General features: G+C 46.3%; 1 protein-coding gene and 1 long non-coding RNA gene across 4 annotated transcripts; one reads left to right on the top strand and one right to left on the bottom strand.

Annotated features, from left to right (window-relative positions):
* Positions 1-21,591: 21,591 nt before the first annotated feature.
* LOC144132506 (uncharacterized) lies at positions 21,592-24,327 on the bottom strand. Its single transcript, XR_013314832.1, has 2 exons — positions 23,660-24,327; positions 21,592-22,953 (listed from the first exon to the last, which is right to left on the bottom strand). It is a non-coding gene; the product is annotated as an uncharacterized LOC144132506 (long non-coding RNA).
* A 1,188-nt stretch (positions 24,328-25,515) lies between these two features.
* Positions 25,516-72,713, top strand: LOC144132494 (uncharacterized). Of its 3 annotated transcripts, XM_077664950.1 has the most exons (7): positions 25,516-25,612; positions 26,878-26,901; positions 29,625-29,780; positions 43,514-43,645; positions 52,786-52,885; positions 62,821-62,894; positions 72,468-72,713. In XM_077664950.1, exons 1-7 carry the CDS (start codon positions 25,593-25,595, stop codon positions 72,604-72,606), a joined length of 645 nt encoding a protein of 214 aa, XP_077521076.1. In that variant the 5' UTR covers positions 25,516-25,592; the 3' UTR covers positions 72,607-72,713. The 3 variants fall into 3 exon arrangements, with proteins under 3 accessions (XP_077521076.1, XP_077521081.1, XP_077521089.1); XM_077664955.1 differs by lacking the exon at positions 26,878-26,901; XM_077664963.1 differs by lacking the exon at positions 25,516-25,612 and having other exon boundaries at positions 26,892-26,968.
* The last annotated feature ends 53,297 nt before the right edge of the window (positions 72,714-126,010 follow it).

Genomic DNA, 126,010 nt, shown 5'->3' with positions numbered 1-126,010 from the left:
GAGAAAGTTCGTTTCTCGGGCTACTTTCATTCGCGTCTTCTATAAATGTCCAACATTCGGCTTGCACCTTTCTTGAAGTATCTGTCATTCTCTTTACCGCAATGCAACGACCCTCGCACATTTCATTACGTTTCTCCCCAACAACTTTGCACACCGGTGTGCATAAGCGCACTCTTCCTGAGCTGTCAGGAAGAATGTAGGCTATTCAAAACCTTCAGTTTCAAAACAGCGTCATCAATGGTCATGTGCGCTTCGCTATGAGGACGATACAGCATCCTTTCAAGGTTGGCCCGAAAGACGCGGGTTCGATTCCGGCCGCAGGGGTCGAATTTCGATGGAGGCGAAATTCTAGAGGTCCGTGTACTGTGCGATGTCAGTGCACGTTAAAGAACCACAGGTGGTCGAAATTTCCGGAGCCCTTCACTACGGCGTCCCTCATAGCCTAAGTCGCTTTGGGACGTGAAACCCCCATAAACCAAACCTTTCAAGGTATTACACTCAATCAGAGGAGGCCCCTAAATGAACGGGAAGGGAGGGGGGGGGGGGCAGTGATCGAGGTACACTGCACTTGCGAATTCAAACACATAAAACAACGAGTCAGAGGCACTTATTGGTTCCAACCTCTTTAAACCAATCCTTGAAAACTCGGTACGGCTCAACCTTTCGGCTACAATATGCATATGGACAGTGAACAAAGGTGCATGACTTGTTGGGACGGGAAGAGTACATGAATTTATATGTCCACCTATAAACAAAAGTACTGGCGAGCCTCTTATTGCATTAGCATTGTAAATCAGGCAACCTGTAGTATCTGCGCGAAAGCGTTCTGCTCTGCTTACTTCGCCTCTATACATTCAGTCGGCGCAGCTGAGCCGACTATAGATCCACTTCTGGTAACAAGCTATTCGACTTGTGTGACTGCCAGCCCCCTTTGCCTGATTACCTTTGGGACGTTAAACCCCATAAACCATCTTAACGCACCCCTCTCAAAGCCTTGCCCAGCAATTTATTAATCTCTAACAAAAGGGCTGGGTTGTAGTACATCGCAGATATACAGGCAACTGTATATCTGCAGGAAAGCTGCAATTGATATTCTGCCAGTCTATAAATCAGCTATGCCCATCTGTGCGCACAAGTCTGTTCTATACAAGCAAAATTTATCCCTCTCCATGCCTTGCAAAGATATTCGCATAGCGAGCGGCTAGCCGCCAACACTGTTCACTAAAGCTCTCCAATGACCATGTGTTCTCTTACGTCGTGTATCGCCGCGTCTTATAATGAAACATTACTAAGGCTCATAAAACGGGGGGCACCCGAGATGAAGTCGAAGCCTACGGGGATGATTTGTCTAGTTTCGGGAGAAAAGACGGGTTGGCGCCAGGGAAAGAGGATTAGGCGGGAGAGGAGGAGTTTGCTGCAACGGGGTTGGCTGTGGTGCGGCACGACTGTATTGTTCGTTGGTGAGGAATCGAAGATAAACACGGAGAGAGCCATAGAAGGGAGGGGGGGAGGGCTGCTTTGCGCCTTGACAAAGGGCCTGTATCCCTTCTGGGTATGGCGGCTAAGGCTTGCATGCAATAACTGAGGGAAGAGGTCCAAAGAAGGTCATCACTCCATCTGACTTGAGCGACACTTGCTGCAGTGGCATCGGCGATATTTCTTTGGCACTGTTTTAAATGGTTGTATCCTGGACAATGGGAGTAAACTGGTAAACGGCTTCTCTATAACTTCACATAGCAAAAACAAACAACACAGAAGAAGGAACGTTTCTAAGCATATAGCTTCAGCGCATTTACTGAGGAAAAGAAACCATAACCGAGAGAAGAAATAACAATTGTTCTTTCTTTTTCATGCTTAAAATCAGTTGCTGGGCGAGTTGGTATTTCATGCTTTCATTCACTGCACAAAGCCGAACGCGGACTTGAGAGGAGGCACCACAAAGCGCCGTCATGAAAGCGACATCTTTCTGTCATGAAGTTCTTTGGCTCGATCGAAATTCGCCGGCCGCTTTGTGAGGGATCTTTCGACCGTCGTCACTTTGACCCCAGGAAACTAGTGTTATCTTTAAATCTATGTTTTGAGCTCCTTCCTAGTAAATGTTCTTTTGGATGCTTTGTTTTTGTTTTTTCAGCGGTGGAACAACTTTGATGCGTTGACACCACGGGCGACTAGTTTGGATGGGGGAATCTTTTTCAGCTTAAGTTCGTCGACGTACAAGTTAGTTCCGGCGCTGAGAGAGCCGGGCGGCATATGATTCCCGCCTTTGCTATGGAGTCCACCGAATTTAACGCCGCTTTCGGCACCAGTCCCGTGTTTCTGCCATAGTATCGGTTTAAAGTTTATGCGCCCCCTCCATTCTCGAGTTTTTGGAAACGAACCAAATAAGATGTTTGATGTTTACTTTTATTGCGTTATTTTATCGTCAGGTCTTACACGCGGCATTGTGGAGGGAAGAGGGCAAAAGTGAAGAGAAAAATTCAGCTAAGAAAATTACAAAAAAGCATAAGCTGAGAAAAAAGAACACTAAAAATGTCAATTGTTTGGGGGAACCATTTATGATGCGAAGCACGCGGAAGCGCATGTGAACTTTTGCTGACCTGCATACTCTTACAGCGTTGTCAGAAAACAGAATAGAAAAGTTTCGTCGCAATAGGTTTTTTGTAAAGTTTGTGCTAACAACTGATTTTTTTGTAGCACTTATAACAGAAAAATACTACAGAACTACAGAAACATACTACAGAAAAAACTAGAGTACTCTAAAAAACACTACGAAACAAGAGAAAATTGTTTTAATGAGAAAACTACCAAACATTTTTTGTATTTGTGACACGATTCTCCTGTATTTTTTTTACTGGGATGCGTCGCACCTTTAGTTAGGCCATCATCACTGAATCACCGATATATAATTTTTATAATGGAGAAAAATCACCAGGAGGAGCCACTCGTTATAAAAGGACAAGATATTTCTTTCCTCGTTAGTCTATCATTGTGCCTACTGTTATGTGGCACAAAAAAACCACTCCGTGATGATTGAGTACATTTTCTATATTTCATGCAAGAAGGCATGCATGCAATTTACACTAAACAAGTAACTAAAACGAAAAGCCCATCTTTTGACATCTGATACCAAGGCCTGTAGGGCGAATATAAGCTGTATTTGAATTTAGTTTCATTGTTCGTTCGCATCCGCTACATTAGTCCAGCGACAATACTGGTACGCTATTGAGCACACGGCCGCGGTCCCAGCAGCGGCTCGAGCATCTTTATCAATTATTTTAATGTGGAGCATAGAGCGGTCCTTGAAGGCCTCAATGAGGCCGGAGTAGACATCAAGTGCTTCAACTATGTCAAAAGATTCTTAAGCAATCGAGGGACCACTATAAGCTTTGTAGGGCTCTCCTCAAAGCAGATTGGGCTCGGCAATAAGGGGACCCCTCAAGGCTCAGTGCTCTCTCCAATGCTCTTTAATTTTGCCATGAGAGGACTGTCCCACAGGCTAAATAAAATTGAGGGGCTAAAGCACAACATTTATGCCGATGATATAACAATTTGGACAGCAGGGGGAATGAATGCTGACATCTCATACCTGCTGCAGGCAGCTGCAGAGGTAGTTGAAAACTAGGCTCTGGAAAGAAGGCTTTCTTGCTCCCCTCAAAAATCTGAGATCTTCTCGCTTAATACGAAAGACCAGATGAAGAAAGAGACTTGCTTCCCTCACCTATACGGCCCGATAGAGGTTGTCGTTGGGGGTAGGTTAGTACCTAGGGTTGACACTATAAGAGTCCTAGGATACTTTCTCCAGACCAATAAACGTAACACAACCACTATCAAGAGGCTTAGGACCTATGTCGCCTAAGTTATGGGTATCTTTAGGCAGATCTCCCTCAGAAACAAAGGCCTGTGAGATCACTGTCTCCTGAGATTAGTACAAGCATTCAAAGTGAGTAGGATTGCATACGCGACTCCATTTCTGAATCTTAGTCATCAAGAGGAGGAGAAAATAGACAAGTTCATACAAAATGCATACAAAAGAGCTCTTGGCATCCCACCTAACTCCTCAACAAAGAAACTGTTTAGTGTGGGAGTCCACAATACCTGTGCGGAGATCACCAGGGCAGTAAGAGAAACGCAAATTTAGAGGCTTAGCGCCTCAATAGCAGGCAGGCAGATCCCCAGTGACCTAGGGGAGAGCGAGACAAAACCCACGTATAGTGCAGAGCTAATCCGATTAGACATACGGAAGCATCTCAAAATTGCCAATATACCTAAGAACATGCACCCGGAGCATGATAAAAAAATGAGAAGACATAGAGCTGGAACAATAATGAACAATCTTGCCTGGGATCCGCCGGGTAACATAGCCTTCTGCTATGCAGCCTGTGGGTCCGATGGCGCCTCCATGATTGCCGCCGTTGATGGGAATGGGGAGAAAATGACTGTAGCATCGATTAACACTAGGAGTACGTTAGTGGCAAAGGAGGCTGCTATTGCCCTAGTGTGCGTCAGTACCAAAGCCAAGATCATCTTGTCTGACAGTAAGGCAGCTGTTCACAACTTTTGTAAGGGATGGTCTCCAGTCAAGCCGCCAAATTGTTAAGAAGATACCCCTTAAGCAGAGACGTCTCCCTCATATGGGTTCCTGCTCATGAGGGCATTCCAGGGAATGAGGCTGCTCAAGCTTTGCTCGAGAATTATACATCCGAGCTGCTCTGGAAGTGCCCTTGAGTGGGAATAAAAACCCTCTCATAACGTGTAAAGAAATAACCGAAACCAGACTGTATGCTCATCGAGTCTACTTCTAAATAAAGTACCCCGTTTTACATATATTCGCATCTCCTCACTTTTATGACTTCCTTGCCCTCATGTTTGTAGCTCGTAAATAAAATGACCATTCTGTACAAGCCATTGCTTTTTTTAAGCAAAAGCTTCACTACGCTACCTTGTAATAATAATATTAATTGGTTTTTTGGGGAAAGGAATTGGGGCGATATCCGTCTCATATATCAGTGGACACCTGAACAGCTCCGTAGGGGAAGGGATAAAGGAAGGAGTGAAAGAAGAAAGGAAGAAGGAGGGGCTGTAGTGGAGGGCTCCAGAATAATTTCGACCACCTGAGGATCTTTAACGTGCACTGACATCGCACAGCACATGGGCGCCTTAGCGTTTTGCCTCCATAAAAGCGCAGCCGCCGTGGTTGGGTTCGAACCCGAGAACTCCGGATCAGTAGCCGAGCGCCCTAACCACTGACCCACCACGGCGGGTACGCTACCTCGTAACGATTCGTATTGCTTGTGGTTTTGGCCTTCAAGTGAGCCAGAGGTCAAACCTTTCATGCCGCAGTTCGAGTGTCCACCGAATCAATCTTCAATTTTCTTCGAAAGCAAAAGAAAGGCAAATAACTGGCCCCCTGGGGCGGTTGACACCTCAGTCGCACTTTAAGCTACGTGGCGGTAGTGACAGATGTGCATTGCATGGGTTGGCATTCACAACGTTGTAGCAGAAACGCTGCACTAAGCTGTAGACCGTCGGCGTTCTTCGTACATTGTCGTTAGCGTTGACAACACACTAGACTTCGATGATATTGAGGAAAGGAATGTGCATGCATAACTGTCTCTCTGGGGCAGTAGATGCCTCAGTCATGCTTTGAGTTATGTGGCGGTGGGAAGAGAGAAATGTCTGCTGTATGCATTAGCGCTGAGAACGTTGCCGCGTTGGCTCAGTGATTAGGGCGCGCGGCTACTAATCCGGTGTACCCGGGTTCGAACCCGACCACGGCGGCAGCGTTTCGATGGAGGCGAAACGCAAAAGGCGCCCGTGTGGTGTGCGATGTCAGTGCACATTAAAGATCTCCAGGCGGTCGAAATTATTGTTGGAGACCTCCACTACGGCACCACTTTCTTTAACTCCCTCCTTTATCCCTTCCGTTAAGCCGCGGCTCAGGTGTCAGCCGAGATTTTTGACACATACTGCGCCATTTCCTTTCCCCAGCAACCAACCAATTCTCAACACCGTGGCAGACACACCACTGCAGCAAAAAGCCGGATCAGCGTTCATTGGGTGACGACCCTCTCGCGATCAACCATTAATTTAACCGCCACTTGGCAGGGTGGGCGCGTTGTCTATTCAGTGTGCGGAACGCACTCATAGAGGCCAAGCCGCGTCTACTTGCCGGATACACCACAGCTTTCGCTCTCTAACCAGGTTCAGCAGCAGTTGAACCGCAGCAAATTTTTTATTTCTTGCTGAAAAGCATTGGTCCCGAAACGTTCTCCCTAGTTACCTTTCTGGGACCAAAATGCTATGATTCTGTTTTGTTTCTGCTTAACAATATTGCAAAAACTTTCCTGGACCCTTACTGGGAGCACTGCCCTTTTGCTTGTGTTTCTATGTCCTGCCTCTACGGTCTGGAAATGTTTGATGAATGTTGTTGTTGTTGCCTGAAAAGATGATGGCACATACCCACAGTGGGGGATTGGCCAGGGTTTGGTGCAGGTCCAAACAGGGAATGTCTAATCCAAGTGAATCTCAACCGGCTTATCAATTAAGATGATTGTGAGTGAAAAGGAAATCTTTAATTTGATTGAGCATGAGGAAATCGATTTGGAAATCAAGGAAACAAAGCTGTGTGAGTAGAATTACTAATTTTGAGGATTGATAAGAAAGCAAATAATTTCAAGAGAAGAAAATTGAAAAAAAAAGTATCGAGAAGTTAACACAAAAATCTCCCGGTTGCACTGATATACTTGTGGAGTAGTTGGCGCAGGTATATGCAGTCCAGAGATATGCATGGAGCACCGCAGACGTGCCGCAGCTACTGAGTGGTGCCTAGTCACCGATTTCTTCCCTGCTAATGTGCCTGAACTACATACGGCTCTTCGGTTGCACGGAAGCATTGCTGTGAACGGCCGCTATCTAAGCTTCTATCCTAGAATCGAGGGGAACCAAACCCGCGACCACCTTTCGTCGATCCGCCTGTTTCCTCGACAGGTGCAGCGCTAACAAGAGCAGCTGCCCAATCGAAGTGACTTTCCTTTACGACGTAGTTACGTCTGGCTATCGCGCTCGGCGACCACCGGCCGAATCTCTGATGCACGCGGATTCCAAGCGGCATTGGGGCACGCGAAGGAAAATTGGAGGACGCTTAAGCTTCGCCTTTAAGAGTGGAATGCGACAGCACTGCCAGGGAGTCGACGGAATGCCATCACCCATTCGCCGCGACGCCTTGCCCATTAGACAAATCGCCCGACGCGCGGAGCGGCAAACCACGTAGAAGCGCTGCCAGGCGCCTTGCCGAAACGCGTGGGACTCAAGTTGCAGTCGTAGTTCGTCGGCACATCGTTCTCGACAAACCCGATGCCACAAACGCCAGCATAGCTTCCGTGCCGAACGAACGGGCAGCAAGCCGCAGGCTTCGTGGTGAACGCGCTTTGCATGTGCACTGGCGGTGTGTGTGGGCCTAATGCACGCGCTGTCAATTACGTGCTCATCGATATTCACAGCACGCGATTAAGAATAAAAAATTGGCAGTGGCTTAGCTCAGCTATGCCAGGATATACGTAGCGAGAGCTACGTTTCCGTGGCTGAGCTCGTGGTCACTATATGTTTTGCAATGAGAAACATTGGGTATACACATCTTTTATACATTTTGCTTGACAGAGACGAAGACTGCCCGATGATCTGTGAAGTAGGTTGCAGCGGTCTAAATTTTGTCGATAGAGTATTTTGATTTGGTAGAGCCTCTTTAGTATACAAGCTCTATAGTAGTTCCCCATTGTGTATCCTGGACGTGAGGGTCTGAAGCAAAATTAAAGTCAAACTTTTGTTTCATACATTGACTAAGAGAGTCCTGATCCCCGTGGAAATCACCCAAAGTCACACATAACTGTGAAACTGTGCCGTAGGGTGGTATACACGTGGCAACCACATCAATCGTCTGCTTGACAGATGTTCCCAGTGCCACTTAGGCTCCTTGGATGATAATGCCGCGTTCCCACAGCAGGCTTCACCATTATTCACCGTGATCGAAGGGAGATGTTTGACAGCAGTGATACCTTGTTTCACGTACACAGACTCCAGCGTTCTTATTTCGTTCAAGCCAAATGCCAGGCAACAACCTCAGGGTCGGAAGAGGTAAAATGTTCAAAATGTTCAAATAATCTTTTTCTAACATTATTTAAACATTTAAACAACATAAATGTAACATATTCTCGAAAATAATGAAGCGAAACCCTGCACGAGCATGAAGGCCCGCCAGTGTGAGGGTACTTTCACGCTTTGCAAGGATCAGCAGCAAGGCCGACACTTCAAGTCCACGATACAGCACAACATGCAACTCATACACAGTATAGATGATTCACAGTGCCGCATCGTGGGGGCTGCCATTTTTTATCACGTGATCACGCCGCCATTACACGCCTTCTGACTGCTTGGCACCACCTGAACACCTGCCTCATCACGATGGCAGCTGCTGCATCTGGTGGTTCAGTTCCGACAGGCAGTGGCTCAGCTTATATGGGAAGACGACACTAGGGTTTGGCCAAAGCTTTAAAGGACGTATGAGAGCCCTATAGCTTGTTCACTCGTGGCGTGAGAACATGATCGCGCGTCATGTTGCGGAGAGCAGCTCAACTCTCCACCTCTTTGAAGCAACGAATGAATCGCCTGCATGTTTGTTGTTGCTTCCGGTGAAGGCTTTACTGAATGTTTTTTGTTATTATTATATAAAACGGCAAGGTCCAGTACTCCTGCGGCAGCGCAGGTCGATGTATTGTGTACATGCATGCAGACACCGCTTTAAAACGTTCACTTCTGTTTGTAACCTGTAACGGCATTTCGGAAACCTAAAATATATTCTACTGGTTTGTTCAACATAGAAAGGTGTCAAAAATAATTATATACACGAATGTTAACAATCATAGCAGCAGTTCCGCCCACTTAACTTTCCGCCACACCCTGCTACGCTTGCCTTCTCTTGGAGCCCACTCCGTTACCCTGTTTACTTGAAATGTGCTAGCATTTTACACACAAAGGAAATATGAATTCAAAAAGTCACCCGACCGCACCCATATAACAGGAATTAGCAGCATACTTTTATTTATTTATTTATTTACTTATTCAAAATACCCCTAAGGTTCCTCAGTTCGAGGGTATTACATAGGGGGTACAGGCATGTAATAAAAAGCAAACAAATAAACCACAATTTCAAGAAACTACAACAAAACAGATAAAAGCATATAAGTCTGCAAGAAAAATACAAAACACAAAATTAAACATTGACATGCAAAGGGGAAAAACAAAAACACGAACAGAGCAGAAGACAATAATGTTTATACAGGTTATACAATGTCTCACTAACAACAGAATGAAAATAAAACGAGGATCATCAATAACAGAAATACAGGACAGAAACATTATATACTAGTAAGTTAACAGTGTACCCAAAAAATTTAAGCAGAGGTAGTGGCAGTCAATAGATAAAATTTATCCGCATCAGTGCCGGTAGCAACATGTGATGGCGGAGCGTTCCAGTCAGTAATAGTATGGGGTATGAATGAATGTGCATATTTAAATGTACGACATGACAAACGCTTGACTTTAAACGGATGGTCGCGACGGTCAAAAATGGAAGAAGGCTAATAAAAAAGTCATTATGAAGCTTTGAGTGGTGATACAGTTTATAAAAAAATCATAAACATACAACTTCAAGACGGAGACATAGATCCTGAAGATCAGAGCATTTCTTCAAGGCTGTGATGCTAGTATGACGCGAATAATCAGAGAAGATAAAACGAACTGCATGATTCTGCGAAGATTGAATGTTATTTATTAAGTGCGCTTGATGAGGGTCCCAAATAGCCGAAGCATATTCGATTTTAGGTTGAATAAGAGTGGTGTAAGCACGTAATCGGAGGTGGGATGGAGCATGCTTTAAGTTATGTTCTAAGAGACCTAAAGACCGATTAGCGGATGCAAGAATAAGGTTAATACGGTGGTTCCATGTAAGGGCTGGAAGAACATGAAGACCCAGGTATATATACGTGGTTACTAACTCAAGTGGAGTATTATTTAAAGGATACGCCGTTTGAAATCTAGACATTCGGTTAGTAAATGACAAATTTTGTTTTATTTATTTATTTACTTGAAATACCTTACAGGCCCATAGGGCATTGTGTAAGGGGGCGGCAAAACATCAAAGTCAGATTTTAAAAGGGGACAAACAAAAACAAGGAAACAAGGCACTATACATGATCAGTAAAAATTTGAAACACCTCAATATAACACAGAATAGTTGACATAGGAACACAGAAATAGGAACGCATTATAATTCAAGGTAAAGTTGACATAGGAACACCGAAATAAATCCAAAAAAAGGGACCCAGTGTACATAACACAAAAAATAAAATTAAAAAGCACATGGCGCGTTTAAGTGTCAACAAAATTTGGAAACAGAAATACAAACAAAAATAGAGAAAAAGTAAACGAAATGCATAACAGAAAATGTAAAAGAGATTGCATCAACATGTTAAGATGGCTTCAGTGAAATGTGCAGTGAGTTGGTGATGGAAGGTATCAGGATTAGACAGCGAGGCGATGTTGTCTGGGAAGTTATTTCTTAATCTGATGGCTCTCCGAAGTGCTGATGAATTGAAAGCTAATGTGTTACCATAGATGCGTGTAAAACAGATGATTGTGCGACCTTTTGGATGTGCGAGATGGGACATCTAGGTGAAATGAGCATTATCTATTGGAATGCACGTACTTGTGAAGTAATGTTAGCAAAGCGATATCATGGCGTATGCCTAAAGATTGCAAAGAAAGATTGGTTTTAATCTGAGTGACGCTTGAATGGTAGTTATAGATTTTAGAGATGAATCGGGCTGCCCTATGTTGAATGGTTTCTAATGGGGTGACCATGTTATTGTAATAAGAAGACCAAATGGAGGAAGCGAACTCAAGCTGTGGTCGAATAAATGTTAGGTATGCTAGTTTCCGAATATTAGCAGGAGAATTTCTTAAGTTACGGCGTATGTACCCTAATGACTTTGAGGCCACAGCGCATATAAATGTGATATGAAAAGACCATGAAAGATCGGACGAAAGGTTAACACCAAGGTATTTGTAATGGGATACATAGGAGAGTAAGTCATGTTGAATATGGTATGCGTAGTTAGAATTGTTATGTTTCTGGCTGAATGAGATGATTTTACATTTTGATATGTTAAGGGTCATTAACCATTTATTGCACCACTCATTAATAAGGTCTGATTGGAGTACCAGGTGGTCGTTAGCAGATTTAATAGGGTGGTAGATAATACAACCATCCACGAATATTCGCATAGAGGAAGATACGTTATTAGGTAAGTCGTTTATATATATATAAGAAATAATAAAGGGCCGAGTACACTGCCCTGCGGCACACCGGAGGTAACTGGGGAAAGGTTAGGGGACAAATCATTAACAAATACGAACTATTGGTGATCTGTGAGGAAGTTACGAAGCCATGATAAAGTTAACGGGTCTAGACGGAGTGATAATTTTGTAATCATGCGGCAGTGAGCTGCGTAGTCGAAGGCTTTGGCAAAATCAAGAAATATACAATCAGTTTGCTGGTTATCATTCATATTAAAATGCAAGTCAGTGGTTAGCTCGAATATTTGTGTTTCACAGGAATGACCCTTTCTAAACCCATGTTGATTACGGTAAAAAGGTTAAGTTGCATGCGCCAAGTATAGCACCAATGTTACTGTTTCGAGGTCGGATTGAAGGGCTAGGCGATCTTCGTTAGTATAAATTTTGGGATAAATCACACAATCGTCAGCGAAAAGTCTGATTCGGGAAGAAACTGAGTTAGGTAAATAATTAATAAATATCAAGAAAAGCAAGGGGCCAAGCACGCTTCGAACACCAGAATGAATTTGGCTGAGAGACGAATTATGGTTGTTGACAGTGGTAAACTGAAACCTGGAACAGAGAAAATCTTTAACCCGTGCAATAACAAGAGGGTGAATATTAAGAGGTGTTAATTTGTTTAATAACCGGTTGTGGGGTACCCTGTCGAACGCTTTGGAAAAATCAAGAAATATGGAGTCAACTTGAATACCAGCATCAACCGATGAATGAAGATTTTGGATAAAACCAGAAAGTTGCGTTTCACACGAGTACCTTTTATGGAAGCAGTGTTGCTATTTAAAAATGATGTTGTGTGTTGGGTTTTATGGCACATAGGCAGCTAAGGCCATAATGTGCCAAGCTCAAGGTATAGAATTGGTTTTCTGTGGAATGTTTAGGAATATGAAAAATCATCGATGGTGTAGATGGCCTAAAAATATTGAACTGCCTAGTAAAAAACAGAGAAGGAATATGGAAATAGCTAATGGTAAAGCCCCAGAGAATGTCCTTGGCTGGGCAAGGATCCTGAAGCTCCCAACCAATCAAATAAAAAGCCTCAGCCTTCTTCTCAGGAATTAAAAAGTGGCTCTGAGGTCTATCATATAGTAAAGTGAACCATTGGTTCAAAATTTACAGTTTTTCAAGTACCCCTGCTTCTTTTAAGAAGCTAAGAATGGAAGGTATGGTAACAATGGCATTATCTTCTAAGAACAGTGCTGGATGAAAAGGAATGCATTCATTATAAAATTGAATATAATACTTTTTTCTTAGTGCTTCAAGTTTCACACATGAAAATAAAATGTGATTAATAGTAAATCATCTCCGCATTCGCAAACAGGTTTGTCCTTTTTTGTTAGTAGGAAGTTGTGTGTAAGGTGCGTGTGGCCTATCCAGAGACGGCATAAAATCACTGCCCTAAAACCTGGTGAGCACACGATTTAAATTCACCTAAAACCGGTTTTACCAAGAATAGTTTATCATTCATTTCGCCGTTCCATGCCGACTGCCATTTTTCTCTTAATTCACGCTGTACGAAATTTATGCAATCTTTAAAGAGTATATTTACTTTTTTTATTTCCTTGCTACGAGCTTTAGCAGCACAGAAATCTGCCCTCTCGTTGCCTCTTATACCGACATGACTGGGAAGCCAGTAGAATTTTGTTTTGTCCTCGAGCTGCGGCTGTTACTATCTTCTGTATGATGTCACCAAGAATAGGAGTGGCTGCATTTCTAGAGTGCAGAGCTGTAAGTATGCTGAGGGAATCTGTATATATAATACTATTGGTGAGGTTTTCGTTTTCTATTTTTCTACGGCTACACAGACTGCGTAACATTCTGCAGTGAAGATGGATGAGCACTATGGAAGTCGTACTGTTTTCCCTGACTTCCCTCGGACCACTGCGCTTCCTGTGTAAACGTCCGTTTTGAAGCATCTGTATAAAACTGCGTAAAACTACAGTATTTTTCTTTGAGTGCAAGGAATTCTTGTACTATATGTTGTTGTGGAGTTTGTTTTTTATGGAACTGTGTAAGAGAGATCGCAGATGGCAGGAAAATTGTACCATGGAGGTAGTGGATCTCGTCTCCGAGCAATGTCAGGTAATGTATCTAGTACGCCGAGGTTTTGGCACATCTCTTCAAAACGCAGGAGGAGTGGCCTGATAGCGAGTGGTTCATTGTTAAACATTGTTCTAGATGGGCACTTTGTGACTATTGGGTAACACAGGTGTTTAGGCAGTGAACGAATTTTTAAAATGTATGAACATGTGAGCATGGTTCTTCTATCTGTAAGTGACGGTTCGTTGATTTCTACATAAATACTTTTTATGGGCGACGTCCTGTAAGCACCAGAGGAAAGACGCAAACCTAAATTATGTATTGGGTCTAGTCGTTTCAGGTACGAAGGTCTCGCTGACCAGTAAACTATACATCTGTAGTCTAAGGTAGAGCGTACCACGGAGCGATAAATTTGTAAAAGACATGTCCAGTTGCACCCCAACGTTTACGTGGCAGTACATTGAGTATAATTAGGGATCAGGAGGCTTTCTTTTTCAGTGTGTTTATATGAGGCAGGAAATTGAGTTTTTGTCAAAAGTTATCCCTAGAAATTTGTGCTCATTTTTGACAGGTATCTCTGTTCCGTTCAGGTGTATGAAGGTGTATGAAGCAGTGTTGGTATTTAAAGATGATGTTGTGGTGTTCTAAAAGGTTAAATTCCTGCGAATGAATCACGTGTTCAGTGAGTTTACAAATCGTGCTAGTTAATGAAATTGATCGATAATTTAGTGCTAAAGAACGATCACCGGACTTCAAAATGTGCACAACCTTACCTAGGCGCCTGTCACATGGAACCAAGCTAGATGAAAGAGACTGCGAAAAAATAGCGGCCAAGATGCGATGGACACCTTCAGATGAATTCTTGAGTATTTTGTTATTAAAACAAAGATGATCAGACGCTGATGACATTTTAAGTCTCTTTAGCAAAGATGAGATTCCAGTTTCACTAATAATTATTTCGGACATTGAGGTCTCAATTATTCGCAGTAGCAAGGGCTAAATAAACCTCTTCTCGGGTAAAGACTGATGTGAATGAGTCGTTGAGAGCTTGTGCGCATTCAGCCACAGAAACGCTGCCTCCGTCGTCATTGGTTAGAGTTATATCAGGAAGACTCGAAAGGTTAGTTGCCTGCCAGAACTTACGAGGGTTATTCTTTAACGTTGATGGTAAATCATGGGTGAAGAAATGGCGACGAGCAGATTTAAGCGCCGATATTTCTTACCGCATACTTTGCTGCGTTGCCAGGAGGAGGGGATCCTGTTTTTATCGGCCTGTCTGTAGAGATGCTTCTTATTGTTAAGGCAACGTAGGTGGTTTAAACCAAGGCGTGGTGTTAGTGTGTGGTGTAGGGATAACAAGTATGAATCGGTCGATAACTGCAGCAAGTTTGTTTCTGGAAAGGGCCCAGTTGTCCTCAACAGAAGGTGTTGCAAAATCCAGAAGTGCTTAACAAAAACTGACAACTCGGTGTTTATTTCAGCGAAGTTTGCTCGGTTGTAGCAGCTGATTTGCTTCTTGCGGTTTGCTTTTATATGGGGTGCGATATTAAGCTTTCTGGTGATTATGAAATGATCCGAAAAGACTCCTAAGAGTGCAATATTAGAAAAAAGATAAGGATTATTGGTGAAGACAAGATCCAGAACATTTGCAGATCCAGAACAACGCGTGGGTTGAGAAATAAGTTGCTCCAATGAGAGGTCAAGGCAAGACTGGAGGAAAGCCTGAGCTCCAGGATCATTAGTTGGAGCAAATAAAGAAGACTAGTTAATTGCCGGAGAGTTGAAATCACCTAGAAACACGAAGCTTGACATCGGAGATCGAACAGCAAGTTCGCTTAAGATTCGACCAAATTCACTAAAGAATAAAGTGTTCGCCTCAGAAGGCCGGTGGATTACACCAACAATGATATCAGAAGGGCCACATTTCAAACGAACCTACACTGACTCCAGGCACGGCACGACTTCAATAATCACAGCGGTGATTATTGAACATTATACAAACGTAATGCAGGCTGAACGTTGATGCACCTTTAGTAAACATTCTATGGGCTACAAAAGCATATATGCACACGTAAAGCCAAATGCATGTAGAGCAATTTGGGTGCAAAAAGAAAAGACGATATGGGCGTACGCTGCAGATACATGGTTTCAGGTCACGGTTTTTCTGCAGGTTGAAACTTCCCTCTCACTTATCCTCTCGCGCGAGCCTCAGAGTAAGCTTCAGCGACGTGTTATCAAAACAGGGAAAAAAAATTTAGTTCTACTAGGCAAAAAAAAAACAAACAAACCAGCATACCTTGACGACATTGCCAACGGAAACCCAGGGATGAAATAAAAGGCTGCAATAGCTGCAACCATGAATTCAACGAAACCTGTCCTGTGCCTTCTCACAGCACAGCAAACGATCAAACATGCGCGTTACGTTCTCGTTACAACCCGTTTTATATTCTTGTGACTAAGTGTGGAGATGAGACTGCTTGGAGCTAGACGGGAAGGGGGAACTTCTTGAGGTAGGCACCCTGTGCCGTACTCATGGTATGCCGCAGACCGCGCGTTTGGCACAATACGGCGTGGGATGTGAGATCAAGGTTATAGAGGCACAAGTAAACCGGTGGGGTTGAGGGATCACTAGCGACGCGAACAGAACACAAACTAAACCGCCGCGACAGGACGGCAATGTAGGTATAGCAGGTTAATCCATGAGCACTCGCAGCAGGAGTGTGATGGGCCTCCGAAAGTCCCTCCCGCCTATGACCACAGTGGATGGCCACGCTGCCACCAACAACACGTCACAGTCGTCGGAGGCACTAAGGAATGCAGAGTGCGTGCTAGGAGTCGCCCATTGCCTTGAACTCCGCCGCCGCGAACGCTGCCTGGAACAGCGGCATCATGGACTAGGGCCCTGAAGTTGCGCAAAGGACTTGCGATGCGCCGCCGCTGCATCAGTACCAAAGGAATTATGTGGGCATGCCGAGGTGCATGAGAAAGCTGCTGTGAACCCGTGCTACGAGGTCCACGACAGCCCAGTGATGAGAGCAATAGCTGCCACACACTGGAGCTTGCACGCGTATGGCTAGGTGCTGCGCCAATAAGTGTGCGCAAGATGGCGTCCGTCCAGCGAGGAAGCCGGTAGAGCAACGGGAGGCCATTACTGCACCTCTGCTAGACAGCGGTGCAACGAGGACTGCTGGTATTTGGAGATGCCTGCAGGGACCGCCGCACCATGTTGAAGTTGGAAACACTATAGTAGACAGGCACGCTATTGACCGCCGCTTCCGGCGGTGCTATGAAAAGGCAGACCGCCGTCGCCTGCCTGCAGCATGTAAGCCGACGGTCCACATGCACGAGAAACGCATGCGCCGAGAGAGATGCGGGGTTAACTGTTTCCTTCGGCCGTTCAAGCGAAGCTTTGATCTCTCAAAAGAGTGAGTGCAAACGCAAAACCTTCTCTCTTTGCAGCTTCTGGCGCAAAGGAGAGAGAGAAGAGAGCGAGGAGCCGATTTTAAAGCGAAGGCTTTACTGGCCGCGAACTTGCGATTTCGCCGTGGTCACACTCGGAGGTGGCACATGGATGGATGGATGGATGGACGGACGGACGGACGGACCCTTTAAATCGGGCGGTGGCTCAAGCCACATAGCCATGACTTATGAAATTTTACTCATCTTGATTTTAGCCACCAATCAGATAACCTTCCCTTGGTTACTTCTACACGCTTAAAATCTACTTTCCCTTCACCGTCCTTAAACCCCAATGCCCTGGATAAATCAGCTCCGCTGCTTTCCACTGTAGGGTGAAGCCGTTTACAGATAAGTATCAAGTGTTCAACCGTTTCCTCCTCCTCTCTGCACACAACACGTGTGTATGTCGTGGTACCTGCCTCTATATGTCTTAGTCCGCAAAACTCCTGTCCTGGCCTCAAACAACAGAGCTGCCCTTACAATTATCATAGATATTTTCCTTGGCAATTTCCTGCTCAAAAATCTTGTATGTTCCCAGTGCCGATTTCGTCAGCATCCCTGTTTTCTACAGAGCTCTCTCTGTTTCTTTAACCTTTTTCCCTTACTGCTGTCCAGATATTTGCTTGTCAATTTTCTAGTTCGCTTTCTCCATTTCGTGTCAACATTATTTATATACAGGTATCTAAAAACTTTCCTAGCCCACTGCTTTTCCTCCATCTTTCTCAATCGTTCCTCAAATGCTATCTTACTGCTAGCCTCTCTGCTCTCGAAAACGCCCATCCCATATCACCCTGTACCCCCTGATTTGGTGTATTGCCATGTGCTCCCAAAGCTAGCCTCCCTGCGCCGCGTTGTTTGCTTTCAAACCTTGCTTGAACATCTGGTCTCATGCACAGGACCGCATTACAGAAAGTCAGGCTAGGAACCATCACCTCTTTCCAGATCCCTCTTACCACTTCATACCTATCGTAATTCCACAGTGCCCTATTTTTCATGACAGCTGCATTCCTACTAGCTTTATTCATTATATATTTCTCATGCTCTGTCAGATACTCACCACCGTTATTTATCCACACCCCAAGATACTTGTACTCATCCACTACTTCTAGCGTGAACTCCTGTATTCTATGCTCGCCGCCCTCATCATTAAATATCATGGCTGCAGATTTTTCCTTACTAAACTTGAAACCTAATCTATCTCCCTCTGTACCATTAATGTCTATCAACTTCTGCAAATCTTTCTCGTTGTCAGCCGTTAGCACTATATCATCCGCGTATATTAGTCCCGGTAATGTCTGTTTAGTCCATTCCCCTTGCTTGAAGAAGGAAAGGTTGAAGCCTAGTCCCCTCCTCTTTAGCTTGGTCTCCAACCCTTGCAGGTACCACATGAAGAACAGAGACAGAGGACATCCTTGCCTAAGCCCCCACTATATCTCTACAGGCCCTGATACATTTTTTTCCCATTTTATAAGCACTCGGTTACATTTATATATATCTTTTAAAAGATTAATTGCTCCATCTTACGCATCCAATGTGCCCAGTATGTCCCACAAATACTCCTGAATAACATTGTCGTAGGCTCCCCTAACATCCAGAAATGCTAGCCATAAGGGCCTGTATTCCTTTTCAGCAATCTCTATACACTGCGTCAATGAAAACAGATTGTCTTCCAACCTTCTTTGTTTCCGGAACCCATTTTGTAGCTCCCCTAGCACCCCCTCATTCACCCAAGCCTGCAATCTGTCCTTTATAATCTGCATCACCACGCTGTAAACCGCAGATCTCACTGTTATGGGACGGTAGTTACGTCAGCTTTGCCCCCGTTTCCCTTGTATATCATGTTCATTCTACTTAATCGCCATTCATCGGGGGCTTTGCCATCCACTATCAGTTATTCACTACCTGTATTAATGTTTGCTTGGATTTTGGTCCCAACTTCTTTATTAATGTAATCGGAATACCATCTGGTCCTGTTGACGTGTCACTAGGAACCTTCTTCTCTGCCCTTCCCCACTCGCTTTGTTCAAGTGAAGCTATTGCAGTAACCGGTCTATCCTCCTTCGATAAATTATGTGCAACATTTCTTTCTTTAAATTTTTCTGTCATCCTTGTTCCTATGTGTTTTATCGCTTCATCCCCTTCTAGTCGAATACCCTGATCTGAACAATAAACCTAGCCTAGTCTTATTACTCATTGCATTTAGATGCTTCCAGAATTTTTGATCTGCTTTTATATTCTTTTTATTTACTTTTGACATCCATTGGGCACCCTTTCTTCTAATTTTCTCAAAAATCAAATAGGATGCTTCCCTTTTACGCTTTATGAATGTATCCCATTTACTGTTTACTTCAACTTCTGGTTCCCCCTCTTCTTGGAATATCTGTGTTCCCTGGACGCTTCCTGACATGTCTCTATCGCCCTCTTGACCTCCTCATCCCACCAACTCTTGGGTTTGCGTCTCATCCCTTTTGGCTGTACTCGTACCATAGCTAGTTCTAGCTCAAGTAATCGAGTTAATTTGGTATAAGTTCATTCTATTTCATTGTCCTCAAAAATTGCTTTCTCAGTTTGTTTGGCTGCTGCTTCCAATTGGTTTTTTGAGTAAAAATTGCCCTCGGAATGTTCATCTCGCTTCAGTCCTACTTTGGTTTCTCTTCTGAAACTCAACTTGATACGCTTGTGGTCACTACCTAGACTTCTGGAACCAGATACATCTATGCTCATTACCCATAATCTATTATACATCCTCTGTGACATTAGAGCATAATCTATCGTCGAGTGCAGACTCCCTGCCTCCCATGTTATGAGCCCTTCACACTTCTCGGTACTGTTGCATACAAATAAATCATGCCTGTCGCACATATCCTGCAGCATGCTTCCTGTCGAATCTGTGTACCCATCCAGGTCTTCTATCTGTGCTTTCATGTCGCCTAACAATAATCTCACCCTGTCCTCCTAGCTCATCAATGTCGCTTACAATACATTCTAACATTTTCCTGTTTTCCTCTCTGGCATTAGCACCTGTCCCATAGGTATACCAAGCCAAGGAGTGTTTGCTCCCCTGCCACTTTTCCTTTTAGCCATAAATGTTCCTTGCATCCCAGTTTAACCCTTTGAAAATTCATACTTTTATGAACGAATGCCCCAATTCCACCCCTCTTTCTGCTGCCCTCTGTTCTATTGCAATATTCCCATGCGTAGTCTGGGTTACAGGGTGGTTCCTCCATGTCTCTAAGATGCGTTTCCACTAAACCAGATACCAATAATTCCTCCTGCCTTAACTGCTCTTCTATTTCCTCCCATTTCAGTCTATTCCTCATGGCATGACAACGCGGGCCTCGCCGCGGATATTTCTCTCTCTCTCGCTCTTTACTCACAACTGTGCATGCGCCACTATACCCCGTTTCAAACATCAAGTGCAACGCTGTGAAGGCCACGGAAGTAGTCCGGAAAAAAAAAATAAAGAGAGGTGTATCACTCTGCTCCGTGCTGTGGCCGTGTGCTCTTCACTCCGGAGAATCGACATGCAACTGGAGGTGCATGGGTTCAAATCCTGCATAATGAAACTTTTTTTTCGCATTTTTTTCATCGCAAGTTGCATTTCGCGTGACTTGAATGAGAAATCTCATTTTGTTCAGAATCGCTTGAATATTATGCCGCGTTCTGAAATGAACTGCATTCATCTGCTCATTTGATGCATACCGCGTTAATGTGAGCGGTCCAAATCCGTTGTCAGTGAGCTCGCACCAGCTTTTGGTCAAGAGTGGCGGTTTTCTTCCCGAATCTGTAGCATTGGGACTTAAATGCAAGCGAGAGATTTGTGTGAAAAGATGACGTTCATTTGTCGGGTTTAATTAATTAGCACAGTAGTGAGTACTCCACCGTGCCCGATTAACAAGTGGCCGTCTGCAACTTTCGATCTTGGCGTTGCCGAGGAACCCACTCCTTTGTGGGCCTCTCTTAAGGTACCTGGCATGTTATGAATTGTTCCGTGCAAACGGTTATCGGCGGATCCAGTTTTTGCCAAGAGTCTGGAACCGACTTTGGCACTCTGCCTGTAGAGTAACCCAAAGGACTTGGCGAGAGCAATTATTTTTTGCAGATCGTAAAGTTCAGAAGGAAGATGTCTCTTAATTTAGAAACCTGGTTTATCATTCATGAGCACAGAAAACATATTCGACTTCTTAATTGCCTATTTTCTGAATGTATATCTGCAATTCTTTTGTTTTTAAGATATTTTTCGTTCTTAAGCAAAAAGAGTTTTCCTTTGTCACTGAAAAGAGAGCGCTGTAACTGGGCTATGATATGTAGCAGAAGAGGAGTATATTTAAACTAATGGGTCAAATTATTTATACACACACCACCCCATTATGGCCTGTTTTCCAGTGTTGTGTTAAATTCAGAACAGTCTTGATTCACACAGTGACAGAAAATAGTACTGCCTCAAGAGTTACAGATTTGTTGTTGTGCAGAAATGTATATGAAGGCAATACAGAGGCAAGTCAGCTTGTCTCGATTTCTCTGCTCTCCTAGAAGAGCAGAAGCTGCTCAGGCAGGATTTTCATGCAGCCAGGAAAAAAGAGTTCCGAGCTGTGGGAGCGCCAAGTAAGAATTCAGTAGAAGTTGTACAACGCTATGAATAAATATTTCTAAAGAGCAATCAATCAATGAGACAGGACAATAAAGAATGTTGACCCCACAGTGTTTGCGAGAAATGGTTTATTTTGGAAACAGCTAGTGGCATGGATCGGAGAGCATACAAATCAAAGGACACATGCAGTGGAGGTACACCAAAACACAATCAGTCAAGTGCTCCAAAATTGAAAAAAAAAATATCCAGGCCATCGAACAACATTATTTCATACAACGAGAACCTGACCAATGTTTGGACAGGGTTCAAAAAGCAGTGCATTTTCAGTCAACAAAATCAAATTCCTGGGACATGCACTAACAAAGAGCTGACTCGAAACAAACAAATTCACACTGATCTGAGCAAGAGCCAGCTTGAAATCATTCACAAGCCCAAAAACTAAGGACAAAACATACAGTACTGGCTACCTCAACACTGGCACTGCATCTTTGCATAACATGTCAAAACGACTAGAGATTGACAGTAACGCAAGACAACACCAAACCAGGACTCCCTTTTCAGGACATGACGATCAGACACCGATACATACCATTTCCAACCCCCACACACAAAATGAGGCCCATTCTTAGGGGTGTGTGAATGTTCGAAATTTTTGGACTGCAATTTGAATAAATTCCTGTTCAATTAGTCAAATGAATAAAACAGTACACGTTCGAAATTATTTTAAACGAATTGAATTTGCTCTCAGATTTTCAGATACTCTTCGAATAATTGACACAACGCTTGATTAAGCTCCACTGTATTTTTCTGCAATGAATCTCCCAAAAACTGTACACATTGACAACATGTAACACTATTCATACTCTAATTGGAAAAGGTACTATTTGCACTTCCTTACAAATTCTACTTCTATACAGACACTATTAACACGACCACCAACACCACCACCTACTCCTTTGCCCCCACCAGCACGTCCTTCAAGTTACTGCCTGATACAATTCAAAGCTAATGAGCATGTGCTTTTACACACATGCACACACAGGAGTGATCACAGCATGCCGATGAGTCCTCTCTCTTTCCTCGGTAGACTGATCAACACGCACACCCACATGCACGCATATTTTCTCCTTTCCACCCACACACGCACAAAGTTGATCACAGCATGCTGATGAGTCATCTCTCTCTTCTCAGTAGCATGTCTATTACACATCCATTCGAAGTCAAACAAGTGCCTTTTTTGCTCTGAAGAGGTCAGCAGCATCTTGCACGAATCCTGTTGTACTGCTCCCAGCATGTACGAGGATCAAACGGGCCCCTTTGCCCGAAGGCGCAGCCAATCCCGTTGTTAAACCTTTCAGGAAGGCATCCTGAGATGAATTCACAGTCTTGTCCTGCCAGACGTATTCTTTTGTGTGCCTTGCGTTGACCCTGGTTTCATCTAGGTAGATGATATGCACCTTTAAATGCAAAGCAACGGAGCGCACGAGTTAATGCTTCTGAGTAAACAAACACAGCGCAGCATGTAAGTAGGCAACACTTTGAAACACAGTGCTTACCACTGTCTCACAAACAGCCGCACAAAGACAATCGAGAAAAAGAATTATCTCGGCTTTATTGCTCCCTTGTTCGGGTTTATATTTCGAGGGCCAGGCAGCATTTTGTAGCCAGTTTATATTCACTGTATGTTTGCATGGGGTGCTTGGCTAATTCGGCAACATTTGAAATCTCTTCACTTGAGACAAAAGTTGCCAACGTTCGCAGCAGTAGCGCCAGTAACTCGCACCACCGGAGCAATGGGCAGCGTACAGTGGGTGTTCATTCGCTCCTACGGTGACGACGAGATGGCACTACCCATTGCAATGCTACGACATTTTTGGAAGTTTTGTTGTTTTTGCTTGCCGCACCAATTGAGATTTAGCGATTAAATCTGACCCATGCAGACACGTGCCTCACCCAAACGTAGCGCAAAACTGGCCGTGAAACGTCACCTCTACGAAAAGGTCGGCAACAGCAACGTGGTCAAGACGATTTCCTTTAAATGCGTTATTCTGAAGCAACGCACACTGTTACGACTACGAGGTTGCAACGCTAACTTCGAGCTCTATATGAAGCCAGTCTAAACGTGCTGCGTAAGAAAATAAGCAAGGAACGACTCGTGCTTGCCCTGTCTTCGGAATTCCTTCATCGCCCGCAAGTAGTACCTGTGACGCCAGGCAATGATGTCACTTCGCTCGATCAGTGCAAGGTTCCGTGTTCTTTTTTTCAAATGTGAATGCGACGTCCTTCATCAAACTCCACAACGTCGTTTTCTTGAAGTTCGGCAGGTCGTCGTCCTCATTGACAGCCTTTGTCAAACTGTCCAGTGTTGGGACTTCCCTCTTCGCGTACATACTGTGCACTTTCAGACTGATGGCATGCACTGTGAAGCTGTCATTCTTGACTGTTCGCGAGCTTGAAATCTTCACGTCGCGAGGTCTTTTCTTCGGAGACGCCAAAGGCCCACACAGACGCGCCGCCTTGATTTTGGCAACGGTACGCGGGGAGATACTCCGGTATCCTCGCTCGCAGCACGCAGTGCTTCCCGAACTGACTTCTCCGGAAAACGGGTACGGGATTACACATTTGCAATTACTTGCTTGGCGTGCCTTGACAGCTTGGATGTACGAACCTTCGAGAAAATGCGTACAGGAGAGGTGGCTGCGGCCGCTGTGCTTGACGCCATTTTCTCAAAAGTGAAAGGTAAACGCGGCGGCCAGCGCATCGCCTCCTCTAGGAAGATGCCTGCCGTGTGCGCCAAAAACCTGCTGCCCTTACCTTTCTCTTTTTCCTCCTTTCCACTTGAGGTAGTAGGTAGCGATCCTTGTGGCGGCCGCTTTCAACATATGCCCGCATGCGCACATCACCGTGCGGTCGTGGCGCGCCCGCGCTGTAGCAGACGACGTCTGTGAGCCAGACGGCGCCTTCCGCGCGTTTTCGACTGTTTAAGCAAACGAAAGCAAAAGCACGCAGAGCTGAAAGTAAAAAGTCGCAAATAAATTTATTTTTCTCTCTCATATGCTACTTAATCCCTCCTTAAATGAAGTTTAAATCTTTTGAGAAAAATACGTTGGCAGACCTATTAGCAGAAGAACTGTTTAACACGTCTGCTGACTGCTGCCGCTCGCTGCTTGCAACTGTTCAGGTATTTTGGCACTTCAGCCGCATTTTTACTTGCTCATTGTGCGTATTGAAAAGAATTTTGCTTTATAAAGCACTATGCGCTATTGTTGCGTCCCAAACTGCACCTCAAGCGAACGAAGAAAGGAGCCCGGAGTCTCATTTCATGAGCTACCATCCCACAGCGCTACGTGGGAGCGGTGGATAGGGGCGATTGCGAGAAAGGATTGGGTGTCAGCATGTGATTACACTGTTGTGTGCAGCCCGCATTTCAAACCGTCTGATTTCTGAGACGACTGCAAGCGACGTCTACTGAAGGCCGAATTTATTTTCGGGACTGGTTTCTAGCCATCCAGAAAGCCGCACCCGCCGCGGTGGTTCAGTGGTTAGGGCGCTCATCTACTGATCCGGAGTTCCCGGGTTCGAACCCGACCGCGGCGGTTGCGTTTTTATGGAGGAAAAATGCTAAGGCGCCCGTGTGCTGTCCGATGGCGGTGCACGTTAAAGGTCCCCAGGTGGTCGAAATTATCCCGGAGCCCTCCACTACGGCACCTCTTTCTTCCTTTCTTCTTTCATTCTCTCCTTTATCCCTTCCCTTACGGCGCGGCTCAGGTGTCCAACGATATATGAGGCAGATACTGCGCCATTTCCTTTCCCCAAAAACCAATTATTATTATTATTCCTCCCTCCTTTGTCCCTTCCCTTACGGCGGGGTTCACGTGTCCAACGATATATGAGACAGATACTGCACCATTTCCTTTCCCCAAAAACCAATTATTATTTTTTTTTCTTCCCTGCCGCGCGGCGCGTGATTGGCGGGCCGCGTGTTGCGACCCGTGTGCAGATTGCTCGTGCATCGCGTTCCGTGCACTGTGCTGGCTCGGCGCTGACGTCCGCTACATTAGTACGTGCGCTTCCTCAGTTAACCTTCAGTTCCACGATGGCCTACGTACGATTCAGGTCAGTCATCTGCTGCCGGCATCTGTGAACGCGTCTCGGTCAGGGCAGGCCCAGACAAGACATTTTTTCGCAGTTCCCTGTCCGTTCGCGATCACGACGCGCCGTGAAGGGGGGACGCGATCGAAGGCCTTGTCCCCAGAGCGTCTCTCGTCTGACCCTGTGTAGAAGGCAGCGCACTACCGCCGCCTCCGGTTGCTGAAAACGCGCCGAACCACTGCCTTGGAGCGCATGGGTCGCTACCGCTTGTTCGAGGGCGCGTCTCGAGTTCTCAGGTTGCGCCGGGCCAAACGGCGTTGTGTGTCGCGCATCTGCTTCTGCACGTCTCTTCCACGCCAGGCTGCGCCGCGTGGCCCATCGGCGTTCGAACGAACCGGAGGTGTCGCGTTCGCCCCAGAAGGGGACGTGTGGTCGTGCGCTGTCTGGGGGACATTCGCAAAGGGAAGCTTGCAGCATGTCGGTAACCTGTTGGTAGGCATAGAACGGCAGTCACGATCGTGCCGTGGTGAGGCGACCCTGCACAATGGAAGCATCTTCCGGCCATGACTAGCCCTGTTCAGCTTTAGCTGTGCCTCTGGTGGATTAATTTGCTGTACTTGGATTTTTGTGACTTGTGCAGAATTATTTCACAGCAGAAGGAACTAGTGAGCACTGAAAGTCAGTTGTGCATGTGTATGATACGGGGCACGTGCCGTCAGGCATTTTCTGCACATGGTTGACGGTAATATTCAGGGTTGTAAATCATTCTAAAGCTGAAACTGCATTATGCATTCTGGTGTTTTTGTGTTAAATTTCGCCATTTACCCGCTGCAGTGGCTCAGTGGTTTTGGTGCTTGACTGCAGGTCCCTAGGCTGCGGGCTAAATCCTGTCTGTGGTGACTGTATTTCAATGGAGGCGAAATACAAAAACACACATTAAAGAACCCCAGGTGGTCTAAATTAATCTGGAGTTCTCTGTTACGGTGTCCCATAGCCAATGTGTTGCTTCAGGACAAACCCCACAATTAACAATTTGCTTTTCATCATTTCATTTATGTCTTGTGTGCAGGTCTTTCAAGAGTCTAGTTTTAAGGTTTTTTAGACATCTACTATTTGAGTGGATCATTGTGCTTCACTGTTTTCTTCAGACATTTGTTGAGTTTGGTTTTGCAAAGGCAAAATCAGTGCCTATTGAGTCAATGCATGTGGAATTCTTGTGAAGGCCATTTAAGTATTCTACTATTTTGGAGATGAAAAGTGATATTCATTAAGAAATTTCCTTCCCACAGGTGGTCACAGGAACTGCAAAGTAGGTTAGTTATAGAAAAATATAGACTTGGAGTTATCAAAGACGTAAGTAAACAAAGGACAGATGCTGAAGTAAGTGCTATATCAATTGAATGTAGTTTAGAAAAACTCACTCAGATTTCCACTGCTGCACAATGCACAAACCGAGGTGGCCGACTGATGGCAGGCAGTACGGCACACTGTATTTCAGGAGCATGTGTTTTTCTTCTGGCAAAGCTACCAAAACTCGCCGTGTTTACATCTCACAGAAGGCTGCCACAATGGCACAGTGGTTATATCACTCGACTGCTGACCCGAAAGATGCGGGTTCGATCCCGACCGCAATGGTCGGATTTTGATCGAGGCGACTTTCTGGATGCCCGTGTGCCGTGCAATGTCAGTGCACATTAAAGAACCCCAGGTGGTCCAAATTTCCTGAGCCCTTCAATATGGCGTCCCTCATAGACCGAGTCGCTTTGGCATTAAACCCCCATAAACCAGATATCTGACAGTGTGCAGAACTGTCATTTTGTCTCTAGTATAAGAACTATTGAACAAGTTAATGGGGTTTATTTCATCTTTGCTTCAAATTTTTATATCCTGTGTATTTTTGTGTTTGGCGAGTATGGTGGCTGCTTACAATGGCCATTGATTCCAGTGGCCATTTGCAAAGGCCCATTGGGTCTTATCAAATTGAATGGTAATTAAAAATTGCCATGTGGTTCGATGGCTATTAGCTTAATGAGTCTGTCTGTGTGACAGGGGTATAACACAATCATCTTAGGCCATATGGCATTGGCTGGAAAATTCTAAATGCTTTCTAAAGATGCGTTACTCTAGTTAATAGCATTCTGTCTTGCATCATTCATGCATACTCACTTGGATTTATTTATATATCTATTTATTTATTACCTCAAGGGCCCTGGGTATGGGGTATTAGATGAGGGATGTCCATGACAGATTACATGATGATGGCCTCGATCTTTTTCTTGAATTCGATGGGGTTGGTAAGGTGTATGGCTTACGTTGGCAGATCATTCCAATCACGATGCGATTTGACAAAAGAAGATGGGAAATGAGATGTGGTTCTTGCAGGGTACACATTCTTGTGGTCAGTGCGGCTGGAGAGACGATATGCTGATGATAGGATTGATGCTCCTAAAAATGAATGATAAAATTTATGGAAGAGGCATAATTGAGATATTTTTATTCTCAAGATTAGATAAGGAGGCTCTGAATTTTAAGAAGGCACACTAATATAATGTGAGTATTCACAGTAAAAGTAGCAGATAGCATGATTTGTATTTTTTCAAGGGGTAGTGAGAGGCTTGACTAAAGAGGATACCATACTGCTGAAGCGAATTCTAATTTAGGTAGGACAAAAATTTGTTAAGCTAATAATTGAGTGGAAGGGGTAGCAAAATGAAGATTGCGACATAGAAAGCCAAGAGTGAGGTTTGTGTCATTAATGATGTCCGTGATGTGTGAAGACCATTTTAGGGTATATGTGAAAGTAATGCCCAAATACTTACAGGTAACGGAAGGCACTTCAGGGCCGAAAAGGATGCATTTAGTGGGAATGCGAGGTTACCTGCAATGAAAAGAACTTATACATGTTTTAGCAATATTAAGGAACCTTAACCAGTGTTTGCACCAAGTTTTGATTCGGGTTAGAACTTGTTGAAGGGTGTCGGCGTCAGAGCAAATCAAGCTGTAAATTATGCAACCGTCAGCAAATAATCAGATAATAAAGGTAACAGAGGGAAGATCGTTAATGTAAATGAGAAAAAACAAGGGTCTGAGCACTGTGCCTTGAGGAACACCTGGAGTAACCGGAGAATGACGGGATGACGATTTGTTGGAGTACACGAATTGGTCTCTGTTAGTCAAAAAATTCTGAAGCCACTCCATTACCAAATAATTAAGGTTTAGATGCAAGAGTTTTATTAATAGTCTTTTGTGCGGTACTTCATCGAAAGATTTTTAAAGTTAAGGAACAGTGTGGCAACAGGAATTTTTAAGTGAAGTTGCGAGCTAAGGTCATTTATAAAAAGGACTAGTTTGGAGTCACAGGAAAGGCCTGTAAAAAATCAGGTTGGTTGGGTGAAGAACGTTCACGGAGACTAGAAATTTGATGATGTGAGAGTAAATAACATGTTCCATTAGTTTTGAACAAATGCTTATGAGATAAATAATTTCAACCAGCAACCCAAATAAATTGGTTATGGCACTTGGCTGCTGACCCAAAAGATGTGGGTTCAATCCCGGCCGCAGCGATCGGATTTCGATGGAGGCGAAATTCTAGAGGCCCCGTGTACTGTGCGATGCCAGTGCACATTAAAGAATCCCATGTGGTCGAAATTTCCAGACCTTCACTATGACGTCCCTCATAGCCTGAGTCGCTTTGGGACGTTAAGCCCCTATAAACGATGAACTGCATTGGTTTGGTTTTACGGGGTTTAACAATCCAAAGCAGCCACCACCATGCTGGCTCAGTGGTTATGATGCTGAGTTGCTGACCCAAAAGATGTGGGTTCGATCCTGGCATCGGTGGTTGCACTTCGATGGAGGTGAAATTCTAGATGCCCCGTGTGCTTTGCAGTTCCAGTGCGCATTAAAGAACCTCAGGTGGTCAAAAATTGTCTGGAGCCCTCCAGGCATGTAGTCACATTTTGGTGGAGACTTTTGGGTGGTGCTCAATATGGAGAAGATAGATGGTTGAGGTTAATCTTGTGAACCCTGCTTGCAGTTCAGGTCTGATGAATCGCCCCAGAGCTGCTGCCCCAGGCATTGGGCCGCGTTTTGGCCAGGGAGGCGCCATCTATGGACCGTTGCTCCGCCGCCCTCATCCTCATCCAGTGGAAGACGTTCTTGGTGAACTGTGGCCACTGATAAATGACTTCTGGTATGTGGTATTTTGTGTGGCCAACTATGTCCCATGCTTAACTAAAGGGACAAGGCTGGCCTTAGCTGCTTAACTCAAACATGGTGAACATCTGTTGACTTACTTCTGAGCTCATATCTCGGGCTTACTTATATGCAGTGCCTGAAATAGTCTGGAGGGGCTGTAATGGCTTGATAGCCATGCTCTGGAACCATTGCATACAGTCTGTATCATGCAGTGCGTGCGTTGCCTTTGCAGGGGTGGTGGGCCTGCTTTTAAGTGCTTTTGTGGAAGGTAGTTGAGAGAAAACGAATGTCAACCAATATTTTTAACTTTACCCAACGTTTCGGGACCAACTCTGCCCCTTCATCAGGGGTGACTAAAGAGTGCCAGCAGCAGCGGGTTGCTGCCTTCTCTCTCCCTTTGTTAGCACGTGGCGCAGCCCACTAACGTACGCGGAGGGGACCGTTCCTGGAGTCCTATTCATCGCCACCTTTGTGAGCCGGATGTGCCACGACTCCCCATGTCGCCTCTTGAACAGGTTTGGCTCCACGGCCAAGACGCTCACCTCCTCGGAGCTTATCCAGTGTTCGGCGAGGGGGTAGGATTCTGAATTCATTAGACGAACATCATTTTTGTGTTGCCTGATTCTTTGGTGGAGGTTTTTGTTTTGCTGATGTATGAAGCCAGGCACTTTGAGCACAGGATTCTGAAAGGGCACCTGGTTGTTTTTCTCGGGGAAAGCGGTCTTTCGGTCGGGGTAAGAGACTGCTTATTGTCGAGGCTTGTTTGTGAGCTACGTAGATTCCATGTTTTCTGAGAATGCATTCAAGTGCCTCGCTGGTTCCCCTCGCATATGGAAGTACAATGGGTGCGCGTTTCGTTGTTTCATTGTTGGCTGATCCTCTTGTCCTCTGAGCTTGACGGTGACCCACGCATTGAATAAAGCCACGTGTGTAGCCACTCTTCTGTAGGTCGCCGAAAGCGGCGGCTTCTGCTTTTTTCTCCACTTCGGAGGAGCAGATTGGCTTAGCTCTTCTCAGGAGAGAGGAGACAACAGATCCCTTATAGCTAGTACGGTGGTTGGAATTGAAATTTAGGTAGTGGCTGGTATGGGTTGGCTTCCTATAGGCACTGAACTTTAGATCTGCCCCTTTTCTTCTTATCAAGATGTCCAGGAATAACAATTTGTTGTTCACTTCTCGTTCTATTGTGAACTGAATAGAAGGCTCGACTGAGTTGAGGTGTGCAAGGAAATTTTCGACCTGCGATGTCTTCAGAATGCAGAAACAGTCATCAATGTAAGGAATGAAAACTTTTGGTTTTTCTTGCAACGACATCAGTGCTTCGTCTTCAATGGCCTTCATTGTCAGGTTGACAGCAGTCACCGAGCTCGCGGCGCCTATGGCAGTGCCGCTGGTGTGCTTGTAAAATTCTCCTTTGAAGGAAAAAGCTGTGGTGCTTAGGAAAAACTCCAAAAGCCGGCAGAGTTCTTCTGGGTTCAGGCTCGTCCTAGTACCTAGGTCAACGTCCGCTTCGAGGGCTTGCTTCGCTGTGGAAACGGCAAAGGGCACAGGAACGTTGGTAAAGAGCGAGACCACGTCGAATGAAACTATACAGTCGGCTTTCAGTTGTACGTGGGAAAGACGTTCGACGAAGTGGCTGGAGTTGCGCACATGCGTTGATGAGATGCCTGTCAGGGGCGATAGGACTCGGTGGAGATAAGCCGAGAGTGCCTTAAGCGTTAAGGTCGTGAAGTCGACGATGGCGCGCAGCGGAACGCCAGGTTTATGAATTTTTGGCAGTCCGTAAAAGGCCAGTGGCTGAGCCTTTCCAGCAGATCAAGCGTAAGTAGAGGTGTTTTGATTCCGGGTGGTGCTTGAAGGTAGATGCTAAAAGTTTGTTCATTCTGGTCTGAAGTTGGATCCTTTCTTAATTTTTTATAAGCTGTGCCGTCGAGGGGTGTTTTGACTTTTTCTCGTAATCCTGTCGGTCCAGCACCATTGTAGCACTTCCTTTGTCTGCCGGGAAGATGACAATGTTTTGGTCACTGCAAAGGTCTCGGAGAGCTGACATTTCTCCTTTCGAGAGGTTCTGCGGGTGGCGGCCGGGAATCTTGAACAGAACTCCCATAGCTTTTAGCCGAACTTTTAGCCGATAGCCATGCCAAACGGCATGGCATCGATTCGTACAGGGAACAGACACCACATCTGCGTCAGCCTTTGTCATCCTCCTTTTATTGCTTCCCTCAGTGTGTCTACGGTGGCATTCCCAAAGTGGGGCCTCAGATTAGCTTTCATTAGGCCCCACGCATTTTCAATGGGGTTCATGTTGGTTCCCTTTGGAGGCCATGGCAGCTTCCACACGCCACACATATCGAGAACAGCACTCAGGCCTCTGATGAGAATCGATGGACCCTTTTTCTGGCAGTCTTACATCGACATCATTGAGAGCATGTTCCTTCCATATGGCGTGCTGGCAGCTTTGAAAAATGAACAAACACTACAAAGATTCGCGGCATTACTCCCTTCTCAAAGAAGATCAACCCGATGCATTAAAACAAATGAGGCAACTAGCAACTAATAAAATGGACCGTGTGAAAATAAACACTGAGTGCGGACGCACAGTGTCCTTTAGCGCACATAATAGGGCTTTAAACAGACGATATGGACAACTTCTGGTCGTACGTGGTGTCGCTGGGATGCAGTCATTGTGTCAGGGATGACTCATAATCCAGTTCGCCTACCCAATAAATAACCTTGTACGGGCCGAAATAGCGGCGCAAAAGCTTTTCACTCAATCCACGGCGGCGAATGGGCGTCCAAACCCAGACTTGGTCTCCTGGCTTGTATTCCACGTTTCATCTTCGTAGCTTGTAGCGTCTGGCATCTGTCCGCTGCTCGTCTTCGATCCGTAATCGGGCAAGTCTTCGAGCTTCATCTGTGCATTGAAGGTATGCAGTGACGTCGACGGTCTCTTCTCCGGTAACGTTGGGCAGCAAGGCGTCTAGTGTGGTCGTGGCCTCCCTGCCATGGACGAACCTAAAAGGTGTCATCTGGGTGGTCTCCTGCACTGTGGTGTTGTAGGCGGAGACGTAAGGCAGGTTGGCGTCCCAGGTCGTGTGTTCGGCATCGACATACATGTCGAGCATATCGGCGATGGTTTTGTTCAGGCGCTCGCTCGGTCATTCCGTTGGCCTGCGGACAGTGCGCAGTTGTCCTTCGGTCTCTGGTTTGGCTGTAACGCAGGGTGGCTTACGTCAGCTCCACCACGAAGGCTGTTCCTCTGTCCGTGATAAGCACATCGAGGGTGCCGTGTCGCAGAAAAATGCACTCCTCGAAAAATTTGGTGACTTCTGCTGCTGTTCCGTTCGTAGGGCTTTTGCCTCGGCGTAGCGGCTCATGTAGTCTGTTGCTATGATGGCCCACTTATTGCCAAACGTTGACTTTGGGAAAGGTCCAATTAAGTCCTTGCCAGTCTGCTGAAAGAGCCTTGAGGGGGGTTCAATGGGGTTCAGAAATCCTGCTGGTTGGGTGGGAGGTGTCTTTCGTCGCTGACAATCTCGGCAGGTTTTCACATAATGTGCGGCATCAGCAGACAGTCGGGGCCAGTAATACTTGTCCTGAATGCAGCAGAGAGTGCGAGAAAACTCGAGATGTCCATTTGTCGGCTCGTTGTGTGAAGCTTGAAGAACTGCAAGCAGGTGCAAGGAGGTAGGCTCTTTTGTTCGCTGCGAAGTTCTTCACGAGGACATCATTCTGTACACAGAAGGAAGACAGTCCTCGCTTGAAAGAGGCGGGGGGAAGAAACCTTGCCTTCCAAGTACTCGATGAGGCATTTTAGGTCGGGGTCTGAGTATTGCTGCTATGCAAAAGAGCTGAGGCTGATGGGTCCCAGGAAGGCATCCTCATCGTCGTCTGGCAGCGGTGCATCTACAGGGGCTTGTGAGAGGCAATCGGCGTCAGAGTGCTTGCATCCGGACATGTAAACGACGGTGACATCAAACTCTTGGAGGTGCAGACTCCATCGAGCAAGGTGGCCAGAGGGGTCCTTCAAATTGGCAAGCAAGCACAGTGCGTGGTGATCGCTGACCACCTTGAACGGTCATCTGTACAGGTAGGTGTGGAATTTCGACGCTGCCCAAATGATGGCATGGCACTCCTTCTCAGTTGTCAAATAGTTAGCCTCGGCCTTGGGAAGGATACGGCTAGCATATGCGATGACTTTCTCCAGCCCATCGCTTTTTTGAACAAGGACGGCGCCTAGGCCCACGCTGCATCGGTATGAACTTCAGTATCAGCGTTTTCATCAGAATGCGCGAGGATCGGTGGGGACTGTTAACAACGCTGAAGTTCTTTGAAGGCTTCTGCTTGTGGCACTTCCCATTTAAATGGCACGTCTGCCTTCATCAGTTGGGTCAGGGGCTCAGCGATGCGTGAAACGTTTTTCACAAATCGTCAGTAATATGCGTACAGTCCGAGAAATCTGCGCACTGCTTTCTTATCGGCCGGCGGTGAAAACTGTTCAATAGCAGCTGTTTTCTGCAGGTCTCGAGGTACTCCCTCTTTGGCAACGATGTGGCCTAGAAGCAGCAAGCTCTTCATAGGCAAAGTGGCACTTCTCTGATTTCAAGGCTAGGCCAGACTACTTGATGGTGTCTAGTACTGTTCGAAGCCTTTTTGAGTTGCTCTTCAAAGATCGTGCCGATGACAACTACGTCATCTAAATATACCAGACAAATTTGACACTTTAGGCCTGCAAGCATTGTATCCATTACTCGCTGAAAAGTCGCTGGTGTGGAATACAGACCAAATGACATCTTGAACTCCTAGAGGCCATCCGGAGTGATGAATGCAGTCTTCTCTCAAGCTTTTTCATCGACCTGGATTTGCCAGTAACCGCTCTTGAGGTCCATCGAAGAGAAATACTTGGCGTTGCAGAGCCCGTCCAGTGTGTCGTCGACGCGGGGGAGGGGATGGACGTCCTTTGTTATGTTGTTCAAGCGGCGATAATCAACGCAGAATCGAAGTGTGCCATCTTTCTTTCTCACTAGAACAACCGGTGCCGCCCATGGGCTGTTTGAAGGCTGCATGACATCGCCGCAAAGCATTTCTGCCACTTGGTTCCAGGTGGCTTGTCGTTCTCACGGCGACACACGGTAGGGGCTTTGATGGAGAAGTGCGATGCTTGGCAATTGACGTTTGTCGGATTTTTGGTGATGATGAAAAACACTCGCTGTAGCTTCGAAGCAGATTGCGGATCTGGTCTTGTCTGTTCGGGGGCAGGGCTTGGTTGACGTCGAAAGTGGGCGAGTTCTCTTGGTCAGGCGAATCTTCTGCGGAGAGGGCGAAGGAGTCTCATACGTCGTATATTTCGTCAAAGAAAGCAATCGTAGTTGCTCTTTTAATGTGCCGGTATTCTTCGTTGAAGTTAGTCAGCAGTACTTCGGCCTAGCCATTGCGGAAATGTGCGATGCCTCTTGCGATGCTGATTCCTCGGTCTAGAAGCAACTGCATGTTCCCCTTGATGATGGCTTCAGCGTTAGTGGCTTTCGTGGCACCTACGGTCACGATAACGCTTGAACGGGGTGGGACGCTTACTTCTTCCTCCAGGACACTCTGGGGAGCGTGATTTTCCAGAGTTCTCATCGAAGGGATAGCCTTTTCTGTCGAAAGCGTGATCAGCTTGGATCTCAGGTCGACCATCGCCTGATGCTCATAAAGGAAGTCCATGCCCAAGATGGGAACATTGCCTTAGCACAACGAAGGTCGCAGAATAGGTATGTCCTTTGACAGTCACTCGCACTGTGTATCGTGCTGATGGTAAAATGAGGTGACCCCCTGCTGTGCAAATTTGTGGGCCATTTCAAACTGTCATTACTTTCCTCAGCTGCACAGCGAATGTTCTGTTAATCACCGAGTAATTGGCTCCTGTGTTGACTAGAATGGTAAATTTCCAGCCGTCAATAACTTATTCTAAGTCGAATGTCCTGGCTCTTGCATTGCATGTCATCGTGGGCATCAGGTCACGGCTCTTTCGGATATGGGAATCTTGGGTAGAATGTGTCGTCGAAGCTTTTCTCGGTATCAGCGTCATTTTGAAGGCGGTTCACGTTGTGGTCGAGGTTGTCATTGTATGCGGCATCGGCGTGCCCGGGACGGTGTCTTCATGTGGCATGGTTCTTGGAGGATCTTCGGTGTTTCACTCGAGAGCAACCTCACCTCCAGAAGTTGCTGTCTATAGTTCCCCCTACTTGGGCTAGGAGTCCTTCCTCGTACCGCGGCTGCATAGCAGCGGCGTGTCGACGCAAAACATGAGGCTGACGGCGATGGTGAGCGTGAAAGGCGGTTCGTCGAGTACTCCTCTCGATGCAGGTACTCATCGATTTGCTGTGGATGTTGGCTGGAGTGTGGTCATGGTGCATCAGCAGAAAATTCACGAAGACAGATACGTCGGTACGGGCAGTGACGAATACGGCCGGCCTCACCACAATGGAAGCACAACGGTCGGTTGTCGGAAGTCCTCCAGGCATCACATTTCCTGAGGCTTAAGCATCGTCCGTAAGCTGGGCGTACTGCAGCGGCGTAGGTCATGGCCTTGGGTTCTGTGGCCGCTGGGGTTTCAAGTGTCTGTTGCGCTTGTTCCCGCACCACATCCATCAGAATGGCTGCTTGTGGCTGTGCAGAAGATGGCAGCAGTCGTCGTAGCTCCTCGCGGACGATTTTATGGATAACTTCCCGCAATTTATCGCTGGTGGTGGTGGTCGTGTCTGGATGGATTGCACAGACAGAGAGAGGGGTTGTACTGCTGAGTCCGGGCGTCAGGGGTCTTCTCTATTGTGTAGGCGTCATGCATGAATTCATCGACTGTTTTTGGCGGCTGGCGGACAAGGCTGCCAGAGAGTTGTTCTTTTACGCTGCGCATTAAAAACTGATCTCTCTTTTTCTTGGTCTCTCGTGGTCGGCGCGGTGAAAGAGGCGCTTCATCTCTTTGATGCAATCGCGGACAAACTCATTCGGAAGCTAGATCCTGGACTCGAGGAGTCGTTCGGCTCTTTCTGTTCTCACAACACTGGTGAGCACCTTCAAAGGTCTTTTCTTGAACAGCTCCTATGTTGTTAGGGACAACTCTTTGTTTTCATACCTTGTACGTATTGATGCTCATAAAGGAAGGCCATGCCCAAGATCACTTCATGGGAACATTGCCTTAGCACAACGAAGGTCGCAGGATAGGTATGTCCTCGCCTAGGGATCCATTGAAATTTGGCGACACCCGCGGCTGTTGCAATATCATCAGCATCGACATCTTTGGCGAGGTTGCGGTGCTCGTAGCAGAGTCTTTTCGCTGTCTGGTGCAGTCCAGCATGGTTTCGAACTGAGGCTGCTCTCCCTGGAGACATCGGCTGGCTCTGTGAGCTGGTGGCTCATCCTCTGGTGCGAAGCGCAGAGGGCTGGCGTCATGACTTGAAGGGGGTGTCCGGTACATGGAAGGCTACCCAGCGCCTCCACCAAATGTCATGAAGTGGTGACTGCAGTCCAGAGAGCAGAAAGGCTAAACAAAACTCTTTATTTGGGCTGACTTGCACCCACAATGGACTGAATCACATGGCGGCGGCATAGCAACAAGCGTGCTCGGCAGCCGTCGAACAGAATGCCCGCCGCTCTTGGCCGTGCTCAATTTAAACCTGATAGCGAACTTTCGAGATCGCCGCCATGGTGGCCGAGTGGTTATGCTTGGCAGCTCATCCGAAAGACGCGGGTTCGATCCCAGCCGCAGCATTGGAATTTCGATGAAGGTGAAATTCTAAAGGCCCGTGTGCTGTGCGTTGTCAGTGCAGATTAAAGAACTCCAGGTGGTCGAAATTTCCGGAGTCCTTTGCTACGGCATCCGTCATAGCCTGAATCTCTTTAGGACACTAAATTCTCATAAACCAAACCATTAACGAACTTTCGAGATAAAGCGTGCAAAGCTACTAGAACATTCTGGAACAATGTAGAATCAGCTTGCCTGGGTGCGATCAATCGAGATAAATCTAGTCGCATCTTGCTTCGCAAACAAAGCAATAAAGCAGCGTACCAGCAGCTGTGAAGAATGAACAAACAAACAGTGCAAAGATTCACAGCATTATACAATGTTAGCTAAGACAATAAATTCATTAGTGCAGAATAGAACTTTCAGAGTTTATACAATGTTAGCCAAAACTTTGAGTTTTTTTTGTCTAATAGATACAATTTCATCAGGGAGATTGTTGTATTCTTCAGAAGTATGGGGAACAAATGAGAATAAGAAACTTTTGCATAAGGGGATTGCAGTTCTGTGGGGATGACAAGTGCAATGTGATATGTAAAGGACCTATGAAAGAAATTATTGTGTGTGCTGGAAGGACAATATAACTTGTGAAACGGTTAGCCTACAAATCTTCTGTAGTGATGCCAATGATTGAAGACTCAGGTCAGCTTTCATTTCTGCTGCACTTAAAACGTTCAAGCGAAGTAATTCAGTTTTCACGGCTAGTATCCCAGATTGCTGTCGAGTATTCTAGCTTGGGACGTATTAATGTTTTATAAAGAACTGATTTCAAAGAAGACTGCGCAAGAAAAATTACGTTGCAGGCAGCCTGAAGTTTTGTTAGCGTTACTGATTGTGTAATCAATGTGAAGTCTCCAAGTTAGGTTAGGTCTAATGTGAATGCCTAGGTATTTATAAGATTTGGTGCTTTGAAGTGCAGTGTCATTCAGATAGAATATGGGAGACTCATTAGCAGTATGAGATATACGCATGACCTTACATTTGTTCAAGTTTAGTTCCATTAGCCACTGGTCGCACCAATTAACTATAGCCATAAGGTCGTGCTTTAAGATGTTAATATCATTATTGTTTTTAATCTCATGAAAAATCAGTTGTTGGCAAATAAATGTAAAGTCCCGGCCATAATATTACGGAGCACGCATCGGTGATTCGCACTCTCCCCACACCTTACCTAACGCAAATTACGAGGTACTTCTTACACAGCTTAGCATACACCACAGGCGCGTTTGCGTATGAACAGAAGGCACAATCATATCTCCTCTACGGAACACGTGAGAGAAATTTGAAACGCCGAGACATGCTCCGCAATATTTTGGCTGCACCTGTACATTAGATGACACATAAGCAGGAAGATCACTTATATTAATTAGGAAAGGTAGTGGTCCTAGAACAGAACCCTGTAAAACGCCAGAAAGTACATTAACGAAAGGGCAGTTTTAACCTTAGCAGCGACAAATTGTGAGCGATTAATAAGAAAGCATTCAATTCATTTGAACAAGTTATTGTCAGTATTTAGGTGACATAATTTATGAAGAAGCAATTAATGGCAAACTTTATCAAATGCTTCTGAGAAGTCTAAAAAAATGCAATCAGCAACTGATGACCTGTCGAGTAGATGGTGTAAGCTATTTGTGAAAGAAATTAGTTGAGTATCACATGAATATAATTTGCAGATTGTACAGACGAGAAAAACAAATTGCTCTCGAAAAAGTTGACAAATGTAGTAAATATGCTATACTCAAGCAGTTTGCAACATGTAGTATTAGTGATAGATATGGGGTGATAATTAGCAGCAGAAGTCTTGCTCCCAGGTTTATGAAGTGGAACGATCTTCCCAATTTTCTATTCAGGTATTGTGCCTGTGTTCAGTGACTGTTGAAATATGAGTTAAAATAACTGAGTTAAAATAACTCGTAACAACAGTACTAGTTTTCTAACAAGCGTGGAACTTTGTCATGATTACTTTCATGTCATACCCACCACATTAAGAGGTATTCTAACCAAAGCAAACTTTAGTTGAATTGGGCTTCATGATGTACCTGCTGGAATTAGCATTAGTTCATCTAATCTTTGTTGAGGATTGAGATTAAAGCACTAGTTATCAGAATGCTTCTCTGCTACAGCATGATGTTGACAATTTAGTTCTTGCATTGATCTCTTATTAATTCATTGAATGCAACTAAGCATGAAGTCCTGAGGGCATCGTATCCTTCCAACCACTATGACACTTAACATCTTATTTTTTTACTTGTCTTAGAACCCAGGCATTAGCAAAGAACACCTTTAAATTCACTTGATCTGTAACTTTTCTTGGATATGTTGATAGCAAGTGTAATGATGTCAATTATATTTTGGAATGACCATGCCAGAGTTTCTTTGGGCTCTGCCGGAGTGTACACATTTTATGTATTTGCGGCCCTAGTGGTGCCACTCGAGCATGTGACCTTATGGCATTCGCTGTGGTTCCATCTACTGCTATTGCTTCGTGGACAGAGCATATGGGATCATGTCATGTTCGCCAAAGCAACTCCTGTGTTTTGCCTTCCTGATTACTGGCCTGCATTGTGTGTTGCTTCTGTTGATCATTTTTAGGTGAGAATGACCTTTAATATCAGTGCCACTTGTGTTTTGGCAGGTCTCCTGAACTCTCTTGCTGCTTCATGGGCTCATTGGCCATTTGTGGCTGTCATGGAGGTGTTCAAATAGATTAGTTTCTGTGCTGTGCAGCAATGCTTGTGGTGCGGTTGAGACAAATCAAGCTCTAGTGCCTCAGCATGCAATAGTGAGTGATGGCAAGGCTTGCCGCAAGTATTATTAACCTGCCACGATTGTGGCCTTCACTACCGAGTTGAAGATAGTAGCGAGATGGGACCTCCAAGCAGTTAACTATTTTTAGATCTGCTTTTTGAGCATGCATAAAGGTAGCGTGCATGCATTTGCACTATCACATATTGCCAAAAGTGGGCCTTTTTTAATGCGATGGCGTTAGAGCGGACGGTCACATTGATTCAGGATTGGTTGAGAGGGTTGTAATGTCACACATTGAGCTGTAGAATGAAAATGGTTAAAACTAGAGTTTAATTGGGACTATAAGTTTGTAACATGATTGAAATTTCAGTATTACATGTAAGGCTGTAAATCAATAACCCTTGTGTTGAGAGTTGCACATTACCCCTAGGTCGTTGAGGCACGTTTGTTCGACTTGATTAAAAGGAGAACCTTTGTGTCTTGTGATGTATCACATGTTTATATAGTTACTTATTAATGTGTGATAATTAATTAGTGTTTTTAAGAGGTACTAATTAAGAAAGTAGCAAATAACATGCCCTTAAGGCAGAGCTTAAGTGTCCCCCTAAATATTTTACAAAAGCGACCGTCTGAAGTTGGAGGCCTACCTATATGCAGAGCAGGCGTATATGTGGCATCCGAAGCCGCAGGTAGTACGTGCTCCATGCCAGTGCCTGCTCCTACAGTATGCATGGAGCTCTGTGCGTAAAAAAAAACAATGGTTAATTTGCATGTAAATTGGTTCTACTAAAGAAAATTCGAATTGCGCTATGGCTCTCTCATGCTCGCAGTCTGCTTTCTCAAACGAATGGTAAACAGTGAGAGAGCTAACTTCCGATAAGCTGTGGAGCATGCATGTCGTTCACTTCCAGCTTGAACTTGCTTCCAGCCACGGGTGCTCATGGAGCGCTTCTCTCGCTGTTGCCTGGGGACCTATTGCGCAGGCATGATGAGAGCGGTAGGCACGTCCTTTGGCACGTCGTTTGGTAGAGCACATCGTTGCACTTGCCTCTGGGCGAAGCGAACATCGCATTTGCATTTCTCACGCAAGCCGCCGGTGGGATCGATGTTTCTGAGATAATTATGTGCAGAAAACTGCCGAGGAGTGCAATGTGCACCTGGCTTAATGCTGCAGCCTCGGTAGCAATGGCTTCTGCTTATTTTTAAATGGACAACAGAAGTGAAGGCCCTAACTGGTTTTTGGAACTATTCCTATTTGGTTCCAGCTGGAATGAGTTGAGAATGGAATTGGTCCTAGTTGCAACTAACTGAATTCAACTGGGAATTGTTTCATAAACCATTTGGACTAGTTAAGATTTTCACCAGAAGCAATAGGAAAATTTGCTTCTCTTTTCACATGAGTTGAGGCTGGGTACCATGACGCTGCTACTTAGCTGCGCTATTTTATACATATGAGCACTTTGTGGTTGGCAGCCCGGATGATCGGCAGCTCACGAGTGCTTTCATTTGGTCTAAGTGCAGCACTGCAAAGTCAGTACATGGCATTATCTCGTTAGTGCCAATACAGTGCAGGTGACTTCCCTTGATTCGTTAATTTTGCTTGGAACAGTGAACTAGGTGGCAGTGTATATTCACCGCAATCTATAAGTACAGCCAGAGGCTTACCAGCACCACAGCCTTAGTGTGCACGTGCCTTTCTGGGGCCACTATTTTCATGTGCAGACCGTATGCAAATGACTGTGTATAAATTTTAATCAGAAGCTTCATTTAAAATCTCAACTGATCACAGTTTCTGATAGGTGAGGCTGGAAGTGCTTTCACCGCTGCGCACGAAGATGAGTCATCACTGCAGCGTCGCATGCTGTCATATTTCCACTCCGAAAGCAATGCGATTAGGGCATTCAGCTGTATTGTTCTAGCCCGAGCGGAATTTTTGCCTTTGTTATTCGGTGATTCGTCTTTCCCTGCCGGGAGTGTAACCGCTGCATCACCGGCATTTTGGTGCGAAATGAAGTTTTCTTTTTAATGCTGCCTGCCAATAGAGATGCGTATATTCAGTCGAACTTCATTTGCAGCATGCAGTTACGGCGATGACCGGTCGCCCACTAAGAACTGTCAACCATGAACGAGACTAGGATTCTGGGCATCTTAGCAGTTGTGTGCCACTACTTCTTTTGGAAATGCCAATCCCATCGGTGATTTGCATGCCCAGAGAAAACAAGGTCTTCAAAACAAAGTGGGTGCAATTTGGCGGTGTAAGCGTGCTGTAGCAGACGACGCGCCGGAGGACCTGCCTATGGCTCTCGCCGCTCCTGCTCAGTAGCTTCCTCAAGTGCTTCGCGGTGTGCTGGTGACACGGAGCTAGAACGGAGTTGTGTTCAAGCTGGAAGTGGGCGGCCATGTACAAGGTCTGCCAATATAAAGGGAACACGTGATTGCATTGGCCACTACACTTCACGAAGCACTATGTTCCCTTTCCTGTGTTCACTTACATGTTGCCGCTGTGTTGTACATGCGTCGAGCAGGAATCCAAAACTACAGGACCATTGGCTGTTCGGCCTGCAGCTAGTCAGCCAAGCCACACTCGAGGGTGCCATTTTATCGCCTTCGATCTGCATTTGCCTTCAAGTGCTGGCTTAATGATTGCGTCTTTGTGCATGTATTGCTAAGAGCTGCGTGTGCACCGTTATACCATCTTGCGGGTAACTGCATAACGGAGTGCGGCGGTGGGGAGGGGGTATGCGTCGACTTATAAGTGGCAATGCACAGTAACTACTTTTTTGTCGCATCACTGTTGCTAGAAGTCTGCTCAGAAAAGTGGTGTGCTACCTGTGTAATTTTGAGTCAGTTTCCAGTCAGTGCCATTTTTGTTCACGTCCTCTGCAGAAGCACTGTTGCTTCTAAAGTGTTTCATGAGGTTTGTTCAGCTGTTTGGCATCAAAATGCGAACTAAAGAGTTGTGGACAGGGCCGTGGAGACCATGCCATACTGCACTCACTCATGGCTAATTCCTGTGTGTGTCTGTCACTTGAGGCAAAGAAAAGGTGGGCCTCAGGTATTTGCTGCCTGGTGCAAATTATACACTTTGTTTTGTTTTTCAAACCGAGAAAGTGGTGAGGCTGGGACGCGTTGCGTTCCTTGGGGCTCTAAGCTCCAAGTAGTGTGTGTCTGTCACCTCTCTTCATGCCCTGCTGCAGTGGCTGCATCAACGAGTACCTGGACAAGCAGCACCCATATCGCTTCCAGCGTCGGCCTGGCTACACTCCTGAGTGGAGTACCGTGTGGGAGGTGTACAAGCATGTCAGCCTTGCCCAAGAGTACATGGGCAAGTGAGTGCGCTCCGCCTGATCTGCATGTCTGCCTTATCAACAGTTGGCTGTTCAAAGGGGCCTGCTTTGCGCAAGCTGCTAAGCAGTGGAGGCTCGGCCACTGTGCTATTAGGTCATCTGCAGTGCAGTTTCTCTCAAACTCTCGAGTAGTTTGCGCACTAGCAGTTTCTGTGGCCTTTACTTCCGAAAGCTTGGAGCCACAGATTCTCACAATGTCAAATTACTAAAATGTACGCAGCATTTGATAGCAAAATGTGTGTATGCACGTGTGCGGGGGAGAGAATCATTGCACACTGGCCACTCGACCAGCTGCAGTGTCAGACGCTACATGAGTCTCTGAAGCTGCTCTGTTAAGAAAACTGTTTTGATTGTTATGCTTGACGATTAGAGGCAGTTTTTGTTATTTATTTTTATTCATTGAACCCTCACTGCCTAATGCATTAAGGGGGTGCGCCATGCTTTTCACACCTGTCTTTGTAGCCACTGTAGCTTCGGTTTATGTAGCATTTTTTTAAAGTGGTGCGCGAATATTTGAACATGCATTGAATATGATTGTTATTTGGTTATTGTTATTGTTACTTTTTATTCCTTATGGAGAAATATTAACTGGAGGCCAGCAAATTCCAATGTTTGGTTGCTAAAGTGAATTCAGCAAAACCTCTTTAATTCGAACTTACCCGACTGACCAGAAAAAGTTAAGAACTGCTTGCATCTTGGTAAAATTGTTTGGTGAGACTGGGCAGTGGTTGCCTGATTTTGAGACCAGAACAGCTTGGTGATGATTGTTTTTCACGTTAACATCAATGCTTATTGTGCACATACTGCTGGTAGTATTGAAGCAGAACTGCTCCAAAATTGTAAGGGCTGTGCCTCCCCCATACTTCATGTGCGGTACTGTGGAGCTCCACCACTACTGTGTTCCGCCCATCATAAGCGGCACAGTTGCTTATGATGAGGATGTGCAAATGGCAAATAGCATGTGACAAGTGTGCAGTTTCGCGCGCTGGAAGAATGGAACTATGTGGATGCAAGCGAAGCAAACAACGCTGAAGCAGTGAGAAAAGGGGGGAGGGGGAGGGTAGAGAAAACACCAGCGATGTGCCAATCGGCATCGAAAACGTGGTCAGATGGGCTAGCTTGTTTGGCTGATGCTGGCTGGGGGAGCCACCGTCACCGCAGGCTCATGCGAAGCCCAGAAAAGCAAAGCTGAAACTAAGCAGTTGTCTGTTCTCAGAGACTGGGCTGTTCATTCCTTGTCACCCGCATGTCAGAGGTGCGGCAGCAACTCCGTAGCCCGGAGTTTTCAGTAGGGCTGTTTCGACGATCTCTTACCACGACAGTCATATTTGGACGTGGCCTCCCTTCGGGATCCTGTTCAAATGAGCCGGTGCGAGACCTTTAGTGTCTGACTTAGCGTCTGACACCATAGACTTACTTGGGTGTTGGCCGGGACAGAGCCTGCAGTTTGATTTCTGAATTAACAAGGGTTGAATAAACGAGCTTTTACTGTTTTTGAGAGCTCTCTAATATTCAGTGGCGATTGAATACCACGCTGACATTTGTAAATTCAATGGTGGCAAACCAGAATATCTGGGGAAATTATCTGAAGATGTGGTTTAAAATGTCAGGGAAACTGTATGAAAGGGTCCTCTTCACTTTCTTTACTGTCGTTTTGTGCGTTGATTGATCACATTCGGATGCTGATAGACTTGAGTGTCATGCGAAATTCCACCAGTTGGTCTTTCCGACATATCGTGTATGATGAGAACAAAATGGTCAGCCAACCATTTCGAACAATTGCAATGCGAAAGGGCATGGTTTCTTTTTGTTGGATCCTTCTGTAATGTGTTACATACCTAATGTCCACACCTATGGCACTCATTCTTTTGCCTCCACAACTGTTCTAGCCCGAGATCTGCCACCTTGTTTTGGTTGGCTATCATGCACGAGAAAGCCAGCTTGTAGGGATTCGCATGCAGTTCCCAAAGAGAGGCCAGGTCGAGGAATCACCAGTGGGACAAGCGATTGTGTAAAATCGCACCTGTTGCACTGTACATTGTAAGCCATGCACCTTTGATGTGCACGTAATGGCAGGTTTGACGCCAACAGGGTTGCTTCTGTCGCTAGGCAGATGAATAGCCTGACCGCATAGTTTCGGCTTCCGAGCTTCGCTGCCAGCCCACAGTGATGGCAGCTATTGGTTGCACATTGGCAGCCATCTGAACCCAGCTGCGCACCGCCTTGACACTGATTGGCACATTGCTATGCTCCGCTTCATATATCAGGTGCAACTCTGTCATAGCTAGTGCTCTTGTTTGTGCTGCTTTCATCCGTAATCAAAAAGTAATGCGTTCCTTGGGGGAGTGGAAAACAATTGCTTTAATTGCTTTGTCTGCTGTCTTATAAAGTGATAACTTCTTATGAGCTTGATAAAACACACTCTTATTGCTGACAAAACAGTGCAAATGTGGAATTTGCTTTTTTTTTCATTTGTTGTTTTTGGCAGTGTCAGGCTTTTCGCTATCCCAGCAGCCGTGCCCTCACTAGTTTTGAGATGTAGTCCATCGCAACAACCTCGAACAACTCTCCTGCTAGCATACTTTGAAGTCACACTTTGCAGACATGGAAACATGGCAAACAAGTGATTACGAATGTCTAAGCCAATGCAAAGATTCATTTGTGCAGAAGTTTGCTTGGAAAATTCTGAATTGTGACTGAAGATGGAGCATGTGCGTGAGATTCTGGCATCTCCTACAAACGCATTACTTAAGTGTAAGCTCCAATAGCATAGAAAGCACATTTAAAGGACATATACAGCATTTGAATTTAGACAGCAGATTTGGGGCCACTCTTATGAACGCAGTATGCATGAAAGGAACTGATAGCTTGGTTTAGTGCAGCTCCGCATATGTATATATTTGACTGTAATTAAAGAGGATTTAGAATTAAAATGTTGCCAAATAAAAAATTTTGTAAAGAAAAAACAAAGCCCCCCAAAATTCTTTGCATGGTGGATTCAAACCTATGCACTCTAAATTCTCTGTAGTATTCTCCAGAGATGTGCCTTGGAGCACTCAGTCACAAACCAAGCACGTAGTAACAAGCCTTTATTTTTTCAAGCAAATTACTTACGTACCTTTCACAGTATATTGTACCTGAAGTATGAAATGAAGTGTAGTCATTTCTTTTTCTTTCTAGTAGTAGTCTTGCTGTTCTGACGCCAATTTTTATTCCCTTTCACTTAATTATGTCTGCATTGTTCTTCCTGCTTGCTGAAACTGCCCGCTCATCACTAGGCTTGTTGCCACATTTTTGAATTTTTGGAATTTTTTTATGGGGAGGGACTTTATTTACTTGTCCTTCTTATAATTAGGGCATTTGTTCCTCTCTGTCTACCGCCAGATGAGTTCCTGAAAAACGTACCAAAATCGGCAAATTGTTGTGGTGATTTTTGGAAAAGATGAATGCTGTCAGGCTTAAATCATACGCTCTAAAGGCGCGAAGTGCATTTTGTGGACCACTGCTACCCTCTAGTGTTAGAAATTGCAATCAACTTAATTGGCGACCATATCTTATCTTTGGCGGTGGGAGCAGCGCAATATTGGGCTGGACGAGTGGGACTTGCCTTACAATCTTTCATAACGAGTACAGCCCTGGGGTTGGTGGTTGAAGGGTTAGGGAGGTTTTGCTACCCGTTATATTATATTTAGTTACCAGTCAGGTGTCATTTATGGGTTTCATTTTGTTACTTTGCACGACCGCAGTACAGGTTGCATACTGTTATGCAGTCTAAGTACTGCACATTTTTTTTTCTTGTGATGCTGAGTCAGTCCACGTACACTATTTTGAAGAAAATAAGCACATTTACTTGATTATGTTTTTCTGAAATTTTTTTTCATACTGAACACGAACTAAATGTTAGAAAGCATTTTGTCTTCATATTCGTATTCAAGTCATATTAGAAAACCTCGGTATTCATACACACCTATTTTCTTTTTTTTTTTGCAGTGAAAATAATGGTCTGCATCTATTTCACACTTTTCAGTTTCATGATCACCCTACTGTCTTTCACCTGACGTTTGCATTTACTTGTTGGCCAGCAAGGTCTGCACGCAATAGTACCGAAAACAGTTTCAACCTACATAACGATGCTCAAATAGTGACAGATTTGACCTGGCATTTGCACGGCAGACTGCTTTTTAAGCTGCTGCCATTTGAGCTTGCATGCCTGCCATCATCCAGTAGTGACCTTTAGGATAGGGTGCTGCGATAGATTGTGGCTCCTTGATACTAGCTGCAGGAAGTTGAATTTCATGGTAGTGGGGCTTCCAGCACCCTGCTAAATTTTCACATATCCTTGAAAATGTCCCATTTCTGCTGCGCATGTGTCTTTTAATCCTCAAGTCAAGTGATTTCAGCTTTTTTGTATACAGGCATGGAGCTGTATGCACTGTGTATATTTTCTGGATGTGTGAAGAAGGGTAGAATTTGCCTATTTGGCTCTTGTTTATCAGTAATGGAGGGTCCACCAGATCACCCAGCTGTTTAGATTAGGTGTGCAGAATGCTAGGTCGAGACCAGTAGAATTCCAGAAGACATTGTTTTTGTATCCCACACTATACTGTGACTCTGTTGCTAAACCAAGAGAACATGCATTGAAACCTACATGGCAGTGAGTGTCTAGGGCCATGGTAAGGTCCAATAATTTAGTGTTCACAGAATGCATCAAAAGCCACACTTATCATCCTACTCTGAAAGTGGACCCTTTCCTCGACGTGTGCTGCTTGCATCAATATTTTGGCACTTTCGGGAGGTGGTTGTGGTGGGGTGGGGGTGGCAGGAACCTTGTGGACAAGTGCTTGGAACTCTCCAATGACTGTGGATATCATTGAAGTTGACTTCTGTGCCTGGTTATGACAATGCAGCTGCAACTATGGGATTGTGTGCAGATTTTGTAATAATCGTGGAAGGTGCTAGAAAAGTCAGCACAGCCTTTACCTCTGTATGTATATGAGTGTTCTTGGGAGCTGCAGTGCCACTATGGATGGGAGAGTTTGCTTGAGGAGAACTCAAGCACTGGGCATGTGTCCATATCAAAGCATGAAAGTCGGGTGTGGCTGGTTTGGTCTATGCCATGCAGTACTGCTGGCTTCAAGACAGCTTGTACTTTCCATGTTTAGGCATATGACTCTACTGATATGTTGCGATTGTGTGTCTGTAAACAGTGTACGGTATTATTGAAGTGACCAGTGCCAGAACGGCGTCTTGACCTCATCCTTATTGTACCAATGCTGGCTTTGTCAGGATCATTATTCAAGTTCATTCACCACAACTATTAGCAGATTCAATGAAAGATTGCCTGTCTCATGCTGGGTAAAGCAGATTCTCTTCACTGAGTCACTGTACGACTATCTCAAATGGTCATGCCCTTCCCACACAGAATGAACAATCCTCTCAAAGGTTGAGGTTTCACACTTAAGTTTGGCCTCTAAGGCATTAATATCTTGCTTAAATCTTGCCCAAATACGTGTTCTGATATTTTTCTGCCTGTATACCAAGGTGTCCCAGCTAGCTTTAGCCAAGGTTTAAAAATACTCTGGAGCACAATAGGCACAGGCAACTGCAACCATGTTATGACCATTGTATGTAGTAAGTCAGTTTTTTTTTATTTCTTCAATTGAATAACTAAATACACTGAAAAAAATGATCTTTCTTGCGATTGCATTTCTGACAAGTTCTAGTGCCAAATTGTAGAAGTGTCCCAAAAAGTGTCTAATTCATCAGTTATTATGTTGGTGTGTGCTATAGATTAGTTTTTTTCGCATTGAAAAGAATGTGTGCTATAGATTAGTTTTTTCGCATTGAGAAGAAAGCACGCAATACATGAAAAAACCCCGTGTGACCATCTGCTCGTGTGTTTTGACAGCATCTCATAAACTCAGAATTCATGAACATAGCTGCATTTGATGGTGCCACATGTGACGTTGCAAAAACAATGAAATGGGTGCTGGTGGCAAAATCGAAAGTAACAAATTTGAGCTGGCTGCTCTCATTGCAGAAAGCAGCGGGCGTGCTTGTTCCGGGTAGATATATACAGGCCAAAACACGTAAGCTGTGTTCCTAGTTTGTGTGCGGACAGTATTTTGCACCTAGTGTCTCTCATGTGGTGTCATTACGTTCTGACGCATTGCTCTGCTTCTAAATAGTCATTTTTTTTCAGCCCAACAGACAAAATGCCCGACTGATGACTGGGAACATTGCTTAGTGTTTCAGCCTGTTTACCGCTACCAGGAGCCAATGCACCCATTATTTTCTGCAATGCACATGGCCAGGTGGCACGTGTTACTTTCAGTTATACCATCAGAGCCCACCTTATTGGTTTTGTCCCGTCACATTTACGACTTTGTTCATGAATTCTGTGTTTAAGGAGGGCTGCTGTTCCTAGAAAAGAAATTCTTATTATTGAAGTTACAACTGTGAAATTTTAAAGGAATGTGTGCTTTTTGTAGGCTGATTTCAAATATGCCATTTTATTTCATGTAGAACTAGTGCTTCTGCACTTACATAATTGCTGCCACGGTGGCTCAGTGGTTATGGCGCTCAGCTGCTGACCCCAAAGACCGATTCCGGCCGCGGCGGTCGAATTTCGATGGAGGTGAAATTCTAGAAGCCCGTGTGCTGTGCGATGTCAGCGCACGTTAAAGAACCTCAGGTGGTGGAAATTTCCGGAGCCCTCCACTACGGCGTCCCTCATAGCCTGAATCGCTTTGGGATGCTAAGCCCCATAAAACCATAAAACCAAACTTACATAATGTTGTGTAAGGTTTCGGAGAGAGACAAGAAATTTTGCTGCTGGGAATTTGCTAAAGTGCATGGATTTCAGCAAGTTCCCTGCAGCAAAATCACAAAATTTTTATACAAAATTTTACATATTACATTAGTGCACTAGCAGTAGTTCTACATGAAATTAAATGTCATATTTGGAATTTGCATGCAAAAATGGGCATTCCCTGAAAAGTTCGTCATTGCGATTATGAAATTTTTTTTTCTGGGACCATGCCTCCCTTTAGAGTGCTGCTGTTGTGGCATACCATCATATGGTCACGTGGGATTTTTTCATATCTTACAGGCTTTGTTTTCAACGCGGAAAAAACTTATCTATGGACCTTTTAAAAAAGAGGTTGATGGGCCCCGCCATATTGGGCACTGGGCTGCGCTTGTAGTACAAAAAAGTGTTGAGTGTTAAGCTCCCCCACGTTCTCCCCACAGCCCAGAAAACCGGTTTTCCCAGGGGTCGTGAAAAGGTCTGTAGCACACATAAAAAATAAAAACTGATGAATTGAGCGTTTTTTGGGATGCTCTACAATTAATTGGGCACTGGAATTTTTGGAAGAAATGCAACAGCTAAAAAATTAACTTTGTATTTATTCAGGTAAAGGAAATACAAACACTGACTTACTACATACAGTGGTCAACATCATTAAAGTTGCCTCTTTGTATTGTGCCTCTGTATATATATTTTAATTTTTGGCCAACGTTAATGGGGGCATTTGGTAGAAATAGCTGCCGTGGCGGACAGATGAGCCTATAGCTTTTAGTGTCTAGGTTGAAGTCCACTAATGTCTGTGTGGTGTCAAAGCAGTTTGTTTTGAAGGAGCGGACTTGTCTGTGCAGTTAAAAAAGTATCATATGAAAAGTTGAGGTAGCTGATATTGCAGGTAAACCAGCAGGTAAAGGAAGAAACACAGGTAAAGGAAGAAACACAGCACAAGCGATGGCTTGCAGCTGAGGGTTTTATAAGGTAACACTGAACATGTAATCACTGCCAAAAAGAAAAGTGTGTGGAAGCGCATGCAGAAAAAAAAAAACCTCTCTTTGGCAGTGTGTACAAGTTCTGTGTTTTCGAGCCATTGTGTCTGTTCCTTCCCCTGCCCTCTGTCTGTCTGCTCTGTTTTTTAAAGCGCAGGTTGAAAACAAGATGTTCAGGTAGCATATTTACTAGAAAGGGCAAGCAGCGAGCTCTTTCCATGGGCCTATTGCAGGTGTGTTGAAGTTCTGCTCTCTGTAGTGGTCATGGCTGGCAAGGGGGGCAGCAGTTGCAATTCCGTATGTGGGCTTTAACCTCCTGATGCTGCACATGGGCTATGAGATGTCGAATTGGGGTGGCTTAAAATTGATTTTGATTGCCTGGGCTTCTTCAATATACTCTGACATCACTTAGCACATGCTTTGCATTCTATCCCCTTCAAAATGCAGCCACTATGTTCAGGAAACAGTCATGAGTTGTTGGGGTGGCATGGCGCCTAAATTTATAAGACTTGCTTTTCTTCTGTGTGCTGTTTTTTTCTTCTCTGCTGCACACCTTGAATTTAGCTGGGCTATTATGAATAAATGCACCATTTCTGTCACAATGAAAAAAAATAGCATAGTTGTGATGAGGCATTTTGCTTTTTTCTTCTCCTAAAGTTTGAAATTGTTGAGTGATGGATCTTGGGCCTTGAACAGATAGGTGTAGTAGATTGGTGCTTTGTTTGCTGCTTGTTAGTTGCTAAATTTAGGAGTACAATTTTAAAGCAATACCTGTGTAATGCGGAGCTATAGTGCTCGTAGCTTTTACTCTTCGTGTGAAGTGAAAGTCAGGCGAACACATTCTCAGTCAGTTACATGCACTGAATAGCTTGCTGAACATGTAGTGACATATGCTGCATGACGTACATCTATGATTGGTGCCACATGTTAGGAGAACACAGTTCTGAGATTGGACTTAAGGGCATATTATGCCTACAAGTGCCGTTTCAGCACCAGGTATGTGTGCCAACATGCTATGCCTTTAAATTTCTTTTACCCAAAATGCCAGTGCACTTTTATTATAGAACTTTCTTTTTGGTTTTCATCGAGTTTACATTGCAGCAGTTTTGTTCACTGTGTTGCCAGAAGGTTACTTTTGTAGCCTCTTTATGTTGCCAGGCTGGACACGCTTCCAATGCAAGCGTGTGCCATCTGTGGCGTTCAAGTGGGCCTGGCCCTGGAGGGTATGGCATTGGCCCCTGGAGCTTCCTCACATTTGAACTACCCCATGACAGTGTACCAAACTGTTATGGCCACAAGTGGTGAAATGGCCATTTTTCCCTTCTCTGCAGCCTCTTGAAGAGGAGTGGAGATGAGCCGGGAACCCTGATGGATTTGGCTGAAGCCTTTGGGAATGAGCTAGAGAAGCTTTCTAAAGTCCTTCGCCGCAAGGTATGGCTCCCTCTGTCTCCTTTTAGTGCAGCTGAATGTCAGGAGGCCATGGCAGGCACACACTGTTGGGTGACCCTGAAGGAGGGTAGAGCAACTTCCTCAGTGGTGAAAATAATTTTTCGAGACTTTGTCTGCTGGAATTTGGGTACCTTGTCATCCATTCTGCAAAATACCTTGTGCAAAATACCTCTTGTTCCTGCCAGCCCTTAAACCACTCCACAGGGGTTTGCTCACACCCTCAGGGAATTAGTGCTGGCCTGTGAAACCTGTGTAAGTGCAGCATAGGCCATAACACCTCGTCACTGGTGACATCCCGTGGCATAGCAACATAGCAAAAAACAGGGGGGAATGAGCATATCTTTGGACCCTTTGTTCTGTTTATAGAACTGATGAGTTCTGACTGTGCTGTTGGGTTGGCATATGAGATAATGGGTATCGTAAGAGGCTGGGGAGGCTTCTCTTATGATGTCATGATACAACTCACAAAAATCACACGATGAGTAATTAAATCTCTTGTATTGAGAGCACCAAACTGAGGGGGCATGAATGCTTTGTTGAATAGACATAGCATGGGAGTTATTAAAGCATGCCACTGATAACATGGCATGCAGTGACAGTATCAAATGATTCAGCTTAGTTTGAATTTTCTTGTAATGGGCATTGAATTGATAGTGTCCTAATGTTCCACTGTGCTGAAGCATATATGTCATATGAATACATCACTGATGAGCCATGTGACTTAGCAGAAGTGACTGGGTAAGTCAACACGTTGTGAATCTTTTGTGTGAGATACCTCACTGATTGGGTCTGAATGCTTTTCCTGACAGGCATAACGTGGGTGTGATCTTATTTTTTCACTGATGTCTTAACACACAAGTGAAATCACAATGCTGCAGGGCATTTTGAATTTCGCTTTGTTGATGTTAAACTGATCTATTCTGAATGCTTTTCTGGAATGACTTTTCTGGAATGAGCTGCATGTTTTTCAGCATTGACGTGGTGGACCTTTATTATTCCTTGCCACATTGTGAACTCATGGAAGCTGTGAAGATGTGCATAACACAGGACAATGATGAAACTGCTTTTATCGATAGATGCGGTGTCTTGGTTGACAGTTTTTTAGAAATCTTGTCCTTTTATCTATCTGCAACAGTGGTTGATTGGGAGGGAAAGGCTTTTGTACAAGCGTCGGGGGTTTGCATAGGCTCCAGGGTGGCACCTGTGTTAGCCGACATCTTTTTAGGCAGGGTTGATAGGGAAATTGAGAAGGCATTGGATGGGATAGTTGTCAGGATTTTTCGGTATGTCGACGATTACTTGGTGCTCACCCGAACAGGCAGTTTGCCTAGAAGTCTAGTCGACGTTCTGAAGACTTTTAAGGAATGCGGACGTGGGCTGGAGTTCACAACTGAGGTTCCCAGCAACAAAGAACTGCAGTTTTTGGATTTGGCACTGTGTGGGGGTAAAAACACTTGTGTTGGTGGTATTGCCCGAGGGCTGCCAAACCATTGCTAAACTTCCGGTCTGGCCATTCTAAGCTCATAAAGGAGGGCATTGCCGCATCTTGCCTGCAATCAGCTCTCAGGAAATCTTGCCATGAAAGGACGTGAGAGAGCATTTTGGCGCAAACAGGCAGGTTACGTGTGAACGGGTACCCAGATCAACTCATTTCCAGGGCAGCGGAGAAACTTCTTAGGCAGCTCAATAATGGGGCTCAGTTGAAAGAAGCCAAAAAGAAGAAAAAGTCGGCTGTGGTCCCGTATGCACACTGCTTGTCACATGGGCTGAAAAAAGTTGCGGGCAGATACGACGTTGATGTCGTCTTTTCTGCACCTAGAAAACTTAGCGCAATGTGCAAACAGGTGAATCAGAGGCACTACGGCAAGAGCAAGAGGGATGCTTGTCGAGTGCGTCATGTGTCGCCATCTATACCTTGCGAGGTAGGGGTGGTATACCAGGTCCCCTTCTCTTGCGGTGCCATGTACATTGGCCAGACTGGCAGGTGCGTTAACAAACGCTTGATGGAGCATGAAAACACCAGGAAAAATGACCCCCTGTCTCACACAGGCTCCCACAGCAGGCAATGCCAATGCAGGCATGAAAAGGATCATGCAGAAAGGAGAGCTAAAGGGGACCCCCTTGCCCAAGCGTCTTTCCAGTGCAAAAAAAAGTGCCAATGTGTTCCCGATTACAAGAACACGCGCATCCTGTTCAGAGATAACAATAAATTAACACGCGAAGTAATGGAAGCTTTTTATATTTACCACAATGGCGCAAAATGTATCAGCAGCCCTTCCATAATGTTATCCGAGAGGGAATTGAGCTATCTAACCTCCCACGTGCCTTCCAGATAACTTTTGTTGATTGATAAGTAGTTCACTGTTTGTATTTATACGCTTTTCATTCTTCAATAAAAAACCAGTTGATAGTCAGCGCCTGTTTGTGCTAGTCCTTCGTCTTGTGTCCCGTTCGTGTTGCGCTGAGGGCAAAAATGAACACTTACCAACTCGCCCAAATTTCCGCCTTGCTGAACATAGCAGAATTCTATAGTATTAATGAGAGAGTGGCAACTATTGTAATTAGGCTTAACAAGAGGTACAAGCTGAAGGTAGTGCAGGCCTAGGCGCCTACATCCAGCCACGGTGACAAGATAGTTGAAAGCTTCTATGAAGACGTGGAATCTGCAATGAACAAAGTAAAATTGCAGCACACTGTACTGATGGCCAACTTCAATGTGAGGGTATGTAAGAAGCATGTCGGAGACCATGTGGTATGTAACTATGGCATAGGAATATCAAAGGGGAGTTATTAGTAGATTTCGCGGAGAGAAATAATTTATGGATCATGAATACCTTTTTCCGCAAGCGAGAGAACAGGAAGTCATGGAAGAGCCCCAATGGTAAGACTAAAAATGAAATAGACTTCGTACTATGTGTTCACGCTGGCATCGTGCAGGATGTGGAGGTCCTCGGAAAGGTGCATTGTAGCGACCTCACAATGGGAAGGTCTCGAATTGGCTTAGGCTTGAAGAGGGAACAAAGTCTAGTGAAGTGGAAGTCCTATATGAGTTAAGCAGTAAAAGGGATAGAGGAATTCAGGATATTGTTGCAGAAGAGACATTTGGCTATAACTGAGGAAGGCGATCCTAATGTTCATACAATGAACAATAATCTTGCAGCTATCATTACAGAGTGGGCAGTAGAAGTAAGTGGTAGGATGGTTCAACAGAGTGCCAGCAAGCTATCTCAGGAGATGAAATTTCTGTTTAAGAAACGCGAAAGCGAGAAAGTGTCTAACCCTACAAACAGAATAGAACTGGCAGAGCTAACAAAGTTAATAAATAAGTGCAAGGTAGCTGACAAAAGGAAGTTCAATATGAAGAGAATCGAGGTTTCTCTAAAGAAGGAGGTAGCCTAGAAGCGATGAGCAATCTAGGCATAGCTAAAAGCCAGATGTATGATTAAGAAACAAAAGGGGAATTTCATTAGCAATATGGGTAATATAGTTAATGCAGCCAAAGAGTTCTACATAAATCTATACAGCAGCCAATGCAATCAGAATGTTATCGAGAGAGACAGTAGCGCAGAGCAATGGGACATCCCGCCAGTAACGAAAGAGAATGTAAAGAAAACCTTAGGAGCAATTCAAAGGGGGAAAGCAGCTGGTGAGGATCAGGTAACAGCAGATCTGTTGAAGGACGGAGGGGAGATTGTATTAGAAAAACTAGTGCCCTATATACGCAATGTTATGACCTCAAGTGTACCAGAAGCTTGGAAGAACGCTAACATTATCTTCATTCATAAGAAATGCGTCAAGGACTTGAAAAATTAGACCAATCAGCAGGTATATTACAAACAGCAAAAATGTTAGTGTTGTTAGCAGTCCGTAATTAATTGGCTGCATACTGCTGCAACAGACATGATCTCTCAGTGTCGACCAATGATGTCGACATTTAGGGTAACTTGTTTGGGCATAAAAAATGGAATTTGCCTTCTAAGTTTGATAGGGCACTAATGTATTGTCTTCATGTCGACTGGGTTGACTGACGAGACCAGCATGAGCCCAGTGCCACGGCATGAATCCCGCAAGCTTTATTGCGTGCTCGCTTTTATACACAGAAAAGGGGCAACGCCCCTTCGTCTTATCAGCTTGTCGCTCGAAGCCAGACGCGATACGATGCATCCTTTTTTGTTGCAGTGAAAGAAAAGAAGTTATTTACAAATGGACCACGACAAACTTTTGCGACGTTACAACTTGCAACAGAAAGTATCACGTGAAAAGATGAGCACAGCGAACTCAAGAAATCTGTGCAAAGTTCTGGTCATATTCTAGTCTTCGTGGTGCTCTTGTCTGTCTGCGACCTCCACGGGGCTCACATTGGAGGCACACTGCGGCAGGGCAGGTGCTGCTGCGGTGCTGTTACCTGCGTCATTGACGGTTGCACTTGAACTCATGCACTCCGGTTCCCCCACATCATTGACGTGGCTCAAGTCGAGTCGGAAGTCTTCTCCCGTCGGCAACAGGTGTTTGCAATTGTGCCGAAGGGTCCGCCCCTCCTCCGTCACCACGTGGTAGGACCTGGGGTATGTTGACGATTTCAGGACCTGTGCTTTAGTGGCCCATGTACCCTTTTGGACTCTCACGACGTCTCCTTCGTTGAGCGCCGACAGCAGCCGCGCTCGGGACTGAAGCTGTGCATACTTGACGACTTTGTGGACTGGTCCAGATCGGTAGTCGGGCAGGGTTGTCCGTAGTCTGCAGCCCTGGAGGATCTCTGCTGGCGTCTGTCCATCCTCCAAAGGAGAAGTCTTGTAAGCGAAAAGTGCCAGCCAGAAATCTTGCTTCGCTTTGGTAGTTTTCTTGAGCAGCAGCCTCTTTACCACCTGAACACCCTTTTCGGCTACCCTGTTTGAGTGCGGGAATCCTGGACTGGAGGTGATATGCTTGAAATCATATGCGCGTGAAAACGCGGCAAATTCCCTGCTTGAAAACTGGGGACCGTTGTCTGAAATAACTTCCAAGGGTATGCCGTAACGAGCGAAAATGGCACTAGTTGCATCAACGACGCTCCTGGCTGAAGTGTCGCAGAGGCATTCCACCTCTGGGAAGTTTGATAAACAGTCGTAAACACACAGTTAGGACTTTACACCGTAGTGAAAAAGGTCGATTCCCACACGGTAACAAGGCTGGTCAGGTACAGGGCACATCATGAGGAGTTCCTTTGGCTGACTGTAAGCGTATTTTTTGCATATTACACAATTCTGAGCTAGCGCCTCAATTTCAGAGTTCATGCCAGGCCATAAGACGAGATGACGTGGTCTTGCCTTACACTTGTTGATACCCTGGTGACCTTAGTGAATCCTTTGTAAAATCTCTCACCTCATACTACTTGGAATGATGACTGCATCCCTTGAGCAGAACACCTTTAACATGGGAAATTTCGGAAAAGAAGGGTTTCAATGGACCCTCTATTGGTTCATTCATTGTCAAGTTTCTCATCACGTTTTTAAGGTATCTATCGCTGGCTGTTACAGTAGCAAGACGTTTCTATGTTGAGTCACTAATTAGTGAAGATACCGTACTCACGGCGTGCACCTCTACGTCATCGGTGCTGACGGCATCGCTTCCTGGACTGCTGGAAGCTCGAGACAGCATGTCCGCGAGCACGAGCTGCTTTCCTGGAACGAAGTGCAGGTCGAAATCGTATCTCAGCAATCTCAAGAAGAAGCGCTGCAGCCGCAGTGGCATATCGCCGATAGCTTTTTATAGATAGCGATAAAGGGCGATGGTTGGTCTCGATGATCACTTTTCGGCCGTAGACAAAGTGGTTGAATTTTTCGCAGCCATACGTTATGGCCAGGGTTTCTTTTTCTATCTGGGAGTAGCGTTTTCCTGCATCCGAGAGTGTTCTTGATGCGTACGCGACTGGTTTTCACGTGCCGTTGTGGTTCTGCAAAAGTGCGGCACCTACTCCGTCGCATGAAACTTGAAACTTGAAACATGAAACTTTTGTTTCCCTCGTCGGATCGAACACTGATAGCAGCGGTTGTTCGCTCAAGGCCTGGCACAGTTGACGGCACTCGTCCGCTTGATTTTGCATCCAGTAAAACACCGAGTCTTTCTTGATAATGCTTCTCAAAAGCTTTGTTCTGTCTGCCAGCGCTGGAATAAACTTGCCAAAATAATTTACTAGGCCAAGCATTCTTTGCGCGGCTAGTTTATTGCTTGGCTCTGGCGTCTGCAGCATGCATTGACCGAGAGAAGGACTGGGCCGTATGCCTTCTGGTGAAATTACGTCGCCTAGAAAGTCTATTTTTCTCACGCCGATGACGCATTTGGCCGGTTTGAAAGTTAGGCCTGCTCGTTCTGCAGCCTTCAGCGCAGACCTCAACCGTTTGTCGTGTTCTTGTCGTGAGGCACCCCACACTAGTATGTCATCGACATAAACTTTCGTTCCTGGCAGTGTCTCGAAGACGTCGTTTAAGGTCTTTTGAAATACTTCGGTAGCGATAGCGGCCAAATGGTGTTGCGAACGTGCAGATTCTTCGTGAAGCGGAATTTGATAGAATCCCGAGTTTGCATCTAGGCGCGTGAACACCTTTGCTCCCGCAAGTTCAGCCTCTATGTCGTCTCGTCTAGGCATTTCATAGTGCTCTCTTTTAATGGACTCGTTTATTCTCCTGGGGTCCATGCAGACACGAATTTTACCGTCCTTCTTGCGTACTATGACGAGAGGGCTTACCCAGTCTGTGGGCTCGGTTACTCTGGCGATGATGCCTCCATGCTCCATGCGCTCCAGCTCCTCTCGTAGCTGCTCTTTCAGGGCCATTGGCACACGTCGCGCCGGCTGGACAACTGGGCGTGCATCGTCATAAAGAACCATGCGGTAGTGGCGCTGCACACAGCCTATGCCAGAAAAGAGGTAGCGAAATTCATGTACAACATTTTCCGAACTGCTTTGCAATACGGTGTGGACTTGTCGGGATAACAGACCAAGGGCCTCGCATGCCTGCAAACCGAGGATTGCTTGGCCTCCCTCGCGAACAATGAAGAAATCCTGTGTGAAAATACTCTCATCTAGCGTCACTTCTTTTCGTACGATTCCGAGGTGCTTGATCTGATTTCCACCGTAGGATCGTAGCACTGCACTGCTGGGCTTCAACGGCAGCCTGGGGTGCATCTTTGCGTACACGGCAAATGGCAGCAGATTAGCCTGAGACCCCGTGTAGCTCGACGAGCATACTCCCAACCTTTGCCTTCACAGTCCAGTCTGCCTGGCTAGGGATGTTATTCACTGAGAGTGTTTCAAAATCTTCTTCAATGCCTTGCAACTCGCCAACTTGCGTTCTCGTTCTGCAGCATTCGGCAAAGTGATTCTTCTTTCGACACGCCCGACAAATTTTTCCGAACACGGGGCATTTTCGTGGGTCATGCGTCCTTCCGCACTTTTGGCATTTAGAACACGCTTGCAGCCTCTCACTGGAACCTGCTCTTATCTATCGTACAGGATCAGTTTGCTTTTGTTCTCCAAACCACACTTCCTGATGTGCTGACACTGCTTCTGCTGCCTGACACAGCTCTTCTGCTTTTCGTAGCGTTAACTGGCTGTTGGCGAGAAGCTTCTCTTGAGTCTTTGCATCATGCATGCCAAAAACAATCTGGTCTCTGGTCATGGACTCTGCTAGCGCTCCGAAGTTACACGATGGTGTTTTAGTCTTCAAATCTCGTATAAAACGTTCGAAAGGCTCACCGGGCTCTTGCATTCGGCTCCGGAACACATAACGTTCATTTACCTCATTGACTTGCAAAGCGAAGTAGGCATCGAATTTCCTGACTACCATTGCATAGAGTTCTTGGCCTTGCTTTCCTGGTAGGAGAAAGTATTGTACACCTCGATGGCTTCTTCTCCAGCGATGCTCAGTAGCAAAGCAGTCTTCGTTGATTCTGTCCGAGGTTTACCAGGAAACTCTGTTGCAGCCAGGAATAGTTCAAACCGCTGTTTGAACAGCGTCCAATGCTTGCCTATGTCTCCTTCCAACCGCAACGGCTCCGGTGGCTTCACAAGTTCCATCTTGCGTGTCTTCTTTCAGCGGCATGGTTTAGGCACTTCTGACACCATGTATCGTCTTCATGTCGACTGGGTTGACCGACGAGACCAGCATGAGCCCAGTGCCACGGCACGAATCCCGTAAGCTTTATTGCGCGCTTGCTTTTATACACAGAAAAGGGGCAACGCCCCTTCGGCTTATCAGCCTGTCGCTCGAAGCCAGACGCCATACGATACAACTAAAAGGAACTATCAGAATTTTCAGGATGGGTAGATTATTCCTTGGGAACGCAAGCAACATTTTTCTGCATGGAAGGGTGGCTGTGTTGCTGAGAAAATCTAAAATTGAAGTCCCAAAAACCCTCTCATATTCAAGCCGCCTGCAAAAAATGAGTGCAGTTACGTTGTTTCTGTGACTCATTTGCAATGGAGCTCTCCGACCTATCAGAGGCGTCACTTCTGAAGAGCAGAAGGGTGTTTAGAAACCAGAAAGTGCAGGCCGCACGAGCCCTTCCACTACACCCTATCTTTCGATGGGCATATGGTAGAAATGGGCTGCACGGGTGTGAAAAGAACTACACGAAGTTATCGAGGGAAGATGCCAACTACTGAACAAACTTGTGATCGCAGCCACGCACGTTTACATCAGCGGCAACAATGCAAGCAGCTGGCCTTCGGTGCATTGTGCTGTTGTGATGTGTGCACAAGGTTTGAGATATCCTCAAAATCATGTGAACAGCAGCCTTACTGTTAATGTATTTCATCCGAGGGAAAAACTGCATGTGTATTACTCACCAGACTGCACGCTGCGGTCGATTATCGCATATTTATTGACTAACTACAAAGTAAGTATGGTTGCAGATGACCCTTGTGATTGACTCTGGTGTGGTCATTCATATTTCTCTGTTCATGAATTGCTTCCTGTTGTAAGCGTAAAAAAATCAGAGTACACCACGCCTAACTGTAGTCTGCCGCCTGCCAGCTATAGATGCGGCTGGGCATGCATGCAAAACTTGAACACAAATCAGCTGGTTGAACACTTTTCTTGCAGAAGCGGGTATACTGTTAATACCAGTTTAGCTGCTTATCGCATCTGTATGCTACTGCTTTCCCGTAGAGAACGAGCACTCAAATGAAAGGTACTAAAATCATGCTTTGCCTGCTAGTGCCTGACGTACTGCATGCATGATGGCCTGCATTGGGAACTTCTTTCTGTAATGAGCAAAATGAGATGTCATGGTGCATGCATGTGGTACATCTCAGATCTTTTCAGCATATCTGCCTTTGCACTGTGAAAAGACAAGCTGCCGTGGTGGCTCAGTGGTTATGGTGCTCGGCGGCCGACCTGAAAGACGCAGGTTCGATACAAGCCGTGGCAGTCGCACTGCAGTGCAGGGGAAATGCTAGATGCCCAAGTACAGAGCAATGTCTATGGACTTTAAAGAGCCCCAGATGGTCGAAATTGTTCGCAGCCTTCCAATACGGTGTCCCTCATTGCCCGAGTTGCTTTGGGACATTAAACGCCATAAATCCAAAGCAGCTGGGATGGTTTTCCCATCTTCCTTTGCTGTAGGTGTGTGACGTGTGCAAAAAACACTGTGTGCTGCGCTGTTTGTGCCTTCGTTTGGTGGTTGCTCTCACAGAGCGAAGGGAAGTGGTACTGACAGCAAAGCATGGCGTTTGAGGCCATGTGCATCGACCTGCTTTGCACATGTGTGCCAGCGATGTCCTGCGTATTGCATGGAGGAAATTGAGTCACTATGATGGTAGGGCTCATGGCATGCGTTTGAACAGCTGCAGCACCTTGCTTGATTGTAAACATGCTGTTTTGCAGTTGTGGGAATGTTCTATTGAGCAGTCTTTTTTGTTTTTTCATGCATGCTCACAGGCAGGGCTGCCAGAAGCGGAATGGAATTTGACAGCGTCAAACGTTTTGGATCATATCGTAAATCCCAGAGAGAGGTAAGTTTTCTAATGCGAAGCTTTGCAAGATATAATTTGGGAAAGGAGTGGCCAAAGGGATGCTGAGGGCAGATTGGAGTTGAGAAATTACCACATTCTAATACCAAAGATGCTACTTTGACAAAAAAATGGAGCTGTTGCAAGCAAGAAAGGAGCAAGAAATAAATGGCAAGGTGTTGCTAGTCCCGGCCGTTTTCACAAGCAAAGTGCAGTGACAGCGTGACAGTTTTTTATGCGTGCGTTTCTGAGGCTAGGCTGCACCAGCATTTATTTACAAACTGTGATCCCTGTCGTGCGGCCACAAGATTGAATCAAGTGATGAGAAAATTTTTAAATACAATTTCCTGCAGTAATATGTGAGTTATCTGCTGCCGGACAAACATCAGCATAGCCACAGAATGTTTGGTGTTCGCTTCGGTGCCCCACCAGAAAGGTGGTTAAGCAGTGTGTGGGGCGCGCATGTCCAGTGTGAGAAAGCCAACTTAAAGGGACACTGAGGACAACACCCAATTATTGTTCCCAGTAAAAATTGATTCTGTGGCTCTTTCTGGCTATGCATTTGTCCAGAAGCAGAAAACGCATTTACTGGCGAGCAAATTGTATTTAAAAACCTTCATGTCAGTCTGTGACATCCTTACCAAACAGGACTGGTTGTTACCGAGTTGATGGGGGTGGTGGTGGAGTGTAGCCCTTGTGATCCGTGAAAAAAATTTGTGTTGACAAAATTCGGTAAATGATATAAAAGTGCACTGAGGATGGCTTCATTGGTGATTGTGACGAAAATACACTTGTATGGGGCAGCTGGGGTGCACAGACAGTCCTCGTGCTGGTCCTGGTCAGAGAGAGCCTGGTCTGAGGCCTTGAAGGGAAGTATTCCTTCCCTTACTGCGCGGTTTGGGTGTCCACCAATACAGGGGTCATTTCCTTTCCTTTAAATTGTTAAAGGTGGGCTCCTTGGCAGCTGCTGGCTGCACACAACACACTGTAGCTTCCCACCCTTAAAGACAAAGCTTAAGCATCCTACAATTTCCTGCCCTTATGGGGGTGGCTCAGGTGACCACCGAGATATGAGACAGGCCTCATTTCCTTTCTTAAATTGCCCACTGCCTGCCAAAGGGTGGACTGCTTGGCAACTGCTGGCTGCAACACAACACACTGTGACTTTCCACCCTTAAAGCTTAATTAAATTCTACAATTTCCTTTCCCTTGGGGGGGGTGGCTCGGGTGCCCACCCAGGAGATATGAGCCCTTAAATTCTCCAGTGGGTGGGCAATGGGGTTCTGTGGACTCCTTGGAATGCTGCCACATGCTGTGGCATCCCATTGTTAAAGGGGAAGCTTAAGCATCCTCCAATGTTTTGTAGGAAGTTTTGTTGAGATCATCAACTGGAGCATTATTGTAGTCTGGCACCTGTCCTGGATAGTTTTTTCACTCATATTGAACTGTCTCCCTGCTCTTCATTCCCATTCTGCAGCACATAATAAATGGCATGGAACTTTAGTTACGCATCCTAGCTTCTTCGCCTCCCAGGCGGCGTCATGTTGAGCATAAACAACACAAGACTGCTCATGTACCGTGCGATGTCAGTGCACATTAAAGAACTCCAGTTGGTCGAAATTCCAGAAGCCCACTACAACGTCCCTCATAGGCTGGGTCGCTTTGGGACGTTAAACCCCATAAAACCAAAACCAAGCAAATCAGTACGCGCAAGACACCATATGAATCCGACGCTGAAATCGAAACTTTTGAGAATATGACTGGGCTAGATGTGGCGGCACGTGCTTCGTGCTGCTGTCGCGTTCTTTATGGTTGCTGTGGGATTATGTGGTTGCACATGCAGGCTATCATTTTAAAAGTAATTCTAGCATAGCGTGATCCACATTCTGCTACCGTGAACTGCTTCTGCACGGCCCTATCTGCGCATGCGCAGGTGGAGCAGCCGCAGTGGCTCAGTGGTTATGGTTCTTGGCTGCTGACCGAAAAAGAAGCGAGTTTGATCCCATGCATTTGGATCAAGGTGGAATGTTAGAGGCCCGTGCACTGTGCGATGTCAGTGCACGTTAAACAAAAGAACCTCAGTTGGTCGAAATTTCCAGAGCCCTTCACTACGGTGACCCTCATAGCCCGAGTCTCTTTAGGACGTTAAACCCCCATTAACCAAGCATGTGTATACTGCCCCGAGAAGCACACACCTGCCACTACGCCGGTGCAGCTGGGTCCCTACGAAAGTGGATTGGGCTGTACTAAGGCTAATAACTCTTCTTTTTTTTTTGCACGTGGATTTTTGCACATAGGTTGTGCTCCTCAAGAAAGAAAACAACCCACTTTACCAAATTCTGCCCCTTCCACAACATTCTCAAACATTTAAAGTGCTTCAAGCAAAGCCTACAGTTGTCAGCGGAACACGCTGTTTTCACCGCTCACTACTTGAGTGCACTCTGAACATATTGCATCTCATTGCTTTGAAGTTGCTGCTGTTTGAGGCAGTGCAGAACGCTCTTTTTCCAGTGCTGTGAGCGGTAGTATTACGGAAAGAAAGCTCGAAGTGGCCTCATGTCTGCACGTAATACCTACACAAATGAAACCACAGGAACAACCCGGAAGTCCAAATTCCCACAAAGAAGCTTCGCCGTAACAGTGTCCACCATAAATTGAGCACCACCTATAACAAGCATAGCAGCATACAACTTTTAAAAAAAAACAGCTGTTGGTAACACCGGGCCATGGTCTGCGGCGTCGTGTATTGCTGCACTGGCCATTTACAGCAATAAACAGAATCAACTTTTCAGTGTTTGACTGTTTTAAACAAGCCAGGCATCAAAATTCTAAAACTTTTAATTTTTTTTGTGATTAGCTTCTTGTTTTATTAAAACTTACGGGTCATTTTTTGGTCGTGGAGGATTTTGTGTTGTGGTCGTGCAGACTTGCATCCGACTGTAGGTTCCCATAGCCCAGCCTCTCAAACTAAACCAATTTTCCATCACAATTGCTGGTTTGCTTGTGCTGAAATGTGTACGTTATAGCCTTTTTTTATCAAATGCCATTACTTTTCATGGCCCTGTCATTTTCCACTGTGTAAGTTATAGTCTGAACCATATAGTTTTGGTATGCTGTTGGACCTGCTTTTCTAGTGCGAAAGCACAGCTTCATGACTTTTAACTGACCCACAGTTTGCGTGAAGCTTGGTCTTGAAGGTGGCCTTGGCAAAACCTAGCATAGCAACAACCCATGCAGAAATAAAATAAATATTGCCACGACTGGGTTTTGAACCCACGGCAGCACGAACAGATCAGCTTCGATGGCCACCGCATGAGGCCACTTTAATTGCTATCACTGCAGCTGATCATGCACACACAGCACTCTCACTGTGCACTGCAAATCGTCGTCTTCATCAGCTTCCATCCGCGGCACAAACAGACCAGATCACCTTAACCTCGATCAGAGCTTAACCAGAGTAATATCAGGGTGTCTACCAAATGGGAAAACCATGAAAACCGGGAATTCTCGGGGAATTTGGGTAATCTAGAAAAACTCGGGGAGAACTCAGGAGATTTGTGCTTATATCAGGGAAAATTAGCTGCAGTTCTACATAAAAGGAACTAAAGTCATGATAATGCTGCCTCGTGTAAACAATGAGGACTGGCATTGCACAGATTGTCCTGTGCGGCGTTACACGTCCTCTCCTCAGCGACCGCTGGCCTCCAACGTTATGCTGTCAAGTGGAGCATCCCAGCAAAGTGGCAAAAAGCTTTGCGGTGCAAGCGGTGCTTTCAATTTTGAAGCGTACTACAGTTGAACCTCTATGTAACGAACCTCTATGTAACGAATTCCTGGATTTTACGAAATTTTTCAATTCCCCAGCACATCCCCCATTGAAGCCCATGTATAGGCGACCTCCATGTAACGAACTCGTTGCGGCAGTTGACCTTGATGTAACGAATCCGTGGCTCTGATCATCGAGCTGTATCTTGTAATGTTTTGCCCGAAATTTGACTGGGCAGTGCGCAACTTTAATGAATATTGTTTAAGTAAGTTTTTATATTAAAAGGTAAAGTAGACCGCGAGCAGAACGCTTGCAATCGCAGCAAACAAGCAGACCTCAGTGATGATGATGATGTTGAGCGCCGCTATCGCCGCTCCGTGGCAAGCGTAGCAACTTTTAAGCTTTCATTTTGTAGCTTGACACTAGGTGGCACTACTATGACAAATTTTTCGTGGTGTTGCGGCGCAGTTATGGTAAGCCTTCTTCGTCAGCGTGTTGACGTGTGTGTGTTGGTGTGTGTTTACGGTGTCGGTTCGTTACGATGAGTTCTGCTGTGAGGAAACGCAAAGTTTTGTTGCTTGAAGATAAGCTCTCGATTTTGAATGCGGTTACCGCCGGCGAAAAAAAGAAGGATGTCGCTGCCCGCTTCAATATACCAGCCAGCTCCCTGTCAACCATTCTTGCTGCAGAACAAAGCATCCGCAGTGCGATGGAGTCGGGCACAAGCGCCCAGAAGAAAAGACTGAAGACGTCGACGTATGCTGATGTGGACAACGCCGTGTTTGCATGGTTTTTGGACAGACGAGCACAAAACGTGCCCATAAGTGGCGCGATTTTGCAGCAGAAAGCCATAGATTTTGCTTGTATCCTGGGCCACGACGACTTCAAAGCGAGTAACAGCTGGCTACAAGGATTTAAAAGCCGGCACGGTGTCGTCGGAAAAGTGGTATCTGGCGAGTCTGCCTCCGCAGACAGCGATGCTGCTGCCTCGTGGGTGGCCAAGAAGCTTCCCGGCATTTTCAGCCACTATGAAGCTGCCGACATTTATAATGCTGATGAGACGGCCCTGTTTTTTTAAATGTTACCGAGCCGCACGTTCTCACTGAAAGGAGAAGACTGCCGCGGTGGAAAGCAAATTAAACTCCGCGTGACGGTTTTGCTTTGCGCCAACACTGATGCCAGCGACAAGCGAATCCTGTTTATTATTTTCCGCAATGCCCGATCCGGATGTTTTAAAGGAACAGGGCGGATGCCAGTAAAATATGTGGCAAACTCCAAAGCTTGGATGTCGCGGGCAATTTTTTACGACTGGCTGAAGGAGCTCAACCAAGATGTCAAGCGACAAGTTCGCAGCATTTGTTTGCTGCTTGACAACTGCTCCGCGCACCATGTGGAAGGCCTACAGCTTTCTAAGGTCGAGCTGCAGCATTTGCCACCTAACTGCACTTCTCTGGTACAGCCCTTAGACAAATGGGTTATTAACAGCTTTAAATGCTGTTACCGGCGTCGATTGATACAGAAGATGCTCCTGGACATCCGCCTTGAATGGCCAACAAAAGTGGATATCTACCAAGCAATCGAAATGCTTGCTGCGTCGTGGCAAGAGGTCGGATCACAAGTGATCACCAATTGCTTCGCCAAGGCTCAGGTAAATAAGGCCATTCAAGCTACAGTCACTGAAGACGAACCTTCAAGCCCACCCGAGGTCGCAGAAGCGTGGGATGAACTACGCATGAACGGTGGGGTGCCCGACGGTGTCGAGCTGTGCAACTTTTTGTTCGTGGACAACGGCGCCGTGGCTACGGAAGAGATGACTGATGCGGCACTTGTCGAAACCGTTAAAGATAGCCTTGAAGGTGACGGTTCGTCAGAGCCTGATACGTTTTGTGCTGTTCCCACCGCGAGGGAACTGATGGACGCGGTGGACGTTCTGCGCCATTTCGTCGGCTCGCAGGACGATGAAGCAGCCATGGATGCCTTAGTTTCCTTGGAGCGCCGAGTAGTGGCTTCGATCGGGCAAAAACAGCAAGCGAAAATTACGCAGTTTTTCTCTATTAAATAAATTCTTTGAATGGCGAGTTCACTTGAATTGATATCTGTCGAATTTTTATTTCGTTTTGGCATAATCCTTACCAGTCTTAACCCAAAACTGCATGGAACGAAAACCTGGATATAACGAAAAATTGCGAACTTTTTTCAATTTCGTTATATCCAGGTTTGACTGTACGTCGAAAGCGGACACTTTCCCGCGCTTTCACAGCGCTGTGGCCGATAGCAGAGTGCGCGCTTCCTATGGTTCGCACGTGCACTGGTCGATGGCCAGCGGCCTCCCCTTGTTTTTTTGTTTCCAAGTGGACGTCTCAAACTAGGTGGCAGGAAGCGTTGTGAGAACTTGCAATGGTTCTAAATGAACTCTTCCTTCCTCCCCTTGATGGAAGTCTCCATTTCTGCCGCAGGGCGTGCACGCACGCATTGCAGGCGGCGAAGCTTTGGGAGAAAGGGAAATAGTTTCGCGCCTTTTCGCGATATGCCGACGCAAGCAAAACGAATTCTGTCCGTACTTAGCTGCGCCGTTTTGAACCGACATACTTTTAATTACTCCTGTGGTGCCGCAGGCAAGCTGCGTGCGACGTGTGTTTGCCTTCAAGTGTACTTTCGTCCAGGACTGGACGAATGCGAAACGTTGCGAGTTTGGAGCCTCAGTAAGGCCCGTCAAAAGTAACTTGAACGCAGCGTACTGTGCGCTATGCAAAAAGCAGTTTTCGCTCAGCAACATGGGAAGAAGAGCAGTGACAAGTCACGCTGAAACTAAGAAGCACTGGCTGCCAGTACCAGAGTCTGGACACTCTCTGTAGCCTCAATTTTGACACCGCCGACCACCGTTGTGACCAATGCCGGGCCAGTGCCGTCAGTTTCTGCGCATCCTTCAAGTGCTTCAACTACTGCTACAAACATCCAACCCGATCATACAGCAAAGGATATCTTTCAGCGTGACTTAGAGGTCATAAATACTGAAGTTATGTGGTGCCTCAATGCTGTTATGACGCACAGATCACTCCGTGCTGCCACGGCATTGGCTTCTCTGCTCCCTTTGATGTTCCTATCATTAGCTACAGCCAAGAAAATGCAGCTTGGCAAAAACCAGGTAGGATATACTATTGTATATGGCTTCACACCTTTCCTCAAGGAGAACCTCATGTCGGAAGTAAGCCAAGCCACCCACCTTGTCGTGGTGTTTGACGAATTGTTAAACAAAGTTGCACAAAAGGAGCAAATGGACGTATTGATTCGCTTTTGGTCGGATGCACAGCAGAGCATGAAAACGCGCTACTTGACGCCATGCTTTCTGGGGCGCACGCGGGTGGGGAGGAATTGGTGTCCGCTTTTAAAACTTCCACAGATACTCTCCCGATCAAAAATTCTTCAGATCTCACCAGGTGGTCCAAATGTAAATATAAAATTTCTTTGTGAGATTAAACAAGAACTTTGCGAATCCAGCGACGGCCATCGTATTCTCGAAGTTGGTAGCTGTGGCCTTCATGTTGTGAACAGTGCTTTCAAAACCGGACACACGGCAAAAGGTTGGCAACTCGTGGAATTTCTTTGTGCTTTGTACGACTTATTCATAGGTGTACGTACCCGACGCGCTGAATACGCACGCTTAACCGGGAGCAACATTTACCCTGTGAAGTTTTGCTCTGTGCGGTGGCTTTAAAATGTTCGTGTAATTTCAAGAGCTATTGAGATTCTGCCGTACCTAAAAGTGTATGTCGAGTCATGTCGAAGCGAGAACAATCGACCGACCAGCTCCATTTACTGCGTGGTAGAAACAGTCATTCGCGATCCTCTGCTGCCTGCAAAGCTAACCTTTATGCATGGCATCGCGGAGGAACTGCAGCCGTTCCTGGCTCAGTTCCAGACCGATTCGCCTATGCTTCCATTTCTTGGCACAGCATTGGAGAACCTTCTACGATCACTAATGAGTAGAATAGTAAAGAAAGAAGTAATAATGGCGGCAGTTGAAGTTGATCAAGGTGGACATGGACCTTACTGTGAACGTAGCTACGACGCCCAAGGTTGACCTTGTGTTTGCTACGAATAATGCACTCCGAAAGGCCCCGAAACTTTCAGATTCGGTTATCCTGGGGTTCAGAAGGGACTGCGTCACTTTCGTGAAGAACTGCGCCAAAAAAATCGCGGAGGTCAGGTTCAAGCTGGCGAGGGGATCATCTCTGGATCCCGCATGCACGCTGATTCCCGATCTTGGGGGGAACAGCGTCTAAATGGTGCACTTGAAGTTCTAACAAAGCACCAATGGATGATGGATGACAGGAACAGAAGCTGACCGGGCGTTGCGGTACTACAAGCATATGTATGCTCCCTAGCCTCGACGCTAGTGTCATTGAAAAATTTAAGTAGGAGCACACATCGGCTGGATGCCCTTTGGGCAGGCATCTGTGGTTCGAATAAAGAATGTTCACATTTGTCAGATTCTCTCTCTTTTGCACAGAAATGTCTGTCGAGCGGGGATTTTCTGTTAACAGGGAATTCCTTGTTGAAAATCAGAAGGAGAAATCTCTGGTCGCCCAGCGAATCATGTATGATGCTGTTATGTCGTCAGGAGGAGTTGCCAACGTTCACCTGGCCAAGAGGATGCTCCAAATGGTCCGTGGGGCAAACGCACAGTGGAAAGAGGGGCTGGAGAGGATAAAAGGCAGAAAGGGCCGATGCACTGAGGAAGGAACGGGAAAGGAAGCATGCCGCCACTTCTGTGAAAGAGCAAGTGTTGGCTGGCACCGAGATGCAAGTGTCCCTCATCCAAACGAAAATAAAATCTCTAAAGCACTGAAACAACACCGAAGCATTGTGCACGAACTTGAGGTTGACTTTCCAGTGTTACTTTGAGGTTTGTCGCTCTTTCACTTCTACAAACTAAGGTTTCTATAATCTGCAGTTTATCTAAATAGACTTGCCGAGAGAGAATCGCACTTGTAACACTAAAGTTCAGGTCCCACACTATTGTGATTACTATCAGTAGAGAAATATCTCGCATTTAAAATTATTTGTTTCTGCATGCATCTTCCTTTTAGTTCGTAATTGAAAATGTTCAATTCAATCTGCAATTTGTTTTAGCATTTTTTCGAAGATATTCAATTTCCTATGCATTTTGTCAATCTCTCCCCTCTTTTTAAATGAAATAAACACTACTCCTTCATATTCAAATAGGGTTAAATCGTTTTTTTATTTTTTAATATGCTTACTGGAGAGTGATACCATCAGGCGGCTTTGTGTCAGCTTGTTTTCATATAAAGCAAAGTACTGCATCACTCAGGGAATTTTACAATGCACTCAGGGAAAACCTGCAAAACTCGGGGAATTTGGAAACATCAGCTTGGTAGACACCCTGAATATAATCGGCAGACGTGCCGGCGCCTAGCAAAGCAAAACATGAGCCAGCCAGACTAAACACATGCTTTCGAACTCTGTTTAGCTATCTTAAAACCCTGCCAGTTTTTTTTTAGTGGAAGCATATCTATTCCATTTAGATGTGCACTGACATTTGTTGTCTATTGGTAATAAGTTCATTAGAATGTTTGTTTATGGCCGAAACAAACAGTATGACTGCAGCTTGCCTTTTTTACATATCTGCATCTACTTTGTGGTGTATTTCAAGTTTGTCTTTTCTGTCAACAAGTGCTGCAGCTGCTTCCTTTGCACATATCTAGTGTGTGTTGTAAAACCGGTCTTTAGCTGCACTTTGATCTGGAGATAGGTGGCCAGCATGTGTTGTGCTTGTCTTGCCTATGCAGGGAGGTCCTTCTGCGGAGACATCAGGAAATTGTGACTCTGCATGACAGCCTTGTGTACTGCGCAATGGAGTTACTGCCTCAACCTCACCGGAGGCAGACCCCCAAGGCAGACCCTCACCGGAGGCAGACCCCTAAGTAATGCGGGAGCTTCTGTTGAAGATGTCTACACCCATATGTCCCTAGTGCTGACTGAGTTTTTTTGTTTTTTTTTCAACTTGCTGTCAGCCAGATATGCGAGCATGTATAGCTGGGCACTCGGTGTAAATAAAAATTCTAGTCATTTTGACGGCTCTTCCCTTTTGATCCCAGCCATGAGGACCACTGCTGTTGTTAGTAGCCAAGTGGTATACCGTATTTACTCGCGTAATGAACCCACTTTTTTCCAGGAAAGTTGACATAAATTTGGGGAGAGGGTTCGCACTGGGAGAAAGTTTCCACATTTTTTTTTGGAGTCGAACTTAAATTATATACGTCCCGCTCGTTCGTCCGGCCGTCATCCACGAAAGCACGCGGTAATCAGCCGCGTTCTTGTCGCCGGTGTTTGGCATCATTCGTGTGACGATTCCCCAAGGCAGCAGACGCCAAGGACACCGCAGGCGCCTTCACAGAAGCTGAGTACCTGGGCCATGTCATAAACGCAGACGGAGTGAGGAAAACACCAAAGCAAATAGAAACTGTCGTGAATGCTCTATGTCCCAAGGACGTCAAGCAACTTCAAAGCTACCTTGGACTTTAATTTCTACAGGCGTTATCTGCCTAACCTCTCGACAGTTCTCCGGCCCTTGAATCTGCTACTTACAAAAGGAACTCCTTGGAAGTGGACAAGCGTAGAGGAACAAGCTTTCAGAGAAAGTAAAGTTCTCCTGACTTCTGCGCCGGTACTACATCATTTTGATTCTTCCAAGCAAATCGTTCTCAGTTGCGACACTTCACCATACCACCCAGCATCGAACGGAGCAGCGGTACGCATCGTGCAAACAATTAAGGGGAAACTCAAGAAGGGAGCGCCTGGAGATTTCCAAACAAACATCGACAGGATCCTGCTTTCCTACAGAACAACGCCGCATGCGTTTACTGGGTCCCCTCCCGCTGAGCTCCTCATGGGCAGGCAGCTGCAAACGCCCATTCAGCGAATGCACGCCGGCCTAAGGGCGCATGCGGACTACAAGCAATTGAAGCAAAAGATGCGCTGCGACAGTAACGCACGCAAAAACTGTTTGCCTTCGCCCGGCGAGCCCGTCTTTGTTAGAAACTTCCGACCAGGCCCAGCTTGGATTGCCGGAACGGTTCGCCATCCCACAAGTTCTTCGTCGCTTCAAATAGAACTCGAAGACGGAACGCTGTGGAACAGGCACGCGGACCACGTGCGACCGCAAAGGACGCCCGGCGTTCTCTCAGACGACGAGGAGCCTCTTCCTGCACTAGCAGCGACAACGGGCACGGAACAGCTGTCCCCACCTCGCTGCTCATTAAGCACCGAACCGTCTACAACAGCCTCGGCGCGGCAACAGCAGTCAAGTGCGGCCCCTTTGCACCCCCAGCTTCGCCGGTCTACCCGGGTCCGGAAGCCTGTTATCTACTACGGACTGTAGCGGCGTAAACAAGACACGGCTCGTCCCCAGTGCCGTGCAGCAGGCTTCACAACAAAGGGAGGGGTATGACGATTCCCCAAGGCAGCAGACGCCAAGGACACCGCAGGCGCCTTCTCAGCGGCACCCAGCTGCACGGGGGAAAGGGAAAAGATAATAAACGCTCCCCCGCTTTTCAAGGACAGGGGCCAGGCTGACTCCCGACAGCAACGCGTACGCGTGTACTGTCGGTTTACGGGGCGCTCTTCCCGCGCCCTCACGTCGGTGACCCGTTTCGGCCTTCGCTTCTAAGCTCAGCCCCTTACAATGCTATAACAATTCGTTTCGAAAGGTGCTTGCTATATCACGACGCGATCTGGCGATTTTTGAAAGATGACAGCACCGGCCAATTGCGACGCAGTGAAGCGAACATTCAGAACACCGGCCCTGAAGGTCAGGTGCGCGTTATTTACGCGAGGCTAAAAAAAAAACTTTGGATCGGTCGTGAGTGTGCAATGCGCGCTAATGTTAGCTGTTTGATAGAGGGGATAGGCATTTTCGCTCCCGACCTCTAACATGCGAAACGCTTTGGGGGCTCTCAAGGCGGTCCTGCTTCCTCCATAGAATTCCAGTGTAAAGGATGTTTTATAGTGTTCGGGTTGAAACTGCTACGTTCTTTTCGCTGTTTAGAGCGCTCGCCGTATTTCTGAGCATACACTGGCGTAGCCGGGTGCACAGCAGTGCGCCGAGCACGCCACCGCAAGCCAGAGCTCCTAGCTCTCAAGGGCGCACAGCGTTATTGGGCTCGGCCAAGCTCGCAGGAAGTCTCGTCACAAGACGAACACACCGCGATATCGGCGCGCACCATCTTGGCGCGCTCCTGTGGTCACTCCCAAAGAAAGTGTACGGCATTGAAATTCCGCCGGCCAAGCGTGCCCAGATAAGCTACAAGATCAGTCTGTGCCATCTAGGCAAAGCGTTTTAAGTGGAAACAAGCGTGGCAAGAGCGAGACAGGAGCAGCGTTGAAAGCCAAGCTATGCGGCACACAGCCGGTGATCAACCAATGACAGCAGTATGAGAAGTTTGAATACAATTAAGGTGTGTGACAGGTATACCTCCGCCTTCTGCCCTGCTGCCGCAGGCAGTGCGCAGACGGCAGCCAATCAGTCGCCCTTGTGTATACAGTATTGTGCGTCTTTATCGTGACGACATCAAAAAAAGTTCTTGCTTCAACTGCTGGCTCGTTTGCAGTAAAAGTGAGCACATGTAGAGCTTGCGTACTGTAACTTTTATCGGGCAGCAAGTTTTACAACAATGCTTACTTAGCGATGCTTAGCCGTGAATGATTAAACTCTGCAATCGTCTGCGCCGAGATCGACGAACTGAAAGCCACCAGCGCCGGATTGCCACGAAGGGCGGCAGTGGTGCAATCAACGGACCTGCGCAGCTTTTGATGCTGACCTCGGCGCCCTCCGCGTCGTGGCGCTTTCCTGTGCAAGCAATAGATGGCGTCGCTAACGCTTTTCAGATAGGGAGCCTACATACCTGCCGCCGGGAGGGGGCGCGACATGTAGGCTCCCTATTTTCAGAGTTGGTGTCTTTTGGTTCGTCGATTTCGAGACAATACGGATTTGCATCATATATGCGTCTGAAAGCTTGAGTTCCTTCGTTTACGAGGCGGCGTAACTCGCGTAACAACTATTGCTCAGTTGGCTTTTCCCCGTTCTTGGCACAGAACTTTACATTTTTTCCCCAAAATATTTTTGAACAAATAAAAAAGTTAGTAGCGGCTAATATTGCATTAAAAATAAATACGTGCGCCGACCATTAACAATTTGGCATCTCTCTAGAGCCCACAAACTCAAGTTTAGGAGCCATCATATATATATATATATATATATATATATATATATATATATATATATATATATATATATATATATATATATATATATATTTGAAGCCAAAACTAACCTAACAATTGTTCACATTGTCTTCATTAAAGGTGACCCATACAAAATGTTTGTGGTGAGTTCATTTCTATTGAAACTGTGAATACTACAAAAATTAATGACATTTTCACGTAAGCACTGCTTTTGGCAATTTCGCATGATTCAGACCTCTATATTTCACCATAAAGAGAAAATCTGGGCAAAATTTTGAATGAGAAAGTGCAAAAGAATTAGTTCTCGCACTCAGGTGAACATTGCACTGATACAACGTTTCCCAGCTAGTTTTGCATCATTTACGGTGAATTGCATGTGCTTTCTTGTTACCGTAAAGCAAGCGCAGCAGCTCTCCGCACGTGGCCACAGTTCCCGAGTGACACATGCAGACCAGCCACCGCAATAATGACATTATGCACGTCTGTTTCTTTCTGAACCTTCATATTATTAAATAGAATGAAAATGTGTTTATATTCGGCGTATGTTTGGCTAGTTAAGAGGAGAGGTGGGCAAATGCCCTCATTTTTATTTTTCCTCCCTCACCCTCAAGTTTGAATCCATGGCCCTCCCTCACCCTCATTTTGAAAAGTTATCCGGCTCCCTTGCCTTCACCCTCAATTCCAAAATTTCCTCGCCCTCCCTCGCCGTCGGCTCACCCTCACTAACAGTCCTTTTAAAACTCGAGTTTCTTTCACTCTCTCCTTCCCTTGCGGCGCGGTTCAGGTCAGCGTGAGTCAGCGCGTTGTTTTGTCTGCGCACAAAAAGTAATGCACGCCAAGAATATTTAGAAAACAATGCAGTAGCATTTGCCACGACAATTACAATAAGTGCTAAGCACAGAATAGACTCAGGACAAGGCACGTTTGTAGGTCGTTTAATTACCATTACCCTATGACATTGCGATAGCGCTGGGTCTACTGAATTTCAATGCTTGTAATCTCCAGCCGTTTCGTGCGGTTTGCTGCTTGCTTGTCTGATGACGCTTCCTCGCGCACGGATGGAAGGTGAGGAAGACCACGCTTTCAAACTGCAGCGTGAGAGACTGGCAGTTTAACATGCAGGCGTGAACGCGAGTACCTGACGAAGACTACGGGATTGCAAGCACAGCTACTCAGCCCGTGTCAACTCGGATTCCGGCCATGGTGTTCGATATGGAATGCACATGCTGATCTTGAGAGCAGAATTCTTCTTGCTCGTCGTCAACGCCAGGTCGCGGCTTTGGTTACGTTAGACGTCGCCAAAGCTTATGACAGTGTAGAACACTCCATCCTAATACATAAGCTACAGTCTCTTCAGTTTCCAGATTATATAGTTGCTTCGGTATCTGCATTTCTTTATATTAGGGAATTCTTTTGCGTCCATAATGGTGTTCATTCAGAGAGGTACAAACAAACGAGAGGTGTACCACAAGGAGTTGTTCTTTCTCCTGTGCTCTTTAATATTCTGTTGAGCTCAATTCCTCTCCATCGCCATGTACGCACTTACGTCTATGTGGACAACATTGCGTTTTTTGCGGCTGCGCCGGATATACATTCCCTGTATGGTCTTTTGCAGTCATATTTGAGTACCCTTTAGCACTGGCTGTGCAGCTTACAGCTGAAGTTAAATGTTAGCGAGTGCACCATCCTTGTTTTCCCTTTACAGAATCCTGTAGTGGTCTCTCTCACTTTCCAGTTACAACCAATACCGCAGGTTCGATCTCTAAAATACCTAGGGGTCATTTATGACAAGAAACTCACCTGGCGACCCCACATTGATCATGTTGCGGTGAAAGGGGCTCGTGCCGTGAGCATGTTACGTAGACTATGTAGTCACCGGTACGACATGCGAAGAGATGCTCTATTAATGATTTACAAAATGTATGTCAGGCCAATTTTAGAATTCGGATCTGTGTTCTTTTTGGGCTCGGCTGCATACAAACTTCGTCCTCTCGTCCTTTTGGAGAGGGAAGCACTTAGGATGTGCGTCGGCCTCCCAAAATTTGTGACGACCAATGTGCTGTACCTTGAAGCCCACATTCCCCCTCTCTTATCTCGTCTTCAATTTTTAACTGTGCAGACTTACCTAAAAATCTACGAATCTCATTTCCACCGTTCACAAAGCTTTTCCTGTTGCCAGCCGACCTCTTTTTCTAGTGCCCTCTGGTCTCGTTTTCATACCCCACAGGTGGCGTTTGTGCAAAGCTTACTTGAGCCTTTAGATGTGAAAATTTATGACAACCTTCCTGCGCTATGCAGAGAGCCTGCTGTCCACATTGTTTTCGACGATATTTTCCCCCAAAATGCAAAGCTTTTGCCACCCTGTATTCTAAATGGTCGACTAGCGATCATGTAAGGACCCTACCTACAAAAATTGCAATAGCAACCGACGCATCGCAGTGCAATGAAAAGGCAGGTGTGGAAATATTCTGTTCACATTTAGAGTGGTCCTTTTCACTGCGCTTTCCAGATTTCACCCCTATTTTTCAAGCAGAGTTTCTCGCAGCAGTACTTGCACTGCGCAAGCCACACTCCTCTATTACCGCAGTGGCAGTAATTACCGATTCTTTATCTGTGTTCGTCCCTCGCCGCGCATGTTGATGATCCCATTTTCAACACATTCATGTCCCTGCTTCCTCCGCATTTGAGTCTTGTTCGTTTAGTATGGGTTCCCGGTCACAGCAGTGTGACAGTTAATGAGATTGCTGATACGCTCGCAAAGGCTTCCCTAAGCAGCCCCGTGTTGCCTATAATCCCAGCTACATCCTATATATATTACAGCATCTAGGTTTCGGCGACGTGGGTTTTTAAGCACGCAAGACACAACACTTGTAACATCGGCGGATTATCAGCATCTCAGATATTCTTAGAACAGGCAAGTTTGTCGATCTCGGCGGCGTGAAGTATCTCTGACGAGGCTGCGGTGCCGAATCCCTCCTCTAAATTTCTATTTACACAGATCGGGTTTGGCGTTTTCTCCCCTTTGTGCATTTTGCTGTGAGCCTGAATCTATTGAGCATTTTTTGCTCTATTGTCGCCGATACACCTCTTTGAGAAGAAGGTTGCTGGAGAAGCCCTTGCGGCCCTTTGGCCTTAGTTTAAGCAGCCCGCTCTTTCTATCATTTGGGTTCAGCCACAGATCTGTTTGTGCTGCTGTTCTCAATTTCCTGCTGTAATCTCACCGACTGCCATGCTAAGGGTTACAAAATTTTCTTTCCTCTCAATTATTACATTTTGACTTAATAATTCAGTTCCAGTCCCTCTATTTATTATTATTATTATTAATTTTGAAATCAAAACTTTCATCCCTTTTCATGAGGAATAATCCTCCGGTGCTGCTTTCCCGCGTGCTTTTCATTTTAATTACCTCTGTACAGGTGAATAGTCACCCGATTCTTGGCTTGGCCGATCCCCCAGTGTGGGTATGTGCCATCCTTTGATAGGCTAACAACAACAGTTGGAGAGCTTGGCATTTCGTACAGGCAGGATGTTAAGATTTTTCCCAACTGATTTTTCCTCTGAGGGAAGTGTTTGAACCGACCTCCTTCAAACGAGAGCGGCACACCCTTTTGGTGATGTGCTGAGCCTTACCTTGCGTCTAGTGATCTGTTGATCTGGCATTTTGCGATGTGTTTCGTGGCATTTCCTAAATAAGTTAGTTAATGTAAATAGAATATAATTTCAATGTAATATATACCATGCTTAAATAAAAGCTGTGTCGATGTCGTGGTCTGAAGCAGCGGCCAGCGGAACTGATTTTTTAGCGCCGCTGTGTGGTTCGGGTCCCGCTCTCCCAGGTATGAATTGTTTATTTCTTTAGTCTGTTCTCCCAGTGCCGGCTTTCCGCTGCAGTGAGGCTTTTATGCCCTCGCTTAAAATAAAACTTTATTGAGGCCACTTAAAAATCAAACTGCTCAAATAAATGATGCATTTGGGCTGAATAATGGTAATCATGTAACTCCCCGAGTTTGGAGTGGAAAATCCCTGTGGTTGCCATTTCAGTGCCCTAGCACTGCCACTCCGGCGAAAAGCGGGGGTCTGTCTGTCCGCGCCTGCTTCTAGCACGTGGGCCACCTAGGTCACGTGATGTTGTGACGTTATCATAAGCTGCCCACCGTGGCAGTTCAATTAATGATTCCCAGGTGAAAATCTTCAACTGGAAACTTAACTGGGAGTAACTGGTTTCAACTGGGAGTAACTGGTTCCAGTTGGAAACAAACAGGTTCCAGTTGGGATTCAAATGGTTCCAGTTGGACGCCAACTGGTACCACCTTGAAGCCCATCTGGAGCGCAACTGGTCCCAGTTGGGGCCAAGTGGGAGGAAAATGGTTCCAGTTCGCCACCAACTGGGAAGTAAGTGGTTCCATTTGTGGGTCAACTGGGCAGCAAAAATTCCCAATTGAGGGCCAACTGGGCAGAACTGGTCGTGGGTGAAAACCAAACGGGAAGTATTTACTGCTTGGAGGGACGTCGAGAAGGAAATAAATACTGCTGCGGCTCAGCACACCGTGTAGTCATTAGGCGCCGAATTAAGTGTACGTACTGTGAAATTACCTTGTTTATCGGCCAACATCAGTCCGCTCGCACTGTGTGCTGCATGCAAAAATGCCCGTAGATGCTCTTCTGGCGAATAACACAATTTCCAACTCTGCATTGCGTGTTTGCATGGGTTGCGCTGCAGCATGTGCCCGCGTTATTATTACAGCTATTTTTTTTCATTAAGCCCGCCCTCTAGCCCATTGTGACATACGCGTTTCGGGCAGGGTAACATTTTATTTATTTATTTATTTACAATTGTCCAACCACCGAAATGCTCTTTTCTGCGACTCCAACTACTGTGACACGCCGTCCGGCGGTGCAGATAGCGCGGTGTAATTCTCTGTGCCGCCAGCGCGTTGGAGTTCGTAACGTATTTTATCAATAATAGCACAAACTGTGAACGGCGGTTACAGCTGCGACAAAAGTAATATGTTACAATTTAAAAAATTATTAACATTTTTTGTGTCACAGCAAGCAGAGTACTAAGTATAAAAAAGGACGATACAAAACAAGCGTCGATTCCGCAAAGCCGCTCTCAGATGCATAGAGAGTAGCCATAAGTGTTGAGTGCTAGGTCGCAGGATGTTTACAGAGAGGCGCAAAGTCCTTCGATGCAAAAAGTAGCCATAGACTCTGGTGGTGTATTTTTGTTTTACTACTTGTTTTACAGTGCCTTTATTTAGGGCAAACAGGTTGGTTTTGTTAATGTAATATAAAACACAAAAACTTGACAAAACGTATCTCTAGTTATTAACACAATTTGCAGTATGTTTACTCTTTCCAATCATCCAGCTCCCGCAAAGTGATGTCATATCCGCTGCTAAAAACCGCCACTGCATGGTAACACCGCTAGCGCCACTAATTTGTTTTTGCGAGGTAATTAAAATATTAAAAACCGGAGTATACGCGTCACGACCGATGCTAATATCACTATAACTCATTATATGCAACCAAGAGGCTAAACAATGCACTGATTATGTGTTTCGGGGCCCCTTTAAGTGCTGCTAGCCTCACTGTGAATCGCTCTCGGTCAAGTTATCTGCTGGTGCCCACAAAAGTTTCCGAAACACGGAAACAGGAAAAAGCTTAACTGCCTGGCAGTCTCTGCACTGCCCTGCCGGGTCCGCACAGTGCACCCCTCAATGCCAGGCCTCGCCTGTAGGTGGCAAAAAAATCCAGGATTCCGTGTTCCAAACTCGCGGTCGAGAATAGACGGAAGCATGAAATTTTTTGCAGTGCCGGCTTAGCACATTCTAGAGCCTGAACCTCGTTGCAAGACAAGGTCTCGTCTCGGCCGAACACAACTCGTCCGCAGTGTCGCTCAGGCGGCGAGGGCGCCTCAATGGACAATCGCCGCAGAGGCCGGGCGGACATCGATTCACACAGATTCACCCTATCTTGCGCTGAGCCGTGGCGGCATCCCTCGGCGCTGCGTGGTCGCAAACCTGCACCTGGAGCTTGTGGTCTGAGCAGTGCGCCTCTTTTTGTAATGTGCGCGCCCGCCGGCAATGTGCCCCACCCTCACTGTTAAAAAACGAGTTCCACGCAGTGCCGAAGGATGCCGCCACGGCTCAGCGCAACATAGGGTGAACCTGTGTGAATCAACCACCTCCCGAAGTGGAAGTGGCGCAGTATCTGTCTCACATATCGGAGGATACCTGAACCGCGCCATAAGAGAAGGGATAAAGGAGGGACTCTGGAAAAAAGAGCGGCGACGGCGGTGACGAAGCGCGCGGCGCACCCACTCCTCCTCCCCGGTTGCTATGGTAACGGCGCATGCGCACACAACTGGCCTCTCCCATGTACCATGGTAACGGCGCATGCGCACAACTGGCCTTTTGCGTGTACCGCGAAATGCTCGACTGGTAGCCTAGTGTAGCTCCCGCTAAAAAAAATGGCTGTGGTTTAGCTCGGCTAACCATATAGTTGAATTGCGAAAGCTTCGTTTCCTCGGCACGTCGTCTACGCAGCGTCTCATTCAGACGCTCTCGAGAAACCCCTCTCTTCCGCAGTTGAAGAGTCACGCCGGGACGGGGCACGACTTTTTCTAGCCGCGTCTTCGTTTCGACGCTTCTCGAGCCGTGCGGCGCGTTCTTCTGGCGTCTCTTGAGCGCGTTGTCTCTTCCTCGCTTCCTTCTGTCGTTGTTGGGTCTCTTTCGCGCTCTCTATAACGACTATAATACGCTGCTGCTGATGATGATGGTGAGGATGATAGGAAGAAAGAAAAGGAAAGTGCACGGGCCTGCCTACTTAATCAAGCCGAACCACGCTCGCTGCCGCGAGCTGAAAGTAGGACAGTTAAAGGATAGGAGAGCAAAGATATAAAGAAAAGGCCCGCGCTAATATGCCCCGGGGCGATTCCGGAGGCAGTGCAATACCAAGCCCACCCGTGCCAGAGTGCCGCAAGCCAAGCACTCCGCCATATTCCAAAAATAAGTTTAATATCTTGGGTCCAAGGACCCGCTGCAGGTATTAAATCAGCTGTTAGATATCGCGGTGGTATTAGAATACACTGAGGCGAAGTATATATATATATATATATATATATATATATATATATATATATACATATATATATATATATATATATATATATATATATATATATATATATATATATATATGTATATATATATATATATATATATATATATATATATATATATATATATATATGTATATATATATATACACATATATATATATATATATATATATATATATATATATATATATATATATATATATATATATATATATATAACTCCTGCGTCGATGGCGGCGCCATCTGTTGGAGCGCGGCTGCGGCGTTGCTAGGCAACGGCCGCTCAAGGTCGTTCGTCGGCCACGGCACACGGCAGAAGTGCGCGACGAGTCGAAATGGCTCGCTGGCTGGCGTAGTAAAGCTTCCGCTTTAAAAGTTAAGCCTACACAGCACCAAGCAATTGACATTGCTACTGTGAACTACGCCGAGGTTTTCTACGCGGGTAGCAAGTGTATCTATGGTGGATCTGTGATATCTACTGCGAGGAATTCGCGACGCAATTCGATGCTTTCTTGACGTTAAAAGCCACCTGAATTCGGGAGTATACTACACCGCAGTGGACGACCCTACTTATAGGTTGCCGAAATGCGCTCATATGCGTCTGCGAAGGCATAGAAAACGTTAGTCTTAAGCTGTGTTGGCGGTAACGCGTTACACGTAACGGCGTTGCCGGTAACGCGTTACTTTTTTCGGTAACTTAGTAATGTACTCGTTACCATTTGGGACCTGTAACAGGTAACGTACTTGTGTTAACATTTCTCGGTAACGTGAGGTGTCACGTTACTAGTTACTTTTTGTTCCAGTTGCCGCCCACTTCGTTTCCTTTTTCTAGAAAAAAAAGCGCAGAGCACCTAATGTGATGTTGCAAATGAACAAACAGGTGCTGTCGACGACCTCTGTTGCGGCTCGCATGCATGCCAGAAACCACCTGCCCTTCACGATGCACCCAACTAAAAAAAACACATAATAGCCGTAAAGCACGAACACCCATTCCCACACTCGCATTCGCCTAGCTCCCCTTCCCGGACCACTCACACACACAACTCTCTACAGTGTGGACGCATGCCGAGCATTTTGGAACATCACATTTTTCAGAATTACTGTGAATTTGTTGAGGGTTCAGCGATGTTTTCTTTATGAAGCTAAATTGATGATGAAGTGCCATTTTGTGTTTAATGCCACATTCAGAAGATGGATTCACCATGTGCCACAAAGTTAGAATCTAACACATATAACTCTACAGGCAACTTTATGCCATTATACCATTGCTAAGCTCCCGCACGTTTGTGTGAAATATTCTCGTTAAATCAGGATATCCCGTAAAATAATTGTCTGGGCTAGAAGTTTTATGTGAAATATGAGCTTTATAAAATTGTCATCGTGAGTTCTTAAGGCGGAGACGCACTAAAATGTATGGCCATGAAGTAACGGCAAAGTAACGTGCGGTACTGTTTTTCGGTAACGGTAACGCGTTCCTTTTTTTCTTAGCGTAGCAAGTAACGTATTTATTTACTTTTTTATCGGTAACGCATACAAAACTGGTCTTAAAGATGGGTGCATGGGCAGCGAAACATATACAATACAACTGAAGATCGGGCGAACTGTCAGCTAAATCAAGCCTGTTGCTGCAGCTGCTCCGCCATTATATTCTGTAGAAGGCGCAAAGGCGCGCTGGTTTCCAGCGTAAGTTGAGGTTAACTACGTGTCGTATTTAAAATACATTATCCCGCAGACTTAACAGCATCGCTTGTAAAAGGAGGCCTCAGTCTTCTAATCTGGAGCTTAGGCAGACAACCTCACAACGCAACAAAATATAGGGTGTTGTTTTCGCAGTACTTTGAAGGTTGACGTTTCACTGAGGGTCCATGTCTGTGCAGAGCGCGAGAGAGTGAAAAAAAGTGAAAATTGGTTTGTAGGACAGGAAAAGGCGCCGTAAATGTCTCTCAAGTCTTGGTGGACACCCGAACCGTGCCGTAAGGGAAGGGATAAAGGAAGGAGTGAAAGAAGAAATAATATTAATAATGTGTTTTCGGGGAAAGGAAATGGCGCAGTATCTGTCTCATATCGTTGGAAACCTGAACCGCGCCGTAAGCGAAGGGATAGAGGGAGTGAACGAAGAAAGGAAGAGGTGCCGTAGTGGAGGGCTCCGGAATAATTTCGACCACCTGGGGTCTTTAACGTGCACTGACATCGCACAGCACACGGACGCCTTAACGTTTTTCCACCATAAAAATGCAGCCGCCGCTGTCGGGTTCGAACTCGGGAACCCCGGATCAGTAGCTGAGCGTCCTAACCAGTGAGCCACCGCGGCGGATCGAAAGAAGAAAGGAAGAATAAAAATTGCGGCGGTGCAGGATAGGATAGGATACACTTTAATGATCTAACAAGGTCTTTCGGTCAGACAGAGGTCTTCATCTTCAAGCAGATGTCTTCCTGCGTCTTGCAGAGGTCGGCGCCCATATTCCAGGGCACCGCTGAGTTTGGCCGCTCGCTGGGCATGGATGACCAAATTGGGTTGCCGCTGGAGAGCGCACTCTCCCACTGCTCTGCACTCGGATTTGCTGAGCCATGTAATGCTTTATTTCTGTCACATTCCCAAGTAATATGGTATAGGGTGGGTGTTGCACCGCACCATGGGCAGATGTCCCTGTATTGGTTCGGGAACATTTTGCTAAGGATGTGTAAATTGGGGAAGGTTCCCGTTTGCAGCTTCCTCCAGTAAACTGCTTCTTGTCTATTTAATTTGTTGTGGGGAAGAGGATACTTTAGTCTCGTCCCTCTGCAATAACTTAGAATGTCAGAGTACGTCGGGATTACCCTCAAGAAGTCCTCCGTGTCTTCGTTCAAGAGTGCTCGGTTAGTGTACTAGCAAGCGGCTCTATCGACCCTTTGGTTGCCTTCTATCTCGGTGTGTCCCGGTATCCAGAAAATGGTGCGTCTACTGTGATATTTGGGTAGGCCTGCGCGGAGGAGGATTTGGAGCGCTTTATGACCTATTCTGCCGTTAATGTAGTTACGGCATGCCTCTTTCGAATCTGTGAGGATTGTTAAGGACTTATTCGCGCGATAACCGTCCGCGGCCGGGAGAGCAACAGCCATTTCCTCTCCCTTGGTTACCCTGCAGTCCCGTGCCGACGCGCAAGTGATCTCCTTATAGTTTGAGCCTATTACTGTCTCGACGACTTTTTGCTCCGTTGTTGCCCGTCTCCGGGGGTACATCGCGGCGTCCGTGTAGACCGTGTTCGCCTTGACTTCCAAGTATTTTTCGACATTTTTCGCACGGGCGTTTCGCCTAGCTGCGTGTAAATATGGATCCATATTTTTGGGGAGCGAGCCTATTTTGATGGCACTGCGGAAATTATCAGGCAGACTCGCTGTTCTCTGCTCTGCTCTTAGCGTTGCTTGATGCCCGAGTCTTATGAGGAGTGCTCTGCCAGTGGTCGTCTGCTGGAGCCTGTCACGTTGTGACTCTAGTTGCGCTTTGAGTTCCTCGAACGAGTTGTGAAGTCCGAGGGCCAGCAGCTTCTCCGTTGATGTGGTGGCTGGCAGGTAAAGAGCTGTCTTGTAGGCTTTCCTCACGATGGCGTCGGCTTGGCCCCTTTCGCCATTGTTGGCGTTGTAGTAGGGGAGGGAGTACATGACTCGGCTGATCAGGAGGCTTCTGACCAGCTTTATCGTGTCCCCCTCCTTCATACCGCTTCTTCTTTGCGATACGCGGGTGATCATTCGGGTGACTTGCGTTGTTGCTTGTTTGAGGAGGCCGATTCGTGTGTGCATCGCTGGTTGCTTTGCACCCACATTCTCAACACCCTAATTAGTTCTTTCTCCGGTATTTTTTGCCCTTCGAGGATGACGTTGAGATCTTCCTCCGATCGCCTTCCTCGCCTGACTCTCAGGAGCTCAGACTTCTCCGTTGAACAGGCGAGGCCTCTTTTGCGGTGGTGCAACTATGCTGAACCTACTACTTGGAGTATTGAAACGCACCCAGAGTAGCCATGGCGGCAATGGTTGGGAGGACAGTATGTGCAATTTCTCATCGCGTTCCATGGGAACGTTGTGTTCGAAGACCCGCGACATGGAATAACTTTTCGCCTACTCTTCTTGGCGAGATTTTTCAACAGTTCTTTTCTTGACGGGGCTGAAGGAAAACAGTTTACTTGTTTTTACTACACGGCGAAGTGGACCCAGCAGTACGAATTAGGACTACAAGTCGTTTTCACCGACTGGAATCGCGCCCCTCCAGGTGCGTACTCAGTTCGCTCACTGAAGTGAATTTTATGCTATTTTTTTGCGTTTGTAATGTAAAAATTCTAGCATATTTTTCGGCACGTTATATTTTTATGCTCCCTCGCTTGGCTGTTTTGCCAAACTCGATCACTGTGCAGTGAAACAAAGGCTGGTGATGTATGCAACTGAGATCTACAACCGAAAAGTGGGCACACATTCGGATGGTGTGCCAAAGTGCGTGTGGAAGCAAACTCCACTCAGCAAAACTGCTTTTTAGTGCCGCAAGAGCATCCCTTGACGGCTCATGGACTTGCGTCGGTAAATTACTGGGCTTGTTTGTAGTGGTTGCTGTGTGCTATTCTCTTGTCACCTACAAAAATGAAATACATTATGCTCTTTTTGGAGCAACCCTGACCTATCGCCTCAGTGCAAGTTGGTCATTACAGGTAACCCTACTTTAATGAGTACATTATCAAGTGTGTGATATTTCGCTATTTTGTTGCAGCAGCCTTGTCCCACTGGGGAACGTTGCACCACGCAGATTGACGTCCCCCGGCAATGCAGGACCTGACTGCAATCCTCACCGAGAAGATTCAGGACTCAATAAAAGCTGAGAGGCGTCTTGCATGTGCAAAACTTTGAAGGCATTATGGAGCAAATCAATCTAAAGTTTAGACAGATCTTTTTACTACTGTGCTTTCATCACTTGAACGCTCAGGTGCAAGCTTTGTGAACATGCACGCAGCGCAGCCCATTATATGCTGGTCACATCAGGCATGAATTTTCAAGTGCTACATTGCTCTCTGGCTTTGGTGAACTATGCTGCCTCTACGTACACGACGTGCTTCCTGAAGAGCCACCAGTGACTGGTTTCAACAACGAATTTCCAGTTCAACTGGGACCAGTTGCCAACTGGTTTAAGGAACAAGTTTCCAGTTGGACTGGGACCAGTAGCCAACTGGTTTAAGGAACAAGTTTCCAGTTCAATTGGGACCAGTTGTAACTGGACCAGTTGAACTGGAGAATTGTTCCTTAAACCACTTTAACTGGAACCAAATGGTCACAGTTGAAAATTTTCACCTGAATAGCCGCTAGAGATTCCTCAGTAACGACACCAGCTTTTCTGTGACACGGGGTCCTTAACGGTTAAAACATGCTTGCGGAGCAAGAGTTCGTCTGCTACGTGCACTTCAAACATGGCGGCCGGCGGTGGTAGGGTGCCTCGATGCGTGCGCCCCCGGAGGCGTGGGCATCGAGGCACCCTAGACGGTGGTGCACCGAAGCGTCGCGGCGCGGATGAGCGCCAGTGCATATACTATCTACTGTGAACATGTTGGTCAACTAACACTTTGCGTCCACACCTTTTAGATTGTGTCCACCATAGATTGCTTGTGCAGCCTCATTATTTTGTTTTGTTGCGAAACTTTTCTTATTACCCGTTCACCACTATCACTCATGGCACATTCCATTGCATCCTTTCAGAGCAGCGCGGAGTTCGTCCCTTTCCGGCCAGATAGCGCCACAGGCACGCTCGGAACACGGCGGGCGCCATTACGGGCCTCGTGTAAGTCATCGGTGTGTACGCAATACGCAGCAGTGGGTACTATAGCAGTGGAATAACCGCTGGTGGCCGCCGAATGTGTTATTTTTACGAAGATGTGGGAATGCAGAGGAAATGCATGCTGTGTTGTGGATTTCGAGAATTGCGACAAAGAGTAAAGGTGTCGGAGGAGATCGTTTATGAGCGTCCGGAACTGAACTGCACAAGGAAGTACTGCCCCTGTTCGCGCCCGTTTACCATGCACAATCCGAACGAGCGTACGCAACAAGCACGTCCGCCAGCGCTACATAGCCAATCTAGAAAGCGGTGTAGATCTAGAAAGTGAAGTGGTGTAGATATGCTGTAGATGTAGATGTGCTCGGCCAACACAAGCAATCAACCCCCAGGCTAGCATTTCGAAGGATGCTAGCCTACCTTCAAAAAGAGGCACTGTGTGTTCTGCCTGCTGATAAAGAACGTGGGTTCGCTGTGTTTTCCGCGGAAACCTCCCGCAAGGCATCACAGGCTGTGGATGCTGTGTTTGACTGCCAAAAAGTTTCACTAAAGAGGGCAAAATCAAAAGCAAAGCAACCGTGTAACAGGCTCAATCTGACAGGACTTGTGACCCGCATCGGTAAGAGCAAGTGTTTGCCCTTACAAATGTTTTCTGCTGCGAAGACGCACAAGCCAGAGTGCCCTTTCAGGGTCATAGTGTCGAAACGTGGAACGTGGCAAAAGGGCATTGGAATCTTCTTGCAGGACAAGCTGAGCAAGCTTACCGTGGATGACCCGTTCCTGATCAGAAATTCAAATGAAATTGCTAACTATCTGAATTCAATAGATGGAAAATCAGTGACGGCTTTTTTTATTGACATTAAGGATTTGTTTTATTCGCTCACGCATGATAGATTACTGTCGTGCGTAGAAACCTACGTGTATCGATAAGGCTGGAGCTGTTACATTCCAGAATGAGTCGGGTATAGATATAGGCGGATTTTTGGAACCATTGCACTTTTATCTGACATCTACGTACGTAGAATGGGAAATGACACGTTTCTACAAAAGCAAGGTGTGTGTATAGGCTCATGTATAGCGCTCTTGTTGAGCGATTTATTTCTTCCTGAGTGCGACAATGTTTTGATAGCACGTCTGGACGCTGCCATGTTTTAAACGTTGCGTGATATGTGGAGGACTTTCTGATTTTAATAGAAAAGACAGGCCGACCTCTTGACGAAACAATCGGGAGTATTCTAAGAATATTCGAAGAGTGTTTAAACCCTCTAACTTTGACCCATGAACTGCCTCTGGATGAAAGCATCCGTTTCTTGGACTGAAGCCTCCGGTTTACGAACAACCATACCTGTTGGACTTATGATCCCAGGGGAAAATCCACTTCTTCCGTATGATTCGGCACACTCGAAATTAGCGAAAAGGGGTGTTGCAAAGCTTTGCTTTCGTAATGCGTTGAATAGGTCGTCTTTTCACACAGTTGAGGAAATCCTAATGAAACAAACTGCCCGTCTTGGCGCGGCTGGCTACCCCAGTGATTTGCTAGTTTCACTGGCGGAAAGTGTTCTGAAAGAGAAAAGGCGAAAGGTCTGACGGGTACAAAAGGGAGAAAGAGATGAAAAGCAAAATGTTGTGGTCATCCCTTATCTGCATAAGATCTCGCACAACCTTAAGAAAATCGCCAAGAAGGCCAATGTAAAGGTGGTGTTTTCAGCCCCAGTAAAACTTATAAAACTGTCTAATGCGATAAATCCAATGAAAAAGCCGCGTCCTGGATGCAAAATCAACCATCAGAAACCTTTTGTTGGATGTGATCAAGGTGTTGTTTATAAGATTAAGTTACCGTGTGGACGCAGATACATCGGCCAGACCGGTCGTTGTCTTAACGAAAGGTTACTCGAGCACACTAACAATGTAATTTCCACTACATCATGGTTTCTGGCAAAGCATTGCCACCGTTGCAATCACAAACCTGCCTGCATACCCGACCTCCACGGCTGCAAAATCCTGGCACGGAACCAGTGCACAATAAGGTGAGATTATCGATGCCAGGGCGATGGCAAAAGCGGGGATTCATGCATCAGCACCCCGTCTATTCCTCTTTCAGAAAAAGAGACGGAATTCTTGGATATACGAAGTTAAGCGGTTATAAAGGATGCTGGCTTCTTATCCACCTTTTACGTGGAATTTTATGAGCTGCTATTTTGCATGCTCGTGTGCTGTGCTGTGCCCGATACCCGCGCCTCCGGGGGCGCGCGCATCGAGGAACCCTACCGCCGCCTTACCACCGCTGTCCGCCATGTTTGAGGTGGACGTAGCAGACGAACTCTTGCTCCGAAAGCATGTTTTCTTCGCGTGCCGCAATGCCGCTTGGAATCCGCGTGCATCGGAGATTCGGCCGGTAGTCGCCGGACGCGATAGCCGCACGTAACTACGCCATAAAGGAACGTCACTTCGATTGGGCAGCTGCGCTTGTTAGCGCTGCTCGAGCCTGTCAAGGAAACAGTCGCAGCGACGGAAGGTGGTCGCGGGTTTGGTTCCCCTCGATTCTGGGATAGAAGCTCGAATAGCGGTCAGTGACAGCAGCACTTCCGTTAATCCGGTGAAACGCATATGCAGTTCAGGCGACTTCATAGTCCAGTTTGCTGTCTTATGAGCGGCCGTTGTGTCAAAAAACGACTGCTCGAATGTGGTACCAAGGCTTAATGCCCAAGCCTGTTCATGTGTGTGCGTTGTTTGTCGAGGACTCTCACGCAAGACAGAATCAGCGCCTTTTCACCGAGATTTACCCAGTGTTTTCATGCCCGCACACTCCGCAGCGGGTGGCAGGATCACCGATCTCTACCCCTTGAATGTGCCGGAACCACATGCGGCTCTATAGTTTCACAAAAGCGCTGCTGTCATTGACAACTATCCGGGCTTTGATCCCAGAGTCGAGGAGAACCAAACCCGCGACCACCTTTCGTCGCTGCGCCTGTTTCCTCGACAGGCTTTAGCAGCGCTTACAAATGCAACTGCCTAATCGAAGTGACGTTCCTTTCGCGCCGGCGGCCGAATCTCCGATGTACGCGGATTCCAAGGAGCAGTGCGGCATGCGAAGAAAACATGCTTGCGGAGCAAGGGTTCTTGTATGGTGGCTTGCCATAGTTCGTCTGCTACGTGCACCTCAAGTATGGCGGCCGGCATCAGCACATTTATAACATTATTCTAATGATTGATGCTACCTGGGCTTTTGTGTAATTAACAAGAAAAGCGATAAAAGTTTTAACGCACTACTTTTTCGTCTTGGAGGAATTCTGTGCGACGGTCCTGAATGTGGCCAGAGCTTCACTACAGAAAGCGCGAGCAACTCACCGTCCCTCTGAAGCCGTAACTGGTCCGCTATCCGCTCTGAACGTAACTGAAGGGGAAATTGGCGCTAGCGTCTGTATAATAAAGAGCGAGATCTAACCGGAAGAAGTTTCTGAAAGTAGAAAAGCATGGAGAAAAGATTCCATGAAAAGATCTCTCGCTCTCTCTCGATCACTCTTTATCCCTTCGAATTTCTGACCCGAGCAACCGTTGCAACCGCTTCACATCCTTTACGTGTTTTTCTCGAGCTCCGTCAGTCGCTTACCTCGGGCGTTGTCGCCTGCTTTGCGGAGTCGGTCACAGACACTTTGGCGTCGTGTCCCTTCATGTGTTAGTGTTGTCGGTGCTGCAACAGCTACGGTGGTGTTTGGTTTCATGCTCGCGAACTTCGAAATTGCGAAAAGTGCAGCGAGACCCGCATATTTACGCCGGGAACATCTACTTGCGCCGCTTTCTCGGGAGCCACCGCTCATTTCGGCGCTGTGGATCATGAACAAATATTTAGTCACTGCTGTTGACGAAGAAGTCCTCGTGTTTGTTCCGCAGAAGAGACAGCACATGGTGGGGGCTGATTATGCAACTGTATGTTCACTGAGTTCTATTGGTGTCGCATATATATACGAGGTGTTCCAGCTAAATGTAACCATTGCAAGCTTTTAAAAACGACGAAGTGCTCTAGCCCAGTGAAACCAACTGAGGGTTGTTCAGAGTCGCGTGGCCTAGTCTGCAGTATTTTTTCGTTCTTCAAAGATAATTATTTAAGTCTAATTAGCTAACTTTTTAATTATTGATTTGAGGAACTAAGTGCACGTCAATGTAAAAGTTGTATATCGTCTCAAAAAACCACTAGCAGTGCTGTTTTCATGAAGGCACGATTTACGCAGGTTTATTTATTGGCCTTAAAAGAAAGCTATCACGTGACCAGCTGCTGGGTCACATCTCTGCTTTAATGTGCACGCAAAGAATAATCGGGGAGAGCACTTCAGTAAAATGGATTTCGTTCTCTAAGACGGGTTCTGGGGAGCTTAAATGACACCATTGCCACGTGGACGCTTTCTTTATTGTGCGAGCTAGGGTTTAAGGCCAAATAAACTACTTTACGTAAACGCTTTTTTTTTTGGTGCAAACGTTGCAGTCAACTGTTTTTCAAAGTGATCTACAATTTCTCATTGACACTTTGTTTCACAGGGTGATAATTAAAAAGTTAGATAATTAGGCTTACCTACTTACTTAACATTGAAGAACGAAAAATACTGCATCTAGACTACGTCACGCGGATCTGAACAACCCTCAGTTGGTCTCACGTGGCTAGGACATTTCGTGTTTTTTTTTAAAGCTTGGTTACATTTAGCTGGGACACCTGGTATACATTAGCATGGACATTGAAGCCAATTGCATGATAGTGGTTTGCTTTCACGTGTTTACATAAATACTAAATATTTTTTTGCAATTATCTAGGATTGTAAGGTACATCGTGCATGCATTAAATTGCGTGCACTCATTGCGCACAGAATGATTCTTCTGTATTGCGTGAATGATGCACGAAACGATGTACTGAAAATGTCAGTTGCGCCGTTTGAGATAAACGCAACACCTCTGGTGCGGCGACCTACATCTGTTTTGTACGGAATGCTGTAAACATAGACATATCACCGTCATCATCATCAGCCTTACTACACCCACTGCACGGCAAATGCCTCTCCCATGTCTCCCCAGTTAACCCTGTCCTTTGCCACCTGCGGATCCGGCCACCCAACTTTCTGCCGCCCTCTGCTACGCTTGCCTTCTTATAATCCATGTGCACACACACACCCGCGCGCGCGCGCGCGCACGCACATGGATTCCAAGAGAAGGCAAGCGTAGCAGAGGGCGGCAGAAAGTTAGGTGGGCGGATGAGATAAGAAGTTTGCGGGGATATGGTGGCCGCAACTGGCAAAGCACAAGGTAATTGGAGAGACATGGGAGAGGCCTTTGCCCTGCAGTGCCTATATACTAGCTCTATATAAGCACAGTACTGTGCCACACCATGCAGTTGCACACAACAGGCCAGCGAGCAATATGGCGACCCCCAGGCAGCCCTAATTGGAAAGGTGCATTGGCATTTGCGTTGGTGCCATGATTAGCATTGAGTTTTAAAATATTACTTAAAGGGAAAGCTTGTGCCACCGTCTATGAGTTTCCTAAAGAGACATGGAAGCGGCTGTGGAATGGGTTTGCAGCAGCCCAGAGATGGAGGTATTTCGTGGAACGTGGTAGTTCTCAGACACAGTTGGTTTCGGCCATTTCGGCACCCTCCTCGCCCGACTTTCCTTTCCTCACAAAACGTTTGCATTTTTAAGTGATAGCTGAAGCGTCCCGTGTCGCAGAAAAAGCGTGGTTGCTATATGTACAACTAAAAAGAACAACAGTTGGCAACAATTGCCCATAGCCCACAACGTCCTGTATTACTCCGCTTACTGCTGGGATGATTCCTTCTTTAAAATGATGCGTTAGACATTAGACTACATGAATCACTGAGTGGTATTTGCCTACGATCGCTTGTGATCAACGTAAAGCATTTTGGTTGCAAAACATGCTGTAATGTCATATTTTATGATGGCATCAAGTGAGTTCACTTGTCATATATTCACGTCAAAAGTGCAATTTTTTTACTGTAGAGTTGTGCACAATTCCACATGTAAAATGCTGTGTAATAAATCGTTTAATTGGCGTGTTTTGTGAAAAGAATCGAACAGTATTGTGCGTTTTTATCGTGAAGACTTTCAAAAGTTTCCCCGCCTCAACCGCTGGCTCATTTGCGATTAAACTGCACACAGAGCTTGCGTATTATGGTAACTTTTCAGAAGGGTAGCGGATCGGGCTAGTTGGTGCAGATTTGACATTTTCAGAAGCGCTAAAACACCGAGGACGCAGAGGGAACAGACAGGGACGAGCGCTCGTCCCTGTCTGTTCCCTCTGCGTCCTCGGTGTTTTAGCGCTTCTGAAAATGTCAAATGGTAACTTTTGTATCGCAGGAAGTCTGACAACGGTACTTACTTAGTTGAGCCGTGCATGATGCGAAAACATAATCGTCTACGTAGAGATCGGCAACCAAAACCCGCAGACGACGCTTTTTCGCTGAAGGGCGGCAGTGGCGCCATCTGTTTGCGGTAGCGCAAAGCGTCACGACAAGGCCGTCGAGGAGAGCGTTGCAAGGAGCGCGGGCCGTTTGAATATGCCGTTCCTGTCGTTTCGTCTGCTTCTACTGAAGCGCTTACAACATTTCCGACTAATTAAGCGGAAAAATATCAGAACAAATGATTTAACGAGGCTTTACCTTTTAAAGAATATTGTTTGCAATGCTCGCTTCGGCGGCCTTGTCGTGACGGTTTCCACTGCCCGAAACAGATGACGCCACTGCCGCCCTTCAGCGAAAAAGCATCGTCTGCGGCTTTTGGTTGCCGATCTCTACGTAGACGATTACGTTTTCGCATCATGCACGGCTCAACTAAGTAAGCACCGTTATGAAACTTGCTACGATACAAAAGTTACCATAATACGCATGCTATGTGTGCAGTTTCACGGCAAATGAGCCAGCGGTTGAGGCGGGGAAATTTTTGAAAGTGTCAGCGATAAAAACGCACAATACTGTATATGATTCTTATGATTATATACAGTGTTGTGCGTTTTTATCGTGAACACTTTCAAAAATTTCCCCGCCTCAACCACTGGCTCGTTTGCGGTGAAACTGCACTCAGAGCTTGCGTATTATGGTAACTTATGTATCGTAGCAAGTTTGACAATGGTACTTACTTAGTTCAGGCGCACATGATGCGAAAACGTAAGCGTCTACGAGAGATCGGCGAGCCAAAACCCGCCGACGACGCTTTTTCGCCGAGAACCGGCAGTGCCGCCATCTGTTTTGGGCAGTGGAAACCGTCACGACAAGGCCGCCGAGGCGAGCATTGCAAACAATATTCTTTAAAAGGTAAAGCCTCGTTAAATCATTTGTTCTGATATTTTTCCGCTTAATTAGTCGAAAATGTTGTAAGCGCTTCAGTAGAAGCAGACGAAACTACAGGAACGGCATATTCAAACGGCCCGCGCTCCTTTCAACGCTCTCCTCGACGGCCTTGTCGTGACGCTTTGCGCTACCGCAAACAGATGGCGCCACTGCCGCCCTTCAGCGAAAAAGCGTCGTCTGCGGGTTTTGGTTGCCGATCTCTACGTAGACGATTATGTTTTCGCATCATGCACGGCTCAACTAAGTAAGTACCGTTGTCAAACTTCCTACGATACAAAAGTTACCATAATACGCAAGCTCTGTGTGCAGTTTAAATTTTTGAAAGTGTCAGCGATAAAAACGCACAATACTGTATAAGAATACACAAGACTCATAAGGACCATAGACCGTATTTGCAAGATTCTAAGCCGACCTATAATCTAAACCAAAACATGACACCATTTATATAAAGGCCACAAAAACGAGATATCAGGGATGCTACAGCATGGTTGCATCTTTGCTGCGCAGCTCTGTCGCATCGCTCTTGATGCTGGCCCAGTGCTATGTCAACACGCAGAACCGGCATTCCCTCCCCGCGCATGGCGGCCGATGGCGGCTGTCGATAAGCAAAAAACCGGCACCCCCACTCCTCACATGTGGCTGCATAATACGGCTTCCAATAAGCGGCGGCGTCCGGATAACACTCTCGTGTTCTTTTTTTAACTTTCAACTGCTCACTCAGCACTCAAGAGAGCCTTCATGCAAGGGAGCGTCGATAGTTGATGGTTCCAGTCGCGGCTGCACCGCCACTCGGAACGGCAGCGGTGCCGGGGAGTGTCTGACGGAAGAGCCGACGCCACTCACGCGGTATTTCTCTTTGGCTCTGACGCATTTGACGACTGCCGGCAGCGTATTACAAGTTTTGAAGCGGTAGCTTTACTACGCCATGCAAAGCCAAGGTCACCGGAGCCGTTAATGCGCAATCGCCGAGCAACAGGTGCGCCGCGCGTGACGTCGGAAGAACATGTTTTCTCTTTTTTTAAACAAAAAAAAGAAAAGAGAAAAAAAGAGAAAAAATGTTCTTCCTGGTCTCTTCGCCCCCCCCCCCCCCCATAGTGTTTTGAACTCGTGCATTGCTGTAAACTTGTAAACATTGTACCTCGCGCACTCTATAAAAACTGCGTGTTTCAAACGCTGTACTACACTCGAAAAAGGCTGGTCCTCCAGCCGAAACGTCGTGAATTAAACCCTGTTATGTTTCTTCAATTTTTGGTGATTTTATATTATATTGACCAAATCAGCTGCCAGAAATCACTTTTGGTGTGTATATATATATGTATATATATATATATATATATATATATATATATATATATATATATATATATATATATAACACATAACCTTCTCAAAATCTCCCAGAAATATCCCATCAGGACATTTGGAATGTCCCCGGGAGGTTCTCATTTTTCCCGAAGACGTCCAAAAAGCGTCCCCACAACTAGCCGTGTCCAAAAAGTGGTGCGTCCCAGGGACAGCCCCAAAAGGCTAATGCTAGATTTCTGGGCTCTGGCTCAATAAAATTATTTCTTCTTTTTCATGCAGGCTTCAGGCATCCAAGCGAGGGAGAGAGAAACGCAGCCGCCGCGGTCGGGTTCGACCGCGGCGGCTGCGTTTTAATGGAGGAAAAACGCTAAGGCGCCCGTGTGCTGTGCGATGTCAGTGCACGTTAAAGATCCTTAGGTGGTCGAAATTATTCCGGAGCCCTCCAATAAGGCACCTCTTCCTTCCTTCTTTCACTCCCTCCTTTATCCCTTCCCTTACGGCGCGGTTCAGGTGTCCAGCGATGTATGAGACAGATACTGCGCCATTTCCTTTCCCCAAAAAACCAATTATTATTTATTATTCCTCGCTCCCTTTTCTCTCTCCCTCGCGCCAAAAGCTACGGGGAGAGAAGGTTTTGCGCTTACACTCACCGTTTTGAGAGATCAGACAGTTTTGTTCGAACAGCCGAAGGAAGCGCAGTTCAACCCGCATCTCTGTCGGGGGCCGTCGGCTCCATGCTGCAGGCAGGCAGGCGACGGCGGTCTGCCTTTTCATCGCACCGCCGGGAGCGGCGGTCACCAACGTTCCCGTCTTCAATAGTGTTTCCAAACTTCAGCATGGTGTGGCGGTCCCTGCGGGCATCTCCGACTACCAGCAGTCCTCGTTGCGCCGCTGTCTAGCAGAGGCGCAGTAATGGGCCTCCCGTCGCTCGCCCGGCTTCCTCGCTGGACGGAAGCCATCTTACGCACACGTAATTGCGCATCCCCTAGCCGCTCGCGCGTAAGTCCCAGCGCGCAGCAGCTCTTGCTCTCATCACTGGGCTGTCGTGAACTTCGTAGCTGCGGATTCATGGCAGCTTTCCCGCGCACCTCGGCATGCCCACATAATTCCGAGGAGTCAATTTGTCTTTTTTGTTGAAAAGCATTGGTCCCAAAAACGTTCTCTCAGTTACCTTTCTGGAACAAAAATGCTATGGTTTGTTTTTCTTTCTGCTTAAAACCATAAAAAAAAAACGTTTCTGGGACATTAGTGGGCACACTTCCCTTTTGCTTGTGTTTCTATGTCCTGCCTCTACGGCCTGGAAATCTTCGATAAATGTACTGGGACAGGAACATTCCATCCTGTCTGGGTGCGCCTGGGGAGGTACGTTGTTTGCCGCTGTGTATATATATATATATATATATATATATATATATATATATATATATATATATATATATATATATATATATATATATATATATATATATATATCCTACGCGAAGCGTTTCGCGTAGGATACCGGCGCTTTCCGCTAATTGTATCTACTTTCTCTTAGGTCACCAAAATTTAATTTAGGTCGGTTTAGCTAAAATACGTCCGGACATTACTTGAATTAAAAAAGACAACTAGATTTGTTGTACACAGTCGACGCCGACGGCTGCTGCCGGCTGCCTTCTGCACATACGCTATGCAGACCAGGTCATATATATCGGCACTTCCCCCTTATTGTACTCGCGACCTGCGATGTAGGCAGTCGTCGCTTTGAGGGCACTGTGGCCAAAAATACGTTCGACAGCTATTTGCAGGCGCTAAAACTTGCGAATTCGCTTGCGCAATCGCCGAAATCGCACACACGAATCCTGCGTACTCGCTAGGCCTCGTCAAGAAAGGGGCCGGCGGTCCACTGTCAACCGAAATACAAGAATATGGAAAAAGTTCCTGACTGATTGGTAACAAAGCATGAAGATATGATATGTGGCCGCTTCTTTCGCTTTGTTCGATGCGGATAAAGTGCACAAGCACAGTTTTTCCCTTCGTCGCCCCACCGGGCGTGAATTAAGCTTTCGCTCGGCCGCACAAGCCCAGGCGACGGCAAGATGTTGCAAGCGTACCTCAACGGTCTGGAAGCCTGGCTGTGGCCTAAGGTCACCTTTAATTGTTAATAAGAGTGCCCTCCTTGTTTTCTCACCAGCATCAACCCCCCTTTACATCTTCTTGCTGTATCGCAATACCCAAATCCCACAAGTTGATGGTCCGTAAAATACCTGGGTCCGTAAAGTACGATCTGCAGTTAGACTGGCGACTACAAATTAAAAAAAATGTGCTCAAAGGTGAGCACGCCCTTGGCAGGTTGGTGAGTATCAGCCACAAAAAATTGCGCTTGTACCGTCACACTTTGCTCTTTTATAAATCTTATGTAAGGCCACTATACTTGAATCTGGCTGCTGTGTTCTTTTTTCTGGTTGCCCAAGGTGCAAGCTTCAACCTTTGATTCTTTTGGAGAGACGTGCTCTGCGTCTTTGCCTTGGACGACCAAAAACTGTGGCCAGTGCTGTGCTGCTCTTGGAGGTGCGAATACCTGGCTTAAACTCACGGTTTCAGCTTCTTACTGTGCAAACTTTCCTTAGAGCTTTGGAGCCTATTCCAGAATTGGCTAGCCCCATATATTTACGACATCCCCGACTCTGTTCTCCTGTAGTATCTGGCCTAGCTATAAGCTCCCTCAGATTAGGTTCGCAAATTCTCTGCTATCAAAAATTTCAATCACATTCAGTTTTGTAGTAAAGGTTCACAACCTGTGGACCAATGCTGGTATTTACTTTTAGAACACCCTCCTAAGAATTAAGTGCAAAGAATTTTCCTGCAAATGTTTTAAATGGACTTATAGAAGAGTGTCTGGACAAATTTCCGACACATACTGCAATTTTCACAGCTGTGCCTTTCAGGAAAAGGCAACTATTGGCTCTATATTGCAGTTATTCGTTTCGGGCCCCTGATTATACATCTATATTCGCTGTTGATTTTCTAGCGATTCAGTTGTCCCTAGATAAAATCCCTTGCATAGTTACTGATGTCGTTATACTTGCTGACAGCCTTTCTGTCCTGACTGCACTCGAATGCTCAAGGGGCGCTATTCTGGGCCATTCTCTAAGATTTCTCATTCCACTCATTCATTCATTCATATTAAAGAAGTGCGCGTTCACTGGATACCTGGACACTGCGGCATTGATGCTAACATGATGGCCGATTTTTTAACAAAATCTGCCCTTGGCAGGCCTGTGGTACCATTTACTTCAAGCACTGTGCATTGACAACAGCCTGCTTCCAATGGTTACTGCATCTGCATTCCTTCAGTCATGAGCCTCTCCTTGCCGCAGCGGATTTTCAACATTCCCTTGGAGTGTGCGCTTATGTAGTTCATGGCAAGGCAAGGTGTTTATGAAGTGGGATTTCAAATGCTCCCACTTTATAGACAATGGTTGCAAATAGTGCTGCGGCTGCGGAAATGGGATTCCAAACGGTCCCACTTGTTTTCAAGTGGTGCCACTTCAAAACAAGGGGTTTCTACAAGTGGTCCCACTTGTGGTCTCACTATATAGATTTTGTTGAGCCTCTGCGCAGGCTCTTGCGACACTACGTTGTTTTCGCTTGGGACTGAGGCAGCTGAAAGTTTTCATGAAGTGAAGCGACTACTTTCAACTTGTGAGGCAATGCACTTGTTTGATCCGGCTCTACCAGTGGCCGTGACCACAGATGCTTCAGAGCATGGAATTTCTTTCTTCCTTCCTTTCTTCCTTTCTTTTTTCCTTTCTATCTTTCTTCCCTTCTTGATTGCTTCCTTCCTTCCTTTCTTTCTTTCTTTTCACTTCAGATAATACAAAACGTTTGCAAAAACTGCTGGGCCAATAGCCGAAGCTAGTATAGGCCCAATGTACACATTTGTTATTACAACTGAAGATGCCAACATGAAACTTGGTTATAAACAAAGCAATATAGCAAACAACACTCAACAGCAGACATAAAAACATTAAAAAACATAACCCTCAACCTTCGAAAAGTAGAACTTATTAGCAAACAGGAAATTGTTAGTCATTTTGATATCAAGTTGTACACTATTCCATATTTCACCCCACAATATTGAATTAGGTGCTGACCATAGGCGTTTCGGGTTACAGGGTAATTAAAATTAATATTGCTTGCATTTCTAGTGTGCCTGTTAGGCAACACAAAAATATTAATTGAAAGCGGGTAATTATTTTGTATAATGTTATTTACTACCATATCGATTCCCATTTTATATAACAAAGGAAACTGCAAAATCTGTAACCTATTGAACAAAGGAGCACTGGACTGATACCTGTTCGAGTATATTATTATTCGCAGTGCTCTTTTCTGCAGAGATAATTTGGTGAATGTGAGATCTGCATGTACTAACCCATGACTCACAGCAGTAGGTCAAATGACAATGAGGAAGGGAAAAATAAATGATCTCCAGCACAGATATTTCTCCCAAGTTCTATACAGAAGGTAACAAGCTGAAGCAAGCTTGGAGCACAGGGGATCGATATGTTTGTGCTGTGATATCTAAGGTTACACCAAGGTGGTTAATGACGTCAACTTGCTTAATTAAAACTTTATCGAGGCAAATATGTAATCATGTATCTGCGATATGTTCCTGCCTTGACCTAAACAGTATGTACTTTGTTTTCACAGAATTTATTGTCAGTTTGTTAGCCTTAAACCATGCATTGATGTTACTTAACTAGCGTGTCTCAGCCTCAATTTCAGTTAGTGTTACCTGTAAAAACTATTGCAGTGTCATGAATGTACATCACCGTTTTTGAATTCTGCAAACAGAAAGGAAAATTGTTAACATAAATAGAAAACAGCACAGGGAGCAGGACTGACCCCTGGGGCCACTCCAGCTCAGACAGGCTGTCGAGATTATTTTAAGTGTTTTATGTGGACAAACTGTTTTCTATTAGTAACTTAGCTTGTAAAAAAATCAAGAGTGGAATCCCTAAAACCCTAGTACTTTAGCTTCTTAATTAAAATGTTAAGATTAACAGTATAACAAATGCTTTAAGTCTAGGAAAAAGGCTACAGGTATTTCATTATTATGCAAAGATGAACATACTCCTGAGACAGTGCCATTACTGCTGTAGATGTAGACCTCTTATTACTGAAGCCTTATTGGCAGTGAGATATGATGCTAGTTCTCTCCAAGTAGTCATTTAGTTGCTTTGTGACAAGTTTTTGAAACACAGTGTTAATGATACTCAAAACCGAGATTGGACGGTAAATGCCTGGATCATTACTATCCTTGTTTGTAAACAGGTATAGCTCCATCGATGTTCAAAATATTTGCGTAAATTGCGTGATTCATTATTGTTGCCAGGAGTGGTGCAAGATGGTGAATGTTCTCTTTTAATGCTCTCACAGTAATCCCGTCATGTCCATTTGCCTTGTTTTCAGAGAGAGTTTTCACGATTTCTGTGATGTTACAATCGGCAATGGCTTGCGGTAAGAAGGTGTCATGAACACATGGGTCATTAAGAGAGCACGGTAGAGCAGGGATATGAGCGGCAAGCCCAGGGCCAATGTTTGTGAAGTAATCATCAAGCCTATCAACTTGCTTTCATCAATGTGTGATGGAACTACGTGCTGTTTTAATTGTCTACCGATTACACTATTTACCACATCCCACATTTTGCAGGAGTTTCCTTGTGCTTTCTGTATTAGCATACAGTTGTATTCTTTCTAATCTGTATTAATGCCACTCCATAGTTTCTGGAGGATTTGAACCTGTTTGAATAATAAATGTTTTCTTTCTCACGTTTCTGCTTATGATACCATTTATTCATCTCTTGTATAGCCTCAAGTATGTTCTGAATCATCCACAGGCACAAAGATTTATCGTACCTATGGGTAGTGCATAATGTGCATTTCGATATGGCAAACTCAAGAGCCCCAACAAAATTTTCAAATTCAGTGTGAACGTTTGTATGATATACGTTGTTGAAATCTAAATTGTACATTTTCTCCTGCAAGAGTTGATAATTAATTCACGCAATTGGTGTAGAACTCATTCGAGCTGTTTTGTAACAAAAATGCAATGGAGACCTGCGTACTACTGCATTCGCATCTCAACTCTCCCAGGCTGAGTGTAAACATTCTGCTGTACAGAAGGAATCCGAGCACTTGCGTGTGTATGGGCATATGAATATTGGCATTACTTTTTATGGGGGAGGAAGTTCGAATTGAAGCAGGTCATCAAGCACAGTTTACCCTACTCTCATCACATGGAACAAGTTGTTGATCGACACGTAATGCAAGATTGTCTGCACGCCTGCTGTACTATGGCTTTGATGTGCATTATCATCACGGATGCGACAATGTAAGGTGGCAGATGCGCTGTCACGCTTACCACTGCCTGCGTTACAGTAACAAGAAGAAGAGATTGTCTCCGTGGTTTCATCATGTATCACTAAAGCAGACCCAGTGCTGCAACATGTAATTTTGTACATAGCAACCAACTGGCCTGCCAAAAGTACCCTCAGCTCTGAGCTGTTGCTGTTCTTCAATGTATGGGAAAAGTTGGCAGTAATGGAAAATCTGTTCTTACAAGATGAGTAAGAACATTGACACCGTAATCATTGACGCCAGCTTAGCTGACAGCTGAAAATGAGTCACCTTGCCATATTGTTCAAACAAAACAGACTATGCAACCAGTACTGGTGGCCAGGATGTGATAGGTGGAGGATCTCGGTCACTGTTGTCATGGCGAAAGTGAACATTTGCACATTTTCAAATGTGCACATTTGCCAAGCTGCAGATAAATCTGTTAAACCATTGGTAGCATGACTACAGCCAATTTCACTACCAGAACATGCCCAGCAGAAATTGCCATATTGTTGGTTTATTTGCAAGGGCTAAGGATCGAAAGTTGCAAGTTGACTTCTACTCCAAGTGGCCAGAGGTCTGTTTTGTTACAAACATAACCTCCGAGAGTGTTAAGTTTCTAACTGCGATTTTCAGTCACGAAGGATGCTGTGATGAGCTACTGAGTGATCATGGGCCTTATCTTACATCTGAGATTTTTGAAGACTTCCTTCAGCAACGGGGAATCAAGATCACTTGCTCATCTGTTTACCACTCCCAGAGTAACAGGCAGGTAGAGCTCTCCAACATAGTACTCATGGACTTTGTCCAACTTGCAGCAATGGAACTGCGCTCTCTTGTGACTGCCGTCTTGGAGTACCTGGCTGTTTACTGCAGCGCACCTCATGCGAAAACTGGAACTGCACCAGCTGTATTGCTGCACGGTTGCACTGCAAGAACTATGATGGGCATTGTTAGTTGCCCGAGTACAGGGTTCTCCAATCCAGGACCACAACTGACAAAACTCCGGGAGCGAGTGAGAGCAAAACAGCATTTCAGCGAGAAGTACACCGACAGAAAGAGGGGTGCAAAGACTCCAACCTTTTGTCGTGATGACTGTGTGGGTGAAAAATCCTCTCATTGCTGAGAAGGGTGATCTGGTTTACAGCAAGCAATTGAAGGTTTTGGGGCAGAAGGGACCCAGTTCATTGCTCCTTGAAGATCACCATACATGGAACGCATCCAAGTTGTGTCAGGTGCCGGAGACATTGGCCCGATAAACACGTTGCAAACAGGAATGCATGTCAACTCTCCCAGTGGATATTCCTGGGAAGCTATAAGCCCTTCCACCTTCCAAGCACTGGATGAAGACACTGCAACAGTCTGAGAGTTTGGAAGATGAAGATGTGGCATCAGAACATGCAGAAGAAGGTGAAGTTCAGCAGCCAGACCAGGGTCTACTTGAGTATCACGACCGCCGACATGATTGAAGGATTATGTTGTGAAGTAGGACTTTCATTCTTAGCGGTGTCCAATTTTTTAATGAGAAAGAATTAATATGTGTAGAAAGAAAAATAAAAAGGAAGCGGGGACAAGATGGTGTTGCCATAGCATCACACGTCCGGTTTGTCGTTTGATCTTCGACTTACTATACAGCACTGCACATTATACACGGTGGCGCCTAAGCAGGAATCAACTTTTTCCCCTAGTATCACAGTTGTGCACAAAGTTCTTGGGGCTCATTCTGCGGATTGGTCACTGATGCTTGCAATAAAAAATTACTTGTCAAATTTGTAATGTCGTTTGTCTTTGCACAGTTATTTTTCTGTCACTGTTACCTTCATGAATAACACGTCCGTAATGTTTTGTAAAGACCACTCACTGGAGTGTTCTTTGAAAAAAGTGTGTAATGTCTTTTGAGCACAAAATTGCCTAAATGCATAAATATCACTTGAAACCCACACAACATGTCACTATTCATACTGAATTTCCTTTCGGGAAACTAGAAGCATAGCAAGCAATTTGGCTGAATGGTGACTTTTTGGTTAGCTGTGATGAATTTATAACGGCACTCCAGCAACAGACCATTAGGTGTCGAATTAACCTGTGATATTAAGGGTCTTGCAATACAATTACTTGAAATAGCGTAAAAAATTATCCTGACAACTTCTAGAATGCCATATAAAGCCAAACCCCTAACTGGACATAATCCTTTTGAATGCCTACAGCACACCAGCCCCCAAGTCTGAGTGTGCTCATCTACTCAAAACAATTGTAGCAGTGTTGACCTATGTGGATATTCTCCTCCATTAGGTGCATTGCACAATGCAAAAACACATAAAGTAATCATCACCTCCATCTCAACGAAATTGTAATGAATATGTCTTACAGTGTGCATTCACTGCTTTCATCTGTGCTCAGTCATAATCAAGAGGTCTAGTTCATCTTGACCAACACTAGCAAGCCTGATTCTAATCTTAAAATCTGGGGATGATTCATCTACACTCAGTCATCACCACATCTCATCATTAAGTACTGTTCTATACTTTAGAGCATGGCATGCATATTCAAATAATTAACTACCTCACGCAAGACAGTTTCTAAGCACCGGTTTTTTCATAATGGCTATCTGTGTAAAATGCTACTCACTAGATTTGTTAATCAGCCGGGTATTAAATACATATTAATATTATTTCTGTCTACATTTCAGTTCCCAGGCTGATATAATATTTTATATTTTATGGCATTTTGCTGTGTTTCTCACCTCGGGCTGTTTTTACAATCACTCTGGCGCCATTGCAATCATACACAGTTTTCTATCATTTCAAATTACTTTAATTATTTTAGTTCTTCCCAGGAAAATTAACATGTAGACTCTTTCAAAGTTGTCTGAGTGAATTTGACCTTTTACTGTTTTTAATCTACATATGAACAACTTACTCATCTGTATGAACTCGCGAGCTAGATTATTCACTGATGATGCTTTGATTTACCTCAGTGTGACTACTCATAAGGACTGCTAATATTAAAAGTCACATCTCGATGTAACAATTTCTTGTTCCTTAATGTCTCTAAGTGTCACTAAAGCTCAATTCATCATTCACACAGTACCCAAATGTCCGCAAGATAGTTTCCAGATGACAGTAGTGTGTAGTACTTATCACAAGATATAAATATATTGGTGTTCATATTCAGTCATACTTGTCATGGAATCAAAAGAATAAGTGTGTGTTCTGCTTACACCTCTCTGGGCTTTATTGAACATCTGTAATAAGCTCCTGTAAATGACTAGGACATGCATCACACATTTTGGATCATGAACACTGTAACCTAATTAGTGACATTGAAGGCTTGCAAAGCCGTATTGCTTGTTTAATTTTTCTCATTATTCAAAACATTTCAGTATCTTAGTACTAAAAACCTTGTCTGAGTTGCATAAACTAGTATGTCACTGAAAGCCGGTATAAATTTAACTCTTCACGCATTGTATCATTCATGTTTTCCTCCAGGTTTCTGTCAGCTACCCCCCCCCCAATTCATCTTTCTGCATAGTGACTACCCCTGCAAAGTTATATGCACCATCTGTCTTGCAACTCATTTTGCAAGATCATTCGATCATGCTGGCCAAAGTCACACACTAGTACAACTTGATGTTACACATCGCAGCAAACACAAGCCTAACTAAATTCTAAGGTCAAACAGATTCAGACATTGCCATTTGAACTGTATTCTTTCTATTGTAGGAACAATTTCGTGGCTTATGTTTTCCTTCGTAAACTGTTCTTTTGTTTGTCTTATGTGCCTTTACATGCCACATCCCTTTGTGCAGTACTGTGTGTTTAACCTTGCTCTTTTATCAGCACACCACTTTGTTTTGCAGCTTGCAATTCTGTTTCAACTTTGCTATTATTGACGTTCCTATTCTTTTGTTAGCCGGCTTTTGACTGCATCACATGAATGCGGTTTCTTTGTACCTTAAAGTTCTTTTTCTTCCATTTATTTTTCTTACTTTTACTTACTGTGTATAATATTTTAGTCGTTTTTCTGCTTCAGCTACCACCTCCCCCACCCATGTGATATTCACTGAAATGAGGGCCTTTGGAAGTACTTTGAATGAATGAACAAATAAAAAGGAGCAAAATGGCTACTGTGCAAAGCTGCCTTTGTGTGCCTTGAATTTCACATCATTAAAACTGGCAGAATGCCTCCATGGCATTACTCTTAAATGAGAATGGGCCAGGAAGCAATGCTAGATGCGAACAAACTAATCATGACATACCATGAAAACAACACAGATACTGCACGAGCCTTCTTGCATACAATGAAACATAGCTCGACTGAAAGCAAGTTGTATAATATATGGATATCATCTTGAATACTGTAAATATGCATCAGGCAAATCAGACATTATGAAGCCATAAGCAGTCCCTGTAGCTGCTGAACCAGCATGCTCCATTAAGCAGTATTGTGAGGGGGCTAAGATTTTGATGCATGCTTCTGTTTCACTGAAATATTGGCTTTCTGTATTGTATAGCTACGTAACCTTTAAATTTTCAAGGAGTGCGGGCATCAGATTTTTGTGTTTTCATATTTCAAATAAATTGTTGGACATTAGTATGCATGAATAACCCCGTGGCGTTCCCCTTCCAGCTAGCATAATTTATAATTGGATTTCTTCTTGATGAGTTTTTGGTTCTGGTTTCAGCTACCCGGTGATGGCCATGACATGTAAGGTGTGTTTAGTTCATGTCAGGAATGACAAAAGTACATTATAAGCACTAAAGTACACTTTTACTCAACTACAACACTTAAGCCAGCCTGTTTCAATAGCTGGAATCGCAGCAATGTATGAGCAATTATATTGCATTTTTTTCATTCCCGATGTGACCTAAATGCACCTTATGTGCCGGAACTGAAACAGCGTCAAGAAGAAATTTGTTACAAATTATTTAGCGACCGTATAGGCAAATGCCAAGTGATGACCCGTCTATACTAATGTTTGATGCATCATTTCAAAGAAGACGCAAGCAAAAATTTTGTCTATACCTCTTTAAGCTCAACTATATACGCATATCAGGAGATGATCATCCAGGCTTTTGTTACCAATGTAGTCTATTGTGATGTAAACAGTAAATATTTGTGCAGTGCTAATGCAATAAATATTTCATAAAAAAGGCTGTGACTACTTGCATGCATTCTTAAAGAGTTTGTCATGCAGGTGTTCTAATGACTGTCACTATGAATGCAGATTCATCTCACCTATTCACCCAGTGAAATGCTGTGGGGCCCTTTCTGCAGATTCCACAGTACTGCAACAACATAGCATTTTGAGCAGTGTTATATGCATAGTGTTATTGTGGTCCCTTTGTCTATTATGTGCACTCACTTAACCATATCTTAATTCACACATCAGTTCAGTTGTCATACCTCAGTGTATCTACTTTCATTTATGTGGGTGCTTAAGAGAATGGGTAAACAAAATCTTCACTGCATCGATTGTTTTTATTGGAAAAAAAATAATTTACGAGAGCTTGTGGTGACAACTTGCATCTTTAAAAAGTGTTGCAACTTTGTTTATTTCTGCACTGCATGCCAGACAATGCTGGTGATAAATTCAAATATCTGGATGCGTGTACCTGCAAAGAGATTGGACGACAACACAGCTGCAGGCACAAAATAAATATAGGTTTATTTCAGTACTAAGACAAGCAGATTGCAATATTCTAGAATCTCAAGAAAATGTAAGGCATAGTATATGTTGCGATCTTCCAAGTATTTCAATAACTGATGCTAATGACATCTTCAGTACAATCATGAAAGGCCACCAATGTTGTCTTCACATCTCTCTTTGGTTGTTTGTCTCCTGAAAGACATCACAACAGCACAAATTAGCAAAGTCATCAGTTTTAGCTCCGTACACACTTAACTCTTATTTGACACCGCATAATAGTGCCATGTGTCACTTAGCAGAGTTGTTCAGAACATGTCTACATCAAGTTGCACCCTAACAGCAACTTTGTGAATTGCCACCAATGTGCAACCATGGACCTGAGGAAAAAGGAAGCATGTACAGGTGAGGAATGTGTCAAGGCTGTGAAGGGCCGCATACGGGAGGCCCCGGCATTACTGAAAAGAACTAACCAGGCGACCAGTGCCCAATACATTTTCCCTGCCTTCAAATTTATTGGCCCAGACATGTCGCCGAAGACGGTGGTGGGGAATGCGGCGGGCGATGCAGAAGACAGATGTGCAAAGACAGCCAGACGGCTAAAGAGGAGAGGCTGCGCGCGGTGTCCTACGAAACCGCAGTCTTCCCTGCGGTTTACGCCGTGCCCCCCCCCCCCCCCACCGGCGCGCGAAGACGGGTTCGTTTGTGCGTTTGTGTGTGCAGGCCGACAGGCGACCTTACTAGCAGCGGACACGACGGGCTGCGTAATGGCTCGAGGTAACGGAGGAGGTCGGCGGCTGGCGCCAGACGGACTGACTGCAGAGAAGCATCGCCCTCCGAGGGACACGTGATCCCCTTCGACCCATCCCCAACGGCGCCATCGGCCTTCCCGTCGTAACAGCCGCGGATTCCTAGAAGTTTGGCGGGTGCCTTTGGTCGGCTGTGTGAGCAGCGACGACGAAAAACCGTTGGGCGAAGATTACCCAGAGAGAGAGAGAGAGAAAGGGAATTTCCGGAGAGACGCGGCGGGGGCAGGGAGACGAAGGAAAGGAGTCGAGCAGAGACGGGCGAGGCGAACGGACGCAAGATATCGCGCTGGTCTATAGTCAGCGAAGCCGGACCTCAGCGTCCGTAGCAAAATGACCGCCAGCCGAAACGCCCAAGAGTTCTGTGGCCTCGACCCGTCACAGCCCCGTCAGCCGAGAGACGCCGGGAAGAGAGGCAGACCCCGGGAGAGCCGAAGCAGCCGCGGCCCGCCGACGCGAGACTATTGGAGTGGAGCCCCGATCTGCCGGACCTACAACCAGAGGCTCCTGAAAGCCAGCGGTGAGCGGACCACCAGTTTAGCCTTCAGGCAGAGAAGAATAAATATTGTTTTGCCGGGTTACCGCCTTGTTGGCTTATTTCTCCTCGCTTCAGCAGGACCCGTAGATTCTGTGACTGACCCCCGACAGGTGGGAACGTCACAAGGCAGTGAAACCCCTGTTGGTCCGCGGGTGCACGCACCGCTTTTACCCAAGCACCCTGTACTTATAAGACACACCATGTCAGAAGGTGCACTCATTTAATCAAACTTATAGTGCCTTTTGCAAGCTGTACACTTCAGGTGCTTGGTTAGAGCCTCCCTATCCGCCACCTGGGAGACGTGCTCTCTAGCAGTCAGGTTCTACCGAGAGGAAAAAATGGTCTGACTCAGCCAGATGCAGCAAAACCATTGTGCTGCAGTTGTTTCAGTGTGCAACACACTGAGCTGAAAGGAAAATATACTTACCTGCAGCATATATGGCCGGTATGGAGATGCCTCCTGCGCTGTAATGCACACACCATCCTACTGGTACAACAAAGCTGCTGCTGAAAGGAAAATATACTTACCTGTAGCATATATGGCCAGTAGGGTGTGTCAGACAGCTGCATGCCTCATAGGTGAGGTCTATAATACACAGATGAACTTGTAGACGGGTTGTAAACCAGAAGAGAGTGCCATAGAGTCGATCCCATTTTTCACAAGTAGTTATGTCCTGGAGATGTTATCATAACAGTTGCCTCAGCATTGCTGTGTGGGGTTGATTTGGGGAGATAAATACGTTCTCCCCATTCAATCGCGGCTGACACGGCTCAAAGCCGCCCGAACCCCACCCCGTGATCGCGTACGCTACCGAGCGCTCGCCGACCACGACGGGCCTTGCTCTGGGGGAACAAAGGAACGACACATTGGCTGACACAAACAGGCATTTATTGCTACAGAAACAATAACGCCAGCTAGCAACAAGGTACGCTAATGAATCGAGGACGTCCGACTCATCAGCAAGGTTCCGAGCGAATGTTTGCCCGCGCTAGGGCAAGGGATATATCCTCCGAAGGCCGGACGGGACGATTACGGGAGCCTGTCTCCCCGTCGCTTCCTCGCCCCGCCAGCGAAGAGCGGAACCGCGAGCGACACGTCCGCCCACGCCAACGATCCCAGCCGAAGCCCCCATGCCCCCTCTCCCGTGCGCGGGCTTTGGCAGTCTCCCTCGCAGCGATGCTGGCGCCTTAGCTCTCTTGCCAGTTAATGTAACTGACAAGGGAATGCGCTCAGCCTCGAGGTGAGACTGCCGCTGCACGGTGCCTCGCGGGAAAGCAAACTCAGGGGCTGCAGGGCAGGTCCCCACAGCTGTTAAGGATTTGCTTTTTTATGTTCTCCTTCTGAAGCTCAGTTGGCTTTGAAAAACCTGTACCTGAGCTGGACAGCCTCTGCTTCTTAATACAATGAAACCTGACTTGGTGTTCAATTTTCTTGTTTTCTGGCTCCCTTGATGAGTGGGGCATTTCTTCCTTCTTAGTGCCTTCATAAATCTTCAGTACAGGGTCCAAAAGCCTGCTGGCCTTCTTGTGCACTTCTTGAGGAATTTTGTTCACTGCGACATACTCTTTGAAGCCTTCCATCTTGGCCAAGATCAAGCCAGAGTTTATCATGCTAGCTTGTGGAGGCTTCTGCTGTTTGAACACTTTCCAAGATGTGGAAAGCCTCGCTTGTCTTTGAATTGAACGACACTCCTTCAGTAGCTCTCAGGATCTTCTGATCTCTCCCTTCAGGTGTGCCAGCGGTGACCACACAGTGAATGTGTTTGCAGATCGTCAAGCACATTCGGTGCTCCTCACAATCACATGAAAAGCTATGCGCACTCACCGTGCACTCGCTGCACTTCAGAGGGCAGCAGGCACTACCTTTCTCTTTTGAGGTCCTGTATGTGAGGCGTCTTGTGGACTGGGATTGCACAGTCCATGTTCCATCTTCATTCCTCTTGGCAGGCGTAGTAATTGCCACAGCAGATCTGTGGTTCTTCTCGATGCGGCTCATCTTGTTCGTTCTCTTTCCTTTCACAATGTGTTCTACCCTCTTCATCAAAGACTCGTATGTCATATCCATCAGTGCAGTGATGAGCCTGTCAACACGATGATTTTTCTTACCTTCCAAGAAACTATGCTTTAAAGTCCTGTGTATCCTTTCGAGATGCATGTTTGTCTATGTTTGTGTTGATGCCAAGCCCAGTTCGAAAACTGTAGGCCCACATCTCCAGGCGGTCAGCGTAGTTTCTTCTGAAGTAGTGAATATACTCCTGAAGCCTGGGGTCTTTGTTGGCCAGAAATGACTCGAGAAGCTCAGCCACCTCATCCTTTTTGGGGCACTCTACAAACCGCATGGTAAACATCTACTGCGAATTCTTCGCCTTTTATCTTCTCAGTAATCCTTCGCTTCCAGTTTTTATCCACATGCCATGTGCAGAGTAGTCGATGTTGAGGTGAGCCCATGACTGTTGACCAGGCCTTGAAGTATTCGGATGGATCATCTGTTATGAAAGTTCTAGCTGACAGCCTAGGGCTCCTGTGAAGGACTTCAGGGGTTCAAAGAATGCTGCCAGAGTTTTCTCATTCATCGTGCTGCAGATGAAGTAAGCCATAGGCAATCCTGCTCTATATTCATCCAGCATCAGAACAGTCACCAGTTCAAATCTGTATCCTGTTGTTCCAAGTGTGGAATCAACACAGACTGTTCCTGTACCCAAACCTTTCAGCAGCTCTTCCTGTGGCTCCATCATTAAGGCAAGAGCAAAGTCTTTTGTACTAAAGGTATTCGTTGGGTCAACAACTCCCTGCTCTTTGTACAAGCGAACAATAGGGTGCCCCAATTGTTTCTCATGCTTGCACCCATATGCTTACGCTCACAGCATCATTATCGTGGCATCTTTCAGGAACTGTGATGTTAAATTGCCCCTTGATGTTGTGCAAATCCATGTGATTTCTCAAATGCAGAGGAGTTAGCTTTCTTGTCATTGATTCCCTAATTTTCTTCAAAATTGTCCTCATGGGCACTCCTTTCGAAAGGTCATATGCAATGCTTGCCCTTTCCTGGTCAGTCATACTCAGGTGTTCAACATCTGCATCATGCCCATAATGCGTCCTTTAATTGGTACGAGACCTTGACAGTACCATCGTCTCTTGTAACGACCATAAAAGAAAGGCATGTCTAGCCGCACTTGCAGCTTCCCTGACTTTTCATCGCATGAGTCTTGTTGCCTCGGCCTGGTCGTGCCACTCCTAACCTGTTGCAAGTGTAGTAGGTGCTCGTACATCCGTTGGCGAGCCTTTTTTCACCTGTGGATAGCACGAACTTGCACACCTGGCTCGCTTCCTCTTGTTCTTTCCAATCATGGAACTCTGTAAATTGCATAAAAATATACTTTAGAAAATATTGTAACGTGAAGATGTGCACACCAAAAGGGAAAAATATATTTACAGGGAAACAGCTTACAGCCACGCAGCCGAACAACCGGGCACGCGAAGCCCAGCCGCAGAAAACGCACTTCGTCCTCTTCGCGTTCCAAGCGCGAGCGCACCAAGCACGAGCGTTCCAAGCACAAGCACAACCGTAGCATAACTCCCGGCGGCAAAAGCACCGTCCCGGTGCTAAGTGGATGATGTAGCAGGCGTGTGGTACGGTTTGAGACGGACTACATGAACGACGTCAGTCAAAGGGCTAGTGGACGACGTCGGAGCATGAAGAGGTGTAATCTCGTAGGTCACGTCGGTCACCTGACGGAGAACTCGATAAGGGCCACTGTACGGACGTAGAAGTTTCTCAGAGAGACCTACACGGCGAGAAGGAGACCAAAGGAGGACGAGTGAGCCCGGCGGATAGTGTACTGGGCGATGCCGGCGGTCGTAAACTGACTTCTGGTAGGTCTGAGATGCGGTGAGCCGGTCTCGGGCGATTTCACGGGCCATAGTTGCTCGGGAGATGGCGTCACGTGCATACTCTGTGGTCGAGGCAGTAGAACTCGGTAGTAATGTATCCAATGGCAGCGCAGGATGCCGACCAAACAGAAGGTAGAAAGGAGAATAGCCGGTGGTATCATGCCGCGACGAATTATAAGCAAATGTTACATAAGGCAAGGCAACGTCCCAATCGCGGTGGTCGGGCGAGACATACATGGATAGCATATCGGTCAGAGTCCTGTTGAGGCGCTCGGTAAGCCCGTTCGTCTGGGGATGGTAAGCTGTAGTGAGCTTATGCTGCGTGCCACAGGACCGGAGGATATCGTCAACTACTCGGGACAAAAAGTAGCGGCCGCGGTCCGTCAGCAATTGGTGTGGAGCGCCGTGGTGAAGGATTACGTTCTGCAATAGGAAGTCGGCGACATCGGTTGCGCAACTTGTTGGTAACGCACGCGTGATAGCGTACCGGGTCGCATAGTCGGTCGCGACAGCAATCCAACGGTTGCCGGAGCAGGACGTCGGAAAAGGTCCGAGAAGGTCGAGTCCAACACGGTAGAATGGTTCGAGAGGTACGTCAATAGGCTGTAGAAGGCCAGCAGGCAACGTTGATGGTCTCTTCCTGCGTTGACAGAGGTCGCAGGAGGCAACGTAACGCCGAACAGAGCGGTACAGACCAGGCCAAAAGAAGCGGCGTCGGACCCGATCGTATGTGCGGGAGACGCCGAGGTGGCCTGCGGTCGGTAGGTCGTGTAGTTCCGCTAGGACAGATGAACGGAGACGGTGGGGAACGACTAGCAGGAGCGGAGGTCCGTCAGGACGAAGGTTGCGGCGGTATAGGACGCCATCCTGAATGACGAACAGTTGCAATGAAGGATCTCGGCTGGCACAGTTGAGGCGATCAATGAGAATACGCAAGGAAGAGTCTTGTCGCTGCTCGTCCGCGATGTTAACCAGATCGGAGATAGCGAAGAGGCACGGGCCGAGGTTGTTGTCTCCAGGATCAGGCGGCTCTACAGGGTGCCGAGACAGGCAGTCGGCGTCTTGATGGAGACGCCCTGACTTGTAATGAACAGTGTAAGAATACTCTTGGAGGCGCAACGTCCAACGTCCGAGCCGGCCTGTGGGGTCTTTCAGTGAAGACAGCCAACAAAGGGCGTGGTGATCGGTCACTACGGAGAATGGACGGCCAAACAGGTACGGTCGGAACTTAGCTACAGCCCAAACAAGAGCTAGACACTCGCGCTCTGTAGTTGAGTAATTTCGCTCAGCTGTAGAAAGGAGGCGGCTGGCATATGCAATAACGCGTTCTTGCCCTTGGTGAAGTTGGGCTAGCACGGCGCCAATCCCATAACCGCAGGCGTCTGTGCGAACTTCAGTCGGAGCCGACGGATCAAAATGGGCCAGAATAGGTGGGGAGGTGAGTAAGTCGACTAGCGAAGAAAAGGCCTCCTCTTGGGCAGGGCCCCAGGTAAAAGGGGTGTCTTTCTTTAGAAGGTCGGTCAGGGGGCGAGCGGTGCCGGCAAAATTTTTGATGAAACGGCGGAAGTACGAGCAGAGGCCGACGAAGCTGCGCACATCCGTAGACGACTGGGGAATAGGGAAGTCCTTGACGGCTTTAACTTTGACAGGATCCGGGCGGACACCAGAAGCGTCGACTAGATGTCCGAGAATGGTGAGTTGGCGGCGACCGAATTGACATTTCGACGAATTGAGCTGTAGCCCGGCTCTACGGAAGACAGAAAGAATGCTCGCCAGTCTTTCGAGGTGCGTGGTAAACGTGGGCGAAAAAACCACAACATCGTCGAGGTAACATAGACATGTGGACCATTTAAAGCCGCGAAGCAAGGAGTCCATCATTCTTTCGAAGGTAGCTGGCGCATTACAGAGACCGAATGGCATAACTTTAAACTGATATAAGCCGTCCGGTGTGACGAATGCCGTCTTTTCGCGGTCATTGTCATCAACAGAGATTTGCCAATACCCGGACCGAAGGTCAATTGAAGAGAAAAATTTGGCTCCGTGAAGGCAGTCCAAAGCATCGTCTATTCGTGGGAGTGGATAGACGTCTTTTTTTGTTATGTTGTTTAGGTGCCGGTAATCAACGCAAAAGCGCCAGCTGCCGTCCTTCTTTTTAACCAGCACAACTGGTGAGGCCCAAGGGCTCGACGAGGGCTCTATGATGCCTTTACTGAGCATCTTGTCCACCTCTTGCTGTATGATGGTGCGTTCTGTACTGGACACTCTGTAGGGTCGTCTGTGAATAGGAGCTGCGTCACCGGTGTTGATGCGATGCGTGACCACGGATGTTCGAGCCAAAGGGCGGTCATCGAAGTCAAAGATGTCGCGAAAAGACGACAGAAGATACCGAAGGTCGTGAGCTTGCCCTGGTAAGAGGTCAGCAGCAATCATTTTTGCATATTCATCAGGTGGTGGGACGTCAGAGTCGCGGCAGTTCGACGAGGGTGGGACGCTTCTCACCGCCGATACGACGCATTCGGCAGCAGGGCACAGCGTGGCGAGCGACATACCTTGTGGGAGCGGCTGAACGTAAGAGGCAAAGTTGAGAACCGGAAGGGACGCTTGATTTGCCGACATGGTGACAACTGCGCAAGGGCAACACTGCGTGTAAAGGGCACATCAGGAACCGGAGTAATGATGTAGTCACCATCGGGAACTGGCGGGACAGAGGAGAAACGGACATAAGTGGCGGCATCGGGGTCCAGGCGGACAAAGTCGGCGGTGCACAGTCGGTGAACAATTGGATCCGGTGGCTCTGAAGGAACAGGTAGAGCGAGTTGAACGATGCTTGTGGCGCAATCTATAAGGGCGGAATGGTCGGTGAGAAAGTCAAGGCCGAGAATGATGTCATGAGGGCAGTGTTCGAGGACAGTGAAGAGCACAGAAGTATGGCGGCCGGCTATTGAAACACGAGCAGTACACATTCCGACGACAATAGACATACCGCCATCTGCAACACGGACCACAGTTGAGGGGGCAGGAGTGAGCACTTTCCTTAGGCGACGGCGAAGACGAGCATTCATGACTGAGACGTGCGCTCCAGTGTCGATCAGAGCGGTAACAGGGACCCCGTCCACGTCGACGTTAAGGATGTTCCGATGAGCATGAAGAGTTAAAGGAGGGTTTTCTGGTCGGGTCGTCAGAGCAGCATCACCCCCAGACGCTGCAGCCATCAGTTTTCCGACCGGGAGCGGGCATATGGGGCCGGCGACGAAGGGCGGCGAGGTCGGGGCGATGGAGATCGACGGCGCTGAGGTGACGACGAACGGTTGGTAAGCGGGGTCTGAGCGTGGTGGCCAGAAGAGGTCGTTTCCGAGGGCGAGGGAGAGCGGCGGGAATATGCAGAACCCGGCGGGTAGCGGCTGTAGGTCGAGGACGGACGGCTTCGGCAGTGTCGAGATATGTGGCCAACTAGGGAGCAGTTAAAGCAGATGGGCCTGTCATCAGGTGTTCTCCATTCATCTGGATTGCGGCTGCGTCGAGGGTAGTATGCACGTTCAGAACCGAGCTCCGGGGACATGCGGCGAGCATATGGGGCACTAACTGAGCAAACAGGTTGAATCCCAAGATTGGCAAATTCTTTGCGAACGACAGCCTGTATAAGGGATACTGCTGGAGTACTGTCTGTTGCGGGTGGATGAAACGCAACGGGGGACATTGCCTCTACTTCTTGGCGCACAAGTCGTGTCAGGCTCTCAGATGTCGGCAGACGGCTCGGTGGAGTCGAGTCTACACAGGACGACGTCGCAGTCGTATTCGGCAACCGCGTGAACTGCGGAGAAATTCGGCGGCTCTTCGCTTGTTCGAACCGGCGGCATTCCTTGATGATTGCGTCAACCGTTCCGCAGTCCTTGTATACAAGAAGGTTAAAGGCGTCATCTGCGATGCCTTTGAGCACGTGACCTACTTTGTCGCACTCTGACATAGTGGCGTCGACTTTCATGCAGAGAGCTAATATGTCCTGAATGTATGATACATAGGACTCTGTGGACGTTTGTGCACGGCATGCGAGCTCCTTCTTCGCAGCGAGCTGACGCCCGAATGGCTTACCAAACAGGTCACAAAGCTTGCGCTTGCAGAGATCCCAGCTGGTGAGTTCATCCTCGTGGGTCTCGAACCATACCCTGGCAGTGCCCGTCAGGTAGAAGATGACGTTGGCCAACTTTAGGGTCGGGTCCCACCTGTTGTGTGTGCTCACGCGCTCGTACAGTGCGAGCCAGTCCTCCACGTCGACGCCGTCCGTTCCGTTGAAGGTCCCAGGATCTCTCGGATGGGCAATGATGAACGCCGGGTTGGCGGACGCCGACGGAGCGGCCCCTTCGCTGGGCATGGTTGAAGAGCCGGCGAGCTGACGACCGCTGCGGAGTTCCGTGCTTGCTGTGGCTGTACCCCGCACCTCACACCAATAATGTAACGTGAAGATGTGCACACCAAAAGGGAAAAATATATTTACAGGGAAACAGCTTACAGCCACGCAGCCGAACAACCGGGCACGCGAAGCCCAGCCGCAGAAAACGCACTTCGTCCTCTTCGCGTTCCAAGCGCGAGCGCACCAAGCACGAGCGTTCCAAGCACAAGCACAACCGTAGCAATATTGTTTAGATAGGTGTCAAACTGAAGGCACTGTCAATGTCAGTGACAAATGAACAATGCTTGAAAAATATTTGAAAAACATCGCAGAATATACAGCATTCAAATGTCCAATGCAACTATATCACGAAGATTCGCGATACTTGCGCTATATGCTTCTGTTGCCATTACCTGGCTCAATATCTGCACGCGTGTTTGCTAGGTGGCCCTAGTTACTATCTCGTGAACACCCACTTTAACGCTGGAGCATTCAATTGAATGGCGGAATCCTGGAATGCGATCCTTTCGCGTTATCGTTATTGTCCTGTGGACATGTGCGCCCGATGAAGAAAGTAATAACAAAGATATTGAAGGCAATGATATCAGTCACCTTTTAAGGGGGAATGGTAGGATAAGCCCCCCAAAAAAACTAATTTGGAATTTTAGCACAGAAAAATTGACTGCACTATCCGGAACAATCCTGCGGAAGTGCGGCCTCGAGAGCCCGCTCAAAGCGGTTTAAATGCCTCGCTGAAGTGTGCCGCGTGCCCTGGCTTTTAAAAATGGCGGATGCAGTTTGGTGGCCGGTTTGTTTATCGTTGTCTTTGGCGATTTTCTTCATTATGGCGTGATTTTTTTTTGCTTGCGTGTGTGTATGGCAAGTAAATGGTGCATACTAAAAGATAATATATTTTTGTAAATATTTACTTTTATAGCAGGTGGGCCGCTAGTGGTGCTCTTGTAGCGTGTTTTGTCTTTGTGTATGTGTGTTTCGCGTGTTTGCATAACTACGGTCGTGATCGCTTATGCTTCTGTTTCGGATCGCAAACATAGTACTTGCCCAGAAGATGGCACGATCAAAAATGGCAGATGGCAAACGGAGCATAAAGAGAACATTAAAAAATATCGCCTCACTAGCAAGAAGGGCAGTGATAAACCGGCACGATGAAGCGCAAGCTTCACGAAACCTGCCCATTAATCCCACCCTATACAAACGCTACTTGGATGACATCTTTTTAATTTGGACTGACACAGAGCAAGAACTCATACATTTTATTGAAAACTTCAACCTCTTCCACCCCAACATATCTTTCACTTACACGTACTCCCACACTACAATTAACTTCCTAGATGTTGAGATTTCGGTAAACGAAGGCTCACTTACCACCGGTGTATATAGAAAACCGACGGACCGTCGACAATGCCTACACAATTCCAAAGCTGCCATCCTCGTCACTCTAAAACAAGCATCCTATACTCTCAGGAACATCGATTTAAAAGAATATGTTCCCAAGATGAAGACTTCGTAAAAATTCCAAATGCATGCGAGAAGTCCCCCCCCCCGCCCCACCCCATTGTCGACGATGTCATTGAAAGGGCACGTAAACTCAACCGAGAGCAAATACTGGAGGGACGTCGATACAGTGAGCAAACAGATCGCCGGACAAATCTCGTACTTACCCTCACCAGAAACCCGCCTAACGTAATCAAAATCCTCAGAACACATTTCGACATTCTCGAACTAAGCGAGCGCCTCTCCAAAATTTTCACTGCTCCCCCTCTTGCAGTCTACAGAAGACCAAAAACATTCGAAACATTCTAAATATATTCAAAAACAAATAACCAGCCAGTTTTGGGGTTGATATGCTTGGGTATCGGGACCGAGGTCTTCACCGCATGACGATGAACTCTGCAGACGACGGAGGGAAGCCTTCAGGAGGGTTGGTAAACTTGAAGGTTTATTTACATATTTACAACAGAAGCAGGGAGACCAAAAGTCAGAGATGAAGTGCCGTGAAACCAGCCAAATTGCGGCTTAAATACAGTGGATATTCCCTAGGCACCTAGCTAGGGAAACCGGTGACTGATCAAGCGTCCAATGGGCAGACACACTCTTCATAGTCTCCGCCCTAACCCCGTGACCGCTCTGCCCTCACAAACACGTGCACAGGCGATAAGGAATCCTGGAATGCGGTTTCCGACGGGTTGACCAGGTGCATAAGGTCGTTGGCTTTGTAGGCGGTGATCCCCTCCGTGGAAAGATGCGTCCTGACGGTCCCTGTGAATTCTAGAGGGTAAGATCAATCAGCCGTGTCCGCCCCCGCTTTACCTGGCCGCGCAGGTGCAAGAGAGCGAGGAGGAAGCAAAAGATTACAGTCACTGACCAAGTCAAAGTAAAAACAAATTGACGTTTCGGGACCCGTACGGGTTCCTTGTTCACAATGAGGCTAAAATGGCAGTGGTCGAAACTTAAATACCCAGAATATGACGTAATGACTGTATGTACACGGGTGGCATCGTCCCTTCCTTCCGGTTCATAGTATCAGGTGTCGTCTGGATGAATGATGACTCAAGCAAAAGCCGTGCCGTCAGGTTCCGCTCTTTGGAAAGAATTGCGGCGTTGTCCCAGGCGATATCATGCGTTTTTTCGTGCGCATGCTCGGCAATTGCATTGGAAGCCACTTTGTGGTTATCAACATCGCGCTGATGCTCTTTCAATCTTCTGGGGAACTTTCCCGTTTCGCCTATGTAGACGTGGTTACAATCACCGCATGGGATTCGGTAGACAACGCCGGGAAAGCGGTTATCTGGCGGGGGTCCTTGACATTCACCAGCATACTTCGAAGTTTGCTGGAAGGCACGTGTCCGATGCGCAAGTTATATTTGGCGAAAATACGGGATAAAGCTTCGCTTATACCCCGTACATACGTAATTCCAGCAGTGGCGGTGAAAACCTTACTACTGGAAGAGCTCGGTTGCAAAATATTTTTCTCGATCATTTTCACAAAATGGTTGGGATAGCCGTCGGATGAAAGTTCTTGGCGTATCATTTGTAGTTCAGCTTGCAAATCTTCCTTTTCTTTGCAGATTCGTGTCGCACGCCTAACCAAAGATGACACAACGGATCTTTTGTGGGCAGTCCGGTGATTCGAATTTATGTCTAAGTACTTTCCTGTGTGCGTAGGTTTCCGGTATACTTTGAAGGAGAGTCCATCGCCCTTGCGTTGTACTAATACGTCGAGGAACGGGAGAATGCCTTGTTGCTCATATTCGACCGTGAACTGTAGTCTGCTCGAAAGAATTTAATTGTTGCAATAACCGGGAGACGTTCTGTTTGCGTAGGATGCAAAAACAATCATCTACGTAGCGGTAAAAAAGCTTGGGTTGAGGTGTGAAATTCTGCAAACACATACCAACATCAAGTTGTGCACAGTTTCAGGCTTCAAATGGAAAATTAACGACAACTTTGATTGTGATTCCTGCAACGTAATATACCTCCTAGAATGCAGTGTATGCAGTATGCAGTACATTGGGCAGACCGTTAGCCCTCTACGAATTCACTTTAATAACCACCGCGTGCATAGGAGGGTCCGGCGCCTTTGTTCGGGTCTTCCTGCCGGTCCACGTGAGGGCGCAGTTCGGGAGAAACGCCGCATTCCATACTCCAGACGAAGGGATTAGAGGCCTTTCGTCACACCTCGCCGTCGCCAGGAGCCGTTCCTAATCCTCTTCTCAGGACGACAGCACCTTTGGTCAAACATAGTTCGATGGCGCCTGCCGGGCTCGTCTGTTCCCGCTGTCGGGGCCTCCGATCACAACAGGGTGTCGACCCTATGAAAAAGTAGACCAGGTCTGCAAACACATACCAACATCAAGTTGTGCACAGTTTCAGGCTAAAAATAGAAAATTAACAACTTTGATTGTGATTCCTGCAACGTAATATACCTCCTAGAATGCAGTGTATGCAGTATGCAGTACATTGGGCAGACCGTTAACCCTCTACGAATTCACTTTAATAACCACCGCGTGCATATCTTATCCCTACCCAACCTTCCCTTGTCAAAACACATTAATGACAGAAACCACCCATTTGAGGCAATTAAGTTAACAGTCCTACAGGGTGGGTTCCACAACACCCGAGACAGAGAGCAACGCGAGACGCGTACTTTATTTACAAATTTGAGAGAATTCCTCACGGCATTAATGAAAGTTTTGTGTATTGACCTCCATCCGTCCCTTGCAGGGCCAGTGCTGACGTTTAGGAGTGCCGGCTTGACAAACCTCGGTCGTTTCTCGCCAGCGGCACCTTTTTCAAGCTTCGACGCCCATCCGCTTACTCAAAGCTTTTTACCCCCCCTCCCACCCATAATTTTCCAGTTCGATTGAACACCTTGCCGAGCGGGGTGCAATTGAAGAACCCTTGCCTAAATGTTCCGCCATTCACAATTACCCCCCACACGACACTTTCCCGAACTCGGATGTTTTGCCGTCTGTTTTCTTTTGTGTGTTTGTGTTTTCATGCACAGTGCACGTGTCTCTAGTTAAGCTAACTGTGCCGCTGATTCCGCCTTGACTATTCGTGCTGAAGAGGCTCCAGGGAAGTCTCCTGCCCTGTCTGCGTTTTATTCTCTTTATTTGTTTACTCGTTTTGGCCAGCGGCGCGCGAGTACATGCATCTATAATTCTTAACTGTTCTGCGATTCCGCCCCCGTCTGTTTCTGTACTCGCCGCCGCTCTGCCTTGAGGGGTGCCTATTCTCCCCTCCCGCTCCTCGTTTTCCATTTCTTCTTTCTCTTTTTTTTTTCTGCCCGCTCTCCACGGCTGCTCGACGGACAGAGGGCTACAGCGCGTTTTTCTTTTTCTATTTATTTCTCTTTCTCCCTTGTCTAGTACTTTTCTTTTGTGCCCATCTTCTTTCCAGCATTCGATTGCTTGTTGCTCTGTTCATGTGGCAGACATGTGTGCCAATTCCAATTCCTCAAGAAGGGGAGGAAGATCGCTGTAACTTCAGTCTTGAGAATTCTCAGGCTCTCGCTCTGTGTGTGTGTGTGTGTGTGTGTGTGTGTGTGTGTGTGTGTGTGTGTGTGTGTGTGTGTGTGTGTGTGTGTGTGTGTGTGTGTGTGTGTGTGTGTGTGTGTGTGTGTGTGTGTGTGTGTGTGTGTGTGTGTGTGTGTGTGTGTGTGTGTGTGTGCGTGTGTGCGTGCGTGCGTGCGTGCGTGCGTGCGTACGTGTGTGTGTGTGTGTGTGTGTGTGTGTGTGTGTGTGTGTGCGCGCGCGCGCATAAAATTGAGAAACGCTTCATTTAGACAGATTTATTTGGAGTCGACGTTTCGAACAGAACCTGTCCTTTCTCAACACTGAAGTTACAGCGATCTTTATAACCAAATACTCCATATCAGCTAATTGTTTAAGCACTGCGCTGCTTTTATGCAGCTGTAATAGGCTACGTTGGTCGCATGATCAAAACACCGAATAGCAATGCATTGACGACACCATGGTGGCGTGGCGTCAAAATAGTACGTCGCTGAGGAACAGGCGGGTCATTCCATGGCTGAAACTCGGTACCAATCTGCAGAATGCACATAATCACGGGTTTTTTAACTGTTTGCGTATTTGGTAGAAACGACCCTACTATTAGGGACCCTAATAGTAGGGTCCCTAGAAATACTTGCAAGTATTTCTAGGGATCCTACTTCTATAGAGCTACGGGAGATGGTTGGCGGTAAGCAGTAGCGGTACGCGCTATGCTAAATGTGTCTGATATCTTGCGCAGGCGGTCACACCGTCGCAGTATCTCGCGCTCGAGTTCGGATCCATAAGTAAAGGAACGTCACTGATCAGTGTTCGCTTCTGCGCCGTCAACGGGACGGTGAAGCATCGCTGAGTCAGCTGGGCGTTCACATAGTTGTAACCATGCAAACGGCGCTGCCAGCGTTGGCATGAACGAGTTACAGAGAACAGGCAACCATGGGGTGCAAACTTCCGCCACGTGGTAAGATAGGTTGTTTTGATTGGTCGCCCTGGTTGTGGGAACGGGAACGGGAAGCTGCTCGAAAATTGAGTTGAGGGCAGCATTTTGTTTGCTTGTATTCTGAAAGTTCTTCATTGAATAACTCCCGTTCCTATGCATCGATTCTCGTAATTGTTTTTGAGTCAGCATCAGTGTGACATAAACAATCCATCTGAAGCGTAACCGGCATCCTTTCAAGCGGTGTTTCGCAGCCCCTTTAAATGGAAGGCAGTCCTAAAGACCCCGACAAGTACGACAACAACCCTAGCAACGCATTTAAGGAGACACCGAGACTTGCACAAGGACTACCAAGAGAAGCGGGATGCACGCGAAAGGCCATCCATGCTCAAGGGGGCAAGCAAGGCAAGTGGTCAACAGCCATTCGGTCGTTCCAGAGACGGTGGCGGCGCCACGCGGCCTCTTCCTGAAGCGGTGAGTCGGTGATCGCTCTGCGCGGCGCGTGCGATCGCAGTGGCTTGCAGCGTAAGATACGCGCCAACTTGAGGGCGGCACGCCGTCAAGCCGAGCTGGCTGCTACAAGAGACCCTACTTCGTCGCAGGCACGTATGCGATTGCACTATCTTACAGCTAAGGCACGCAAATATGAACACGACCTCTCTCGGCGGAAGTGGCATGCGTGGCGTGAACAATTTTCTGCAAAATCCTCGAATTCCTCTCTCTGGCGAACATTCCGTACAATGGAACGCGGTCGCCGTTCGACTGACGCAGTGGCAACCGCATGTTTCGCGGCTAACTTGTCGCCAGATGATTTCGCCAAAGAAGCAGCGCGAAAGTTTTTCCCGAAATACGATGCTGTACCTTCTTCAGCCGCTAGTTTAAATATGGCAGGCATCCCAGCGCATGTA

The sequence above is a fragment of the Amblyomma americanum genome, chromosome 1 (genome assembly GCF_052857255.1).
Source record: "Amblyomma americanum isolate KBUSLIRL-KWMA chromosome 1, ASM5285725v1, whole genome shotgun sequence".
NCBI lineage: Eukaryota > Metazoa > Arthropoda > Arachnida > Ixodida > Ixodidae > Amblyomma > Amblyomma americanum.
This window is presented reverse-complemented; position numbering and strand designations above follow the sequence as displayed.

Coding starts and splice junctions, on each gene's coding strand:
- LOC144132494 (XM_077664950.1), top strand. CDS start 25,593: ATGGCCTACGTACGATTCAG. Junction 29,781..43,513: donor CCACTGATAAATGACTTCTG/GTATGTGGTATT, acceptor GCCCTGCTGCAG/TGGCTGCATCAACGAGTACC. Junction 62,895..72,467: donor ATCGTAAATCCCAGAGAGAG/GTAAGTTTTCTA, acceptor TTGCCTATGCAG/GGAGGTCCTTCTGCGGAGAC.